This window comes from Urtica dioica, chromosome 12 (assembly GCF_054948205.1).
Source record: "Urtica dioica subsp. dioica isolate 48M chromosome 12, U.dioica_male_clone48M_v1_H2, whole genome shotgun sequence".
In the NCBI taxonomy this organism is placed as follows: domain Eukaryota; kingdom Viridiplantae; phylum Streptophyta; class Magnoliopsida; order Rosales; family Urticaceae; genus Urtica; species Urtica dioica.
The window spans coordinates 16,068,571-16,210,876 of record NC_142767.1 but is presented as its reverse complement, the minus strand read 5'-3'; the positions used below and the strand labels follow the sequence as shown (position 1 = coordinate 16,210,876).

At 36.0% G+C, this 142,306-nt stretch overlaps 14 protein-coding genes across 21 annotated transcripts in view; 7 read left to right on the top strand and 7 right to left on the bottom strand.

Annotated features, from left to right (window-relative positions):
- Positions 1-15,348: 15,348 nt before the first annotated feature.
- On the top strand, positions 15,349-18,850 carry LOC149379590 (Eukaryotic aspartyl protease family protein). The gene is made up of 3 exons (XM_089602645.1): positions 15,349-15,827; positions 17,298-17,772; positions 18,344-18,850. The coding sequence occupies exons 1-3, from the start codon at positions 15,411-15,413 to the stop codon at positions 18,697-18,699; spliced, it is 1,248 nt and encodes a 415-aa protein (XP_089458771.1). The 5' UTR covers positions 15,349-15,410; the 3' UTR covers positions 18,700-18,850.
- A 2,811-nt stretch (positions 18,851-21,661) lies between these two features.
- Positions 21,662-22,979, top strand: LOC149379589 (ARM repeat superfamily protein). Its single transcript, XM_089602240.1, has one exon. The coding sequence runs from the start codon at positions 21,890-21,892 to the stop codon at positions 22,814-22,816; it is 927 nt and encodes a 308-aa protein (XP_089458366.1). The 5' UTR covers positions 21,662-21,889; the 3' UTR covers positions 22,817-22,979.
- A 9,315-nt stretch (positions 22,980-32,294) lies between these two features.
- On the top strand, positions 32,295-34,561 carry LOC149379588 (sequence-specific DNA binding transcription factor). Its single transcript, XM_089603542.1, has 2 exons — positions 32,295-33,158; positions 33,872-34,561. Exons 1-2 carry the CDS (start codon positions 32,598-32,600, stop codon positions 34,397-34,399), a joined length of 1,089 nt encoding a protein of 362 aa, XP_089459668.1. The 5' UTR covers positions 32,295-32,597; the 3' UTR covers positions 34,400-34,561.
- A 2,129-nt stretch (positions 34,562-36,690) lies between these two features.
- Positions 36,691-38,729, top strand: LOC149379587 (Thioredoxin z). Its single transcript, XM_089604325.1, has 4 exons — positions 36,691-36,994; positions 37,723-37,845; positions 38,097-38,177; positions 38,251-38,729. The coding sequence occupies exons 1-4, from the start codon at positions 36,791-36,793 to the stop codon at positions 38,365-38,367; spliced, it is 525 nt and encodes a 174-aa protein (XP_089460451.1). The 5' UTR covers positions 36,691-36,790; the 3' UTR covers positions 38,368-38,729.
- A 16,394-nt stretch (positions 38,730-55,123) lies between these two features.
- Positions 55,124-59,974, bottom strand: LOC149379586 (ATP-dependent RNA helicase). The gene is made up of 3 exons (XM_089602490.1): positions 59,546-59,974; positions 56,205-59,440; positions 55,124-55,793 (listed from the first exon to the last, which is right to left on the bottom strand). The coding sequence occupies exons 2-3, from the start codon at positions 59,390-59,392 to the stop codon at positions 55,400-55,402; spliced, it is 3,582 nt and encodes a 1,193-aa protein (XP_089458616.1). The 5' UTR covers positions 59,393-59,440; positions 59,546-59,974; the 3' UTR covers positions 55,124-55,399.
- Positions 59,975-64,186: 4,212 nt separating this feature from the next.
- KEG (protein kinase KEG) lies at positions 64,187-73,358 on the top strand. Of its 2 annotated transcripts, none has more exons than XM_089602332.1 (16): positions 64,187-65,174; positions 66,326-66,694; positions 66,779-67,009; positions 67,234-67,359; positions 67,455-67,791; positions 67,882-68,039; positions 68,325-68,482; positions 68,980-69,101; positions 69,225-69,359; positions 69,592-69,716; positions 69,891-69,995; positions 70,094-70,348; positions 70,641-70,974; positions 71,066-71,254; positions 71,341-71,646; positions 71,768-73,358. In XM_089602332.1, exons 1-16 carry the CDS (start codon positions 64,498-64,500, stop codon positions 73,001-73,003), a joined length of 4,863 nt encoding a protein of 1,620 aa, XP_089458458.1. In that variant the 5' UTR covers positions 64,187-64,497; the 3' UTR covers positions 73,004-73,358. The 2 variants fall into 2 exon arrangements, with proteins under 2 accessions (XP_089458458.1, XP_089458457.1); XM_089602331.1 differs by having other exon boundaries at positions 69,885-69,995.
- A 3,155-nt stretch (positions 73,359-76,513) lies between these two features.
- Positions 76,514-79,965, top strand: LOC149379584 (zinc knuckle (CCHC-type) family protein). The gene is made up of 3 exons (XM_089603076.1): positions 76,514-76,683; positions 77,720-77,787; positions 78,863-79,965. Exon 3 carries the CDS (start codon positions 78,928-78,930, stop codon positions 79,711-79,713), a length of 786 nt encoding a protein of 261 aa, XP_089459202.1. The 5' UTR covers positions 76,514-76,683; positions 77,720-77,787; positions 78,863-78,927; the 3' UTR covers positions 79,714-79,965.
- A 150-nt stretch (positions 79,966-80,115) lies between these two features.
- Positions 80,116-82,573, top strand: LOC149379583 (uncharacterized). Of its 3 annotated transcripts, XR_016294067.1 has the most exons (6): positions 80,116-80,655; positions 80,774-80,824; positions 80,924-80,967; positions 81,292-81,391; positions 81,480-82,251; positions 82,522-82,573. XR_016294067.1 is itself a non-coding variant. In XM_089602435.1 (5 exons), the coding sequence occupies exons 1-5, from the start codon at positions 80,555-80,557 to the stop codon at positions 81,748-81,750; spliced, it is 567 nt and encodes a 188-aa protein (XP_089458561.1). In that variant the 5' UTR covers positions 80,116-80,554; the 3' UTR covers positions 81,751-82,520. The 3 variants fall into 3 exon arrangements, 1 of the variants encoding a protein (XP_089458561.1); XR_016294068.1 differs by having other exon boundaries at positions 80,116-80,824; XM_089602435.1 differs by lacking the exon at positions 82,522-82,573 and having other exon boundaries at positions 81,480-82,520.
- A 13,979-nt stretch (positions 82,574-96,552) lies between these two features.
- Positions 96,553-99,244, bottom strand: LOC149379582 (uncharacterized). Of its 2 annotated transcripts, none has more exons than XM_089604255.1 (2): positions 99,108-99,244; positions 96,553-97,717 (listed from the first exon to the last, which is right to left on the bottom strand). In XM_089604255.1, exon 2 carries the CDS (start codon positions 97,628-97,630, stop codon positions 96,872-96,874), a length of 759 nt encoding a protein of 252 aa, XP_089460381.1. In that variant the 5' UTR covers positions 97,631-97,717; positions 99,108-99,244; the 3' UTR covers positions 96,553-96,871. The 2 variants fall into 2 exon arrangements, with proteins under 2 accessions (XP_089460381.1, XP_089460380.1); XM_089604254.1 differs by lacking the exon at positions 99,108-99,244 and adding an exon at positions 98,124-98,279.
- A 2,780-nt stretch (positions 99,245-102,024) lies between these two features.
- LOC149379581 (transcription factor TGAL1-like) lies at positions 102,025-106,530 on the bottom strand. 3 transcript variants are annotated; one of them, XM_089602627.1, is made up of 9 exons: positions 106,098-106,530; positions 105,888-106,010; positions 105,632-105,706; positions 105,466-105,525; positions 105,072-105,155; positions 104,921-104,972; positions 104,489-104,760; positions 102,983-103,222; positions 102,025-102,564 (listed from the first exon to the last, which is right to left on the bottom strand). In XM_089602627.1, the coding sequence occupies exons 2-9, from the start codon at positions 105,951-105,953 to the stop codon at positions 102,418-102,420; spliced, it is 996 nt and encodes a 331-aa protein (XP_089458753.1). In that variant the 5' UTR covers positions 105,954-106,010; positions 106,098-106,530; the 3' UTR covers positions 102,025-102,417. The 3 variants fall into 3 exon arrangements, with proteins under 3 accessions (XP_089458753.1, XP_089458752.1, XP_089458754.1); XM_089602626.1 differs by having other exon boundaries at positions 105,888-106,019; positions 106,098-106,529; XM_089602628.1 differs by having other exon boundaries at positions 105,078-105,155; positions 105,888-106,019; positions 106,098-106,527.
- Positions 106,531-111,038: 4,508 nt separating this feature from the next.
- On the bottom strand, positions 111,039-112,404 carry LOC149379580 (LYR family of Fe/S cluster biogenesis protein). Its single transcript, XM_089604542.1, has 2 exons — positions 112,083-112,404; positions 111,039-111,465 (listed from the first exon to the last, which is right to left on the bottom strand). The coding sequence occupies exons 1-2, from the start codon at positions 112,293-112,295 to the stop codon at positions 111,280-111,282; spliced, it is 399 nt and encodes a 132-aa protein (XP_089460668.1). The 5' UTR covers positions 112,296-112,404; the 3' UTR covers positions 111,039-111,279.
- Positions 112,405-115,715: 3,311 nt separating this feature from the next.
- On the bottom strand, positions 115,716-117,567 carry LOC149379579 (Cyclophilin-like peptidyl-prolyl cis-trans isomerase family protein). Its single transcript, XM_089602734.1, has 5 exons — positions 117,213-117,567; positions 116,690-116,782; positions 116,548-116,580; positions 116,362-116,418; positions 115,716-116,134 (listed from the first exon to the last, which is right to left on the bottom strand). Exons 1-5 carry the CDS (start codon positions 117,474-117,476, stop codon positions 116,024-116,026), a joined length of 558 nt encoding a protein of 185 aa, XP_089458860.1. The 5' UTR covers positions 117,477-117,567; the 3' UTR covers positions 115,716-116,023.
- A 6,817-nt stretch (positions 117,568-124,384) lies between these two features.
- On the bottom strand, positions 124,385-135,225 carry LOC149379578 (plant/protein (DUF810)). Its single transcript, XM_089602954.1, has 27 exons — positions 135,014-135,225; positions 133,612-133,660; positions 133,328-133,503; positions 132,917-132,981; positions 132,382-132,745; positions 132,114-132,180; positions 131,531-131,684; positions 131,130-131,297; positions 130,912-131,022; positions 130,443-130,652; positions 130,139-130,240; positions 129,744-129,974; positions 129,469-129,543; positions 129,191-129,271; positions 128,654-128,836; positions 128,415-128,570; positions 127,845-127,937; positions 127,614-127,685; positions 126,964-127,081; positions 126,607-126,785; positions 126,058-126,139; positions 125,791-125,895; positions 125,603-125,709; positions 125,434-125,511; positions 125,219-125,314; positions 125,030-125,125; positions 124,385-124,951 (listed from the first exon to the last, which is right to left on the bottom strand). Exons 2-27 carry the CDS (start codon positions 133,623-133,625, stop codon positions 124,778-124,780), a joined length of 3,357 nt encoding a protein of 1,118 aa, XP_089459080.1. The 5' UTR covers positions 133,626-133,660; positions 135,014-135,225; the 3' UTR covers positions 124,385-124,777.
- Positions 135,226-137,054: 1,829 nt separating this feature from the next.
- The window catches only part of RBR1 (retinoblastoma-related 1), a 6,172-nt gene continuing 920 nt past the window's right edge, over positions 137,055-142,306 (bottom strand). Inside the window, exons 4-18 of one of the 2 annotated variants that reach the window (XM_089602890.1) lie at positions 142,136-142,232; positions 141,902-141,948; positions 141,259-141,457; positions 140,953-141,019; positions 140,671-140,850; positions 140,397-140,587; positions 139,362-140,244; positions 139,100-139,259; positions 138,897-138,969; positions 138,570-138,746; positions 138,357-138,473; positions 138,141-138,285; positions 137,927-138,039; positions 137,645-137,766; positions 137,055-137,521 (exon numbers count right to left, since the gene is read on the bottom strand). In XM_089602890.1, coding sequence (XP_089459016.1) covers positions 137,371-137,521; positions 137,645-137,766; positions 137,927-138,039; positions 138,141-138,285; positions 138,357-138,473; positions 138,570-138,746; positions 138,897-138,969; positions 139,100-139,259; positions 139,362-140,244; positions 140,397-140,587; positions 140,671-140,850; positions 140,953-141,019; positions 141,259-141,457; positions 141,902-141,948; positions 142,136-142,232 — 2,722 coding nt within the window. In that variant the 3' untranslated portion in view covers positions 137,055-137,370. Of the gene's footprint in view, positions 137,522-137,644; positions 137,767-137,926; positions 138,040-138,140; positions 138,286-138,356; positions 138,474-138,569; positions 138,747-138,896; positions 138,970-139,099; positions 139,260-139,361; positions 140,245-140,396; positions 140,588-140,670; positions 140,851-140,952; positions 141,020-141,258; positions 141,458-141,901; positions 141,949-142,135; positions 142,246-142,306 lie in introns of those variants that run through there. The other variant, XM_089602889.1, reaches the window with a different exon arrangement.

Genomic DNA, 142,306 nt, shown 5'->3' with positions numbered 1-142,306 from the left:
ATGAGAATCTGAAACCAATTTCCAATCGATCTCCTTATCTTTCTTTGTCTTCCTCTATACACATTCAGATGCTTCTCTATGAATAAGAAGAAAACTGCAACGGGCTAATTTTTTATTTTATTTTCAGATGTAGTCGAACACTATTTTTCTTAGTTATTATAAGTATTTCAGTCAAATGAATCATATATAACACTATTTAGTATAAATCCTAATTTTACGACTCGCGAGTCAGATTTTTTAAATTTTCCTTTTAGAAGAAAGTAGGCGAAGTATAAATTGCATGCACAAATAGTAGCTCAAAAGAACAAAATAAAGCCTACCAGAGTTATAATTGTATACACATTCAAATGAATTATATATATATATATATATAATGGTTTAAATAGGGTACTTCTGTGTCTCGTTATATAGCAAAATGTTGGTTAACTAAGTACAATTGAAAATGGCATCACAATAATACAAACCACATGCAAAGTGTAGTGTATAATAATTTTAACAACACGTCAACGACGCTGAGACAAATTTCCAGGGAGTATTGTTTTGTGTATCTCTATTGAGCTGAGCTTGACTGCACTATAACGCTGTTTATTATTTGATGATATTTTCATATTTTTCTGCCAATAAGAGATATTTCAGTGTGAAAGAAAAAAGAAACAAAAAAACCTTTCCGTCACGACTCACACGCACATGTATGAGTACGACCGTCAAATATCATCCACAAAACAAAAAAGCAAATATACTTTCTCCTTCTTTCCCTTTATGAATTAATCATGCATCTACGTATTACAATCACATTACTAGGTTCGATAAACAAAAAATTACATAGCTAGGTAAAAGCAAGGAAAAAAATGTCGTTTTCGTTGCCGTTTCGAACCTCCTGATTTACGGAAAATCAATAAGTCGATAGAAAATCGAACGGAAAAATGTGGAAAAGAGCATTCGATTTACCGTTTTCAAATGCCGTCGATGGAAAACCGAACGAAAAAAATGTGGCAAAATATATTTAAAATATATACATGTAATACATACATATATTTTTCAATTTTTAAACATATATAAAGAAAATACATTATGTATATAATCTTTTTTAATAGAAAATTGTATATATATAATATTTTATAAATTTGTGCTATTTTGTATGTAATATTTTTATATAATATTTTGTATGTAATATTTTCAAATAAAATAGAATCTTCACAAAATATTTCACAAAATATTTGAAGACTAAAATATGTAATAATATTTTGTATTTGTATGTAATACTTGATACATTGTATATAATAATTTTTATAATTTGTTTCTTAAAAAAAAAAAAACGATGCAACAAAAAACGACAGAAAAAACGACAGGAAAAACGACAAACGACGAAAAACGACAAGAAACGAAAAACAACGAAAATCGGCGAAAAACGACGACGAAACGATATATTACCCTTTCGACGGCCATTGACTCGCCGGAAACGAATTTCCCGGCGAAATTCCTGTAAATTCGTCGGCATTTAAATCCTTGAGTAAAAGTAAAACACTACGATTTTAGAATCGATCTAGTGTTTTATTAGTGACTGGTGGATCTAATTCTAACAAGCGAAGAGATCAAAAGCATTAAAAATCTTGGGCACCGAAAATAAGTAGCCCAAATGAAATTATAAAAATTAGATATAGTCAACGTTTAAAAAATGTTTAGAAAAATAGCCACACGTTCAATAAAAATTAATATCGTCCCTAATTTACCCCTTAATTAAATCACGTTAAATACTGTTATAAATATAAGATATTAATTAATAAAAATGCTATTACTGTTGCGTGTTAAATGGTTCCGATATTTTCAATAACTAAATTCCTATACAAACGATTGATATGAATGCATGCATATTATCAATTATGTTTCTGTTTTTATTGTATGACGTATTTAATTTATGTCAATATTTGTTAATTATTATGACATCCATAACTTATGTATTCAATACTTAAAGTGGAAAACGTTGGATTGATTAACGCATTATAACTAGTAATTTTTGTAGTTATTAAAACTATAGTTTTCTTAATTATAAGTTGATAACCACATGATTTTTATTGACGAGTTTTTTATTATTTTATTAAAATATATTTATCCTGTACTTTTTTTTGTCTTTTTGCACAAGGTTGTGTAAATTACAACTCTAAATTACTTCAAGACAGAGTTCCGTAACTTTTGCTTGGCATAGTTAGCTTTAAATTTCAACATTGCATCATTAGGATTTACGGTGCGATTCGTTTTTATGGATTGAAGAGAAAGAAAAGGAGTGAGATTGGTACATATATTATAATAATCCAATCAAAGATATTGATAGTCATATACCATGATTAAACAACTTAATTAATTGCGACCATAAAGTAAGATTTTGAACAATCTGGACCCTGGAATTCTTCTATTAATGCGATTAGCTGGAGCAAACCTTTTGAACATAATTTGGCCTCTAACCACATCACAAATGCAAGATATAACACAAATATTCGTGTCACTAGAATCATGATCACAAATTTCCTTTTTCGCTTTTATGTTAGCGATCATAAATCTACTTTTAAAGAAGAAAAAAAAAAAAAAAAAACTAATGTCAATTTTGGCTTGGTAACGCGCTTTACGGATAGTGGTGAAGAGGATATTATTAACTAATGTTCAGTGTTATATCCACGTAAGTGATTTTTCTTCATGATGAGCATGATATATAAAGGTTATGTATGGTCCTATATAGTATAGGTCATTTAATGAAAATTGGCAACTCTTTTTAGTATGGGTTTTCGGTCTGAACAAGAATTATGTTTCGGTTCAACCGAACCTTAAAATCTGAGAGTTATCGGAATTGAATGTTCCGACTTCCCATCACAATACAATTAGAATTTAGATCAAATTATAACGGAACATTCTGTTTCAATTTGTTCGTTATTCACGTAATAAAAAAAAATCTGAAATATTGTCTAATGTAACAAATATGTAATTTTTTTTCCGATGAATAATACAGGAATGGTATCGAAAATCAAGCTCAGGGAACAGTACCATAACATATATTTGGTATCGATAACCCGAACGAAACAAATTTCCATTATCTTCCCCAAATTTAATCTCTAGTAATTAAGACCATTAACTTTGATTGGAATTTTTTTTTTTTTTTTTTTTTTATAAAGTGAATAGATCTGCATTATTAATAACCCAACGCAAGGTTAGTTTTTAGTGGAGACTGGACTGGACTAAAATTATATTATGTACATAAAACGCAGCACTAACTAGCTCAGTGGAGTGTGTTGCCAAAATTATAAGAATGTATTAGATAATGTTTTCTGTAGGGAAAATCTAGACTGTCTGAGCCCATATCTCTGAGTAGTTTATAATCTCTTAATGCTGTGGTCACTCGAATTTTGTTTTGATCAATCTGCCTTTTGGAGGATAGTGAATATATATTCTCTAGATTTTTTTTGTCACAAAATATCAGTTGCTCCTATTTCCTCAATATTTAGTATCCGTGAGTTGACTTTGTGTTGCGAAAATTCGATAAATCGTAAGAACGAGTCGATCACACGAAGACTAATAAATTAAAGATTCGATCACACAAATTTCAAAGAGAACCCAAAAGAGTTGTAGAAGTGATTTTCAATCACTAACAAGAAATTAAAAAAAATCAATAACAAGCAAAGAAACGGTGATTAAACGAATAGAGAGAAGTAGGACCAAGGTTTCACGAGTTCAAACACGGTTAGGATTCATGGACCTAAGCACAATTATTCTTGCTCAACTTTACTACTCGTATTCGCATTAATTATATCATTAAATCTCTCTCGAGCATCTAACAACCTAGACTTGTGCCGGAGTCTTATCTTTCGATCTCAACCCCTAAGAAACACGGCAAGCATTATAACCCAAGAGTACTCACACGAGTCGATAACAGCCTAACTATATCTAGCATAGGAATGTATTACCGTAATTCAAATTAAACACACTAACAACCTAATCTTTCTTAAGCATTAAATTGAATTCAAGAACGGGTATGAGGTCGCGAATCTCAAACAAGTATTAAGCACGGATTTGAATTAATTAAAGCAATGGACAAGAACAATTAATCAATATATTATAAGGAATCCATCACCGATCATGAACATGCTCCACCACGGCTCCATGGAAATTTAGTGCATGGTGAAGCGATGAACGAAAAGAAAAGAAGAAGAAAACATGAATGAAACAATAAACATCTTCATTAAAATTAAAAACTGGAGTTTAAGATATTAAAGGAAGAGGAAAAAACTGTGATTGTCGAGAGTAAATACAACGCTCTAATCTCTATCTCTCCAAAGCTATCTCTCAAAAGCTCTCAAAAACATCAACAAAACCTAAAAAGAATAATGATCCATGATTCAGGTTACAAAAGTGTTTTTATCACCTCTAGGGTTATTTTTGGAGTCATCTGGGTCTCTAAAACGAATCCAATGGCCCAAATTTGCTCAAAATAAGGAAATTCGAATTGCTAATCCGTCTGCGCGAAATTTCTGCGGGGCGCGCGGAATGGTCTTCTTCGTCCGCGGGCTCCGCACGTATGACTCTGGGAGTCTTCATGCAAAACGTTGGATCCGCGCGGCACATGGAAAGGAATGCGCGTCGCGCATAATTGCTGCGGCCTTGTTCTTATTCGATTCGCTCTCGTTTCGATCCGTTTCGACTCCAAATGATGTCTTTTTCCATAAAATCACTTCCGAACTCTCGTTTGACAATTTGAACCTGTAAATCATCGAAAACACACTAAAAACAATCAAAATACTCGAGGACTTGTCGGTTTTCGGCTCGGAGAATAGGAGTTTTAGGCGTGATTAACGCATTTAACACTTTGAAATGTGTATTGAGATATTTAATAATTGATGTTGATTAATTACTCATTATTAACTTAGTTAGACTACTTGTACATTTAATTTCATATACTGCTTTAATAGATATTTAATTAAGTGTTAATTATTAAATAAAATAACTGCTTGGTTATTACAAGCTTGAAACTTGGTTTGATCAAACCCTAAGGCTATTATCTTAGACCCTATGTTAATTAGGCGCTTAACGCGGGTCAAGTACTGTCATCTTGATGATGGATGAGTGTATTTATACTCTTTTTGTAGATTTTGAGAACCTGTAAGTCTATGGTAGAGGCTATTAGAAAATGCACCACTTTCTCTATAAAATTTCACTGAAAATTCAATTTCTCTTTGTTGAGTGCACATATATGACTATACTTTATCATTCTTATTACTAGTAAGACTAAATTCCTTTCTAGTATTTATGTTTATTAAATGCCACACCTAATTTATGAATAATACGAATCATTATTATTCAGTACGTACTTTCTAAATTTCGCAATTAATTAAGTCGTATGACTAATCATTTCGATTTTCTGATAGACATGTGACTAAAAGGAAAATAGTAATAGTTTACTTTGTTAGGAGACCAATTTAAACAACTTAAGGACCTTATACAATTGCTCGTATAATTCAAAAGACAATATTATTTATCTATAATTTACTAGGTACTTCATATATTAGCTTAACATAAAACTCATTGGCATCCCATATAATTATTCTTTCATCTTTTAATGGTTCATAATTTACATTTGAATAATTGTCATATGTATATATATCATATAAAGTTATATTTTATCTGGCCATCGTTGCTTCCAATATTATTTTTGGGACAACTTATACTTGAATTCATTGTGCATGATCAATAATGAAGATTGGATTGGAAGCCATGTTCCAAAGTCATGATAAAAATCCGTATTTTCTTTGAGGGTTGGACACATATACACACAAAATTGTGAATGATAATAATTATAAAGCGAAAGAGACATACATCGTGGAATAAGTGAAGGACCATACAAAATGAAGGACCCTTATAGAGAAATAGATCAAGCAAAATGGAATACAGACTGTTAAATTATGCATAACACTCACTGACTCTACACGCGCTATTCAACCCCACTATACCAATACCAATATTAACAAGACCAATAGTCATGTTCGCATGAACCTTCCACTTAATTTGTCAAAAATGTCTTGACGCTGACACTTTATGACTGACATTAAAGGAAAATATATTAGGGTTTCAATATCATTTATCAACTATACACATATCATTGTGATTGTATATATATTTAATGAAGTAAGTTATAACATGTACATCAATGTAGTTAGTACTAGCTAGAGATGTACGTGTGTGTGTATATGTTGGACATATGGACGATCATTGAATTTCTTTTCTTTTCTTTTAATAAATTAGCCACCTAAGAGTATGCAACATATCCATCATCCATGACTTGGTAGTATCTTTTTCAGGGAAAATGATTATTCCAAAAATACAATTATTTGAAAGTATTTTTCTCATTATCAATATTAGGAATCACACATTGAAAGTGAATGAGAACTAACATGTGTTACTATTCTCATTATCAATTGGTTTGAGATGGAACCTCATGATACTTTCATAATTAATAAGGTTTTATTCTACTTTTATAAATATAATTGTCATTAAAAAATAGTTTCCGTGATATAGTTATCATAGTATGTGTGACAGAGAAGTGAAATACAGCTTTTCTAATGAATAATGAATAGAAAAAAGGCATCTAGTCATATGTTGTATGTCATAATATTGTTAAGAGTAATAACACAGAATTAACAAAGCGCTGTAGATATATATATAAAAAAAAGTAGATAAAGAATAATTTGTGCGGGAAAATATGGTTTAAACTTTAAACTCAGAACACAAGCAATTAAAAAGAATTTAAGAAAATAAATGGATGATTTATCCTAGGACTGGATCGAAGGGATTATACTCATAGTCATAGTCAGAACAAAAGCGTCGTATTTGATCCACAAATCACGGTATCTTTATAGTTTTTGATCGTTCAATAACATCACCATCGGAATTTACACTCAGAACCAAGAACACTCTCTTGTTCTATTACAAAGCTCTCTCACTTACAATCACTCAAGCTGATGTAACAATCACGAATAAAAATAAAATTAAGCAGAAATGAGATTTCGTGTTATAGCAAGTTCTACTCATGATGATCAAACTAATAACTTCCGGGTAACAAGTTGAAGTACACATGCTCAAAACTTGTAGAAAATTATGGCACTTTTGACAAACTACAACTATCTTTCTCAATCACAATAAACTAAGCACTACATGAATAGTAAGAAAATACAAAAAATTATTAGTGCTTTGCTTGCTGGAGAATATATATTTCCATTTATGGTGTAACTTGGCTTACATTTTAAGACTAGTCCCCATCATCGAATTCCATGTCCCACCATAATTTAAATATCAAAATACGTATTCAAATTTAAATAAGGGTTTATTTGTATTATTTTATCTATGACGCTTAACAAGGCAGATTAACCAATATTTAATTAACGACCGACATCTTGCGTAGTTTTTGTCAATTTTTGGACAGAATTAATCTCAAATGGGCAATCTTCCAATTTTATTACAGTAAAATAGTGAGTCGATGTGGTTTATGAAAGTATATCTAAGTTTTAATTAGTTGGCAAAAAAAAAAAATACGAAGATTGACTACATGGTGGAAAAAAGTTAAATTTTAGGATAAAATCATATGTACTGATCACTTTTTTTTTTCTAAAACTGAAATAACGTCACGTGGATCAGAGCTCGAGCCTTTTACTGTCAAAAAAAGATTGAAGTTATGCAAAGTAATAACATGTGTTAAGTTCTCAAACTTCATAGAGTATATTTAGTACCCCAAAAAAAAAAAAAAAAAAAAAAACTGCCACGCCCTATAACATCCAAGAATAATGAGTGTAAAAAGGTAATTGGTTTGATATATTCTAATATAATTCATTTTTTTTTGGTAATATAATTAGTAATTACTTTGAGAACGTACTATATAATAGATAAAACAAAGTGTCACACTAATATTCCAAACTGGTTTTGAATATTTTTAATCTTACAATATTTTTAACTATGTAGTCCAGACAGAGGGCATACATATTTTATGCCAAAAATATATAATACCCTAAAGAGTGTTGAATGCAATGACAAGAAAGCCCTAAAGCCACAAAAACATAGCAACTTTTTACATTAAAGGAAAATATAGTTGAGAGTTTCACTATCATTTATCAACTATACATCATTGTTTGTGATTGCATAGATATTGAAGTACGCTAAATCAATGTTGTACACTGTCCTTAGTACGAGATAGAGATCTGTGTTAATGGTGGACATGGACCATTGAATATCTCTTAGTTGATAATTATCCAAGGTTACATATCCATCATTAATGACTTGATATTATCATTTGTGTCGGTTCAATCATTTGTTAATTTTGCAAGTAATAAATTTGTTACTGGAAAAAAAATCGATGATATATATCTTATTTCTTAGCAAGTTCTTCAACTCAACCTAAAAGGAAGAGTTGATTTTTTTCTTTCTTTTTTGCTCTTAAAAAGAACGAATGTCGGTGTCTTGTAAACGATACACACTACTACAAATATAGGCATCGGGTGCGATGAAAGTCGCACCCGATGCCCAGAATGTCGCACCCGAAAATTCTTCGGATGCGACTTTAAGTGCGACATTGTCACACCAAAAAATCCGTCGCTAAAGGCTTCGGGTGCGAGAGTGAGGCCGGCGAGCGCGAGACCGGCGCTGTGACGGGGCAGACACGGCCGTCGCGGTCTTGGATGGCGGAGGTGCTCTATTGGAGGGCAGAGAGCAAAAGAGGTCGCGGTCTTGGGCGGCGGAGGTGCTCGGTCAAGGTGCTCGGCGGAGGTGTCGAAGGAGGAGATCGCGTTTGACGACATGTGAACGGCGAGCTCCGGTGCGGAGGAGGGGCACCGAGCAGAGGGACGAGAGAGAGAGAGAGAGAGAGAGAGAGAGAGAGAGAGAGAGAGAGAGAGAGAGAGAGGCTATGTGAAGAAGAAGAAGAAAGAACGGTAGTTTATAATTTTAACCTAATACTATCAGGTGTATTTGAGCGAAATTTTTTGTAGTAGTGATAAGAATAATAATAATAATGTAACACTTGAAATCAAAATTACAAATAAAGAATAAAAAAATTATGAAGTAATTCAATATTGGCTACTCTCAAATAAAGTTATAGTTTCGTTATTTAAATACTAAAAATATAATTTAAATTTATGTTTATCTCTGGCTATGTTCTCTTGCTTCAAATTTGTCAACGGAAGCCCGTGCATCAAGAACTCTGCGGTCTTAATGACAAACATCCCACAGTCTCCGCTGTTAACATAATACACAATATTATATTTCAATAGACTAATATAATTACAATCTAAAAGTACACATTTATTACTATCGTTTCCATCCCTAAATGACAAAAAAAAAACAAAAAAAAAACTTAGAACATGATAAATTTACCAACAACGTCAATAAACTGTCTGGTTTATTGACATCAATATCAATAAACTGTCTGGTTTATTGACATCAATCTCAATAAACTCTCTGATTTATTGAGATCAATCTCAATAATTGAGATTTCCTATTATTTAAACAAATAAATAACTATAACAACGCCTGTGACAAGTTGAAGTACAGTGGTCAAAATTGCAGAAACTTAGAGCATTTTTGACAAACTTAAACTGTGTTTTTCTTAATTACAATAACCTAGCTAATCGCTATAGTGAGAAAAAAAATCCAAAATATAAGATGTGATGGAGGTGTTACTTGGCTTACAAAATAAGACTAGTCGCAATCTTCGAATTACTTGTCAAACACAAATTTAAACCTCAAAATACATATTCGAATATTAGGTTAGATTGACTTCTGTTCTTTTTTATTTTTTTACTTTTGTCATTTTTAACAAACCACGTAACATAGTTATGTAAAATATGTTAATGTGGTTTTATGAAAGGAAAAATGAGTTATTTGAAACTAATTGATTAGGAAATAGTCAAAGTTTTAAGCTTCGGCAAAATATTAACCATGTTATGAATTCATTAATTTTAATTGATTATTTATCTATAACGTCCTTTTTTTGAAATCGCGTGGATTTTAGTTAGTTGGAAATATAATAGGAAGATCAATTTTGATTGTGGAAGCATAATGAACAAAAAATAAATTTGTTTTAGTAGTACTCCTAAAAATATTGATCATTTTATCCCAAAAATTAAGTGAGTGAGTCGGACATTTGAGATAATAAAAAATCATGTAAAAGAGTTACAAATGTCAAGTTTTTCATAATTCATTAATAAATTAGTACCCCATAAACAATAGAGATTAATCTGCTATATATATTTATATATACACAAAAAAATACCATTAATTTTGTATTTTGCTTATACTCCAACGTAATTCGTTGTTTTATAACATAATTGATTATCATTCTGAATGAATCTGTCAAATAATGTTAACACTGACACAAAGGACATTGCTCTGCAGTCTCTCCGCGACTTCAGTTTTTTTATTTTTTTTTATTTCAGAAAAAGACTACCGACTATTGGCAACACAACGTGCTATAAAATTATAATCAGTAAAACAAAGTGTCACATATTATTATTCCAATCCAAATTGTGCAGTTGTAGTTTTAGGGCATATATCTAAAAAAACAAAATTAAGGACACATGATCCGTGTGGAGCTTGGGGGTTATGTGGCTCTAGCCTGTGCTCAAGCGCCAATGCCAAATCTACTCATGAGTGTCACGAAATCCATGGCTGCCGATTAGAGATCTTCGGAGATGACGTCATCGATTTTAAGTGGCTCGTCTTTGTTTTCGGGTGGTCTTAACTGACGGTGGTCCCCGTCTTCAAATAGTTTTCGGAGGTGGTGGTCATCTTCATTCCTTATGGTTGAGATCTCTGAGTCTGTTTGCAACAACTCATACTTGGACAACAACGTTGTATTTTCAACAAGAAACGGAAGCTCTCAGAGACGTTGTTGTTGAGAAGTCATTCTTCTCAGTGGCCGTTCTTCGCAGATAAGGTGTCAATCAATCTTCAAGTGATCTTCGGAGGCGTTGGTCATCCTCGCCTTCTCGCATAAGGCGTTGACATCTCTGACTATGCTATGTGATCTCCTCTCGCACTAGTACAAAATATAGCATCAGGTGCGACTTTTTTCGCACCTGAAAGTGCAAAAGTCGCACCTGAAAGTATTTTCAGGTGCGACTTTAGATGCGACAAAGTCGCACCCGAAAGTCCGCACCTGATAGTCCTCTTGACTATCGGGTGCGACTAGTCGCACCTGAAAGTCTTATATTATCAGGTGCGACTAGTCGCACCTGAAAGTCTTGACTATCAGGTGCGACTAGTCGCACCTGATGCTCTTTATCTTTTTAAAAAAAAATTAATATGCTGATTATATATTACAATATATAATCAGCATATTAAAACTAAAAATTAATATTCTATGATTTAAAAACTAAAATTTAAAAGTTATATCCAAATCTATTAACATAAATATGAATAATACAAATGTTCATATTTATTAGATTTAAAGATTTTAACTATTAAATTATCCAATAAATTACTTACAAAAAAAAAAGAAAAAAAAATATTCATTCATTTTTCAGGGAAATTTAAACTTAAACTAATCATACAAATAACCTAAACTAATCACATTATTATAACCTAAACTTAATTTTAACCTAAACTAATTTGAACCTAAACTAATTTTAACCTAAACTTAATTTTAACCTAAACTAATAATTATATAAATAATTTAATAGAAACACTAACCTAAACATATTACAAAACAATAACATCTTATCAAAATTGTTATCAAAACATATTACAAAACATTAACATGTTATCAAAACATTAACATATATAAATAATTTAATAGAAACACTAACCTAAACATATTACAATTACAATTACAATTAACATAAACTAATCAAAATTAAATTAAAAAAACTAATCAAAATTAAATTACTAACTATCTAATTAACATTTACAATTATTAACATATATTAACTTACATATTTCACATTAATACACTAATATATATTTATCAACCTAACTAACCTAGCTAACTACCTAATAAATGATTATATAAAAAAAAACTAATATATACACTAACCTAGGACGGCCGGCCGGGGACTCGGGGACAGCGGCTCGGTGGCTGGGACTCGGAGGCAGCGGGGCCGGGGCTGAGCGTACGGCGAAAAAGAAGAAAACAGATTAAAAAAAGTAAAAGAATATATAACCTCTCATATTATAAAAAAAAATGTCAATTTCCTAACTCATCACATTTATCAACCTCATAAACGTCTCATGATCAACAAAACACCTTAAGAAAAAACAAAACCCCACGGATCAGCCATAAATCCTCGTTCACTAGCAAAATTCGGCCAAAAATTCAATCACACGTTCATAATTTCCAGCTTCAATACCCTGTTTTCAAAAATTCATAACTCACTCAATTCTCAACGGATTTACACGTTCTTGGTCATTTTAGAAACCTCATAACGTCTATTATCCAGGAAAAATATCAACAAATCCAAATTAAATCGGTACCGAACTGTCCACGTCAATTTACAGAGGCTGTTCACAGCGAGTTCAAAATTCTCAAATAATTAAAAATCGACTCATTTACACAAATCCGAGCTAGGAACATCATTAATCAAGTCCAACAACCAAATAAAACCCATCAATTCCACTGATTTTAGCTCGGATCAAAAACCCCCAATATTTGAGCTATGAACCCTAGTTTTCAATCATACCAAGGAGAAGAAATTTCTTACTTCAAATCACGAAATAGCTTCTCCGGCGTCCTCGCGACTCCCGGCGACGTCTCTTTTCCTCGCCACGGTGGAATCACTACTTCTCTCTCTCTCCTCACATCTCTCTCCATACTCGAAGCGCGCGGTGGAGGATGGGTCACGGCGGCCACGGCGAGCTCGCGGCGGTGGCGCTCTGCTCGGCTGGGACGCGCGCGCGGTGGAGCTCCCGGCGACGTCTCTTCTCGGCTCCCTCTCTCTCTTTCCCTTTCTCTCTTCTTTCTTCTCTTTCTCTTTCCCGTTTCATTTCTTTTCTTTTAACTTATTTCTCATTTTAAAACTGAATGAAAAAATGAGGGGGATAATTGGCCCGCTTAAAATTTTTTAACAATCAGGTGCGACTTTGTCGCACCTGAAAGTTTTTTTAACAATCAGGTGCGACAAAGTCGCACCTGATACTCAAAAGAAAAAAAAAATTTAGCGAAATTTTTTGGACTTCTGGTTGACAATCTGATGCGACTAGTCGCACCAAAAAGTCATTTAGATGCGACTTTTAGGTGCGACTAGTCGCACCTGATAGTCATGCGCATCAGAAAACTATATTTGTAGTAGTGTCGCGTCGTTGACGGGGACAGTGTTGGCCCCTTTGCATTTGTCTGGCCAAGGAGGATTGGAGTAGGGTTTATTGACCGAGTGGGAGAGGACACTAGGATGGACCTAGAAAACAGCTCATGTAAAGAAAGTTTTGGTTTGAGGGATAATTTGTAGTTTTGTTAGAGTTTTTTTGCGCATGAAATTGTACGAGTCCTTAGAGCTTGGTTTATGTTGTTTTGTCCACTATGTAAGGGTGATTTTTGTGCCTCAAAATTGAATTAAGTAATTTTTTTGGGCTAAGACTTCGAGCTTTTAGCGGTGCAGACACTCAAACGTCTTTCTTTACGGTCGATGGTCCTCGAGCGCTAGTTCAACTATTAATTTCTAAAGGCGTGTTGAGAAAGCATTTGAATTGCTCCAATTTTAATGTGATTTATTTTCTTCCCTTCGGAAGCTAAAACAAGTTGCACTTTCGTCCAATGTTAAGATTGAATATCTACTGTCCTGAAATTTCATATTTCAGTGTTAAACAATGTAAAATATTTGAATTTTTTGGTGTTATGTAATTTCTCTAGTAGACATCCCTCAAGTTTTTATAAAAGAAAAAAAAAATTAAGAGCACATATAATTTATGGAATATATATTTTTAAAGAATTAAATATATACATATATATGATATAATTTAGACTATTTCGATAATTATATAATTAAATTAAAACTCTAACAATGATCTAGCCTCTAAGAGCATCTTTAATGGTGAAGTCAATACTATTTTGGATCCACTTGTCACTTAAAATTTTTAAGCTACGTTCAATTAAGCAAGAATCTCCCTTAATGATAAGTCAATATCATTATTTGCTTAAGTAGATCTCACATATCAACATCATCCAATTATAATTCAACAAATTTTCATAGAGCCCACTAATTTTTCTAGAGCAAATTAGCTTTATAAAGTTAATTTGTTCTATGAAGGAAATAGCTAAAAAGTGAAACAATGATAAAGCTATTTGCTTCAATTTTATAAAATTTACTAACAAGTCCTTAAGAGCAACCTAAATATTTATCAGTTACATAATGTCTCTAAAAAATTTTGAATTCATTTTTTCGAACTTAAATATTTTTGTACAAGGCACTTGAGATCATGCTACTTATATATATAATTGAAATTACTGATTCTGTGTAGCTGTTGCAGAATTTGTTGTAACAGAAAGTGCGACAGTTGTTGAAATTTAGAAAAACAAAAGATTAAACGATATGAGTGCGGAAATAATAAATAGACACCAGAGTTGGTAACCCAGTTCGGCAATTCGTGCCTACGTCTGGAGGGCCTTTGCCCGGTGGAAAGCAATTTACTATGATAACGTGGTACAATAAGGATTTACACTCAACGACTCCCTCGCTAGCTACCCAACCTACGTCTATCCTCTTCAACAGCAACTTAGGCTCCCCCTAAGTACGAGATCCCCTCGATTCCCACAGAATATCTCTCCCGAGACTTCTAAACGTGTTTCCCAACAAAAACAATTGAAAAACCTAACCTCTAGCTTCTAATACAATCACCCGTATATAGGCAACAAAGCAGAGGTAAAAGACACCTTAAAAGCTTGAACACATGTCGTTCTAAGCTCAACTAAAACACTCAAATAAATCTCTCAAAAGGCGCGAGTGAAGATGGTGTGGTTAGGACCTATAAATAGAGAAAATTAGGTCAAAACGAATCTTGAAGTCGGATTAGGATCACCAGCCCATTATATCATCAATCCACACTGGAATCCTACTTCAATTCGGAATCGAAAAGCCCAAAAGTGAATGGGCCGTAATTGTTGCGCAAACTGTTACAACAGAAACTGTAACACTTCCAGAATAATCGTAACAAGACACAATTCTATCCGAAATAATATATTACGATTCTTTAAATATTTTGCCAATATTAAATCGCCAATTAATGTAACAACAATAATATTACCCTTAAAAGTGTTGAACGAAATGACAAGAAAGCCCCAAGACTGTAGAGTAGAGAGATATATCAACTATTTATACACCCCTACACACACTCGACAAAAACACACCTCACTTCACTTTACTCAACACTTCTCTCTCTCTCTCACTCTTACAATCATGAAACCCATGGTTCTCATCATCACCATCACCACCCTAGCCCTCCTCCTCCTAGTGCCGACCCAGGCACGCCCCGCCACGACGACGACGATGGAGATCGTCCACGGCGGCGCCGCCGCGTCGACGCTGGACGAGATGGAGGCGAGCGACGTGTCCCGGTTCCGGCGCCTGGCTTCGGCGAGGAGATCGTTCGTGCCGATAGCGTCGGGGAGGCAAATTGTGCAGAGCGCGCTTTACGTTGTGAAGGCCAAGATCGGAACTCCGCCGCAGACTCTGCTTCTCGCCATGGACACTGGAAACGACGTCGCTTGGATCCCCTGCGACGGCTGCGACGGCTGTTCCTCCCCCGCCGTCTTCTCGCCTCTCAAGTCCACCACTTACAAGCCCGTCTCTTGCTCAGCTCCACAGTGCAAACAGGTATAATACTATGTGTTTTTATTTTATTATTTTTAATATTTTCATTTTTATATGTTAGAATGTATCTATCTAAGAAATCTATGTTTCGAGTTATAAGAGCATTTCAATGTACATTAGCTTAATTTGTCAAATCAATTTGTTAAGCAATAATTTTTTTATTGTTCTTTAGTGGTGAGCCAATCTCCCATTTTGTTGATTAAACATTAATCATATATTTTTTTTACATTTTATTGCGTTCTCATTAGTTGAAAAATAAATGGGACTCGTTAGCTTAGTTTATAGTCAATTTGGTAAAACTAATTTGTTCTACCAAACAAATAACTAAAATGTACAACAATGGTTAAACTAATAAATTAAATTTTTCATAATTGCTAGTAAATCTATTTTTTGTACCATTAAAGATGTTCTAAGCTCGCATTTTACATCATTATAATTACATTTAACATTTTAAGTATAATTATATATAACCAGTTGTTTTTTTAATCAAAATTATAACGAATTACTTTCTAAATTTCAACGTTAGCTTTTTTTTATATATAATTTGAACGCTCGGTCTCTCAAGTCACAACATTTAAGCGGATCTTGTGTGTATCTTTTGATGTGTCAACTTGTCCTAATCATTCTTTTCTTTTAATCATTTTGCTTTCCTTATATGAGCCACGGTTTGTGGTTTTGATTAAGCCTCAAAGGACTTCTAGGGTCACGAGCTCACGTGCCTGCCTCCCCTTGTTGGGATATTTTTTAAAGCGAAAATATATATAGATCGGTCGTTTTCTGTGTCAATAGAGTTGATATTCTATTTCGTTTGCAGGAGCTGCATAGTTTTTATAATCGTTAAAGGAAATGTGATGCGACTAACCTTGGTTTATGTGAAATAGTGGATTTATTTGGTTTTTCGACAATGACTGGCTTGCATTTAGGGTATAAAACATTTGTCAAACAGCCTGTAGTAAGACTGAAATATGAAGGTATCCAAAGGACAAAATTGTCCAAAAATTTAAAGAACTAATTTTAATAGGAAACAACAGAACCTAACAAATTTATAACATAATTTAGTGAAATAATTAAACTTTAATCACTACCAATAATTTTTGAGACAACAGAATATTAATTGAAACATTAAATATGTTACTAATCAATTAGTCTGACTATTTTTGTATATATATACTCAAGTAAGGCAACTTTACCATTTCTATAATTACTCTCCTTTTCCCCATATTGTTTTCACTTAAAAGGTACTTTTGATTCTGAAATGTAACTGACCCAAAAGTCACGGATCAAGAAAACCCATGACATTCTCGACAAAGACAAACTGTCACACGTACGACCATAGCAGAAGAAGAAGAAGAAGAAGAAGAGAAAACCTCTATATATCACTGTTACTAATGCTTTACCATGTTACGTCCATTTTCACAAAATAGCCCGTGAACACGAACTGAGAACACCACCTCTCTGTTTTGTCTTTCTCAGGTCCAAAACCCCACTTGCAACGTCAGCGCGTGCAACTTCAACATGACCTACGGCGCCTCATCTTTCTCTGCTGAGCTGGCACAAGACACGCTCTCACTCGCCACCGACCCAATCCCGTCCTACGCGTTCGGTTGCATAAAGAAAGCCACGGGGACTTCGTTGCCCCAGCAGGGGCTATTGGGCCTGGGCCGAGGCCCATTATCTCTTCTCTCTCAGGCCCAGAGCCTTTACCATTCGACCTTCTCGTACTGTCTTCCGAGCATCAAGTCGCTCAACTTCTCGGGGACGCTCAGACTTGGGCCTGTTGGGCAGCCCATGAGGATCAAGACCACGCCTTTGTACAGAAGCCCAAGAAGGTCTTCTCTGTATTTTGTCAAACTTGTGGGTATTAAGGTCGGAAAGAGAATTGTTGATATTCCTCCACCTGGCTTGGAGTTCAACCCCGCCACTGGTTCAGGCACTATTATTGATTCAGGTACCCAAAAAACAAAAAATAAATTGAATTATTCCTACACTCTAATTTTTTTTTTTTTTTATATTATAAATTGTTAAAGGGTACTTTCAGAGTCCTCTATGATTACTCCATTTTTTTACCAATTGATTTTTATAGGTGCAACTTTACCATACTTTTGTGGAGTGTAGTGTTTGACATTTTTGGTTTAAGGCACGTCTGTGGGGTTACAAAATGCCACAACTTTCATAATGTTGAAATGTGGTCGCATATGTATATAGGAATGGTGTAGTGTAGTCTTTTTTTTTTTTTTTGTCTGAAATAAATAAATATAAAACACAGATCGCATATAGAATTTCGTATTGCCACGACTCATTCAAATTAACCTGTCTCCAGGCTGGTTTACAAATTATTGATTCGCATCATTCACCAGAGTCTAAAAAGTGGACAAAAACAACAAATGCATCTCTGTCATGAATAGTTCAGTGGATGGAAGGAACTTTTTATCATCATACAGTCCACTAATAATAATATAATAATAAAGAAATAAAAAAAAAAAAAAAGCAATTCGTCTTTATTTTTTTTTCTTTTTCAGGCACGGTGTTCACGAGGCTGGTTACGCCGGCGTACACAGCGGTGAGGGACGAGTTCCGGCGGAGGATGGGAAAGGCGACGGTGTCGGCTTTGGGAGGTTTCGACACGTGTTACTCTGCGCCGATCACTGTTCCGACGATAACGTTCATGTTCGAAGGGATGAATGTGACGCTGCCACAGGACAACTTTCTGCTGCACAACTCCGCCGGAACCCTAGCGTGCCTGGCCATGGCGGCGTCGCCGGTGAACGTGAACTCGGTGCTCAACGTCATCGCCAACATGCAGCAGCAGAACCACCGCGTGCTCTTCGACGTCCCAAACTCCAGGCTCGGCGTCTCTCGCGAGACTTGCTCTTGATCTCATTAATCACTAATTATTATTAGTTACTTCTTCTTATATGTTTTCCTCTTCCTCGTCGTTGTTGTTTGTTGTTGCTATTTTTGGGAATTTTATTTTATATTTTGTTGTCTTTGTTTCTTTTCTAGTGGAGAAACTTTGTTAGCGTTGATTTCGGTGGCTCTCTTTGAATTTTTTTTTTTTTTTTTTTAATTCAATTTTACATCCTAAATTATATCATCATTTACATCGGACATTTAAACACAAATTACAAAATTTAAGTTTTAAATGTCAATATTGCGTTTTCTCTCGCGGGGATAACCTAATAAGCAAAAGCTAAGCCATTGAAGTATATTAATTATGAATGAGAAATTAATCATCTATGAATTAGATCGTGAAGTAGATTCGGAGACATAGGCTAGGTCTATGCGTGTATGATTAATGTGTGGGTTGTTTACAGTGACGGAGCAAGAAAAGCCCACCAGGGGGGCTAATTTGAAAAAAAAGTTTCAGGGGGGGCTTGATTGTAAAATTTTTATAAAAATTGGGCCAAAGTATAAATTTTCAAGTAATTTTTTTTAAAAATAGACAAAAAGTGGAAAAAAAAAAAATTGAGGAAGCCGTCCCCGTCACTGGTTGTTTATATCAGTCACTGGTTGTTTATATTATATAAACCAAATGCAATATTTTTCCCCATACTCTTTTTTGTTCGTTTTCTTTTTATGTAGTGTCGGTTATGAGCTTGTGGGAGTACGTGGCAAGATGGTAGGCGAGAACTTGTGGCTTGAGGCTTCACGGCGTGATATCTTTTGTTTGGCGTGTTACGAACTGTGCAAAGTAAGTTATGTGGTGGTGGTGCATTGGCCCCATAACGTCTTCGACTTCCAACATTGTTCGATATTTTAGCTAAGTCTTAAAATGGGCTTGATTTTTTACTTTAACCCGCTTCTCATCGTATATTCTCTACATCTTTAGTACGTAACTACCTTATACACACTAGCATAAGTTTACATGTCCTTAAAACAAGTGTATAGGAAATAATTTTGTATACAAGTCGAATTCTCAATTACTGTAAGTTAACAACCATACTATTCATTATATACCTAAATAAATGTTTATTATCCCTCGTAACTAAATTTAAAAAATATATAACTCGTTATTTAGATTACCGTTTCTAATAAGTTTGGTACCTACACGTTATCTTTTTAAAGAGATTATTATTTTGACTCTGGCAAATACCATCTCTCATACATAATAATTTATTAATAAAATGTGGTTGATTAAAAATTCATTCGAGTTTTAGAAGAAAAATTACTGAAATTTATTTAATTTTAAACGTGTTTTTACATTGTTTAATCCTCTAATGAACTTTAATCTAGTTATATATTTTTAATGAAGCGTGGTAAATTAAACATACTCCACACGAATTTTAGAAGAAAAATATATTGAAATATATTTAACTATGATCATCTATTGACTTTATCGAGTTAATCTAGTATGTGTTTAACATTTTGAATATATATATAATATATGTATATCTTAAAAGTCAAAAGGAGGAATAAAGAATTATTATACGAATCACAGCACAGCAGTATTCTTATTTAGTTGATACATACATATTGATGAAGTATGGATTTATATTTCTTATTGATTCCTTTCACATTAGCGTTATTTAAAATGTCATTTTCAGGATGAGCATTTCACGTTTTTAAAGGGGCATATCAGTCATGCGGAAATAGGAAGTTGCAAAACGAAAGCATAGTGGATTGAACATATGTTGACAAAAATGTGAGTTGTGAGTCTCGTGAAAAACAAACAACCATTTAATCGATCAAATTCATTTATATAAAATGGACAAAGCTTATCCCATTATCCAATGTGAGAGCGAGGTCAATGAAGTTTTACCAACCAGCCTTGGACATAATAATAATAATATAATTATTATTATTATTATCAAACAAACACGATTTCTTGCGTCAAATGCTTACCGCCACTATTTATGTTCCAAAATGTCATCGTTGCTGCTATGTTTCACTTTAGTCGTCAACACCCTTTAACAGATTTAAGAAACGCGTAATTTATTTTTTATTTTTTTAAATTACTCACATCACATGTAAATTCTGTTTTTAGAATAATGGTTTTTTAATATAATAGTCGTAAATAAATCATTTTGCTATTCTAATCTACCATCAACTGCATTTGGATTCTGGAATGTAGTTAAATTAATATTTTATAAAGATTTAGTTAATTTGTTAACATATTACGCATCTAACTAAATAAATTTAAACCGACATCCTAACCAAAAACATAAACAAAAAACGAGAACTAACAATTTATAAGGTAATGAATTACTTATTTGACTATCTCTTACCTTTTAGAGAAACTTTATTTTACTTTTCTATTACAATAACTTGATAATACTCGCATCATAACTCAACAAGCTGACAAATATAAAATTCAAGATTTTGAGTTGCTCTTTTTTTTTAATAATTAAATTTTACATCATATATCACATCAATTACACAAATATAATATTTCAACGTCAATATTACGCTTGCTCTAAATTAAATCATCGTTTTTTCGTAGATATTTCCTCGCAGACAAAAAGTCTTTCTAATTAATCATTGAATAATTATTTTTAATATGCAATTCTATCGTATTTAAAAAAAAGTAGAAATAATTATATTTTACTGTACATATAATCAAGCGGTCGTGAAATTTACCACCTTCCCTTGCGTCATCCTTCCATGTTTTCATTTTGGATTTTTTTTTATATAAATGTTATTACCGGATTTAAAATCAAATACATATAATTGGAAACATTTTTTCTCATCAATTCCTAAACAACCAAATAGGGAAGACTGTGTCAATTTAAAAAGAATCTTATTTATGATCAAACTATTTTGTTTTGTTTTTTTTTTCTCTCCTCGTTCACATTATCTCATGTTTTTCTGTTGTTGGTAATTAATATGTCAATTTTAAACCATTTCTGTCTTTCAACGTCTCACATACTTGTCAAACTAAACTTCTTTTCTCTTTTTCAGTAATCAGTACCTCGTTTGCCAATATCTCAATTTCTTTAACACCCACCAAATCAAGTTGTGCTCTTATTTTATATCCAATCCAATACAATTTGGTCATTTAAATACAAAGTATATATTAAAAGCAACGCAAACCAAACCAGACCAAACCTCTCGATTCCAATTCTCCAATGGAGGTGAAGCGAAGAACGATCCGGTCACTAGTTTCAAAGCTGAGCTCTGTATCAGAGCAAACCAGAACAGAGGCTCTCAGCGAGCTCAGGCTAATCACAAAGCACGACGCCGAGAGCCGCCCTCTGATCGCCGATGCCGGAGCCGTACCGTTCCTGGCGGAGACTCTCTTCTCTCCGTCGCACGCCGCGCAGGACGACGCCGCCGCGGCGATCTTAAACCTCTCGATCACCTGCCGGAGCGCCGTGATCTCCACGCGCGGCCTCCTCGACGCGCTCTCCCACGCGCTCTGCCACCACCGCTCCTCCTCCTCTCCCGGCGCCGTTCAATCCTCCGCCGCGGCGATCCACAGCCTCCTCGCCTCCGCCGACGAGTACCGCCCTGTCGTCGGATCGAAACGCGACATCATCTATTCCTTGATCGACATCGTCAAAACCCTAACTTCGCCGCCGAGATCCGTAAAGGACGCCCTGAAAGCTCTCTTCGCGGTGGCGCTTCATCCTCTCAACCGTCCGACGATGCTCGAGCTCGGCGCAGTCCCGGCGCTTTTCGGCCTCGTCGTCAAGGACGGCCGTGTTGGAATCGTCGAGGACGCCACCGCCGTCGTCGCTCAGGTCGCGGGATGCGAAGAGAGCGCCGAGGCTTTCCGGCGAGTCTCCGGCGCCGGAGTCCTCGCCGATCTGCTGGATCCGGCCACCGGCTCGTCACTCCGGACGAAAGAGAACGCCGTCGCGGCTCTTCTAAACCTCGGCCGATGCGGCGACGAGAGGACCGTACGAGAAGTTCGCGATCTCGCTGACGGTTGCGCCGCCGATGGAATCGCGGAGGTTGTCGAGGGCGGTTCCGGCAAGGCGCGAGCTAAGGCCACCGCGCTTCTCAAGATGATCGGCGCCGGACCGCCGCCGAATAAGCTTCGTGATCTGTGAGATCGTCCGATGTTTAGGTTAGGTTTTATTTTCTTGGCTACGATTGTACAAAATTACATACATATATATGTGAATTGACTGTTCGAGATTTTGGATATTATAATCTCTATTTTTTTTCTTACATCCAGTTTGTTAATAGAGATTTTGATTTGGTTGATCATTATTACGTTTCCGATACTACAAATTGTGAGTTTTAAGATGATATATACATATATCGGACATTGTCGAAAAATCTTCTGTTTTTTTGGTTAATGTTTGGTGAGAAACTTGAGAGTTGAGAATCCAAATCATGATCTGTTTACACGTTTTGAAATTAATAAATAACTGATTTATTCTATCAGTTAACCGAGTAAAAACTGTTTTCCGGTGATATTTTCCACAATTTGATACATTCTAATCTTTCAATTAGTTTTTTTATTTTTTATTTTTTTATTTAGAAATAATCTTTCAATTAGTTGATTTTTCATGAATTGTTCGTCTAGGGAATTTATCTCTTGACTAGTATTATACAAGTGAAAGGACTTATAGAGCATATTTCTTTGCAGATAATTTAAGAAAAACGTAATAATACAAAATACATTGAGATAATATTACTATTCCATCTTTTCAATATAAACAAGCCGGACTAAGCTAATAATTAATTTAAAGGGCTAATATAATAAATTTTAAGGGAGATATAAAAATATAGGGAAATAATGGTCTCAACTAGTAGTAATTTTGATAATTTGGACCAAAATAGTATCAACTATGTTTTTAGACACTTTACTAGTATAGATATAAAAGTATACAATTGTCATAAACTGTAGACTTACAAGTCTATAACTAATAACAATTGTAGATATATAAATCTACATTTATTAATAAAAATGTCCAAAAAATATAATTGTTATTATTTTTGTCCAAATTATCAAAATTGTTATTAGTTGAGTCCATTTCCCATACATATAACAATGAAGCAATATTTTTGTTTTGAATCCACAGTAATTAATAATATTTTGAAGGGAAAATAACACATTTATACCCTGTGTTTTAGTGAAATGTCGACTTTAACCTTTGGTTTTCAAAAATGTCGAGATCATACCTTCTTTTTAACTAAAATGACGAAATTATACCCTGAAATAAATAATAGTGTCACAAATCTCCCTTTCATTGATATGAACTCTTATATAAGAAAAACATAATCAAATCCAAAATAGTATCCTAACTTTCAAATTTCCAATTTTGAAATAAAAATAGCCTTAAATTGAAATTAAATAATAAAATTCATATCTCCCAAGAGATGACTTCATTATGTGTTCGAATTGCAACTCTGAATCATGGGTTCTCTGTTCGAATCTGTAATTTTGATGACTATCAACTGTCGATTTTTACTCTTTTGCCTCTTTTTACGTTCTTCATGATTAAGAGATTGTTGTTTATTTTTTAGTTTTTAAATAAATTATATATATGACGCAAATGAAAAAAGATAATTGATGTTTACATATAAATATTATAGTCAACGTCAGTGAAAAGTCAATAAAAAGAAGATTTGTGACACTGTTGTCTTCTTCGGAGTATAATTTCGTCATTTTAGTTAAACAGATTGTATGATCTCGATATTTTTGAAAACCAAATGTTAAACTCGACATTTCACTAAAACACAAGGTATATATGTGTCATTTTCCCTATTTTTAAAGAAGTGACAACTATAATATGGATGACTTTGAGTGTTTGACCTTCAAAAAATAGAGATCTTTGTCAATATACGTATAATTATGTATTTATTAAAACTAGGCTTATAATTATATTTTTGATAAAACTCAAGTGTGGCCTCGTGCCTTATTACAAGCAATCCAAAAGAGAAATTTTATAATGCAGACTTTGAGCATCTACAATGAAAGCCTTTAAACTCACATTTTGAAGATTTTTTATCCTCCAATGAATATTATTGGGGACCCTCAAGGCTCAAATTTCATTTTAAAGGTTTGAACAATTTGAGGGTCCACTGCTTACGTAGTTATACTTTAGTCATTTATTTTGTACAAATTGTTAAAATTGATCTCATTTCCAAAATTTAATCAAATATTTTATTTTTTTTGGTATATAGAAATTAAAATATTATAATTAAATTGATATATTTACTAGTGGATAAAAAAAAAAAAAACACATGCTATTAATATTAAAATTAAAATTAACACAAACTAATACAAGTAGAGTAAATGCATTAAAAACATAGGAAATGCTATTGTTAAATTACGTTGTTTTATTACTTGTGTATAATTTTATATTTCATCTATGTTTTGTTAAAATGTAACTCTGTATTTGTGTGTAATTTTATGTTTTCATCTACGTTTTTTTTACTAAAATGTAACTAATATGTAATATGACTAAATTTTTTAGGTTTGATGATCCTCAAAATGAGGGTCCCATTGGAGATGCCCTAAGGAAATATCAAAGATGATCCTTCTAATTGCAAACTAATTAGGAATGGACTTTTGACCAAAAAACGGACAAAAATGCCCTTTCAAAACTGTTAAACTAATTTTACGATAAGATTTTAAAAAAAAATTAAGATGGATTACGATAGATTACGATAAGCTATGATGAAATAAGAATTTACAATGAGTTACGATAGGTTACGATAAGATACGAAAAATTATGATAAAATTTTCTTTCAAGAGCATTTTTTTTTATCATTTTTGGGTCAAAAGTTTATTCCCGGATGTTTTTCAATTAAGAGGTCTATTTTTAATATTTCTCTACATAGCATGTCTAAGTTATAAAATTTCTCATCTAAAATTTATTGCTACATTATTTAGAACATTGATTGCAAGTTTGCAACTAGTGGGTATTTCGCTCCGTGAAAAATATTGATATGTAAATACCAAGTAAACCATGTGCAACAGGGGGAAAAAATCCCACATGAATTCTTTACATCATATTTGAAAGATCAAAACACTATATATAGAAGAGAATGCAATATTTTTCCTTCAATCCATAAACTAGTGTCATTTCATCCCTCAAATGTCATATTTTTGTACTTTATATTAATAATTTATGTATTTTTGCTGATGTTGATAGTCAGTTATAAATCCATCAGCAACGACATACGACTTATAAATATAATTTATAAAAAAGTAACTTTTTATAAAAAAAGTAACTTTTGATAAACAACGTTTTTTAATAAATATAATTACCCATATAACCTTAATCTGTTTGTTAGTTTTATAACAAATTTTATATTTAAAATAAAAAAAAACTTTGGCTATTCACTTTAATCTAATTAACAAATTACGAAATATATATATACATAAATAATTTTTGTAATGTAGAGCTACTAAGTAAGGAAATATCAATATGGACTTCTTAACTACAAACTATCAATAAATGGACTTTTGACCAAAAAATAATAAAAAATACCATTTAAATAAAAAAAAAATTATCATAATTCATCATATTTTATCGTGACCTATCGTAACTCAATTCATCGTAGGCCATCATAAATCCTTAGTCATCTTATTTCATCGTAATCCATCTTAAATTTATTTAAATTTCATCGTAAAATTAGTTTAATTTCATCATATTCTATCGTAAAACATAAAAATTACAAAAAAAATTTCACGCAATATCAAATATCCCAAGTCATTACAGACAAATATTCTAACTAAATTGATTTAATAAGCCTTTCACGCGATCTGAAGCTGCCAAGACCGTGTTCGGTGCTAGAAGGCAGCAGGCTGTTGGCCTATGGTTAAATCTTGCTACCATGGAGACATTTTAGGATTGCTCGTCTTGGTGAAGAATGCGATCCCTCCTTCTGACATTGAAGCCTTCTTCATGCTGGCCTAGTAGTCTTGGAACCGTCGAAATGATAGAGTCCATGGAGGTTTGGATCGGATCGCCGGCCGACTCTGTAAACGCCGTGCTCGAGGAACATCGAAGCTGCTACAGAGATCAAGTCCCTTGTTCTCTCCGTAGGTGGGCTGGGCTTTCTCTGCTTTCATGTCCCCTCTCGCTCGTCCCTTGAGCCCCTCGCGGCCGAAATCTAGGCTATTCTACGAGGCTAGGCTTCCCATCGGGTTATCATGGAACTCATCAAAGCAGATTTGTCATTGAATTAAAAGTCTTCGGACTCATTTTTTTTTTTTAAAAAAGATTAAATAAGTGAACTTACTCATTAGAGTTAGGGAGAGAATAGAAAGAAATGAGAAAAAAGTGAAAGATAAAGAGAATTAAATGTCCACTTAAGAGGTTTACATTAAGAAATTTAGCACTTTTATGGGGCCATTATTTATTTATAAAGTTTGTGAAAGCAAGAATAATGTATGCACCGACACGGGTGTCTTTTGGTTGCTGCAAAGGTGTTTTCATTGTCACGCAATGAAATTTTCTTTACTGACTGTTTATTTGAATATTTCATCAGATTATGGTATTTTAGGAAGTTCTCTTCACAATATCTGTCTGATTTTTTTTTTTCCTGAATTAAAAAGCATTTAATGGTCACTTGATGGCTTTTTTTTATTTATTTATTTTTTCATGCAACAATCTGAGTACCTTGAAAGTGACAAGTTTAATCGAATTTTAGTCCTTATGAGGAGTATGAAATCGATTATTAATATCTTGAGTCAAAATGAATATGTAAATATTGATGTTCAATTAATTAACGATAAAAGTAAACATGAGTTTCTGAAATTAAATTGGAAAACACACGTAGAATAGCGTTTGAAATTTGAAACTTAATTCTAACATGTAGGATAACACTCCACTAAAGCATATTTTCTACCAAATTATGAATTTAGAAGAACTTTACAGAAAAAATTACCTTCAGTGTCTACTTTTGAACTTTAATCCAAAGATAACCGATTTCATTAATTTAATTACAGTATAACACTTTGACATTATTCATCTACTCTTTTACTCGTGCTCTAAGTTGGGTATTTTCATCGTCTAAACACTTCCTGGAGTCTCGGTTTCAAGCTATTCCCTTGTCAAATTATATATTCTTAGGACTTTACAAGTGAGATGTAGAATAGTTATTCCAAAGTTTGATCTAATTTGTCAATAATCTTTAAGTCGAGAATCATTCAGTTTTAATAATATAAAAAAGCATTAGAATTTAAAGAGTTGGCAAGTATATAGTTTCTTATCTTTAAAACCGATAAATATTTCTAATTTTAATAACATTATAAATAGCTATAATGCCTTCATGCCTTAAAAATAAATTAGCTAATAATATGATTACAATTTTATTGATTATATTAGTCCCTTCTCACAAAGCATTGCTCTATTTTCAATAATAGGTATTAAATATAGTTTGAGGTCTCTAATAATTTAAGTTTAAACTCTTTCAAATAGTCTAAAATGGTCACTCTTCATTAAAATTATAGCTCAAATATTCAAACATTAAAATTATAGCTCAACTCATGTATAGCTCTCTCATAATTTAACGCATGTATCTTATGTTTGTTTGTACTATTTTTTAAATTATTGGATAATACAATTACAATTTCAACGTTGGGTCTAAATGTCGTTATCTAGTTTAATTTTTTTTTTTTTAAATGAGGCATCATTAAAACCCCTCGAGAGCAAACCCATAGGAAAAAAAATCTCATGTTCAACAAGAGCCTGGGTGACCCTATTAGTCATGTCTCTAAAACAATTCTTAAAGGAGGAGGTGGCTTTGAACATCAAGGGCAGTGCCAACGTTGGCTTTGAGGCAATCGGGGCTTAGTGGACAAAAAAAAAAAAAAAAAAACCTATTATTACAAAATAGGATTTTTACAGCGCTCAAAAATGACCTTTAAAAAGATTTTAACGGTGCTTTTTAAGCACAAACGTGTGTTGTTAAAGATTTAAGACAACACTGTTTAAAAGCGCCGTCTATTAATATGTCACCAGGATACAAGTGGCCCGCTGTGGTTGAGTGAAAAGTATAGACGCTGCCCAAAAATTACGCACCGCTTATTCCGTTGTTGCCACAGCCACGTGGCAGCGAGTGACTGGACAGCGAGTGACTGGACTAGGATTATAGACGGCGCTCAAACATATAGAACGCGTCTATAATTTTACCCAACGTTTATTTTAATTTGTTATGTGGTTAATTTTTATTGTCCAAAATCGAATTTTTTTCTTCGGAAAAACGTTTTAACGGCGTTTTTCTTTTATGAACGTCGTTAAAACACTTTTTTATTAGTGACCATAAATCAACAATTGGAATCTAATCAGATTTTAAAAATATTGAAGTCTATATCGATTGGGCCAAATTTATTTATATGATTCAAGGGTATTAATTTAAAACTTAATAATTTGGTTTGACAATGTAAACTGGTTAATATTTAAGATCATTTAATATTTTGAGCTATTGCTCTATCTAATTTATAGTATTTAAAAAATATCCAATATTATGTTTTAGTTGTCGAATTAATTTTGAACTACTGTCGTGCACACACATCTCTCAGTAATTGACAGGTTATAAAATGGTGATATACCTATGAAGTGTGGTGATGTAATGATTATGTTTTCAATTTTGGCTTTAGCACTGAGGCACCGCTAGCCAAACCCCTTAACCTTGTTGTATTAAACTATTAATATTGAGAGATGCTATTTGTCGACCTCTGACGATCCACTCAGAGGTTGACACGTGGATGTTTAATGTCACGTGTCAACTTTTGAGTGGATCGTCAAAAGTCGTTAAGCGTGCCAAAAATGATTCCCGATTAATATATGCTCTTATTATAAAATATACAAAAAAAAGTAGGTAAATAGTCAATTAAAACGTATTGAATTATTATATAATTAATATTTTGTTAATTTTAAGTAAATAGTCATAAAGATGACGTGATCTAATAAATGAAAGTGGTTATTTACTTAAAATTTACGTCTGTAAATATATGAAAGTGCCTATTTACTTAAGATTTATGTTCATTAATAATAAAATTTGCGAAACGCTGACTATTTAGCAATGTCAAACTGTAAATGTGACTATTTACCTAATGGACCATAATATATATATATATATATATATATATATATATATATTTATGATTATTAGTATTAGTAGCGTTGGAGGAAATATAAAATAAAAAATATTTATGTTCATTAATAAGCTGATTATGGTTGAGTGGGGTCAGCCAACGATTTTGAGTTTAAAGAGCGTTTTTATAATCTCGTTGTGTGGGGTATAAGATCGAATGTTAATTTTCCAAAATTAAAGCTTAGGTGAATGGGAAACTAATGCCTAAAGTGTGTTGATAAACATCAAAGTATTGTGAAGAAAATTAATGGATGTGTTTGTAGTTCCACACGATAGAAATATGTGGACTTTTAGTGCTTACATATAAAAATTTTGCATACGCGTTTGGGCTCCAAAAGTGACCCATTACACACGTGCACGCTGCCGTCGCAGTCCGTCCGATCGGTCGATCATACCGTGTCTGGTTTGGACTTGGTCCTTACTTTGATCTATTTTTTTGGGCTATACTTTTCCTTCACAATTTTTTTATATATTGTGATTGTGCGTGTGATCAATTTTTTCGTCTTTTTTTTTAAGGAATTTGAATTTTCTGTTGAGTTTAATTTGTATAATCTAAGCTTATTTGACTTTTATCAATATATTAATACGAGTAGCCTTTTCATAAAATAAATTAAAATAAAACGTCCCACCTTAAATAGAAAATGATGATCAATAGCGGATCAACGGACAAATCTTTGATCTGGTAAATTTGTAAGGAATGATATGTATGGTGGGATTCCGCAGTTTTTGGCATTTATTCCGCTGTTGAATATCACAACTCTTAAAAATAGGGCACAACTTGGAAGTTTGTTCTCTTCAGAATATTTTTATGAAAAGGAGTCATAAACATTTGCTTTTAGACAACAAAGAAAGTCAAAACTCTCTCTCTCTCTCTCGATATTTATTCCATGGTATTGCTTGAACGTGATAGTTTTACGGTTTAAAAATAGATTAACGAAAAAATAAAAGAAAAAAATCCACTCACCATCAAAGACCTAGATTAAGTGACACTATATTTCTAGTGTGAGGTCTCTTGTGTGAAGGAGTTCAATCTCAGCTTTGTAAAAAAAATATCTTCAATTTCAATAATTTGCAGTTTGAAAGATTTCTTTGTAATTTATCCTTAATATCGATATTATTATTTGTGCATTGTGAGTAAAGAATGAAAAATAAATAGTTAAAAAAAGTAAAAGTAAAAATAAAAATAAAAATAAAAATAAAAACTTTGCACTTAACATAACAACATTTTTTTTTTGGCTTGAACTTAACATAATCATATTTATTTAGTGACTAGGAAGAGAATTTTGTAGTTGGCAAAAAAGAATAGGTATCTGCCAATCAAAAGGGTCATTATACACCATATAGCTTGAAAACAAGAAATGAAAAGAAACCCAATGGAAAAAAAAAACTCGCACTCTCTTTTTTCTCTCTCTTTCTCTCATGCTAACTTAGTCAAGTGGCGATGAATCCCACAAAAAAAAAAAAAGTTTTCAAGAGGGCATAAATTAAAGGCGAAGTTAAAAAGGAAAGCACAAAGATGAAAAGGGCTAGTAGTAGTAGTATAAGAGGAATGTTATTAGACATTTTTTTTTTCCTTTTCTTATTGTTTTGGTGACGATTGAACAATTTGGTGTTAGTGGTGGTGTATTTGTGATTGAGAATTTATGTTGGAGTGGGTGACATACCCACGTGATTGACCCACCATTATTTTCCTTTCTATTCCACTTCCACTTCTTCTCTCTAACAGCGTTCTTTCTTCTAACTGAGTGGATTTCTCGGTTGGCTTCGTATCAACGCTAACTGCCAAAACTAACCCAACTACGCTTACAAAACCAGCAGCACCAAATAGGGAATAAACCAAAAAGAAAGTTTATGAGGTTAACATCATTTACCTAGTTGACCCACATTTCATTATTTCTTGTTTTGAGTAGTCCACTCTAGCACTATGGTGTTTTTCTTTTATATACATGCAATGATACTAACATATTTGCAACTAATTTTCTATGGGAAATGGAAACACATAACGCAATATATTGTGTTTAGAGTTAATTAGTTGTCTTATGAAAGCTTAAAAGTCTTCATATATATGAGTTAGTAGAAGTAAAAAAAAAAAAAGGAAATATAATTCATTCATTTCTTAACAACTGAAATAAAATGGTAAAAATATATATAAATAAGAATATATACACACATGTTGTTTCTTCAAAATCTCTTCAATCAAAATATATTATTATGTCATCACATGTATGTTTATGTTTATTGTTGTATATTTTGTTTAAAAAATTACGACATCACTACAACAAACAAACCACGGGCTATATACACAAAAAGCTAATTCATCCAATTAGCCGCGCGAAATTTGTCACAACATTGAAATGATTATTTCTTGTATATATTGCCTAGTTTATCTTTATCACGGTTCAAATTCCTCCTTAATTTATTTCTTAATAATTAACGCTAACTCCACCACACCCACCACACAATTATTCCATGCTCAAACCACATACACATAATTAATCACCAAACACATACTAAACCACACACACACACACACCATTCACATTCCCTAAAGCACTAGCTAGCACTGCTAGTGGCTTTCTTTTCACTCTCACTCTCTCTCTCTTTCCACCTTTTGTTGGCCACTCACCCAAAACCCTCTCTTCCCTTTATGTTCAACATGTTAGCTGCTTAGAAAAAAAAAAAAAAACACACACACACACACACACACATTCATGATCTCTCTATCTATCTTAGGGTAAAAAAAAAACCCTAGCATGGAGAGCCCAAAACATGGAAAAAGAAACTAACCAAAACCACCACAAAACCACCATCAGCACCGCGAGAGAAAATAACAACAACAATAACAATAAGAATAATAGTATTAGTAATAATAATAATAATAATATTGAGCAAGTATTGGATCAGAGAAAGGGGTCGGGATCGGCGGCGGCGGCGGCGGATCGGGTGAAGAGAGATGAGTGGAGCGAGGGAGCGGTGTCGAGCCTTCTGGAGGCGTACGAGAGGAAGTGGGTCCTACGCAACAGAGCCAAGCTCAAGGGCCAGGACTGGGAGGACGTGGCGAGACACGTGTCGTCCAGAGGAGGATCGCTCGCCAACAAGTCGCCCAAGACTCAGACGCAGTGCAAGAACAAGATCGAGTCCATGAAGAAGCGTTACCGCTCCGAGTCGGCCATCGACGCCTCCTCCTCCACGTGGCCGCTCTACTCCCGCCTCCACCTGCTCCTCCGTGGCGCCGCCGCGCCGTCTCCGGCGCCGGTGCCGCTCCCTTTGCCGCCGCCGCCGCCGCAGAACTCGCATGGTCAGTCTAATGGGGTTGACGTGGTGGCCAAGGTCAGAAAGCTGTTTATTTATTTTATGTGGAGTTTAATTATTAAATTATCTGGTGGAGCTAGGAATTTCAAGGGGTGGCGAATTTGAAACAAAAAACATTAAGAGGGTAAATTTATGAAAAATATATAAATTTGGGCTAAAATTATAAAAATTTATAAAATTTTACAGTAAAAATTATAATTTTCATCCAAAGTTGAAAGGACATTTGACCGCCTGGCCCAAGACAGCTCCGACTTTGTCTATAGTGTCGTCCAACTATTACAGACAACGTGGTCGTTCATTTTTTTTTTCCTTTTTCCGCATAGTTAGTAAATAGTAAAAAAAAATTAAAAATTATTATACGTATCACTTTCACGTACAGTAGAAACTCGTGTGCGGCAAATCTCAATGATATATTTGTGTCTTTTTTTTTTTTTTGTCTAAAAAGGGCAATATACTATACTCTGCAATTCGAATTCTAATAATAATTGACTTTTATAATCCGAATATATACTAGCAATTAAACTTAATATATTTATACACACATTTAGCTTTTACTGAACTTTTTTTTTTCTTTTATAGATCACTAAGAAAAACCAGAGTAGTTTCTTTCTTTCCTTGATCCTCCAAGCCATAATAAATTTGGTGTGGTGCTTATTAATTTGTAATAGATCAATCACCCATATAAACTTGCACGATCACTATAATTAATATATACACACATACATTTTCAGCAAGAAGAGGAGGCCATAAACAAAAACACACTGTCAGACCACGCATCAGACAAGAACATTAAAACCAACACAAACAACAACAACAATTCATCCACCGAAGACAACGCGGCGAAAGCGACGGCGGCGGCGGCGTCGGAAAGCAGCACCAGCACTCCGGCGGTGCTGTACAGCGAGAAGTCGCCGGGGAAGACAGCGCCGGCGAGGGGTAGCGGTAGGAATAGGGAGAAGAAGAGGAGACGGAGGTCGTCGTCGTCGTCGTCGGGGGTGGTGGCGGAGAGCGTGCGGTGGCTGGCGGAGGCGGTGGTGAAGTCGGAGCGAGTGAGAGCGGAGGCGACTCGGGAGATCGAGAAGATGAGAGCCGAGGCTGAGGCGAGGCGGTCGGAGATGGAGCTGAGGAGGACCGAGATCATCGCCAACACTCAGCTCGAGATCGCCAGAATCTTCGCCGGAATCGCCACTACTAATAATAATGCTACCACTGCTGGTAATAAAGCTGTTGATTCTTCCCTTAGGATCGGAAGAAATTGATGATGTACGTACGTAGAGTATACGTTTCTATTCTCGTATATATATATATATATATATATATAGATGATGATGACGACGACGACCACCACCACCATGTTATATGCTGTATTGTAGCATGCGATGATGAATAAAAATAACAAATAATTAGGTTTAACTTTTCTATTGCTATATAGTCATATTTTCATAAATACTATATAAATGATTATAAATATGATGCGGCATTTCTGAGTGGGACATTATTTATGTCAAATTAATGACGTGACCATTTATCTAGTATTTACGAAATTATTTACTTAGTATTTACGAAAAGTTGACTGTGCAAAAAAAAAAAAATAGATATGACTATACGTAATGGACTCTAAAAAAATGACCCATTGGATCAGCGGACGTAATTGATACGAAGTAGAAGAAACTACGTACGGAATCGTTTATCACAGACCAAATCATCTATCAAAAAATTAGATAATTAGTTAATTAAAATGTTTGGTATTGTTATATAGCAAACGTTTTGTAAATTTTAAGTAAATAGCTATAAAGATAATGTGGATGTGACATTCTTGGTTTGCCCTTTCATTGAAATAAAATAGTGAGGTATGTACGTCAATTTACATGTATAAATATGTATATAACAATTTATCAAAGATTTACAAAATATTGTCTATTTGATATAGTAATGTGAAACGAAACTGTAAATATCAGTGTCTAATGGACTCATCCTCTATTCCCTTTTCCTGTCTTCCAATAATATTGGGACACGTCAATGAACTCTTTTGACCCTAGCCTCTCTTGTTTCGTTATTATTTGAATCTATATAACACAGCTAACGTTACTAAAAATAACTTTAATTATATATCAGACCGACTTTTTTTTTCCTCTGACTTTTGGTTTTTTTTTTTGTATAGCGCAAATTCTCCACAACAACACACTACGCATTAATTTGTGACTTTTTTTTCTCTCTTTTATTTTTCAGCCGTGATATAGTAAGATGGACTATTGAGTAAAGATTTTTACATAAGTATTTAATAATTAAAAAAATAACAAATTAAGATAAAAAATATACGTATTATGAGAATATGTGATCCATGAATTAAGACTACATTTTTAAAATTTATATAATTATAATATAATTTTAATCAGGAACCACTATTTAAAATAATTTATATCTAATAAAACAACGCATACATTCAATTTAAACACAATAACAAATTAAAGTTTATTAATGGGTATTAATGTCAATACAAACACACAATACTTGTGAGCCTACAAACAGAGTAAATCTTAATCTTTGAACGATACGTATGAACATGAAAACACTAATAAATTATTATCAACCTTTCTTTCGGTAAATAACACAAAAACATTAGTTTTTTTTATTAACCGTTTGTAGTTAAAAAAAAAATTAATTGTACACGATTACTGGCTGCGTTTGATTGAGATTAAAATGCCCTGGTTTTTTTTTTTTAGAAAAAAAACTAAAGTGCTTATTCGTTGTTTGACAAAATTATTTTTACAAAAAACTTCAAAAGCGATTTTAGATTTTACACATGAGATGAAAAAACTATGATTCTTAGCTTTTGGAAAAAAGTGTTTTTAAGTTTGCTATACAATTGTAAGAATTTTTGTACCATAATACATAATTTTTTTCTCTGTCATATCTTTTTTTTCTATGTAAGAGTGAAACTTGTTCAAAAATGATTTGTGCATTTTATTGGAATGTCGTTGACCGTTGGAGTCCAATAGTAGTTTGTCTTGTTACGTTATCTTTTTTTCTCTTTGATTTTTTTTAGCAAAAAATATTTTTCATATATATGCATATAAATAAACATATTAATAATTATTATTTAATTTTTAAGAACATGTCTATTTTAGTCTTTATAACTATATTTATTTTACCAAACGCTAAATCAACTTTTGTTATCAACAACAACTGTTTTACATACAGTTTACCAAACACCTGTCAGTTTTTGAAAAAACAATTTTTTTTAAAAACTGAATCTAAAAGCACTTTTTTTTAAAAACAAAGTTATGCCAAACGGGACCAGTATTTGCCGCGGGAAAACGGTTTTAAGCAAAATAGTATTATTATTTTTTTTTTGTTTATAAAATTGGTGAATAATTAATTATTATTAAAATAGTAACCATGTATATTGTTTTAAATTAATTTAAAATTCTAAAACTATAAATTAATTTTTCCTTTATTAAAAAAAAAAAAATTAGAAAACAGGGCAGGCTGCGAAAATCTCAAATCGAGGATAAGGACACAAAACGACCCGCTTCCAAACAGTGGAAAAATTATCTACTAATTTAGAGAGACTCTTAAACCCCATTTCAAAGGAAATAACCCAAAACCCTCTCTTCTCTTCCAAATCCTCGTCACATCACGAAGAAACGATGATGACGATGATGTCTATCTCGACGGCCATTCTCGTCCCTCCAAAGTCCTGTTCTTTTCCTGGTGCGTCCATTGATACCCACCACAAAAACTCGCTCTTCTCTACCTCTGAGACAAACTCATTTTCGCTCTCCACGCGTCCCACTAGGAAGATACTTTGCACACCGCCGCGAGGAAAGTACATTAGAGACGCATATCTGGTGGTACGCTCTTTTATTTTTATCTTTATTTTTATATTATGGGTTCAGTTCAGAGTTTTAGACTACACCTTTTGGAAATGATCTCTGGGTGTTCTTAGACCAACATTTCCTGAGCTTAGAAGCTATCACTTGTGTATAGTCTTATCTTACCCAGATTTTTTTCTTTATCTTGAGAAGAAAGTTCGAAACCATTAAGCGGCCATAATCTCGGTGTGTATGTATGACTATTTACCATCGACTGTGTGTTTTATAATTTTATTTCGTTTCTGCAGTTTTGTTGTTTTCGAATGTGAAGATAAGTTAAGGCCTTTTGAAACTGATCTGTGAGTATTTTTCTGTGATGGATTATCTTTGATCAACATTTGCTAACCTTAGAATTTATAATGGGTGTATGGTAATATAAATATTTATGTCTTTATCTTGAGAAGACATTTCCAAACAATAATTAGTTGACATAATTTCGCTGTAGGTTGTATATTGCCATTATCTGTGATGTAAGTTATGTTCACAAATTCTGCTTAGTTACAAAAGCTGTGTGTTTCAAAATGTGAAGGAAAGATGAGACCTTTTGGAAATGGTCCGGATCTGGGACTATCTTGCGAAAAATATATATAAAGAACTTCAAAATAGTACATTGTCAACATAATGCCATTTCGCAATGATTTCTTGGTTTCTAAGAGTTCTGATATGGGATTCTGATGTAATTTGTTATTTTTACTTGGGTATTGCAGAAGAAAAAGTCTGCTAAGGAGATTCAAGAACTGATAAAGGGAGAGAGAAGCGTGCCTCTTATAATCGATTTTTATGCCACGTGGTGTGGACCGTGTATTCTTATGGCTCAAGAGCTCGAAATGGTATGTTCTGAATCATATCTCTGCTTCGCTATAATTAATTTCCTTTGTCACGGAAGTTGCCCGAAAAAGCATCAAGAGTCAGGTTCCGATCCGCTTTATCTGTAAATGTTAGCGTTATGTTAAACTCGGTGACGGTGAATTTTTGTTTATGAACCACAAACAAACCAAAGAGGATTTCGAGTCTTCGCGGCGATAAAAGCTTTACACTTGTATTGCATCTCATAGAGTTTGAAAAATGGAATGTTTAACAGCTTGCCGTGGAGTACGAAAGCAACGCACTGATCGTCAAAGTTGACACGGACGACGAGTATGATTTTGCACGCGATATGCAGGTAATTATTATTTATTGCTTCTCTTTGTTTTTTCTGTCAAAAGGTTTAATTGGAATTTGTATAAAATGATTAGGTCCGGGGATTGCCGACGGTGTTCTTTGTGAGTCCGGACGCGAGCAAAGACGCGATCCGGACAGAAGGGCTGATTCCGATACAGATGATGCGAGATATCATCGACAACGACTTGTAGAAGAAAACTCATGTTTGTTCTCATTTTCAAATCTGATCAGCTTCCCATTTTTGTTTCTGGACCCTTTTCTTGTAATCCAATCCAATCCAACTCTTTTTTTGTAGTGCTGGCTTAGATGGTGTCAAGTTCAACTGTCAAGTAGGATGTATATTTTGATGTTAATCTTATTATTATTATTATTATTTATTGTTCAAGCTAACTACGAAACCCATCCAAATTTGATGCATTTGTCCCTGCATCCATCAGGATTCAAAATTGGAATTGATACAAAATTGAAGATATACTCTTAAATCCATGTATATGGAACTTTCTTTTACACTTCTTTTACATTTTGGAGCTATAGAGGTTCGTTTTTAAGCAAAGGTATTGCTTTTGTTGACGAACACAAACTGAAGTGTATACATTTTTCTTTCACCAAGCAATTTTATTTATTTTCTTTTATTTACGCTTAAACTTCGATAACAAATCGGTCGAATTACACGAGAAAAATCAGCGTCCATTTCAGAAACGGATGCGAGATATACATGATTTCTTCTTCCTTTTTCTTCATGAACTGGGTAAAGGCTACGGAAAATTCTAGCGAGACAAAACTGTTGTTTAACATCTACAGATCTGCGCGAGCGACGAAGAGAAGTCGTTGTCGTTTGGTGATCCAGAGCTAGACGGAGCAAACGACGACGAGGTTGGCGTCGGAGGAGGGCGAGAAGGCGAGGAACATGAGCGCCGCCATGATTCCGACGGGGAAGAATAGAAGCATCAACGGCGGCGGAGGAAGCGGCGGCAACACCAACGGAAGGACCACCATCGACGCCGCCAGAGCCGCCATCACCACCACTCCCAAGCACGATCGGCTCATCTTTTCCGATCCACCATTGCGCACCAAGTGTTTGTGAAAATTCCGGCGAGAGAAGTTATCTGTGTGTGTGTGTGAGAGAGAGAGAGACAGATTTGTTGGTGAAGAAGTGCTTGGAAGGTGTTTGTGAAGATGCCGAGCCGAGAACTTGTGTGTATATGAGAGGAAGAATCGCTTGCTTTGGAAGGTGTTTGTGAACAAGTCCAAGGAAAGAGCTCGTTAGCGGCGATGAGACGAGTTGAGTGAGGAAAGAGGAGAGAGAGATTCGTCGGTGAAGATGTGCTTGAATGTTTGAAAATGCCAATCGGTTATGTTTGTGACTTTCTGAATTTATACAATGAATTTGAGAGAGAGAGAGAGAGAGAGGTAGTTTAGGGTGTTGGACCGAATCAGACAGCATCAGAGCCCGGGATTTCCCAAGGTATATATTCACCTTAAAACAAGGATATTTATTTTTAATAACTAAGCTTAGTTATACTCAAGGATTTGAATACGTCGGTTGGTTTATCGGAGTATTTAATGAAAGTAAAAATAAATTATTATCGATATGATTTATCAATAAATAATAAATTTATCGAAGTGGTATCGGGTGAATAAATATTTATAAAATAAATTATAATATATATATTTATATAATATCATCACTAATAAAAATATAATACATGTGAAAAAAAGCTAATTACAAAGTAAAATAAAAAAGTATATAATCATTACTCATTTATAATTGAATACAAAATTACATATATAATATTTTATATAATAATAAGAAAGTACATATTATAGAAGTACATAACTATTCCATTCCATACTTAAGCTATAGCCTTCGTCTTCGTATATACACTATACAGGCATACTACATATACTATAAGTTCTACAGTTGTACTAGAACTTCGTGATTTTTTGGAATAAATGGTATTAAGTGAACCGAGTTTTCAAAATCGGGAATCAGTTCACTTACTGTCCGATTTACCATGGTTCCCAGGGAAAACTCCAATTTTTGTACGAACAGTTCCAAGACCCATCTACTTTTTGTACATAAAATCATAATTTCGAAAATCATAATTAGGGTCCAGACCGGCACCGAGTTGGGCTTTTATGAGGGTCCAGGTTGGGCCGGGCTTGAAGGTCTACACCCTAGGCCCAGTCCAGGTTCTTCATGAAGTTCGGTTCGATCCGATCCTTTTTTGAAAATGGTCGGACCCACCCAAAATCTCTAAAAAAAAGAGGGTCGAGTTGGTTAATCTACGGACGATCCAACCCAATTGACAACTTTAGGCGAGTTTATCATGTAGTTTAACTTTATCTCATGTGAATCTCTCTCTAGAATTGGGTAGATTTTAAAATTTACGTTAGTTACAAAAGTGTTGTTCAAAAAATTAAAATTAATTGCCATCAATAAGCACTATACATCCATATTAAAGTTTTCACGCGTAAATAGTTTTTAATTGGAGTTGGGAATAGGCTTAGGTGCTTAGCTGTTTGTTAATAGTACGCATAGCTTTACTTATTCAAAATTTGTTTCTTTTAGGAAATTGGGTGGAATAAGATTAGAGTCTATAAAGTTGCCAAACCCTTCTTTTTTATTTGTCTCGCCAAACTTTTTCAGCTGACACTTTTAGAACGAAATCAAACCCAAAATGGTAAAACAAATAAAATTGTGTTTTTTCACATGCAAACATGACAAAATAAACTTACAATAAAAAAAAAGAAAAAAAAAAGAAGATGAATACGTGAACGAATGAATGAAAACTAATGTGATTCTCTATATCCTATATCAACAACTTAGAAATTGGATTTGATTAAGTTCGGCAGAGATTCAATAAAGGAAAAATAGATTTATTTACGACAAAAATAATCTATATATAAAGAGTGCCTTTTTCTATTTATTAATCACATTAGGATCACCAAAAAGAACTACTCAAATTTATCTTGATCACAAAGTAAGTGATTTAAGTTCTTAGATTATTATTCAACAAAAAGGTATTAGAAATTTCATTGTACATAGAACTTGCACTAATCAAAGTGAATACGGCATGAGAAAGAGAATGATAGGGATTGACGACCAAAATCATGTAACCTAAAAAGTCAAGATAAATGGCTGGTTTTATGGTTCTTTATTTTTTGGGCACATACGTTGAACATGGAGATTTTTGTGAAAAACCCAGTTGATTACTTAATTCTAATCTTAATTAATAAATTTTGTTCTCTTCTTGAACTTGTCACATACTCACATAGCATGCACTCAACCGCACAGTTAACAAACACTTGAAGAGCTTAAAAAATAATGATGGATGAGTTTTTCCAATCACTTTCATTTGATATGAACGCATGAAAATAGCAGGTCAATCAATATTGTTTTGATACGCATTTTACTTTTTCTTTTTCTTTTTTCTTTTTTACTATTCCAAATCTCTAACCATTCCACTCTATAATGTACCGGTGTGATAAAATAGAATTAGATTGTCTCTAATTAATCAACCTGATATGGAGTAATTAAACAATAAAACTCTAAATATATAATTTCACTATTTATGTAGCGATTCACTGCCCATGCAGCTACTCCATATTGAAGTACCGATTTACAATATTTAATTAAATTTGTTAATTTCAAAACAACACAAAAGTAATCTTAATTTATATCTTTTATGTGTGGTTCTATTAGTGTATAACAAAATAAAGTATTATTATTCTAAGATTTTGGGGTACAAAAACTAGCTTTTGTTTTGTGGTATGAAAATTAATTTTAATGTGTTAATCGCGTTTTTGGATTAGCATTAAGAACCGTCTATTGTTCGATGTAGGGTCGGATCCTATGATCGCACGTAGGTCAAGTGTGGTGAAGTTCTTCTATTCTCGTCGTCCTTGCCTCACTGGAAAGTGATTTCCGGCTCCTTGTCACTTCGCCAATAGTCGCCCTTCGTGTTCTTCATGTTCTTTGTGTTTTTGTGTTCGTCGTATTCTTCAACCTGAGAATCAAGAAACATGAACTAGGGGACGCGGAAGATTTTCCCCTGACGCGCGCTCCGACGCTCAACATTAGTAGAGGTGGGGGTCTCATCTCGTCTCTAGAGGGTAGAGAGAGGAAACATTTCTCTAGTGAGAGAGAGGCAGAGCTTTTTCAAGTTCAGACCGAACTTACCTTGAGAGATAGTTGAGAGAGGTATTTATAGAGGCTTGAGACTTGTCTTGATTATGAGTTCAAGGAAAGAGAGGTTGGAGGTGAGTTTTGCTTTGTGGCAAGTGGGGTTGGTGGCAAGAAACCACTGGCAGGTTGGCGGCAAGAACCTTGGACAGGTTGGCGACATCATGGCTGGAGGAGTTGGCGACAACTATCTCTAGGTGAATTTTTGGGGTTGGCGGCAACATGGAGCGGGCAACATTTTGGGTTGGCGCTGTCAAGTTGGCATCACCTCAGGTTGGTGTGCCACCATCAGGTTGGCTGCACCATCAGGTTGGCGTCACATCAAATTGGTGCCACCATCAGGTTGACAGCACGGCAGGTTGGCGTCATCTCAAGTTGGTGTCACTATCAGGTTGACGGCATGGAAGGTTGAAGACACCAGCGAGTTAGTGGCACCATCAAGATGACAACATCAATAGGTTGACAGTGTCATCAGGTTGGCGGCAAGGCTTATATAATGGCCAAAATAAGTTGAAGACGAAGCTTGTTTTATGGCCAAAATGAGTTGGCTCTCAAGAGTCAAGGTTAACTCGATGTTTGACCAAAAGATTTCTCTTGTGAACTTGAGATTTATATATGGGCTTGCCTTGTCATTTTTGCTCTCGGGGTGTCATTTCTAGCTTGTGAAAATCTGACCCAACATAATGTATCGTGGAAAATACTTTCACAAAATATAAACAAAAAATTAGCAAAATAGCCAACTCAAACGTTGTGATTTGCTATATAGCCAAGGTTTTGTAAATATTAAGTAAATAGCCACACAAATGACGTGGCTCAATTATATTTTTTTGCCTTTCCGAAAATTGCCCTTAATTGAGTTTTGAATTTCGATTTTTTTTTAATTTCTAATTATATAACCATCCCGAATTTTGGAACTTAAATTTCCTGATATCAAGTGTGAATAGGATAATGTGTAGTTAATAACTCCTTATATGTAGTAACTGTTTTGTACGGGGCATTGAAAAATTATTTGTTTCCTTATATATATTATTCTGTATTTACTGATTGATTTTTCTTGATTCGTTTATCATATTTAAATTTCTCTATTTTCCACCGCTCATGTAATTTCAAACGCTGAGATATCAACCATCCACACATTGTCTAGATTTTCTCTTATCGAATCAGGTGGTGTAATTTTTTAAGTTTTGAAATTAATGTATTCTTCTCATATTTTTTTTAATTTTAGTCTATTCTCGCCCCGGTTTGCATAAAATTACTTTTATATTTACGTATATTTACTGTCGCTGTTATATTGCAGTGAAGTTTTTTGAACGTCAATAGCTGGAAAACCATAACCCATTGTCAGGTGGTGTAAATACAGAATGTAATCAAAATGATTTACAACTATTTTTCGGTAGACGGCGTTATTATGAGCTTCTATTTTTTACGGCAGCTATTTTCGTACCCGTCATCATGGTTGAGCCCTATTAACCCTGTTTTACAGTAAATACGTATTAATATTCAAATTTAGTCATAACAAATTCAGAACTAGACATATTATGCAGTAAATATATGTAAATATACAAACACACAGCAAGCCATTTACAACCCGAACCTCCAAATCTCGTCTGAAATTTCTTGGGTTTATGGAAAAAAAAATCTAGGATTTTGAATAAGCTATATACGAATATTAACATCCATTTACAATCCTAAATCTTTATCGACAAGGAAGATGATTAACACAAAATAAATGTTTTAAGAAATCGAATAAAAAACCCAGGTTATCTTTCCACTTTTTGTGTAATTCTTTTTCTGAAATTAGTAAATATTTGTAAAACTATCAAGAACATCTACAAATCCATACCTGAGAGAGTCGCTGCAACCGAAATCGAAGGTCGACGATGGTGGACTGGATTTCGTCGGAGGAGAGACAAAGATTTTTCTTTTTCTTTGAGAGCTTTTTTTTTCTGAAAGCTTTTTTTTTTACCGAGTAAATGGTCCAGCGGTTAATGAAGAGGTTTAATAACCTAGAATCTCGGGAATAGAAATTTCCTGATTTTTTTTCATCATTAAATGGGCGAATGAGCGTGAAATGTTTTTTGGGCATTTTAGTAATCTTGGACGGGTAGTTAATTCATGCTGGCTATTTACTTAATATTTACAAAATCTTAACTATTTAGCAATTTTTAAAATTTGAGTTGGCTATTTTGCTAAATTACCCAAATATAAATCAATAAAGCATGGCATTTAAAAATGTTCTTTAATGTAGGTAATGGTGAAATCAACAAAATATAATATTAAAACTAGAAGAAGAATGTGAAAAATGAGTGTAGTGAAATGATTTTAAATTTGAAGATTTGCTTAAACCATTATTGATCTCGAATTTCAAATTCAAATACTTATTTAAACACTTATGGATCTCGACTAATAAAAAAAAAAAACCAATCGCTAAAACTTGGAAAGAAGTTGATACTATCCTAAAGAAGCACCTAGTATTATGATGATTGGGCAATAATTAACCAATAATTTTTTTTAATTAACATCGAAATATTAAAAAGTTCAAAATTACAATTACAAATTGAGTTAATGAGCACATCATTATATTTGGTTATTCTATTAAAAGATTAAAAAAGTCGGGTAGAGTACAATTCCAAGGTTCCAACGTGTCAAATCTAATTTATGGATTATCCCTTTTACTAATATTTACAAAGATTGTAATTTCATATTTGTATTGTATATCTTTATATTTAAAGTAAAACTAATTAGATTTCAAAGCAGGCTTGAAAACCCAATGTCATAAACACTACTTTTGACACGATAGTAAAACTAAGGGAAAATAACACATTTATAACCTGTGTTTTAGTGAAATGTCGAGTTTAACCTTCGGTTTTCAAAAATGTCGAGTTCATACCCTCTGTTTAACTAAAATGACGAAATTATACCATCTGTTTAACTAAAATGACGAAATTATACCCTGAAATAGACAACAGTGTCACAAATATTCTTTTTATTGACTTTTCAATGACGTTGACTATAATATTTATACATAAACACCAATTATCTTTATTCATTCGCGCCATATATGTAATTTATTTAAAAACTAAAAAATAAACAACAGTCTCTTAATCGTGAAGAACACATAAAGTGGCAAAGGGGTAAACATCGATAGTTGATAGTCATCAAAATCGCCTATCCGAACAGAGAATCCAGGATTTAGAGTTACAATTCGAACACGGAATGAAGTCATTTCTTAGGAGGTATGAGTTTTATTATTTAATTTCAATTTAAGGCTATTTTTATTTCAAAATTGAGAATTTGGAAGTTAGGACACTGATTTAGATTTGATTTGGTTTTTCTTATATAAGAGTTAATATCAATGAAAGGGAGATTTGTGACGCTGTTATTCATTTCAGGGTATAATTTCGTCATTTTAGTTAAACAGATGATATAATTTCGTCATTTTAGTTAAACAGAGGGTATGAACTCGACATTTTTGAAAACCGAGGGTTAAACTCGACATTTCACTAAAACACAGGGTATAAATGTGTTATTTTCCCTAAAACTAATTAGATTTCAAAGCAGGCCTGAATAGCAGTGCTCTTTTCAAACGGGAATGATTTTTGACACGATCTCACGACTCACAATTCTCCCCAAAAAGTGATAAATACCAAAAAAACTCTTTAAAATTGTTCCACTTGTCAAAAGCTGTGTGACTCGTCCAAAATTGTGAGGGTGCTGAATAGCAGTGCTCTTTTCAAACGGGAATGATTTTTGACACGATCTCACGACTCACGGTTCTCCCCAAAAAGTGATAAATACCAAAAAAACTCTTTAAAATTGTTCCACTTGTCAAAAGCTGTGTGACTCGTCCAAAATTGTGAAGGTGCTGAATAGCAGTGCTCTTTTCAAACGGGAATGATTTTTGACACGATCTCACGACTCACGATTCTCTCCAAAAAATGATAAATACCAAAAAACTCTTTAAAATTGTTCCACTTGTCAAAAGCTGTGTGACTCGTCCAAAAATTGTGAGGGTGCTGAATAGCAGTGCTCTTTTTCAAAACATCAAAACGCAACATATACCATCACACAATTTTAAGTGTTGGAAGCAGCAATATAAAATGTTATTTTATGGGATTTCTTCCTCAAGAGGTATAAAAATTAAAGAATAAAAAGCACAGAATCTCTAGCTCTCATCAAGAAGATATGAAACGAGGCCTGAAAATCTTGTACATTTAGGAAAAAGATTCTCTCAAAACCCAAGAATGTTGGGGATTGATTTACGCAGAGACGTAATGATTGTGAGCAGAACCAATTGGCCATTTTTTTTTGGAATGAAACTCTCGAACGTTGTCTAAATTCAGTGCATAGGTTTACCACAGGGTCAAAGATGGAAAAAAAAATTGTATATTATCATTCAAAGCTGGCGCTTTGATCAGAGAAGATTTTGGGATATTCCTCTTCGGATACAGAATATGTGTTCATGTTTTTGCGTGAGCAAGTTGGTACAAAAATTGGAGTTCATGATAATTTGAGGATTTGATTTGGTACACAGTAATATATATATGCATGCAAATGCAATGCATCTTGACTCTTGAGTCATGACTACCGAGACTCTCTTTCCAACACATACCTACTTCTCTAGTATCTCTCTCTATATATATATATGACATATATGCTTTTTAATTAGGTTTTATTATCCGAGGCCTTCACTTTTTATCATTAGTTCAAGATCCCTTATTTTTCTTTTCTTTTTACAATGAAAACAATTGTATAGTGGAAAGTAGGCACCTAAATTTTTTTTTAAAAAAAATGGAATTTGTAAATGAGAGCTGAAAAATAAGACAGTAAATAATCAAGTGTGCGATATTTGAGGTATTAGAAATTTTAAAGGTGGTCAAAATGACTTTCTAGTAAATAATTTGTTGAATTGTTATTGGATGATATTGATATGTAACATATTTAAAAAAAAAAAAAAAAAGGTATTGACTTACTGTTAAAAACAGTTATTGCTTAAGGGTAATTAAGCTATATAGCCTTCTGAAAATAGCCAATTTATTTTTAGCCCACATTTTGTTAATAAATGGTAAATAGTCAGGAGGATTTATTTACAGCCAAAATATAACTAGACTACCCTTTTGTTTTCCCTCCCAGTTTCTATCGGCTATTTACACGTAATCAAGTCAAATATTTGGTTATTAATGCTCGCGAATATCAATGAGGTAATTATAACCGTGTAGCTGCGTTCACACTTAACCACAACCGCTCCCATTTATAGTTTTTCAAAAAAAAAAATGAAAGAGAACCGAGAGAGAGAGAGAGAGAGAGAGAGAGCCGAGAGAGAGATCGAGGGAGTGAGAGCTCGAGGAAGAAGAGACCGCTCGACCGGACCACCACCAAACACCCCGTCATGAGCGGACCCAAAACCCGCGCGCGCTCGGACCGGGGAGTCGCCGGGAGTTGCCGAGAAGAGATTGACGAGGAGTTCGGCTGGAATCAAAGAGGACTGTCGGAATTCATCAAATTGAGAAGGTATTTCCCGTGAAAATTCATCAAATTGAGAAGGTATTCATCAAAGAGAACCGTCGGAATTCAAGAGATTGATTTTTTTTTCTCGTGCTCCCTGTTTGAATTTTCCGAGAAGAGAAGAATCTGCGTCCAAAGGTCCCGATCGATATTATGGACTCCGCGAAGAACAGTTTTTTTTTTTTTTTTTTTTTTTTTTTTCAGTATGTTCGTGTAAATAGAAATCATATTTACAGTATATTCGTGTAAATATGAAGCGTATTTATAGTATATTCATCGTAAAAACAAAGCATATTTACAGTATATTAACTGTAAATATAAAGTTTATTTACAGTATATTTACAGTATAATCGTGTATTTGCACTGAAAAAAAATTCTGGAAATATTTTGTGCACGAAAATTCTGGAAATTATGAATATATGGAAGACAAATAATAGCAATGAATGAAGAATATATTTACAGATTTTATCCATAATTAATTGCACAAAAATAGAAACTAATTACCTAAGTCAACGCCGAAAATTTCCAAATACATAACAATTAATGGCTGAGAACTTTCAAAATCTGCTCAAAATTCAAATTTCAAATTTGAAAACTTCCATATTCGGTTTCAATATTTAATTCAAAATTAAAAAAAAAAACTGCCTAATTAAAATAGCGTAAGGGCAAAAATGTAAAACTAATTCAATTAATAAGCTGCAACGTAAGCAAGATGGCTATTTACGGGAAATTAACGAAAGGGTGGCTAAAATTAAATTGCTACACATTCCGTGGCTTAAGCAGCCAATTATTTGTTGCTTAAATGATGTATGTTTGAGAATTTTAGTTAGGTGACAAGTGAGGTCAAAGTGGTAATGATTTCATAATTAAAGTTACTCTTAAGCACTTCTATTTACCGAGGTAGAGAATATGAGACATATTTAGAATTTAATTCTTCTTTTAATTTTAGCGGTATCACCTCAATATTACAACGAGATTATTGCAGTGATATTTACAATAATGTATAGTTATCATTAGTGTCGTTAATTGGACCGATCCAAAAATGAACTAACTGCTCCGACCCTTTTCGGACTTGTTGAAGGACTTGGATTGAGCTTAGGGTATAGGCCCTCAAGTCTAATCCGGCTTGGGCCTTCAAGAAGTCCAACTAGGCCCCAGCCCAGGCCCTAATTAAGCTCAGCTCGGGCCTAATCATTCTCGTAGTAAAAAAAAGGGAAATTGCTCTAAATAGGACTAAAAAAAAGGTTTTTACTTTTTTGGATTTTTTTTCAAAAAGGTCACAAATAGGACTTCGTAATTAATTTGGATTTATGTAATTACCCTTTTACCCCCGTGAACATTAAAATTTAAATAAGAAATCACCAAAAAACCGGATTTTAGGCTGAAAAACGGGCCCACTTAGTAAACCCGCCCAATTCAATTTCTCACTTACATTGCCTCCACGTCACCTTCCTCTTCATTTCTTCATTGACCGAGATAGTTTAACCAGAAGAGAGAGAGGGAGAGAGAGAGAGAGAGAGAGAGAGAGAGAGAGAGAGAGAGAGAAAGAGAGTGAGAGCGAGCGAAAAAAAAAACCTTCCAACTTCCCTTAACCAACACTCTCTCTCTCATTTCGTCACTCTCGTCCATTCTTCTCCCAAGAAATGAAGACAAAGAATAGTTCGCCGAGCAAACGCCCCCCAAAATTTCCAAAACATAACCCTAAAAAGATGAGTCTTCCTCAATCGTCGGCTGAAACTCCACCTCCTGTGACCCATGCATCCCCGCGTCGGAGTCCGCGCGTGGCTTTTGCCCCGGAGCCACCAACGGAAAACTCCCCGGCGAAGAAATGGAAGAAGGTTCTTGCGCCGCCGAAGAAGAAGAGGAAGGTGGTTGTTGAGTCGCCTTCAAATGCTGTCTCCTCTGTCCCTTCTACATCCGAGACACCTCACAAGGTGAGATTTTTTTTACTTGCAATTCGTTATTTCAGTTTTTTGGTTCCTTTATTTTTATTTCGTGACAAAAATGAAAACTTTTGGGTTTGCATGTTAATTTTGTGTTGATGAAACTGTTAGTTTGATGTTATTAGGGATTCTTTGTGGATTTTATGTGGATTTTGTGTTGATTCATGGTTTGCATGTTTATTGTGTGTTTGAACTTTGATTTTGTGTTGATTCATGGTTTGCATGTTTATCGTCTCCTGTTAGTTTGCCAAAAGTGTTCATTTTTTTTATGTTATTGGGGATTCTGTGTGTATTTTGTAATAAAAATAGATTTTTCTAGGCTTGCTCATATTAGATGTAGGTTCTGTGAATTGTTTTGTGTCAAACATTTCTGGGTATCGTGATAATTGTGTCATGAAATTTCTGGGTTTCGTGACAATTGTGTCACGAAATTTCAGGGTTTGGTGACACCTATGTCACGAAATTATTGATACAGTCAAGTCAAGTCACGATACCCATGAAGTTCGTGACAATTGTGTCATGAAATTTATGGGTTTCGTGACAATTGTGTCACGACATTTCAGGGTTTTGTGACACATATGTCACGAAATTATTGATAGTTATAAAGTGACAGTCAAGTCAAGTCACGATACCCATGAAGTTCGTGACAATTGTGTCACGAAACCACGAAGTTTCGTGACATAAATGTCACCAAATTCATGGGTTTCGTGACTGTGTTATCACGAAACTGAGTGTATATATTTTGTTTAATGTTCTAATTTTTATATTTTCTAATTTCTAGGGTTTCATACGCAAGATAAAAGAAGAGGACATAGAAGAAGGGTATATTCATTCAACTTCCATGGAAACTTGGACGCGTTCGAGAGGGAGACGGGCATGACCTCGAACCAAAAAGAGCTATTCAGGAAAACGTGTTTTGGGCAGTTCCTGGACATGCCCTGTATCACAAAATCATCTAAAATAATCAGTCACTTAGTGTTGAGATCGGGATTTAATGACGGGGCCTGTCCATCAAACGAATCTCTGGTCATGGAGATTGGTGGGAAACCCCGGGAGTTCACCAAAGAGCACTTTTCTTTGATCACAGGATTAAGATTCAGCGACGACTACGCAGAGCAGCCACGATACGCCAACGTGGTTGAGGGAGGGCTATACCAAGACGCCTTCTACAATGGTGCGCTTGGCCGAAAAAGGGCCAACATTGCTGCAGTCCTTGAGACCAGCAAGAAGTGGTCAGATGAGAGGAGAATGAGCCTACTTCTCCTCCACTTTCTTTACAACGTACTCCTGGCGGCCGACATGTCCACTCCAAAATCTTGTTGCATGTAGGACATGATGTCTTTGGGTTTGCATGGTGAACATGAGGGATCGATGTACCTGTGTTTCATAGTCTCGCCTACAAATGTGGACGTAGCCTGATGATGTTCTCCTTGTCTGAATTGTGTAGCACACGTGTGCTCAGAATCATACCTGCAAGAATGTAAGAGCAATGTTAATTTCGGGTGACCACAATAATATCAATGTAGAAATAAGTAATAAGTCACCTCCTCACTTCAAAGATCTCGGATGTAGTCTTTTTTTACTCCACGAACAGACCACGCGCATGAGTCATCTCGACAAACAACATGGATATACCGTTTGTTAGAAGTCTTCGTCTTGAACGTAAAATGTTTGGTGATTGCTAACATGCATAAATGTTTCTTCAGAGTTGCTTTGTTGGCATACAATCCTCCTTTGACTAGTCTCAGCGGAGAGTGAATATCTGACACATCAAGGTCAGGATGCATATTTTGGTTATCCGTGGAAGGCGTAGCGCATTGACTCGTCCTCCTCGTTCTAGAGCAAGGCGTACTAAACCGTTTTGGGGTGCCTGAAGGCGGAGGGGTCTGCCATGGTGTTCCTGAATGACTCTGATTCGGGTCGGGGATCTCGGGAGAACTAGCCTCCGACTTAGGAGACGACATGTCCGCTTGTGCTGGTTGACCGGTGTTCGGAGTTGAACCAACGCCTGAGTCCGAAACCAACGGCTCTTGCTTCAATGGCTCCATATCTACTACCAAACTAAGTTTGGATCTGTCCGGCTTCTCCTTCCGAAGATGCAAGTAACATTTCAAACTTAGGTCGGAGTCAATACTTACTGGGGGTACTGACCCTTCTGTCTCATAAGAAACACGGAGGACTTGATTTTTAGGTGAGCGATTGAGCGTGGCATACAATAACTGCATAAACTCCTCGTACGTTGCTTTTGCCGGTATTAAGATTCCCACTGCACACCCAGGGTCAACGTCGTATCGTTCATGTTTCACCCATCTACCGCTATGCTTGACGAAGGTATGAATGTCTTTCATAACTGCAAATAGTGGAGATAAAGTCACATTAAATTATTTTCTCATAAAACTTTATTATATGCGCAGATATATAGTAAGCACTTGAATCCATATTATATAATATCGTTCATGTTTGTCATTGCAGACTTTAGTTTCGTGACTATGGTGTCACGAAATAATTTAGTTTCGTGACAATATTGTCACGAAATAATTTCGTTTTGACACTATATTGTCACGAAATATGGAGTCATGCTGAAGCTTTCGTGACTATGGGTGTCACGAAATAATTTAATTTTGTGACAATAGTGTCACGAAATAATTTCGTTTTGTGACTATATTGTCACGAAATATGGAGTCATGCTGAAGCTTTCGTGACTATGAGTGTCACGAAATAATTTAGTTTCGTGACAGTCACGAAATAATTTCGTTTTGTGACTATATTGTCACGAAATATTGAGTCATGCTGAAGCTTTCGTGACAACGTTGGTCACAAACACTGTAACGAAATGACTATGTATGAGGGAGCTTACCGGAATAAAGAGCGAAAAGAGTGTCAATGTGGGAGCTTGCTGCGCCGGAAAGGGCAGAGAGAGACGGCGGCGAAGGTGGGTGGCCTTGGAAGACGACGGACGGCGCGAACTAAGAGAGAGATGAGGGATGGCCGTCAAGTTAGAGAGAGAGGACGGACGCCGGCTGAGATCCAGACACCCGGACGACAATGAGACACGACGCCAATGGAGGAGATGCGACGGAGACAATGGAGGAGATGAAACAAGTGCAATGGAGAAGATGAAGCCGATAATAAATGAAAGAAAAGAAAGAAGGAGAGATGAGAGTAGGGTTTACTTTTTAGGATTCTTAAAAAAAATAGAAAATAAATAAGGGTATAATGGTAATTACATAAATAGAAATAAATGAAGAGGTCATATTGCTGACCTTTTAAAAAAAAGTCCAAAAAAGTCATTTGGTCATTATTTACTCCTAGTTTTGGAAAACTCCATAAAAAAAATATTTTTTAAGAATAAAAGACATATTTTCGTCGATGAAAGCATACTCCTCGTACTTTAAAACTCGACATTTTCTCGTTGTTTTTTAGCTTTTTCTTAGTGTAGTCATTCCGTTAAAGTCTTTGAAAAATCGTCAGTTAAATAAGCACGTGGCTCTCACGCAATAGTCCAAATGAGGACATTTTGGGTACTTCTAAATATTATCGAGTAAGGATTAAGAAAATAATATGAATGCAGAAATTAAAATAAATTTTTTAAAATAAAACGAAAATATAAATGTCCAAGAACAATAAGTCGTCGGGATCCTTTCACCGGGCCTCCTTGATTTTTCGGTCCCATATTCAATTTTAGTTTACTCAAGTCGCCGGAAAAAAATCGTTCACACCGAAGCTCAGCTTCTCCGCCATGGCCAATCCACCCCGGCCCGTTTTCCTCCTCCGGAAAGCTTCGCCTCTCTCGAGCGTCGACGTCGCCACATGTACGCGAAGCTCGCAGTTGCGAACTCCCTCTCCTCTTGGCTTCAATCGTTTTGTTCCGCTGCGAAGCTACTCTGCTCAGACCATATTCTAAACATCTTAACAAAAATGCATATCCTCAATGTCTCAGCTCAGTGGAACGGTTCGATCCAAGGGAGCGTTCGAGAGCATGCGAACCAATAGGGCCTGCCATTCTCTGGTTGTGCTCAATCAAAAAGCTGTGAGTTATGTATTTCATGTCTCGCTTTGTAGAATAACGTGATGTGTATGTGGTTGGTGAAATGAATTTCAAACTGTTTGTTTTAGGTTTTCTGTGGGAGGGTATGATGGGAATAAGGCTGTGTCGACGGTCAATATTTTCGACCGTTGCAGAGGCTCGTGGATGGCCGGAACGATTGTCGGCTCTACGCCACCACTGTTGTGGTCGGAGACCGAATTGACTACCGTGACTTCCTCAACACGGTTTGCCCTTTTTGTTTCCCCATCTAAAATTAATTTATAATTTCATTTTTTTAATAATAGCCATTTCATGAAAATGGAGTTTGTTTCATATTTTTCAGGTGGAGTACTACAAGGAAGGGTATGGATGAGAAGCCACGAAGTTGAAAGGCTTAGGCAAAAGGTTGTGACTTGCAATGAATGTTGAGTAGTAGAAGGGTTTTTTTTTTTTTTTTTTTACTGATGAGTGAATTTGAGAAGGCAGAGTAGAAATTCGTATAAAAATATAGGATATCTTATGATTATGATAAATTATGATAAAGTCGTCACAATAAATAAACACGTTCAATAAATAAAATTAAAAAAAAAATTATTTTTCAAATTTTTGAACAAAATATCTTTGAAGTCGGATTGAAGTTTTTTTTTTTATTCAATTGAAGAGCAAATAACAGCTAGCTGGAATGGTGATTATTTTTCTGTAAACAATAATATGTATATACTATGGTTACAATTGTAGGCTTTATATCACTTCCGAGATTGACTTAAACTGCAAAAAGTGGCTAATCGGCACATGAGAAAAACGTACTCGTTAATCAACTAATAGTAATTATATTATAAGATGTATTGCTCAAAGTGTAACAGTGACTAAAAAAAGAATCGACTTCATATAACTTGCTAATACTGGCACGAATACTTGTGTGACTTATGTGGTGCTTTGTTTATCAAGTTTTAAGACCTGGTATTAAAGAGAAATTGGATTTTTATAAGTGCTCTAATATTGATTTCCATGTTCATAAAAAATTCTATAATAACGAAATTAAATTAAACTTAATTTGACAGCATACTCTTAAAGATAGGCACACTATATTTGACAACACAAATAGGTTACAAACTTTGAAGAAACGTACATAATTAAAATGTACATAGTTTTGACATTTCTTTTAAAGAACAGGATGTGACAATTTTGCATTGTTGACATAATTTGATACATTATTAAACTGAAATTTCACTTTCTTAAATTCATTAGAAACTTGGGCACATGTTAAAAAAGAAAAAGAAAAAAAGTAAAAAGTAAAAATCATGTCCATGCATTGAGCCCATAGTAATGCTTTTGATAAACTATTTGTTGTGGATGCCAAATATCTTTTGAGAGACCAGAAAAAAACATACATAAACTCCAATCTCTTGGCTAAGCAAAAGTCGGTATAATCTACAGCAAAAGCAATACTGAACAAAAAATCTCCCATCTATAGCTATTTTGTTGATCTTTCACTTGGCATTGCGTTACAAAATACTACAAGAAGTTTTAAAAAAAATTACCTAAACACAGAGCGTCAAAACTCAAGCACGCCTTTTGCTGAGACGCCAAGAGTTGGGCTCGTGGTACCTGTCGTAGAGTGGCTCGATGCGTTCCTGGCGTTTGCGCTTGCTCATCTTGGTGGGGTCGGAGACTTTGAAGAACCTCGGAGCGAGCTCGACGAGCCACTTGGGGTCGATGACGGTGACCTCTCTCATGTACTCCTTTGTGGTCATGACGAGCTCGTGGTAGATGACCCAATCGGGCTGCCTCTGGAAGAGAGCGCTGCTCGGGTGGATGTAAACCGGCTGATTCTCCACCAACGTCCTGTAACCCTCTTGTGGGTCCTTCCTCGCCGCGTGGAAGAAGAAACCCGCCGTGATTGCCTTCCTGATCTTCGTGAAGTTCTTTCCCGCGCTCACTACGTCCAATTTGTACCTGTTTTCACCATCCGAGTTTGTCAGTTTCTTGTCCACGGGACTAACTATGAATGCTCTTCTAATCATGTCTGTTCTTCTATACAAATTTTTTTTTTTTTTTAAAAGAACTAATTTTTCTACTAATTTAGAGTTCGATGAAACTGCTCATTGTTAATATCGAATAAAAACGGCGTTTACAGAAAACTAGCTCATCATGCGTGTAACTGGTTCCAACAAAGAAAACATTAAGAAGAAAAAAAGGTGCACAAAATATCGAGCACTGCGGATTTCAGGGGTTCCACAAAACAAGGCTAAAGGAGCAACTAGGTTTTAGAAGAGCAACGAGTTAAATGAATAAATAAAAACCACACTAAAGACTGCTAACAGTTTTTAATCAGTGTCTCTAACCATATAGGGAAAGAGAACATACTTGTCCATGATAGAGAGAAGCTGTTTTCTGACGTCCTGCGCTCTTCTCAACGACCGAGACTGCACAAAGTTTTCGAAGCACCACGGCCCGGAAAAATTCTTGGCCTTCCAAGCCTCGTAGACTGCTAGTAGAGTTAGGTGGTCTCCTTCGGGCTGGAAGAACTTGGCTCTCTTCTGGTCCGCTTGGGCTTGTTTCTCACGAGGCCTGTAAAATATATTCCCCGTCTGAATCATGGCAATCATAGTCAAGATCTCGTCGCTGCATCCGAGGTCGACGCTGGCGAGTAACATCTTAGACAACGGCGGGTCGAGAGGAAACTCGGCCATTTTCCGACCTAACTTGGTCAGAAGTCCCTCTTCGTCGAGCGCTCCTAAGCTGAAGAGCTGCTCCATGGCTGATATGAGAGCCTGCGGCGGCGGTGGGTCCATGAAATCGAAAGATAAAAGGTCGTTTATACCCATTGCCTTCATGGTAAGCGTGGTCAACCCGAGATTTATCCTCTGGATTTCGGGTATCGACGTGGGAGACATCTCATTCCTGTACGCGCTCTCCGTGTAGAGACGGTAGCATTTTCCCGGGCCAGTACGGCCGGCTCGCCCGGCTCGTTGCTTCGCCGAAGCTTGCGAGATCGGAGTTATGACCAGCGAGTCCAAGCCTTGCTTCGGATTGTACACGTTTTGCTTCGCGAATCCGGGGTCGATGACGTAGAATATCCCGTCGATCGTCAGAGAGGCCTCGGCGATGTTGGTCGCGACGACCACTTTCCTCTTGCCCGGAGGAGCAGGGTCGAATATCCTCGACTGCATTTCACTCGGCAGAGCACTATAAACAGGAAGGATAATCAGCTCCGGGACATTTTTACCCAACCCTTTCATCCTCTCGTAGAGAGATTGGCACGCGTAGTCGATCTCCTCTTGCCCGGTCAAAAACAGAAGGATGTCGCCTTCGGGCTCGGTCAAGTGGATCTGTAAGACAGTGATCAGAGAAGCGTCGAGGTAATCGCTCTCTGGCTGCTTCGTGTAGAGTACCTCCACGGGAAAAGTTCTGCCCGGGATCGTGAAGATGTTGCAGTTGAAAAAATAACCCGAGAACTTCTCGGCGTCGAGCGTTGCAGAGGTCACAATCAGACGAAGGTCCGGCCTCCGCTTCACGAGTTTCTTCAACAATCCAAACAGAACGTCCGTGTGGATTGTCCTCTCGTGGGCTTCGTCGAGCATGATAACGGAATACTGGGATAGATTCTCGTCGATCAGAATCTCCCTCAGAAGCATACCGTCGGTCATGTACTTGATGACCGTTTCCGGTCCGGTACAATCCTCGAAACGAATCGCATACCCGACTTCCTCGCCCAACCGACAACCAAATTCCTCTGCAACCCTCTTCGCCACGGACATTGCAGCGACTCTACGGGGCTGCGTACACCCGATTTTACCCCTAGTCGTGTAACCGGACTCGGCAAGATATTGAGTGACCTGAGTTGTTTTGCCCGACCCGGTCTCGCCGATGACAACCAGAACCTGATTGTCGTGCACTGCCTGAATCAGCTCCTTCTTGAGCTTGTAGATGGGCAAGCTCTGTCTTTGCTCCTGAATCGAAAGCTTGGACCTCTGCCCGAAGCTTATTGTTTTCCCAAAAGCGTCCTTTTTCCACTCGGGCATGTCATAGGCTGACAATCCGACACCCCTAAGCTCCTGTGCGAGATGCCTCTCGCCCGTCTCTGGCATCGGGTCTTCCCAAGGACGATTGAGATCCTTGGGAATGGAATCGAGCATAGTCCTCTGTTGCTGTTCTCTGACTTCTCTCCGCTCCTTGATGAGCGCGGACTGAAGCGCGGCAGCGCGACTCAGCGACCCTTCCGGGTTCTTGAATATCTTCACGGGCGACATGTCAACGGAGTAGCGGCTCTGGCCGTTCAAGAACGCGGGCTCGTCCTCGTTCAGCTCGACTTCGAGCTCCTCTTCGGCGCCCTCTTCCTGATATAATGCCCCGTCACCGTCGTCGTCGTACATTGGATGCTCGCTGACGGAGAGAATACCAGAGGCCATCAACTGCTTGGCCTCCCACTTCTCGGGAGAGCTCATTCTCTTCAATGGCCGGCGAAGCGGCGCAACTTCGTCCTCTTCCACGATCCTGATTCCCGAGAGGCCGGTCCTCGACGCGGGCCCGTCTCTCGACCCCCCTAAAGGGTTGATCCTCGAAGAATCGTCGTCGTTCGGGTTCTTTTTCAGCGGCAACAAATCCCTTCCCGTGTTCTGATCAACGTCCCTCATCGAGAGACTCAACTTCTGACCCGAAACCGAGATCACCTTGACGAAAACCTCCTGGTCCCTCTTCACGACCTCCTTGGCGTTAGCGATTCGCCGAGTCGCGATCTGCGAGACGTGGACCAGACCTTCCTTTCCCTTGCAGTCGGTCAGTTGAACGAAGAACCCGGAGTCCATCACTCTCGACACCCGGCCTTTGTAAACCTGATACAGCTCGGGCTCGCCCGAGTTGAACCGCCCGTTCCTCGAATCGCCTCTCTGATTGTCGTCTTGTCCCCCGAAATCCACATCCTCCTCGTACTCGTCTCCTCTCCTGTGTTTCTCGTGTCGATCTCTCGGCTTCCCTCTATCACCATCGCCGTGATGTCTGTCCCTTCGGCTATCTCTGTCCCTATCCCTATCCCTATCCCTATCTCTATCCCTGCCTCTATCACGATCTCTATCTCTCCCTCGATCCGTGTCCCTATCCCTGCCTCGGTCCCTATCGCTGCCTCTACGACGCCTCTCATCCCCTCGATCTTTGTCCCGATCTTCCACATTCCTCCCTCCCAATTCTATCTCGATCTCCTTCTCGAGCTCCTTCACTCTGTCCTTGTCGTCCGATATCGCCAGCGCCTGGTATTTACTCTTCTTGCCATCGGAGCCCGCGCCTCTCTCTGAGCCCTTGTCGGCCTTTGCCGTCGGAGGAAGGATCGCGTGGATGATCCTCAACAGGGTTTGGACAAAGTAATCGGGCATTTCGGCACCGCTTTCCTTCAGCTTGGCATCGAACTCCTCCACGGTCTCGCAGTCCCGACCCATCTCAGTTATGAACTCGGCCAAGACTTTGTCCCCGACGCCCACGTGGGCTTCGAGCTCCGTGCATACCTTGGAGACCAGGGAGAGATACTCGAGCTTCTTCAAACCCTCGTCCATGTTAGACATACCCGAAGATGACAAAGAGAAACAGAACAACACGGTCTCAACGAAACTCTGCAACAAATTCAGGGTTTTGGCTGGTTTCAGTATCACACTCAGCAACACAAAAATGGCGTTCAAAACAAATTCAAGAGAGAGAGAGGGAGATAGAGAGCTTACAGTACTAATCAATCGAAGAAACGAGCGATTGAAACCCTAACTCGTTGTTGTCGATGAAAGCGTATCGAAGCCCTAATTAGGGCAAGCCAAACTCAGAAAAAACCATGGAAGAGAGAGCCGATTGAGGAGCGAGTTAGGACATCGGGAGAGACAGGTAAACCAAGTCTTGCTTGAATCGAAACCCTAGCTTCAGGACATCTAAGGTCCGCCCACGTTCTTCTCGCCGTGAAACAGCTCGCGTTTTTTTCCCGCCCGTTCCCTCTTCGTCTTACACCGCGAAGCCCTGTGAAAATCTTCCGCGGAATCGGCGATTTCAAGGTCGGTTGTGTATCTATATTCAACACCGTCCGTCGCAGAGTAGAGGAGTACTGGGTTTTTTTCGCCGTCAATAAACACCGTTGATTTTTCCTCTTCCCCGTCGGTAAGCCTAAGGTTTTTGATATATGTTGAAAAAGGAAACAAATATTGGGCTTTAGTTTTAACTATTTGGGCTTGAACATTGTCGACCCATACTATATAATATTATATTATATATAATTATATAAATAATGTGATGTAGTATATATATAATCTTAAGCACAAAAAATAAAAATAAAATATTGTGTAACGTAAATGATAATTAGGAGTACTAAATTCTAATATCCAAAAATTATTTTATGTTTGTGATACTTTGGGTTTGAATATTTGTTGTCTTGAATTTATATTTATAGCATATCATAAATATTTTATGATTTGTAATATATACTTTTGAGTTTATTTGTTATCCTGAATTAGAACTGTTTACTTTTAAATTTATGACATATGTATATATATATTGGATTTTTATTATATTTTGTTATAAGATATTAGTCGGTATATTTGTTACCGTCGGTACAATCGGTAGTCGATATTTAAATTGTTATTTGATATCAATCGATATATTCGTCTGTAGTCGATATATAAGTAAAATCATAACCTTAGTATCGGTATGGATATTTTAATCATTGATTTAAATAATAACTCATTATTTTGGCAAACCATGTGTTAAAGGGAAGGGAATTATTTTATAAAATGTAAATTGTGTAAATTTAAAAAAATATGTGCATTTTGGAAAAAAATATCCTTAACACACGATTTTCAAATTTGTGTTATTTCCACTGTCATTCCTTTTCATTTTCTCGCACTCTCATTACTTCCCCTTCTCTCTCGCGTTAATCTGAACAAAAACGACCACTTTCCTCAGCAAATCTGTCAAATCTAGCAAAAAAACAAAGTACAAGTTCCATAAATAAATCATGGATCAAATTCATAAATTTGGTTTTGAACGATATCTTCTCCTTCTTGTATTGGAAAACAAGAGGTATAAGAGATATAATAAGACTGAATTGATAAATTTCATAAGTAAATTTTTTTTAATGCATCCGCCTGCATACCGTTCGATTTTATTAAATCAATTTTGACTCCACTAATTCGTGTTTGGTTCATTGACTCTTTGTCGCTTCACTTTGCATAGTTCGATCAAATCCCTTCTTTAAAGTTGGAGACGGAATCGAAGCCCGTGTGTAGTTGCGGCCATCTGCGGCGCCATGAGATTGTCTGCAACTACGGGACTTTACGGTCATATGCGACTATGGTGTGGTGTCGTACGACCATTTGTAGTGCTTTGCAGTCGCATGAGGCTGCGACGATGTGCAGTCATATGCGAAGACGTTTAGCCGTCTTTGATTGCAATGTAGTGCAATCGCCTGAATGTGACGTCTTATAAAATAGGGTTCAGTAGCTATCTAACCATATGAAATGTTATAAATTTTGAAATAGCCGACGTTTCGTTAATTTTTTTTTGTAAATAGTCACGTAAATCTATTTACGCTAAAATAATAAAAAACACAGAGTAAATTTCTAATAAATATGACTATTTACGAAATATTTACAAAAGTTTTTGACTATTTATGAAAAATTTACAAAACGTTGGCTAAAACGCTCGTATGTTTATGGACGGCTTATATTGCTACATCTTTATATAAGATATTCAAGGTTCAATTGGGACATACGATAGACTTGCAAGCAAAGATTAAGGGGCTGAACAATCATAAAAAACTGAGCAAATATCGAACTGCAACAACATCATCACGCTATGCACCGTCATAAATCGCGAGATTAAAGAGGGGTTGTTATGGTTATAATTTGCAAAACTGCGGTGCAAGTAGTATCAAATAAAAAAATGCATATAAGAGAATATTTATCAAAACGCACATATTTTCTAAACCTACACTATTTACCTTTTAGAAGGAAACAAATTAACTCCTTTCAACACATAGTTTCCAAAATTACTCAAAAACTACATTTGTTAAGCATTTATTGATTAATACGTGAATATTAAAAGCTTTAAGAAAACTGATATACATTTGAAGTATGATGTATGCATATGGTATATTAGGTGAATAACGTTTGAAAATAATATGCTAACGTCTAGTCAAAACTTAACGTAACAAACTAAGTAATATAAACTTCAAGTTACATAATATATAAATTTAACAATATGCTAAAACATAAATATTCTATTTGCAATATAAAAACCCTCAAAAAATGAAAACCAAAAAAACAAACGAAAATATAAAATAAAATTATGGAAATATGGCGGTCCTGGCCCATCTCGGTTATGAAATCGGTCAAGATTTTGTCCCCAACGTCCACGTGGGCTTCGAGTTCCGTTCATACCTTGGAGACCAGGTTTCAGTAACACGCTTAGTAACACAAAAAATTGCATTTATAAAAATTGAGAAAAACCCCCAAACATCCAAATATTCAGGCAGCTTAATTGGTCATGCTTTATGTATTTATCATAAATTTTATTAGTGTTCCCGATACTGTATGAAATCAAATTTATGGAGAAGAGTTCAACCACACACACATGAAATCAAGAAAATCCCCCCAAACTAAGAACCAATTCGAACCTAAAATCAAGTTAAAAGAAAAACCCAAAATATTTTATTAGATTTGAAACTCAGAGAGTATGGACCTGAAGTCAGTATAGCTAATCTACTAGCTCTAAGCAAAGAAACCAAAAAAAAAAGTGAGTTTTGATTCGGTGGTTTTGATTTTTTGGTCGGTGGAATCTCACGAAGCCGATGAGATCTAGAATGGGTCTCTTCGATTCGGCGGAGCTGAAATTCAGACCATCGTATCAAAGCCCTAATTCGCGCAACCAAACTCAAAACAAACCATCGGTTCAGAGATCGAGTCAATAAATTACATGTCGTAACAGTTCCTTAAACAACAAATCTCTTTGTTCAAATGCATAGCTCAAAATACTACTATATCGATATGACAAATGGTTGTGTTTCGTAACGGTTCATAAAACAAAAAATCTATTTATTCGAAGGCATAACTCAAAATACTACAATATCGATATGACAGATGGTCGATAAAATCGTGATTAGTGTTACTCATAGCCCCACCTCGACGATTAGCCACACACTTCGATATGCGCGTCAACATGTAAGTAAAATGTTTTGTTTACGTTTCACATACATCATCTTATCCACTTAATTTTTTATTATCTAAGCCTAAAATGTAAACTAGATACATTAGCGAAATTTTGTTCCAACACTCCCTAAGGGGCACTTGCACACCGTGTCCAAGCACGCCCAACGTTTTGTTGTAGCGCAACTTTTTCCGTTTCGTCTCTCTCGCTGCCTTTGGAGTAGATGCCAATATGCATTAAATACTTTCCATAGTTAATAGAAATAACTCAACCCCGTTTCGTCTCATCTCGATCTCTGACCATATGTTTCTCTATATAAGTATCAAGAGAGACGAGAGGCCACATCCTCTCACACACAATCACACTTAGATCCATTTTATGTGTATCCAATACTTATGCTAAAGACAATACACAATGGAAATTTTACGGTCCCATAATTCATTTTCATTTATTTATGAATGATTGGAGATTCATTTTCTGGTAATTGTATTTGTACCCAATTTCCAAGTATTTGAATCTCATTAACCGAATACGTTTTTAGGTGTGGGTCTGAGATATCAAGTCAATTCGGAATGGGCCTAAATTAAACATCCAACGATGGTAGACATGCTCTAACTCTACAATAGAAAGAGACTACTTTTTGATTCCTATATAAAATGAAAATATAATTAGGAGGAAACGCAATAACACAATTTTTTAAATTTTTTTATATTTTTTTTATGCCTATTGAATTTGATATATAAAATGAAAATATAATTAGGAGGAAACGCAATAACACAATTTTTTATATATTTTTTTATGCCTATTGAATTTGAAACTGAGGTTATTTAGAAGTATCAAACACGAGGTTGATTGCTTTTTGCTTGCAACTGATCTCATTGTGCTGTGTTTGAAGTTTGAACTCACTTTTCCGTGTTTGAACTTTGAAGTGCGAGAAGAGATGACTCGACGAAGTTCGCAATAAATATTAATAAAAGTCGTAAAAGATGATTCTTTCACCCATGGAGAATTCAAAGATAGAGTCTAGAAGTTCAATCAGAGTAAAACAAAAACAAAAATGTACAATACGAAAGTCATATGACAAACTTCCAATTCTACCCTCATCAAACAAACGCTCCTCCCTAAACAATTTTATTTATTTATTTTATTTTCCAAAATCCGCTACACAAAAGCCTCTTTTTTCCCTTCTCTCTCTAAAACCCTTTCACACACACACAGTCACACACACACTCTCTCTCTAATGCCTGAATTTGATTATATTATTCTTTCTTTCTTTCTTCTTCTTCCTCCTCTGATAATTTATAATTAATAATATTATTAATTCCTCAACCAAGCTCCTCTTCCTCTCTCAATCTCTCTCATCATTTCCATGGATCTGCCGATTCCCAGCGCCACCACCGCCGAGATCTTCCTCCCCTGAGCTCTGCTCGCTCTGCTCTTCCACTTCTCTCAGAGCAATCCGAACCAGCAGAGAGAGAGAGAGAGAGAGATGAAAGTGCCGTGCTGTTCGGTGTGCGAAACGCGGTACAACGAGGAAGAGCGGGTCCCACTGCTTCTCCAGTGCGGCCATGGCTTCTGCCGCGAATGTCTCTCCAAGATGTTCGCCGCCAGCCAGGACACCACGCTCCCCTGCCCTCGCTGCCGCCACGTCAGCACCGTCGGAAACTCCGTCCTCGCTCTCCGCAAGAACTTCGCCGTCCTCGCTCTCCTCCGCTCCGCGGCCGACGACGACGACGCCGACGATTGCACCGACTCCGACGACGACGCCAACGAGAGCCGTCGCCGGAGATTCGGCCGAGGCGCTTCTAGCTCCGGCGCGGCGGAGATGGCGGTGGGCCCGCACCGGGACGTGAGGCTGGTGAGGAGGATCGGGGAGGGGTCGACGCTGGTCGGAGCCGAGACGTGGTCGGCGGTGGCCGGAGGAGGGCGGCGCGTGGCGGTGAAGAGAGTGCCTCTAGCGGCCTCGCCGGAGGAGGAGGTGGAGGTCGAGTGGGTGGTTGCCAGGCTGGAGGGGCTCCGGAGAGCCTCTGTGTGGTGTAGGAACGTCTGTGCTTTCCATGGCGTGGTTAGGATGGACGATGCGCTAGGGCTTGTAATGGACAGGTGTTATGGCTCCGTGCAGTCCGAGATGCAGCGAGGGAGGCTTACTCTTGAGCAGATTCTGAGGTTTGCTTTTTCTTCATAGCTTTTCTATGTTCGGAGAGAGTGATCGAATGGAAAAAGGCTGTTATGGAGTGATTGTTTTGAAGAATGATGAATTAATCATTTAGAGAATTAAAAGAAAAAAAGTGATTATCTTGGGTCATACTGGGTTAGATTTGGTCTACTATCTCTCTTGCTTTTGCTCATAGCTTTTCGATATTCAGATATTAATATTGGGGAAGTTGGGTTTGAATTGTAAATTTGTGGCTTGGTTGAGAACTTGATACATTTTGTTTTTGTTGTTCGCTAGCAAAGGTAGGGAATTGGTGAATTAGGGGTTTAGGTTGACGCTTGACTCGTGGGCATTTTATTTTAAGTTGCGAGGCTTCAAGAACAAATTTGTTGTTGAACTCTAAAGTGATTGGAGTTTTGACCTTTCAAGCGAAAACGTTAGGATTGAGGGCGTTGTAGTTCGTCACTACTTGACCTTATAGAGTTAGCGTGTAAATCAATATATGTCCACCATGTTTGCCCATCGTACATGGTGTTATGAAGTGATTGTTTTGAAGAATGATGAATCAATCAGTTAGAAATGTCATGTGTGTTCTTTTTGAATCAAAAGCATTGAGGTGTTTGGAGAATAAAAAAAGTGATTATCTTAGGTCATGCTGGGTTTGATTTTGTCTACTATCTCTCTTGCTTTTGCCCATAGCTTTTTGATACTAAGAGAGAGTGATCAAAATGGAAAAAAGGCTGTTATGAAGTGATTGTTTTGAAGAATGATGAATCAGTCCGTTAGAGATGTCATGTGTGCTCTTCTCTTTGAACTCAAAAGCATTGAGGCATTGGGGGACTTAAAATAAAAAAGTGATTATCTTGGGTCATGTTGGGTTTGATTTGGAATTGTAAGTTTGTGACTTGGTTTAGACATTTTGTTTTTGTTATTGTTCGCTAGCTAAGGTGGGGAATTGGTGAACTAGGGGGTTTAGGTTGACATTTGACTTGCGGTAATTTTATTTTTAGTTGCGAGGCTTCAAGAACAGCGTTGTTTTTAACTCTACTTTAGTGATTGGAGTTTTGACCCAGTTTTAAGTAAGGATTGAGGATGTTATATCCACCATGTTTGCCCAGCTTATGAACCCTAAGTATATTTTTCTTCTTCTTGTATTGTGTAGATACGGGGCTGATATAACACGCGGGGTAGCTGAACTTCACGCAGCTGGTGTTGTTTGTATGAATTTGAAACCATCGAATCTCCTTCTGGACTCAAATGGCCACGCAGTTGTTTCAGATTACGGGCTTGCTTCAATCCTGAAGAAAACTTTATGCCGCAAATCCCGAGCGGAGGTTGAGAAAGACCCCGCTCGGGACCACTCGTGTATGGAATGTACGATGCTCAGCCCACACTATGCAGCCCCGGAGGCGTGGGAGCCAGTTAGGAAGTCGTTAAATCCGTTCTGGGACGACGCAATCGGGATATCTGCGGAGTCAGATGCCTGGAGTTTTGGATGTACATTGGTCGAGATGTGCACTGGCTCAGTCCCGTACGTATATCGATGAATTTCCTTTTTCGAGTTTCTATAAGGTTTTATTTCCTCGCTGACCTGTCATCGCGTTCTGCTTTGTAGGTGGGCTAGTTTAAGTGCAGAAGAAATTTATCGAGCTGTTGTCAAGGCTCGAAAATTGCCTCCACAGTATGCCAGTGTAGTAGGTGTTGGGATTCCTAGAGAGCTGTGGAAAATGGTCGGCGAGTGCTTGCAGTTCAAGGCTGCACGAAGACCCACTTTTAATGCAATGTTAGCAATTTTCCTACGCCATTTGCAAGAGATACCCCGTAGCCCTCCTGAAACCCCTGATAAGTAAGATTATTCTCTTATTTATTTATTTATTTTTTTTGTAAAATTTTATCAGTTGGTAATTTCAATTCCTTCGGTTAGTATCCTTCATATATCATTAGCTGTTCTTGTGCCATTTGGCTGGCTACTTTATCTTTAGTAGAGCGGCGTTTTATATTTCCTATTCTTGTGAGCATGTGATTTTTAATAAATTTAGAGAACTTATACCATCTTTTTCGTTTATACAGTGATACTACGAAAGGCCCCGGATCAAACGTGGCGGAACCAGCTCGTGTTTCTAACACAGAAATATTCCAGGATAACACAAACCTTCTACACAGACTCGTGTCTGAAGGGGATGTGAGTGGGGTTAGGTAGTGCATGATATAGTTTCTTGAGCTAAGGTTTTCTTAGTTTAAACAGTCGGGTATCTTTTTCCCTTACGATGTATGCTGTTTACTTTTCCCAGAGACCTGCTTGCAAGGGCTGCATCAGAAAGTGGTAGCGATGCAGTATTGACATTATTGGAGGCACAGAACTCAGACGGCCAAACCGCGCTCCACTTGGCTTGTCGGCGTGGTAGTGCAGAGCTCGTCGAAGTGATTTTGGAATACCGAGAAGCCGATGTTGACGTGGCGGACAAGGACGACGACCCTCCTCTAATTTTTGCATTGGCTGCCGGTTCCCCCGAATGCATTCGCGTCCTTCTTAAAAGAGGCGCTAATGTGAGGTCTAGCTTGAGGGAGGGCTTTGGTCCCTCGGTTGCTCATGTTTGTGCATACCATGGCCAACCTGATTGTATGCGCGTAGGTCTTCAAGCTTGGCATCTCGTGACTTGTGGTCTTTTTCTTTTTTTCTTGCTCTTAGTTATAAGTGTTTCCTCACGTAAATCACAGGAGTTGCTATTGGCTGGAGCTGATCCTAATGCGGTGGACGATGAAGGTGAAACGGTGCTGCATAGGGCTATTTCCAAGAAATATACAGATTGTGCTATTGTCCTCTTGGAAAATGGCGGCTGTGCATCGATGGGGGTTGCTAATTCAAAGAATCTAACGTAAGTACTAAACTCAACGATGTTACTGATTTTCGAAATCTGAAAACGTATTTCCTAAGTTTTAAAATATGCTTCTATTGTTTTCCTATATGGGGTGGAGGAGATTAGAAAGCAACTTTGTTTTTTTTTTCATTGTAAAAAAATGTTTCATTGTAAAAAAATGGGCCGTGTTTCTCTGAGATGAATCCGTGAAGTAATTTAAGAAACCGACTATCAAATGCGTAAAAGTTGAAGCTCTTAAATTAGGAATCGGTAATGTGTTATTTAAATACCGTGATGTCACAGACCACTGCACTTGTGCGTAGCAACATGGAACGTAACTGTTCTAAGGAAGTGGGTGGAAGTTGCAACTCCAGAAGAAATCACTGATACAATTGATATTCCCAGCCCACTTGGCACAGCGCTGTGTATGGCAGCTGCAGTAAAGAAAGATCATGAAATCGGTAAGTTGAAATCTGTAAACCGATGGGTGTTTTAATTTATTTTATTATATATTTATTTTCTGTATTTTAGTGGTATTCCCTAATTTAAGCAGCTCTCTGTTTAATCACAATAGAAGATGACTAAGGTGATTCGCCCTGTTATGTCTTGTATAGAATATTGTACGCAGGCTAATGCGTTTTTTGGGCTATATTTCATTAAAGAGACCAGACTTTTTGTTAACGAGTAAAGTTATGCATCGCACAGATTACAATACAAGAGTCCAGCCTTGGACCAAAACATAAAACAAAAAAGATTTAAATTCCTTTTATCTAGACTCTAGAGTGTAGCCATTGAGCTATTCTCGAGTTTGTCCTGTCTCAGACTGATTCCTTGCTTTGTATGTTGTTCGAATCCTCATTTTCATCATTATTCATTGTATTCTATTGTCGACTTACCAACTTCATCTTGTTACCTTATCTTTTGATGGCTTAATTTGATGCATTGGTTTTGTTTTCAGAGGGGAGAGAAATGGTGCGGATACTGCTTAATGCTGGGGCAGATCCAACGGCTCAAGACGCCCAGCATGGTCGAACTGCTCTACATACAGCTGCAATGGCTAATGATGTCGAGTTGGTCAAGGTATACACGACATATCTATTTCAGAAGAATGCTATCAGTATTTCTTATTGTAACTTTTGAATGCGAGATTCTTTCTCCTCGATTTCAAGATGTATCATTACTGAGGTTGTTATTGTTGAGCAGATTATTCTTGATGCCGGGGTTAATGTGAACATTCGGAATGAACACAATACAATTCCTCTTCATGTAGCATTGGCTAGAGGAGCCAAGTCATGTGTCGGGTTGCTTCTGGCAGCCGGGGCAGATTATAATTTGCAGGTCCAAATCTTTAATAACCTTTCTGCATCCTGTGTAGTTTGAATCGGACTATTCCTTTTATTGATTTCTTGAAATGGGCGAATTTCAGAGTTTCTTTGTCATGAGACAAACATGGAATTTTTAGGCAGTCTTCCAATGTATGCTAGGACAATCGGCTATTTGTTTCGCTCACTTGATTAATATGATTTTCACTCGTATGTTTGTAACGCTTCTGCTCGTTTTTTTTTTCCAGGATGATGAAGGTGATAATGCTTTCCATATAGCAGCTGAGACGGCTAAAATGATTCGCGAAAACCTTGAATGGCTTATTATTATGCTTCGGAATCCAGATGCCGCTGCAGAAGTCAGAAATAACAGGCAAGCACAGGATTTTTATTTATTTATTGATTTATATTGTGCTTGTTTCAGGGGATTCGAATTCCAGTCATTCAACATTCTCTAACTTCTGCACTGATTTTTTTCAACCAAAAAAGCTGCAATTGGCAATTTGTACGGGCATTGCTGTTAATGTGTTTATATGCTTAGTTACAGTGGCAAGACATTACGTGATTTCTTGGAGGCTCTTCCCCGTGAATGGATTTCAGAAGATTTGATGGAGGTGCTAGTGAATAGAGGAGTTCATCTGTCTCCAACAATGTAAGAAGACGTTGCTAGGCATGTTCCAAATACAGAGCCTTTACAAAGGATTCATGAACTTCTAACCTTAATTTTTCGTGTTATGTGTGGGGTTCTAGATATCAAATGGGAGACTGGGTTAAGTATAAAAGAAGCATCAAATCTCCTACATATGGTTGGCAAGGAGCTAACCAAAAAAGTGTGGGCTTTGTACAAAGCGTTCCAGACAAGGACAACCTTATAGTGTCATTTTGTTCTGGAGAGAAAAGATTTCAGTCTGGAGAGGCACGTGTTTTGGCGAATGAAGTTGTAAAGCTCATACCACTAGACAGAGGACAGCATGTCCAACTTAAGCCTGAAGTAAAAGAGCCAAGGTTTCGCTCTTTCTACTACTTCTTGTTCATGGTTTTGAATAAATATCAAATACAAGACCAACTTTTATTAACTCTCGCCTTTTGTTTTTGTTGTTTTGTTCTTGAGAGCTGCACCAAGATTTTCTGATTCCTAAACTAAAAAGCATCACTACTTTAAATACTGTAATCTGCTCTATGTTGTATAAACGGATTTTACCGTATATTTAATATAATATTCATAGTTTTTTTATACATAATAAAATTAGTACTTAAAATATGAGTCGACTATCGACTGACCTCAGCCTATTTTTAGGTTTGGTTGGCGAGGTCAATCACGTGACAGCATTGGAACCGTTCTCTGTGTTGATGATGATGGTATATTACGAGTTGGGTTTCCCGGGGCATCGAGAGGATGGCAAGCCGATCCCGCGGAGATGGAGAGAGTCGAAGAATACAAAGTAGGCGACTGGGTTCGTATAAGGCCTACTCTCACAACAGCGAAGCACGGATTGGGATCAGTGACACCTGGCAGCATCGGCATTGTTTACTGTGTCAGACCCGACAGCAGCCTCCTGTTGGAATTGAGCTATCTTCCAAATCCATGGCACTGTGAACCCGAGGAAGTTGAGCTTGTAACTCCTTTCAGGGTATGATGCGTTTTGTTTGTTCGTTTTCGGTTTTTGAATTGCTTCCACATTTTTTATCCCTCTTTATGATGTTGAGATGGTGTTCTTGTAGATCGGCAACCGTGTCTGCGTGAAGAGAACTGTTGCAGAGCCCAGGTATGCCTGGGGTGGCGAGACTCACCATAGTGTTGGTCGTATAAGTGAGATAGAGAGTGATGGTCTCCTGATTATCGAAATACCAAATAGACCGATACCATGGCAAGCTGACCCATCTGACATGGAAAAAGTTGAAGACTTTAAGGTTAATATCTTTCTATTAATAACTCTTATGAATTGTACTTTTCAAATGCTCCGGTCGTGATGAATTCTTAATCTTCGTTTGACTAGGTTGGCGATTGGGTTAGGGTGAAAGCTTCGGTCCCCTCCCCAAAATATGGATGGGAAGACATAACAAGGGCCAGTGTTGGGATAATTCATAGTTTGGAGGAGGATGGTGACATTGGTCTGGCTTTCTGTTTCAGAAACAAACCGTTTCGTTGCTCCGTTACAGATGTGGAAAATGTGCCTGCTTTTGAAGTTGGTCAAGAGATTCACATAATGCCGTCAGTCACTCAGCCACGACTCGGGTGGTCAAATGAATCTCCGGCAACTGTGGGAAGAATCGATAAAATTGACATGGACGGAGCTTTGAGTGTAAGTGGTTATTCTTTTATATTATCTGTAGTATTCCAACGTAAATGGCAGTGTTTAGTGTTTTCAAATTCGATCTGCTCCAAAGTAGAAGCCCTAATTATTTTTTCCCTCTCTTATGCAGGTGAAAGTCACTGGTCGTCAAGGCCTGTGGAAAGTTTCCCCAGGAGATGCAGAACGACTTCCGGGTTTCGAAGTCGGTGACTGGGTGCGTTCAAAACCAAGCCTAGGGACTAGACCCAGTTACGATTGGAACAGCATCGGAAAAGACGGTTTAGCTGTTGTGTTCAGCGTTCAAGACACCGGTTACCTAGAGTTAGCTTGCTGTTTTCTCAAAGGCAGCAAGAACACCCATTACACCGACGTCGAAAAGATTCCATCCCTCAAAGTTGGTCAACATGTTCGGTTTCGTGCTGGAATTTCCGAGCCGAGATGGGGCTGGAGAGGCGCTAGTCCCGAATCAAGAGGCGTCGTTACAAGCGTTCACGCCGACGGGGAGCTGAGAGTGGCTTTCTACGGCTTGCCCGGTCTGTGGAAAGGCGATCCGGCGGACTTTGCAATGGAGGACATGTTCGGGGTCGGAGAGTGGGTGAGACTAAAAAACGACGCCGCCAATTGGAAGTCTATCGCCCCGGGTAGCGTCGGCGTAGTGCACGGGTTAGGCTACGACGGCGACGTATGGGACGGGACGACTTTCGTCAGGTTCTGCGGCGAGCAAGAGAGATGGGTCGGACCCACTTCCCATCTCGAGAGGGTCTCGAGGCTCGCGATCAGCCAGAAAGTGAGGGTCAAACTCGCGGTGAAGCAACCCCGGTTCGGCTGGTCGGGCTACAACCACTCGAGCGTGGGAACCATCTCCGCGATCGACGCCGACGGAAAGCTGAGAATCTACACCCCAGCGGGCTCGAAATCGTGGATGCTCGATCCGTCGGAGGTCGAAGTCGTGGAAGAGCAAGAGTTGCGGATCGGCGACTGGGTCAGAGTCAAGGCTTCCGTTTCGACCCCGACGCACCACTGGGGAGAGGTGAGCCACTCGAGCGTCGGTGTGGTCCACCGGATGGAAGGCGGGGATCTATGGCTCTCGTTCTGCTTCACTGAGAGGCTTTGGCTCTGCAAGGCTTGGGAGGTCGAGCGAGTCAGGCCGTTCCGGGTCGGGGACTCGGTGAGGATCCGAGAAGGGCTCGTGGCCCCGCGGTGGGGCTGGGGAATGGAGACCCACGCCAGCAAAGGAGAGGTGGTCGGAGTGGACGCCAACGGGAAGTTGAGGATCAGGTTCCGGTGGAGAGAGGGTCGGCCTTGGATCGGAGACCCTGCTGACGTGGCAATCGACGAAAGCCCTAATAGGACCGGTGCTTTGTGACCCGAAAAAATCCTTGATTGGGGAATTACATGATTTATTTGTTGTTAAATAAACATCAGAGTCGAGTACAATAGATGGGTAGATAGGGTAAGGGGAAGAATATATATGGTTTTGTCGTTGCTAATATTATTACTATTATTATTATCTGTTTATTATTTATTGGGAGATAGACAGTAAAGAGAGATTATGTGACTAGGCCAATTTCCCATCTTATATCATAAATATATCAAACGTTTTTGTAGCTTAAACAAATCTATTTGTTTAATTTTATATGTAAGCACATGGTTTATTCATGTCATTTGTATAAATTCAAACACTTGTTGTCTTGATAGTTGTACACTCAGAGATCTCATTATCCTATTACTCGTATGGGAAATGGATTGGATTACCTTATTTTAGAACTAGTTTTATAAACACCCGATGCTCGAGTTAGTAATTTTTTTATTTTTTTCAAGTAAAAACGAAAAATAAGTAAAATAGAGTAAGTTGAAGATTTTTAATTGTATTAAATTAAATCTAGCAAAATCATTGTCAAGGATATTTAAAAAATAACAAAAGGTAGAAAAAAAAATTCTTTTATGATTCAAAGGTTTTCAAAATACTGAATGTTTTCCGATCTGTCAGATTTCTTAGAAGTATTATGGGAAAAAGAAATTTTAGGTAAGTAAAAATCGAAGTTAAATTCTGATAAAAGAAATCAAATTTTTTCCAACTATATATATAAAAAAAATAACATATACTCATAATAATGTATGTTATTGGTATAATATAATATAGTATTAATAATCATGATTATAATATACATAAAAAAATTATACAAAATATATTGATGAAAGAGGGAGAAAAAAGGAAATAATATAAATAAAAAGATATACAAAATATATTGATGAGAGAGGGAAAAAAAATTAAAGGTCGGGAAAAAGAATAAAGGATAATGTATGTTATTGATATAGTATAATATACTATTAGTAATTATGATTATAACATACATAAAAAAAATGTTTGGAAGGAAAAAAAATTCAAAATTTGAAGGAAAAAAAGAAAAATTCAAAACCAAAATCAAAATTGGAAGGTAAAAAAAAAAAAAAAAAAAAACCAAAATCGGAAGCAAAAAAAAAGAAAAAAAAAACCAAAATCGGAAGCAAAAAAAAAAGGAAAAAAAATCGGAAGCAAAAGCAAAAGAAAAAAAAAACTGGCTGCCACGTGACGCCTCCCGTCACGTGGCGGCACCAGGATTGAAGTTAAAGAGGGAGTGCCTCTTATTAACTATGGATTATAGGCTTTTATGTCCCTTTTGATTTTCTTTCCAATTATATCTTACACAGTAACATTAATAGTTACCAACTTGAACGAGAAACTGTCAATTAATTCTTGTGTTAGATATTTAATGTTTTAAACACTTGCGCATATATTAAAATCTAAAATTTATCAAACACATTTAAAATTCTAAATTATTATTGAAAGAAATATTGTTTTAATAGTAGCATATATCGTAACTAAAGGTATTGAGTGAAATTAGTAACCAAATGTATCAAACAAATGTAACTATATATAAATTCATAAGTAACGAGGTATCAAGCTTGCTGAACGAAAAAATATAAGTTTTAACAGTACCAAACCTTGTAACTATAGGTATCAGTCAAAGTTACTGAAGTTTTGAACGTAACAAAGATTGTAACCGAAAATAAAGTTATTAAAGTTTTGAAAGTAACAAATATTGTAACCGAAAATATAACAGAATGTCACTATATACTAAACTCGGCGACGAGAGACTCGCTGGCAATTCTAACTCTAATTTGCCTTGCCGTTGCTCCTCGCCGGAACAACAACCGAAACGCCGATCGGAATCTCTCGCCGAGAATCAACCGACGACGAACGTTCTTCCATTCGGATCGCGATTCCATAACGGCGATGTCGATCCGAACTAGGGTCACCACTCACCACATCGCCAGCTTCGTCGTTGTAGGTTGACTGAAATCAACGTCGGGTTGAAAATTGAACAAATTCGAAACTTTCGCCCTCAAGGCAGCCATGTAGAGCTGCAATTCATCGTCTTTATTGACATGGGCGTTGAAACGGCTCCGCCGTGGGCTTCCTCGCCGACACGGACGTCGTCGATGTCTATCCCCTCCTTCCTCTCCGTCGAAGCTCAGCCCGGTTACGCCGGCGTGGCAGTGAATCTGCCGGCAAGCCTCGGCGGCGGAGAGCTCGGAAACTGCTTTCAGAGCGAACGGAATAGAGTATTGAGTCATTGACGAGGATTGAGTTGTAGATGGACAGTGAGTGAATCGGAGAGAGGACTCGGATCATGTTGTTGGAGAGGTATGTGTTGGGTCGCTTGGCGTGAGAGAAAATCTCTTCCTCTCTCGCCTCAGAAAAAGATTCATATCATATTAATTTTGTTCTCAACTACAACCAACATTAAACATAGATATGATCACGTGTTATTCTATGAATTTCAAGACAAAATTGGATCAAAATAATATATATATTATATATAGATTCGTTCTCCCTAATAAACTTATCCATGTGATTAACAATTGAAATTTTGTTAATATTAGGCGGCTTTGGCGGGCGATAGATGGACGTACTCACTTCCATTAGCACCTAGGGGTTCCCCTTAGACCTAAGTTTGTGAAGATTTGAGTTTCTCTTTCGAGGTTTCTCGATCTTGGTTGATCGCGTTTGTCTATAAAAGTTATCGTTAAAGAGCCGATGTTGAGCTTGATTATTGGTGTATTATGGCATCGTTTGACACATCTTTGTTTTTTTTAAAAGTGTTTTTAGTTTCTGTTTTTTAAAAAAATTGTTTTTTTTTTAAACTGACAGGTGTTTGGTAAACTGTTTATAAAACAGTTTTTGCTGGTAACAAAAGCTGATTCAGCGTTTGGTAAAATACATATATTATGGTCAAAAGACTAAAATAGACATGGTCTTAAAAATTAAATAATAATTATTTATATGCTTATTTATATGAATTATAATTACAAACTAGAAAAATATGGACGACAAAAATTTATTTTATTTTTAATATAAAGTTTTTTAATTATTGATGAAAATGTAAACTACAAGTATACATACTTGTTCGAGGTCGTGTATCTTGATTTTCAGTCATATACAAGTATACATTTAATTTAAATAAATTTTTACTACAGCAGTTAAATAAAATTTAAAAAATGAATTTTTTCTACTATATAACCCTAGGACCTAGGTGTTATAAATCGTGAGATTATTATCATATTTACACAAGCATTCGTCATTTATCAAGTAAAACTATTCTTAGGTAAAAAAAAAATTCAAAATATTTCAGCTCAATGTTTGCAAATAACTAAAAATTATTAAATTACTAGAACAAATTAGAAATCAGGAGTCATTAAAAATCCATAACATTTTAAAAGAACCAAATTTTTGGGACAAAATGTAACAGGATATACACCGGTTAACCTCCTTTACTTATCTCGTGGTACTGCCCACGATTTTTCAAAAAAAAAAAAACCTCCTTTACTTAACTCACTCGGTGGTGTGGTGAGAGTGTGAGACTAACCCAAGTTAATTTTTTTCTTCCTCAACATTTCAAAAGCTCGCGACATTATTTTCAGAAAGAGAGAGCGAGCGCGTAGAACGCCGGGGAAACGAGGGCTGTGAGATCAGATTTTTTCTTCAAATCCGTTGTGCTCGAGGTAGATTTTTAAATCGTTGAGCTGATTTATAAGTGGGGGGTTTTTGATTTCTAGGTTTTCTGGTTTTGGGGTTTCAAAATTGGGGGTTTTTGTTCTGTTCTTCCTCAAACCGATTGTTCTGTTCAAAATTGGGGGTTTTAGTTCAAATTTTGATTACGACGCCTGGATTTTGAGCTTCGGGATTATTTTGTTTAGGGTTTTGAGCTTTTTTTTTTTTCGACGTTGAGATCGGCTTCAAAGTATCAGAATAGGAGGTTGTCGTGGATTAGGGTTTGCCTCGAGACGACGCAGAAGAGGTAGACGAGGCGCTCGGCGGCGGCGCCAAGGTGGTCGGCGACACCGACTTTAATATGAAACCGTGTATATTCAGAATGATTTTGATAAAAATCTGTTGATTTATTTATATACTTAATCTGAATGATTCTGTTTAGAAATTTTAGGAGAAATTTGTTTCGATTATTAAAGTTTGCTGACTTTGGTTTGTACGTGAGTCTGAGTCTGTTTGTTAGAGAGTTTTTAGGATATAATTTCGGGATTTAAAAAATAACAGAGTATATAACAGTAATTGTATTCAGGAACTAAAATCGCTTTTACAGAAAGCTGAGATTCTTAGCTTTGCGATTCGTAGTACAATTTGTAAAATCGTTTTTCAAGTTTTCACTAAAAACTGTTTTACCAAACACATCTAAACTTCATGAATGCGTTTATTTGATTTTATCGATGGGTTCGATTTAGATTTGAGACCAAATTTATATAGGTTCTCAAAGTCTGTTGTATATACTTTCAGTTGAATTTCTTTGATTTAGAATTTTTTTTTTCATAGTTAAGTAAATTTATGATGAAAAATAAAATTTTAAACAGTAAAAAAAAATAGTAAATAAAACGGCAAACATTAAAAATAAAAACTGCCAATTTCAAGGATTTATGCTTATAGTCGATATTTGTGGAATACATTTTGAAAAGACTTTTAAATTTTCGAGTCCTGTTTTCGGAAATACCCAAACCTAATTTATTTTCTCTCTCTGGTTCTTCACAGTCTCTCCTGAATCTCAGTCATCTCAATCTCCGACGAAAAGCACGAAGGACACCTTCTGACTCACGGAGGTACGCTCTCTCACATTCTCGCACTTCCTCTTCTCTCTCACTTTCATAATCTCGATTCAATTTTACTGTTTCGTTGAAATCCAATTCGATTATCACCTATATCGTCTTATCTGCTTAGAGTCTTTGAAGAAATAATCCGAATTCGAATCTCATACAAGCTAGACAGATACAATATTAAGCAGACTCGAACCGAACATTGTAACAGTCGCAGTTTTCGGCATAAGTTTACTAGAACAAGCTTGAATTTTTAAGACTCCTTTTAGTTGGTGTAAGCTTTCTTTCACTTTTAACGCAGCTGCCTATTTTTGAAATCGAAACTTAGTATTGAATATGGTTGAAGGTGTGTCTCAAGTTCAAGGCACTGGAACAATTTAGACAGCTACAATATTAAACAAGATAGAAATTGATTACAATTTCGGGATAAGCTTAAGAAAAGATCTTTAGAGCTGCTTTATGTTGTCTCTTATCAGCAAATTATCGTCTTCGAGTGTGTCTCAAGGTGTGTCTCAAGTTCAAGGCACTGAAACTTTTTTCTTTTTTCCTTTTCCAAGAATCTTTATATAAACATAGAATGACTTGAAACAACCTAGCCGGCTTTAATAGTAAACAGAGTCGAAACTGAAGACAGAAAGTGATTACGATTTTGGTATAAGCTTTCTTATAGTTGGTGTAAGCTTTCTTTACCTTTTAATGTAATTAAAGGTACCTCTTTTTAAAGAGTCTTTTATCAACATATGATCATACAATCTAGACAGCTAAAAAAATTAACAAGATAGAAATCGATTGCGATTTCAAGATGAGTTTAGGACAGCACACAGATCTTTAGGTCTCTTTCGAATGTCGCTTGTTTGAGACAGCAAATCAATATCTTTAAGTGTGTTTCAAGTTCAAGGCACTGACAAATTTTTTATTTTTTATTTTATTTTTAAAGAGTCTTTATGTAAACATAGAATCATTTGAAACAATCTAGTCAGCTTCAGTAGCAAGCAGAGTCGTAACGGAAGATAGAAATTGATTATTAGTTTGTGTAAGGTTTCCCCTTTTCTGGTGCCTGAATTGAACAACCGAATTGCAGGGGGACTCATAACCTCGCGTCCGAATCCCGTTGTTGATAAAGCCTTTCTTTCTGATTCTCGAAAGATGTCGAGCAAGAAAGAGGAGAAATCTGGGGTGGCAGCGGAGAGAATCAAGGCGGCGGCTCTGACGGCGGCAAAGGGGCTGAGCCGAGCCCAGGCGGAGCGAGCCGCCACTGCAGCGGCCCGAAACGTGAACGCGTACGGTCAGAAAGAAGAGGGCCCGAGCCGGTGGCAGGAGAAGAGAGAGGCGAAACGCCAGATGTACTTGATGAGCACAGAAAAAGCCGTTCGACTCGGCGAGCGAAAGGACGTCAAGGCCAGCGTTTCGGCTTCCCAGTGCCAGAAGTGCTTCCAGCCCGGCCACTGGACCTACGAGTGCAAGAACGAGAGGGTCTACATCTCTCGCCCCTCGCGCACCCAGCAGCTGAAAAACCCGAAGCTGAAAATGAAGGTCGCGGTCGAGGAAGATTTCGAAAACCCGGACGCGAAAGAAGAGGAAGATGAAGAAGAGAAGAGGAGCAAGAAGAGCAAGAGGAAAAAGCAGCATCATCATCGCCGGTCGGATTCCGAGTCCGGGAGCGACAGCGAGGCTTCGGTGTTCGAGAGCGGGTCGGGCTCCGAGGAGAGTAGCTCGGGGTACAGCTCGTCGTCCGACTCGGAGGAGGAGCGGCGGCGCCGGAGGAGGAAGAAGAAGACCACGGAGAGGAAGAAGAAGAAGCAAAGCAGAGAGAGGCGTCGGAAGCACCGTTCGTCGTCCTTGTCGTCGTCTGAGTCTTCCGAGCCCGATTCGGGTTCGGATTCCGATTCCGATGATGATCGGAAGAGCAAGAGGAGGAGCAGGAAGCGTTAGGCTCGTCGGAGGTTCACTAGTTTCGGAAAAAAAAAAAAAAAGATGTAGAAGTTTCGTCGATGTTATGGTTTATTTTTTCTTTTATTTCTTATGAAGGGGCTAAGTAGATGAGTTGAATTGGGCGTTCTCTCTTCTTTTTTTCTTCATATGATGAGAAAAAAAACGTACTTGCTGTTATTTGTTCTGTGTGGGATTATATTTTGTTGTACTTTGTTGCTAAATATTTTTTTATCTTCTCTTCAATGTTGTGAACTGCAAGATTTTCACAAACGTGTGTATATATATTATATATATATCTATACCTCTACATATATGTGTGAATGTTAAGCAAGCAGGTCCTCAACATGCCTGCTTTAACTCATTCTAATAACTTTTACACGTGCCTTGTTTGAATCTCAACACACATCTGCGGTGAGAAAAAGAAAAGATGACTCAAATAAGTTGTCTTATTATTAATTTTCAGTGGAGGTCATGGACCAGATGAATTTCGTGAATGTTTTCTACAGATATCCTTCTAATAATCAACCGCCTCCACTTCTACGTTCTTCTTTTACTGTTCGAACTAACCAATCAAAATTTAATATGTGGCCAAAAACGTGGCATCTATTTCTTGCATGCAGGGGTTGAGCCACTATAAATTATTTCAGTATTTTTTTTATTATCAACCGCTTCCACTTTTTCTTCGGCTTCTTTGTTCTTATCATTATTTTAATTTTCTTCTTTAAAATTCCATCTTCTCTACGCTCAGAGAGAGAGGACGAAGTGAAGTCGCCGAATTTCGTTCAAGAACTCCAGCGTCGGAATTGACGACGTAGAACCGACGAATACGGAATTCGAAGAGATGAAAATCTTCACATGTGTTAAACTATTTCACAAGTTGACGCCTAGATTATGTTCCTTTTTGTCCGAGAATCTGAAATCAAATGGGGTTTCGATTTCTAGGTTTGAAATTTCCGATTTCAAGATTTTGAAATTGAATGTTGTGGATTGAAATTTCGATGTAATTTAGTCAGTTGTCATATTGATTGACGAAAACAATTTTGTGGCAATGGCTTGCCAGTTCCACCCAGCTCGAGCCTCTATCGTCAATCTCTTCGACCTCTACTTGGGAGTATATTTTCCCTCTCTTTCTTCTTCCATTTCTTTTCTTCTCCGTCGAAAATAATTCCACTGATTCCCTCTCTACCTTGTTGTTGTTGTTTAATCGCAGCGAACTTCCAACCAGAGACCTGAAGATGCAGTGCGCGAGCCTTCGTAAGTCCCTGATTTTCATTTCATATATGTCATTGTTTGATGCTTCATAGGTTAAGAATATATATATAATTTTTTTTATAATATTTTTCTGATTTGCCTATGTTCTGTTACGAGAATTTTGAACTATAATGAAAACCTTTTCGCCGTGCTTCTGAACTCCCATAGCAAAAACTAAGTAAATCAAAAAAATTACTGGCTCTGCACATATGGGTGGACTGAGCTTAAAGGATTAGTTTTTCCCATTTACTTTTTTTCAGTAATTTTATACGATGATACTTATGAACTGTAAGGTAAGCTTTTGACCATGTTTCTGAAACCATCCAGAAACAAGACACAGAAGCGTGTTGTCGCTCTTAACAGAGATCAACCCCCTAGAGACGAGCAGTTCATTTTGGATTTCGAGCAAATTCAGAGGCAGATTTCTGTAAGCCACAATGCTATTTGAAATTTCTTTTTTCTGTTGATCTTTTCATTCTTTATTTATTACTTCCGTGTCCTTTATTTGATTATAGATTGAGAGCAATTGCGTGCCGTGACGGAGTCCGTGATTATATCTCTGGTCGTGCAGTTCAGCGGTCACGGGCCACGGGCCGAGTTTCTTCTCTTCACTCTGCACGGCTTGTGCAGCATCGGCTTCATCAACTGGGACACTTTTCTTCTGCCGCTCCTCTCTGCCGTCTCCACGGCGGAGATGTCTCAGACAAGCGCCGCCGGAGCTTCGCTTCCGATTTCCAACCCCGCCGGTCTTCAGTCGAACCCGGCTTCTCCGTTGCCGTCCATTGAATCCGCTTCTGGAGTGGCTATGTCGCCGGCAAAGTCGTCTGACAATGCCATAGGCAGTCTACGGCAACTCTGCTGCAAGATTGTCTTGGCGGGTCTCGAGTTCAGCTTGAAACCGGTGACTGTCGCGGACGTTTTCTCTCCCATGTTGAATTGGCTGGTTAATTGGGATCATAGGCAACTCGGGGGCGAGGAATCTCGTGGACCCGACAAGGCTCTGACTGAGTGGCTGCATATCTGCTTGGATATCGTATGGCTTCTGATTGATGAGGAAAAGTGCCTGGTTCCGTTTTACGAATTGCTTCGTGGTGGATTGCAATTCACCGAAAATTTACCCGAGGACGAAACCTTATTTACGCTTATTTTGGAGATCGCTCGACTTCATCAGCAGTTGTCAGAATTTGCGTATTTGGTCATTGAATCCATCTACAAGAGAATATCTTAATAGTGAGCAACTTCAGAAAGGAAAACAAATAGATGAATGGTGGAGGAAGGCAAGCAAAGGTACATGTACATCTTCTGTCTGGTTGTACGTCGGTCAAAAATGTAGTGAACTTGTATAATCAGACTCGGTAGGTTCAAGGATATTTTCAAACTTAGAATGTGTCACCGATAATCTTAAGTGTCTTTCTGTTACGACCCTGGGTTTAGGATAATAAACCATGTTATTATACTTAGCCTTCTCGGCTTTTTGTCTTCGAGTCTTGGGATGGTGTGTTGGTTTAGTATTTTTAAGTATGGCTTATAATCTTAAAATCTTCATTTTTTTTTCAGATTTGGCTATTGAATTACAATTGGAATATTTTCCACGTGCGTAGCACGTGCAGCCATGCCTAGTATATATATATATATAGTCGACTCATTTGAGAAGAAAAACATAAGGGTAAATCTGTCAGAGAGAGAGAGAGAGAGGTCTAGTGATATTGATAGAAACTAATAGAAGATGAGAGAGAGAGAGAGAGGTGATGAAAAGGGAAATCAGATTTTAGTTGTCGCATAGGTCATTTGATTATGTCTCTAAAAAATTATCAAACTTAGGTTAGATTCAAAATCACATGTTTAAAGTAGTCTAATTAGTCTAATGTGAGAGGATAATCTTGTGAGGGATGAATAGTAATTTAGCCGTAGTAACTCATTGTATTATATAGTTATATGTATATATTTATATACAAATAAAAAAAAAATCAATAAAATTAAATTTTGCGTATTTGCAGTAATTTAGGATATAGGATATAATTAGTCTGAAAAATGATTTATTAAAAGAATCTTTTTTGACAGTTTTTGGAGCATCCCGCAAAAATGTTGAAACCGTTTCTAATAAGCACGTGACCAGCCAAATTGTATAAATCCTATACATACCTTAAAAGAGCGGATGGTCAAAGTGTTGTGCTCTTGCCACGTGTCAACGTCTCTTTTTGTGCTCTTGCCACGTGTCAACGTGTCTTTCATTTTCCTTTATTTTGCAAATTGTTGCTTTGTTTGCTTTCCTCTTTTCTGCTCTTGCCACGTGTCAACGTCTCTTTTTGTGCTCTTGCCACGTGTCAACGTGTCTTTCATTTTTCTTTATTTTGTAAATTGTTGCTTTGTTTGCTTTCCTCTTTTCTTCCTTCAGGTTCTTGAGAGATCTCTTGGCCTGTTAAAAGAGGCATGTGCGTGTATTGATTCTGTTCGATTGAGTCGTCGTCCAGAGGTTCGTAGTGATTATTTTTATTTGAAGGATTATACTTGTTTGCTATTCTAATTAGCTGAAAACGACTTGTATAATTAAAAAAAAAAGTGAACTTCGTTTCTACAGTTGTGTTCCTTACAATTCCGAGATCACTTTAGAAGAAACGTTCCTGTGTGGAACAACCCGCCTCAAGCTTGATTTGGTATGATGAAGAAATCGAGCTTGGATTGCACAGGTCGAAGAGGCTCGTCACTTGGATAGTCATTGATGGTGAGATGAGCTGACCAACTGATGGTGAGATGAGTTGACGACCTGATGATGAGACGAGCTGACGTGATGATGGTGAGACGAGCGACGTGATGATGGTGAGACGATCTGACGAACTGATGGTGAGACGAGCTGACGTGCTGATGGTGAGATGAGTTGACGAACTGATGATGAGACGAGCTGACGTGATGATGGTGAGACGAGCTGACGAACTAAGACGAGTTGACGAACTGATGGCGAGACGAGCTGACGTGATGCTGGTGAGACGAGCTGACGTGATGATGGTGAGACGAGCTGACGAACTGATGGTGAAATGAGCTGACGAACTGATGGTGAGATGAGTTGACGAACTGATGATGAGACGAGCTGAGGTGATGATGGTGAGACGAGCTGACGAACTGATGGTGAGACGAGCTGACGAACTGATGGTGAGATGAGTTGACGAACTGATGATGAGACGAGCTGACGTGATGATGGTGAGACGAGTTGACGAACTGATGCTGAGACGAGTTGACCAACTGATGGTGAGACGAGCTGACGAACTGAGACGAGCTGACGAACTGATTTTCTACACCCCCTCAAGCTTGATTTGGTATGATGAAGAAATCGAGCTTGGATTGCACAGTTCGAAGAGGCTCGTCACTTGGATAGTCGTTGATGGTGAGATGAGCTGACGAACTGATGATGAGACGAGCTGACGAACTGATGGTGAGACGAGCTAACGTGATGATGGTAAGACGAGCTGACGAACTGATGGTGAGACGAGCTGACGTGCTGATGGTGAGACGAGCTGACGAATTGATGGTGAGGCGAGTTGACGTGATGATGGTGAGACGAGCTGACGTGATGATGGTGAGACGAGCTGACGTGATGACGGTGAGACGAGCTAACGTGCTGATGGTGAGACGAGCTGACGAATTGATGGTGAGACGAGCTGACGTGCTGATGGTGAGACGATATGACGTGATGATGGTGAGACGAGCTGACGAACTGATGGTGAGACGAGCTGACGAACTGAGACAGTCAACTGATTGACGAATATGGTGAGACAGTCAACTGATTTAAATTATTTTTTCGTAGATTTTCGAGTTTGATTTTGACTAAGTGGCTTTTCGTCTCGCTCGTGTAATAGGTTTGATCAGACAACCAAAGTACGGTCACTTAAAGGATCTTCATAATGCCATTAAACAATGTGAAAATGCTCTGCTAAACGCCGACCCTACCATCACATCCTTAAGCAATTATGAAAAGGTTTGTCAATTATCATTAGCTCTCTCAATAGGATACTAAGAAGAAAAAGAAAAAAAAAACTCGGTTGATTGTGTAAATATGAATAGGTGCTCGAGCTTAGCTTGTTTCCATTATTTGTTTTTGTTCCGGGTACATTTACATACTAAAAATATGATGAGACGAGCTAACGTGATGATGGTGAGACGAGCTGACGTGATGATGGTGAGACGATCTGACGAATTGATGGTGAGACGAGCTGACGTGCTAATGGTGAGATGAGTTGACGAACTGATGATGAGACGAGCTGACGTGATGATGGTGAGACGAGCTGACGAACTGAGACGAGTTGACGAACTTCCCGATTGTAAAAACGACGTGTTTAACACTGCTAAAGTAAATCACTCACACAACCGTAATGCTAATTTTATGTTTAGAAATATGACATCACATAAGTTACTCTAATCTATAATTCATCACAGATGATATGTTGTCTATATTTTTTGCACATGTCATCTATGTGTCCGAATGTCTAAGGAAATACTGAACTGTCAAACTTTTCTTGTACTTGCTTAGTGAATTAGCTGGTTCAATCTACTAGGAAATTTCAGAGAATGTGAAATCAGATCACAAAATTACACCATTTATAATATTAAATAAAACCAAAGCTGTGCCACGGGCACAACTTACAAACTAGTATGTTAAAAATAAAGCAGACGATACTGATTTAAATTCAGACACGTAGATAAGCTAAAATGCAAATAAATGTTCTGATTTGATTAACTCCTAAATACCAGTTGAGTGACGTGAGCTCAGAGTCACGTTAAAGTAAAAAAAAAAGAAAAAAAGAAATCTGAGCTGGATTAATTCATGTGATAGTGTATACATTAATAAACTCCGAGTCACGTCTTTGTGATTGTGTATAAATTGTTACTGTGGTTTGTCAAAGGAATGCAATGTGAATATATGCTTTTGGAATGATTTACTATCACAATTGTACATAAAGATCTCTTTTGTACCGTAATTTGATAATATGAGTGTGCATAGTCGTGTTGTGAAATGTTTTTGGCTTAGATGTATTGCAATTTATTTTGACGTAAATAAATATATAACAATGCTTTGTTATCACGTTGTTTCCTTTCTGCAAAAATGATACTAGATCTTGCGATTCGGTCTCAAAATAATACTATATAATCACAAACTTTTTGAGAATTCATAACAAATCGATCACTAAAATTTGAAAATTCGTGATTATTAATCACAAGTTTTTAAAATTTGTGACTGATTAGTCACAAAATTCAGATATTCATAACTGATTTATCTCGAAGTTTTGACTAATCATCAAATCTTAAATTTCGTGACCGATTTAATTAAGAGTAGGGAAAATTTCAACAATATCCCATACGTTTAATCGAAATACGCGATTTATCTCATCAATTTTTAAAAATCAGACATCTCCCTTCAATTTAATATAAATGATACATAGCTCCTCTAAAAATATGTTATATCGCAAATACACCATTTTTATTTACTTTTTACAAATGTTTGTTTTTAACACTCCAAAATAATATTGTTAAAAAGGTTAATAATATTCATGTCAATATCCTAATTTGCTTAGGTTTTTTTTTGTTTTGTTTTTGTTCTGTTTCAAGCTTTTGTTGGTTAGACTTTGACTATATCGGTATGTAGAATTGGCAGAAAAGCCTAATCTCGTGCTTGCAACATTATTTATGTGTAAAACTACTATACTATATATTTTATTCTTTTTAAAGCCTAATTATTAAATGCTTATTTTGTATTTGTGTTGACGCGTATATACTTTTTCTTCTCTGACCCAAATACGTACTTCTTCCAGCCTACAACAGTCCTATATACATACAGTCAAGTATCTCTAGTATATTAATTTACGATATCATTTATGTGACAGGAAAGTATATTTTATTTGATCGACTCATAAAACTTCAGAATATATTAATTTTAAGTGCGATGTTCGATTGTGATCATTATGTTACTTATTAGATAAAGAAATCAACTAATCCATAGTCCATACTAATCAAGCTATATACTTGGCTCACCCTATTCTATTTGATGTTATTTTTTGTTAAAATTGACTGCGTAAGCCACCTAAACTATATGAATTGTAAATTAACCAACCTTTGGTAAATACTTTGTAAATAACCAACTTGCATATGTGGCAGCCTATTAACTACCTAAAATATATGTTTGACTGTGTTAAATAAGTCTTTTATTAATATGTTAATAAGTTTACTTGGCTATTTACAAGAAATTAACCAAATGTGGGTTATATCTCAATCCACTATATCCGTGTGGCTATATAACTTAATCCTTTTAAGATAGAGATACATCACCTACAATGTTATAATTGGAAAACTTATCAATACAGCATCTTCAACGGATAGTTTCAAAATCTGAATATGGAGCTTTTGTTTCTCTAATGGTCACACTAAATATTGCACTAAAAAGAAATAAAGATAAAAGATAGAAAAATAATTGTGAGTGTAACACTACTAATGCGACAACATTCATTTTATTTATTTATAAAAATTACAACCAAATGTTTATTTTTAGTATTTTATTTTAATAATATTTATATTATACAAGTGAAAAAGATATATTTAAGTTGATATAGTTTTAAGGACTAGTTTTAACTAATACATTTTTTTTATTTTAAATTCGTTGTTAATAAATAATTCTTTGAAATTAATTTCTTCAGTCCAACTTTAATAAGAAACTAATAATGGAATTAGTCAGTAACGTATAGGTTTGTGAATAAAGCAATAAAGGTTTGTGAAAATATAGGTTTGTAATTTTTAAATATTTTCAAACAACTCGCCGCGGCGAAGTATAATGTCCGCCGCGGCGAAATGATTCTACAACGGATTGAAGATCCGTTGTAGAATATCTCGCCGCGACGAGACAATCCGTTGTAGAATATCTCGCCGCGACGAGACATATACTTCGCCGCGGCGAGATGTTTGAAAATATTTAAAAATTACACAATGGATTCAAACCGTTGTAGAAGCTTCTACAACGCTTAAATATCCGTTGTAGAATCTTAGTTTCTACAACGGATAATTAAGCGTTGTAGAAAGTTGTTGGATTCTACAGCGGATTTTTAAGCGTTGTAGAAGTTTTTACAACGCATGATTCTACAACTGTTTTTAAGCGTTGTAGAATCCTAGTTTTGTAGTAGTGACTGTGTTCGCTTCTATGTGTATATATATATATATATATATATATATATATATGTCGGTAGCGTGAAAATAATGACAATAGAAATGTAATAGATCTTCAGCCAATATTGTTGACTAATTAACAAACATCTTGCCAGTGAGTCAATAAAATTACATGTATTAATTTTATTATTTCTGGCTATTGTTTCTGGTGGTGGTGACTGGTGACAGAATTAGGATCAAAGAGCTCAGGTAAGATTCACGGGAACATCTTATATTGCATCATGGATTATAACATTTTTAAGAACTTTCAATCTAAAAGAAGCAAAATTGTCATCATTAGAATATAATCCACTATATTTAACCAATATACACAAACATATATATACTAATACGTACATAATCATAAAAAGAAAAATCACATATAGTAACAAAACTCTATCTAGTTAAAAATAATAGAATCATTTCCAAACTCTTGTAAAGGACTAGCGAGAAAATCGCACAAACCAAATCCAAAATTAAAACCAAACCCAAAATCGCTCTCACGGCTATGTACGTGTTCATGAACTTCTTTCTTCATCGTCGTCAATGCCTCGCCGGACTTTCCATTGATAGTCTCGAAGGATCGCTCGGCGTCGGAGTCTCTTCCGGTGAGCTCTTGGACCAGAGCTCTGAACTCCGACGCGCTGGTCTTCACTTTCATCGGGCTCGATATGTACACCACTTTGATCCCTCTGTTTCTCCTCGATTTCTTGAACGGTTTCTGAGATTTCACGGTGCTCACGCCTAGAACATCCATCGCTGAGTTGTTATGTCGTTCTTGGACTGAGCTTGTTTTTTGCACACAACGTGTTTGTTGAAATTTCTGTGTGGGTTAAATATATCTATATATAACGAGCTGAAATGGTTATTGGTTTGTGATTTTCTCGGAAATAATTGGGTTGAAATACGAGAGGGAAGAGGAAGGTGATGCGAAACTATGGTTGGATAGAAGATTCTGTGGAAAGAAAAGCTTGGTCTTGTAGGACCCGTAAGCTTTATATTATATCTGTGAATATAGTATAATTATATGGCTAAGAGACCTTTTTGGATACTTTTTTGTCTTGTGATGTGAGAGTTTAGGGATATGATATGACATCAGAGGACCAATACGTACGAAGCAAGATAATTCCCACGTTTAAGCAGCCTCGTATGACTTTTGAAATTTTTTTAGTCAAGATTATACACGCGGCGATCATTTATTGGTGGAGTTGACATGTCTGAAAAAATAAGGAGTTCCTTTCTGTTGGCTTTCATTTGTCTTCTTCCTAGAATACGTACTTATTCGCAACTCGCAAGGAAACAATTGCTACCACAAAATCTTTCCACATACCTCTTCCGTACATTGTTCGCTCTCCAATTTTTTATTATTATTGTTACTTACTATCGAGAAAATGATATAAAGTTACAAGACATCTCCAATGGTGATGCATTTTGCATCAATATTTAGAGATTTCACTTCAATCATGATGTATAATTTGATGCATTCTCTATATTTACATTTTATTTCAATAGTAGTGATCCAAATATAGATCACCACTATTCATAGATGTATAAACTTTTTTTAATACCAAAATTTTTAATAATTCTATTATTGAATTTGTAGTTAAATTTTTTTCCTTTATGTATATATTTTAATAAAACTGTTTAAATGATTAAATATATATTCTAAAATACTTCAATTTAAATACAACTCATAATACTACAATTAACCCACAATACTTTCTTACAAAAAAAAAACCCACAATACTACATAGACAATTGAAATAAATATAACAAAGGCATTAAAAAAAAAACTACTACAATCAAACCACAATACACTACATAGACTATTGAAATAAAATATCAAAGACAAATTTTTTTTTTTTTGAAATACTTAAAAACACACCTTCAACAATTTATGAGCAGGTATCGACAAATTAGAGATAAAGATGCACATTTTTCATTACGTGATGCACTGATAGATCATTTGTGGGAACAATATTCAACTTCTTAAATGTAGTGTTTTGGTTTATGTATTTTGTTTTGGCGTGTATCTTTTTATTATTAAAATGTAATGATTTGGTTTATGTACTTTCTTATCAATTAATAAATTGGCATGTTTGATGTAATAGATCCAAATTTTATTTCATGTGTTTTTATACATAAAATTAAATCACATATACAAATTTGGTGATATGAAAAGAATAATTATTTTGGGCAGATTTGTTAAATATAAAAGTAGTATAGGTTTAAAACTGTAATTTTAAGAAAATTCAAGTGGGAAAGAATATACCCAGAATATTCTTTAAAGAGATGTAAAATAGAGATAGGTTGGAGTGAAAAACACTGTTTATTGATGCAAAGATGCATTTTAGATAAAAAAAATTTGCATCATGGTTGGAGATGCTCTAAACACACACTTAATTATTTTTATCTTATCTTATTTAATCAGAATTACGCTAGTTTATTTTAAATGTGAAAGTAAATACCTCGTCATCGACTGAAGCCACGTTAGTTAGAGTTATTAAAAGAGTTTATTGAGATGAATGTCAAAGGGAGAGATTTTAATATAACCATATCCCCGACAAATCGAATACGTAGAACGTTATACAGCAATAAGTCGTTATTTTGAAGTGTTGTGAAATATGAGTGATTTTACAAGGATTATTATGTTGCGTTGTAAAAAAATGGACAAGTTGGACTTTCTACAACGGTACACTGTACCATTGTACAATCTCGTCGCGACAAGGGATCCTTCTCGCCGCGGCGAGATAGAGTCATGACCTTCTACAACTGTACAATGTACTGTTGTACAATCTCGCCGCGGCAAGGGGAACTTCTTGTCGCGCCGAGATTGTACGGTATACTGTACCAGTGTACAATCTCGCCGCAGCAAGGGGTATTTCTTGCCACGGCTAGATTCTTTCCATAAATTTTTGTTTTTCTCACCGCGACGAGGAAGTGAAAAAATTTAGGAATGTTACAACAGTCTAGGAACGTTGTAAAAGCTTTTATAACGCTTAGCTAACCTTTGTAAAATACTAGATTACACAACTGTTAGCTAAGCGTTGTAGAATCTCCAGGATTCTACAACGATTATTTAAGTGTTGTAGAAAGACACAATGGTACATAAGTGTTGTAGAATAATTTCACGACATTTTTTAAGTGTTGTAAAATCAACAATTTATAGTAGTGTAAACGGTGCCACACAAATGATATATTGAAAATCTCGTATTGTAACGACTAAATATTGATTTATTGTGACTGTTGACTCAGCTTGTTGTAGTTCACGATTAACTGATGGTATTTTCGTGATATATCACTTATCGACGGATACATTTATTAATATCGTATGGCCAAATATAATTAAAAACTCTCTCTCTCTCTCTCTCTCTCTCTCTCTCTCTACATATACATATATATATATATATATATATATATATGTATGTATATGTGTCAAAGTACAAATAATAAAATAGTTCTCAAATGCTACATAAAAAAAAACTCAACATGCACAATTAAAGTTAGCCATATAGAACCCGGGAAATGGGATCTCCTAGTCCCGTCCCATATTTTACGGGAAATGCGACTCCCGGAACCGTAAAAAATTGTACCGGAAAATCCAGGAACCATTTTCCACGGTACCGGAAATTTCCGGTACCATATTTCCGGTATTCTCATATTTATTTTTTGGGTTATTAAGTTATATAGCCCCACGGATATAGTGGATTGAGATATAGCCCACCTTTGGTTAATTTCTTGTAAATAGTCAAGTAAACTTATTAACAGATTAATAAAAGCCTTATTTAACCCAACCAAACATATATTTTAGGTAGTTAATAGGCTGCCACGTATGCAAGTTGGCTATTTACAAATTATTTACCAAAGGTTGGCTAATTTACAATTCCTATAGTTTAGGTGGCTTACATAGCCAATTTTTTGTTATTTTTTTCATTTTATTTTAATCATGGATGCATAAAAAAAAATTCTTATATTTTCAAATAAAAATAAATCTTTAAAAATATGGTACTAAACGGGGATCTCAGTTCCGTCCCATATTCCGAATGGTTCTGGGACAAAAGTCCCGGTACCACATTTCATGATACGATTTTTTTTTTCTTATATCTCATATGGTATAAATAATACGAGAAATAGGGTCCGGCGGGATCCCGTATGGCCAACTTTATGCACAATACAAATAAAAAATAGTTTTTAAGTGCTACAAATTCAAGAAGATAAAAAATTTAATTATAAACACGTAATATATTTTTACGAATGTATTAATTATATATAATGAATATATAAATATATATATATATATATATATATATATATATATATATAAATAAAGGGCAAGACAATACATACACATAAGTTCTATTTCTTCAGTAATTTGCCTTTAAAAATATATATGCAAGTAAAAATGGCAAAAATAAAAATAAAAAATACATGTACATAAAGATACCAATCAATAGAACATATGCAGATTGCACATTCCAAAAAAACTCGTATATTTACGTGAAGGCATGAATGCATTGAGAAATAAAATGTCCCACATAGATTACATATCATCAGTTTTATAACAACCAAATGATAGAAAAGGAAATGCAGACTAATTTTTCTTCAATAGTTTCTAAACGTTTAAACCAACTTTTTTGAACTCTGCGTGCAACATGTTCTTAGTAAACGTTTCAAATATCAGAGCTTGAAGCGAAGTAAGCAGCCGCTTAAGACCTCTGAAATTTGGAGGAAAAATAAATCCCAAAGTTCTGTTTAAATGGGCCTCGAATTTTTGCCCAATTTTACATACAAAAAATCTCATTATAATTGTTGTTTGCCCACTGTGCGTAAAATGAAAAAAGGCCGATTATAATTGCTGTTTGCCCCATTATAATTGCTGTTTGCCCACTATAATGTTTATTGAGAATGATAGTTGATATATAATTTTTTGTTAATTTTTTGAAGGCCTAAGTTTTAAATTTTGCTTAAGGTCTCCGTATAGCTTGGGCCGGCCCTGAATACGAGTATCATTAATATCTCTAAGAATCTTGATAAGCACATCACACTACTACAAAACTAGGATTCTACAACGCTTAAAAACAGTTGTATAATAATTATACAACGCTTATAAGACAGAGAGTACTGGTCATCTGGTTTGGATCTAATCTTCATGTAATTGGATCGCTCCATAGGACTCTCTCGAGCCATGATATGGATTAGGTCATTTTGACCTAAAATAAAGATAAATAATGTGTTTTGTGTTCTTAGTGCTTAAACTGCGAGATAAATTCCTATGGGAGTTTGTGTTTGATCTGGTTTTCGGATTCAAGTTAAATCAAATTGTGATTTTCCGCATTGTATTTCTAACACAAACATTTTATAATACGATATAATTATGAATATCGTTGTACGAAAAATTTACAAATTTTTGCTTACCCGTAATTTGTTGTAGCCATAATATACATTTTATTTGGACTCGAATCCGGCTTTATTATTTCCCGATGCATTAGTTTGTTTTTCTTTTCGCAACTCAATCATCATGTATCAATCATCAAAGATTTGATCCTTTCGAACTCTGCCTGTAAATCACTATATGCTGGAGAAACAAAAAGATGTGTAGGAACGGGATGAATAGAGGAACTCCCAAACACTTGGTGATCTCAGATGTGTCGATATCAACAGTGACTCATTATTTCGATGAAATATTTTTTTCGACAAAAGAAGATTATGTAAACACATATTCAAAATCTCACTTATCAGATTCCATTGTGGAAGATACAATTGTTTTTATTTAATATATTTCTTCACTCAAAACACATGATAGATAAATGTCATCGGCAACAGAGAAAAAAACCAACAAACAATTTAGGATGTCGTTGCTAAAGGTACGAGCTAACTCAAACTCCTTCACCGTTCCATGTATATATATATATATATATATATATATATATATATATATATATATATATATATCTATACACACACCGACCTCGTCGTCGATCTACGTTGCCATCACCGTCGATCTCCAACGTCTTCGCCTTCGATCTTCAGCGTCATCACCGTCAATCTTCGTCGCCATCGTCGCCGATCTCCGACGCCATTTCCGGCGATCTCCGAAGCCGACGTCGTGATATCCGTCGCCGTCGATCTCTATCTCCAACTTCATCGATCTCTGACCAATCTCCGGTGATCTCCGAAGCCGACGTCGTAATATCCGTCGCCGTCGATCTCCGACCAATCATCGTCGCCATCGCTGTCGAACTAGTTTGGTCAAGGTAAATTTCAGTTGGTCGGGCTTCATGTTCGTGTTCAAGTTTGTGAACCAGTTTTGCCAGAATTTTAAAATAATTAATCCAGGTGTACAAAATTTTAATCTCCTGTTTTTGTGTGAAATTGACTTGTTTGTGATCTTTGGTTCTTTCCGCTCGTGAGAGTTCTACTCAACCTTCTACCATCAAGACACCAAATTGAAGGCTCATTAAAATTTTGGACACATGGATTATTTATTTTGAAAGCCTGAGAAAATTGGGTCATGAACATGAATCCGAACATAAAGATCACTAAAAACTAAGAAATTATGAGAAAAATCAAAACAAACAATTTCGAAATCGATTGATGAACCGAAATTGGTTTGGGAGCTAAAGAAATTGATCAAAATCGTGTATGATTCCTATTTCAAAATGAAATAATTCAAACAACTGTCGCAAAAAATAGTGGATTAAAATTTTGAATACTTGGATTAATTATTTTGAAATCATGAGAGAATTGATTCACGAACATAAAATCCTGATATTTAAAAATTAAAAAATTCCGATGAAAGTCAAAACAGACAATTTCGAAAATGATTAATAGATCGAAATTGAGTTTGTGAACTAAATAAATTGGTCATAATTGCATAAGATTTTTTTTAAAAGAAAGTATATTAGTATGCAGTAATATATAAAATATTAACTATTTTTCTAAAAAATAATTTTAAATTGACTACTTCATAAAAAAAGAAAAAAAAAAAAGAAAAAGAAAAAAGAAATCCTCATTAAAAATGGTTATATCCCCCGGCGAATGTGAACATAAATTATGTCTACCATGTCAAAACTTATTCGCAAAGAAAAAAAAATGGTCTTTAAGAGATTCGTCACCCACGTGCACGAAGACCAAATACCAAAAGTCTAAAAAGAAAACAAAAGGGGTAAAAAGAACAAAATAAATAATCGGGTTTTTGGTACATTATTATACAGTGAAACCAGATCAAAAGCACATGACCTTGACAGACAAGAAAGAAATTCTAGATTTAATAAGAGTTGGTGCTTTTCAGAAACTTTGAGTAATAAGAAGTGGTTACAAATTCAAAGAGGGCATATCCATTTTTAATTCGAACAAGTAATCAAGGTTGAAATTTCGCATCACATGAAGAAGCAACTTCTTCTAGAAAAAAAAGAACCTTTTTAACTAAATAAGAAAGATTTACAAATTGTTTCAAAAAAAAAAAAAAAAAAAAAGAAAGATATACAAAAATGACGGTTTTGGTGACAAGTGATAACATCCCACTTTGGTTTATTACAATTTGCAAGTCCTTCTAATAAATACTTAATTACAGACAATACAAAAAGATATAATATATATATATATATATATATATATATATATATATATATGTTGAAAACAAGTAATGATGTATAATGATTCTACAAGCTTTATTGCTCTTTGAACTTCTTTCAAGGAAGTTTATTTTTCTACTGAGCTGCTCTGAAATGTCTCGTGTCCTTTTTCCTTTCCCAAATCAAATCCTCTCTAAACTTCTTCAGCTTTGTTTGAAAACACCCAAGTTAACTCTCCCGAGAAAGGAATATCAAAGGATAAAGAAAGCCGTTATGAGAACGATATCAGCTCTGGATCAAGGGTTTAGAGTTATGTTTTGCACTCAGTTTCAAAATAACTTACCCCTCAAGAAAGCTGGCATACAAGTTGCCCTGAGAACAATACCAAATATGCATATACATCAGTATAATTAATTCACAAGACTAACAAAGAGTAACTGAATATTACTTCATAAAACCATATCCCTAGTGCACAAATCTCACAATTTTTTTTTCCAACTTAAATTATTATCATTCATTCTGTATATATTTAGACTAGGGAAAACAATTATTCTTTGTTATTATTAATGTTGTCATTCATGCTAGTTTCAACGTGTGCACAAGCAATTAAATTGTTTCATTGACCTTGAAATAAGATATTGAGATGACAATTCAAAGTTGCATCCAAAGCAACAGAAAATATTTGCAAAAATAAAAGAGAGAATTCTAACCTTTAGGTCGGAACAGGAGACTAGCGCCTGATAAATTACGAGCCTCTGGTGAAGAACCGTCCCATAAAAGAGATATTAACGCAAAAAGAAGAAAGTACATAGACTTACAAGGAAAAAGTATGTGTAGCTGATTCACCAATCTTGGGAAATCAAAGACCCAAAAAAAAAAAAAAAAAAAAAAAAAAAAGCAAACAAACTTTTCGGTTTCGAATAAAACAAGCGATTTAGTCGATATTTTACAAACACTCCATGTTTTTCGTCTCCAATATATGGTTATGTACTAACAGCCATAAATCATCCCGATCTCCATCAACTCGGCTGACTCGGATCCGCTTCTGCACGACCATTATTCCGATTTCCACCTAGCTCTATCATGTATACATGTGTTTCTTTTCTCGACTGCTTTATTCTTTTTGTGTATGTATGTGTGTGTGACCGACCTCATACAAAATCCAAAACATCGACCTGAACCGCGACATGCCCGTTAGAATTCGGCTCCGAAACCAGTCCTCCCTCGAGAGAATCCTTATTGTTAGTCCTCTCCGACGTCCCGTTCGAGCTCTTGGGCTTCTTGCGCCGACGGTCCTTATTCTCCTTGGAGTCGGAGCCGGAGGAGTTCTTGGTAACGATCCTCGGCGAGCTGTTGATGGCTCTGTGAAGCCTCCGAGCCATCTCCTCGTCTTTCCCGCAATTCTCGACCGGCCCGTTCTTCCGGTACAAGAGCTGGACCGGGACGTGCTTCTTGTTCTTCCTCGTCGTCGAGCGTTGCTGACGGTCCGCCGGTTCCTCGGAGAGAGAGGCGGCCAAGTCGAGAGCTCTCTTCGCCGAAGCCACGGCCCGAGCCGCCGCCTCGGCCCTTTCCTCCGCCGCGGCTCGGGCGGCCCTCGCGGCCCTCGTGGCCGCCGCGGCCGCCGATCTCGAGGCCTCCGCGATCTCCCTCGGCGAGAGGTCCTTTTCGTGGTGGGAGATTATTAGGCTTCTGAGACGGGCGTTGAACTCGAACGATGACGACGGTGACGGAGACGGCGATGACGGTGCACTGAACGTGGGACCCGACGGGGAAGCCGACAGAGAGAGGTGCAGTGGAACCTCGGCGGCGTCGGGGCTGTGTTGGCTTCTTAGCCCCGCGAGGAGGCGTTTCCGAGGCGGCAAAACGACATCGCCGTCCAAGTGATTTACGTCACATAAATTTGGGTCCATTTCTCTTTCTTATTTTTTTTTTCTTTTTTTTTTTTGCCTTCGTAGCTAACAGCAATGGCTTCACCGAGATAAAATTTCGTACTACATCTACAGAGAATAGGCACAACAGTTCAAAGTTCAAAACAGAGAATATTGTCATAGAATTATTCACTCACTAACAAGAAAACTCGAATCCATTGAATTATATATGAGGATCCAGCAAAAACTGTAGATAGAGAAGGCTCTTTATGCGTAAGTAAGTCGTATTATCACCATTAATTTTCCAATTAGCTCAAAAGACTACCCATATATAATGAAGCAGGGAGATAAAAAAAAAGGATTTCAGCAAAAGAGAAGGCTAACTAACTAAATAAAAGATCCAAATTATAACCAGTTGCAGATTTAATGAATCTAAATATATTGAACCCTACTGCAGCAAAATTGACACAAACAATCATAGTAATCTCCTTGAAGAAACTACAACATAAAGAAGAAGAATGAAACAAATAGTTACCATAGTAATCTCCTTGACGTTAAAAAGAGGTTACAAGACATAACCACACAACGACTTTGGATTTTAATGCACTTACTGCTAAACTGCAATACATAAAAGATCAAGCCACCAAATCAATTAGAAAAGGAAAAATAAAAAAAGAAGAAGAAAACTATGAACAGATTTAGATGAAGATTCTAGAGAACATAGAGTTATATTTCACCTTAATTATTCAAATGTCAGTCTCAGAGAAGTGGAAGATAATAATGTGGTTTAAAACTTTAAATTGAATGCCAGAAAGCGAGGTTTAACCTATTGAATGCAAGAAAGCGAGATTTAACTAACTACGGTAGAAATTCTGCGATGATAAAAGCTAACAGTAACAAAATGAAATCACAAGATCGTGTGAAACCTTACATGGCAATAAAATAGGGCTAAGCATAAGCCAAAGGCAAATACTTGAAAGCCTCATCAAGATTTTGTTTGTTTACTATTATATTCGAACATCCGTTTCAAGACGTTTAATTTTATCATTTCACGTGAGAATAAGGAAAATATAAATGGAATAAACAGAACATAATAAAATGAACATGCTTTGGAGGACATAGAAATTAACGCAAAAAATTACAGCTCATTTTTTTTTCCTTCTTCATCTAAAAAAAATGATGATCCAACCAAAACGACTGAATCAAGGGACCGCAATTCAATTTGCAAATCCGATCGTGAAAATAAAATAAAGTAAGAGATTTGCCGGCGAATTAACAAGAATCAAGTCCACTTTTCCACAGCCCCGCAAAAGCCCAAAATCACAAACAAAAGAATTGAAAAGAAATTACCACAACTAATTAAATATCAACGATCAAAGAACACACACCAGGATAACCATTTTCATAATGGAAGTATGAACACAATTGAGAAAACAATTCCAGAGATTGAGAGAAACAGAACTGAAAACTATTTAGCAGAAAAAATGGTGAGTAAAAAAGAAGTGAAACGAAATAGAACCTGAAGTTATCTCCGAGAGATTCGAATTGGATGTTTCGGTGGAGAAATTGAGAAGAAGAATAAGAGAAGAAATTAAGGAATCATATTCTCTCTCTCTACTGAGTCTTGTCCAAAAGAAAGTATTAGACTAAACGCGCGTTGAGTTTGTTAGGGAACTTGTTAGGAGATGGGATATGAATGTACATTTGTTTATTTTTTTTATTCTTATTATTTTGCAATTTTTTTCCTATCGAGTTTAATGTTTGAAAAATCGATATCTAAGTTGTCTGGTGAATAAACAGATAAATTTCGTAATATATATTAATTAGTTAAATTATCTACCAATTCTTACCCAATTAACAGATACTCCGCTATTTACTTTAAACTTCTAAATTTTATAGAAATTTGATCATATATAAATATAGATTTGTTAATTAAACTTATAATTAGGTCTGTTGTGTTCCGTGTATTTTTCTTAGTGTTAGATTCACTTCGACTTAGGTCTGTTGTGTTCCGTGTATTAAGATGTAATTCTCTTGTATTTGTGGGTATTTTACCCATTCTAATGGAAATCCTTTTATCTTAAAAAAAAAAAATTAAACTTATAATTTACATATAGGTCCAACATTAAATTTATAACTTACACCCTATCTAAAATAGACCTTTACCCCAATTCTGTAATAAAATATCGGTAAGATAATTAATTAATATTGCGCACCAACCAACCAAAAAATAGAATATATGCTTTTACGCGCTTTTAAGCCATTTTAAGACGCTTATAAGACTATTCTAAGACAATTTTAAGAGCTCTCAAGACTGTTTTACGATATCTTCCGTATGCATTTAAGACCATTTTATGTCGCTTTTAAGACTATCGTCCAGTCGTGGGACTTCAAGTTTGCAAAATCTCGTCGTGCGAGTGTCGAGTTTGTGATTTTTGCTTATTAGTTTCCAGCTTGAAGAAATGAGAGGAAGAGAAATGATCGAAACATGGAGAGAAATTTTCGTGTTGAATATGAACCCACTAATTAGAAGACGTTTATATTTTGGAGACATTACATCTCGCATAATGGGAGATGGAAGCGACAACAGACGCGTCTCAAAAATATAATCTCCGACGTGTACACGCTCATAAACTAGAGAGATATGTGGTGATGGAGACGTTGGTGATATTTTTTTATTTGTGATTTTCTTTATATTTAATTTTTTGTTAAAGCAGGACTTGTCCTTACGGTTGGATAAACACATGGCTCTAAAGAGTCCATAATAGTTAATCAATCTAGAAGAGCTTTAATTTGATTTAATTTAATTTTAAAGACATTTTCATGGAATTTATTTTGCTAGGTAATTTTCCTTTTTTGTAATTCATATTGGTCTAGCCCCTGTGGAGTCACCAAATCTATCCCTCAGCCGGAGTGCTACATAATTACCTTTTAATTTGCTTCATTTTGTGTGATTTTTGTCAAGTTTTTTTGACGCAAGGAGTTCTAACGTAACAATTCAAAAGTTCAAGGTAACGTTGATGATTCAATCATCAAAAGGCACTTGTGTTAATCGTGTAATAGTTTGGGAAAAACTATATAATTAATCCTTTGTTTAATTCTGTATGCATTTTTGCCGTAAAACCAATGAAAATTCTGTATGCATTTTTGCGTCCGGTTTCGGGCATATGATGCAGCAGACTATAGAATCATAACTTTCTCAATAAATTATGTCTTCATAGATATTTTGGTCTAACTTTCCGACTTCTTAGATTATTAAATGAAAATTTTAATTTCGTCACTGATAAGTCATATTTTCCAAATTTCTCTATTAAATCCCGAGCCCTAATGATACCGAGGAAGTCGATGACAACGACTAAGACTTATTGTCAGGAAACACATTAGGTAAGTAAATTTGTTTAACCTTTGTAAACACTCTTGTTGTGAAACAATGAACTCTCTTATTTTTACGAGGTTTCGGGTGAGATTACGACGGTATTTCAACTATGAGTTATTATTATCATTTTATTTGGTTCATATGTAAAAAGAATCCGATCGCATCAACTTGCCACACGAAATGATATAGATATTTTTATTTATTTGTTTTCATAGGGAGATAAATTGAACAATACAACTTAAAAAAATGAATGGTGTAGAATACAAGAGACACATAAAGCAACATTACGGGAATACAATAAATAAAGCGGAATTTCCCGGTATATACCGTATACCAATTTTTATGCGGGAATAATTGCTGTCAATTATTTTCCTAAATACTGATTTTATATTAAAAACTGTAAACAGAAAAAGAAAAAAAAAAAGGCTAGTAAGCCAGATAAAACTAAGAAAAACTATTTAAAAAATTATATATTTTATGAGATTAAAAACTTTTACTAGATACTGGGGAATTAAGTTTAAAAATCGGTATGCAAAATAAATGTTTATCAAAAGTAGTTAATATTGGCAGAAGCTTTTTAAGTTATATAGCTTGTAATTTTTAAAAAAAATATATATATATGGTTTTTTATTTTATAGTCACGCAAAAACAGTGTCATAATCTTAGTAATAATAAAATTAATAGTAACATTACTAATATGTAATTAACAAGAAATACTAAAACATGTCTTACATCAGCAACAATCCCAAATTCCCAATCGCCAAAATCCAAAACATTAAATAATTACATTTTTACGTAATTATACGACATGTAAAATCACAATTTCATAACATTCTTCTACTTCCAATTTATCTCCTTATGTAGACACTGGTTTACCTATTCATATGATGATTGCATTACTCCAAAACAAAAACAATGTTAACTTTTTCTGCTATTCAACTTTGCAAGAAAACTATCAATTAATTACTTAAACTCTGGATATAAAAAAAAATAATAAAAAAAAACTAAAAAAAAAAAAAAACAAACAAACAACAACGACGACAACAACAGTACATGTACATATACATCAAAGTTGTAACTTCATTGTTCCAAATCCATGAGTTGCAACAAAAATTACATGAATACTGATTCTATTATTAAAGCAGACAGATATTATATGCAAGAGTTGTCAACAACACCATTTCTGAATCACATGGTAGCTTAAATTAATCAACATTTCGGAACTAAATAACTAACAATGCTACATAAGATATTTCGAAATGCACCGGAAAAATAAAGACTGGAAAAATTTGTTAATGTGATCGTGTAGGAAAGAGAAGCTAACCTTGTCCGATGAATATCGCGTGATAATTAAATATCATTAGCAGGAATACACAATCTTTACCGATCGATCGATCAATCAGCATTCGAGGAAGTTATCGAGGGAAGTCTTTATTTCTACTTTTTTTTCTTTTTACTCTCTGGGACGAGCGAGCCAGAGGGAGCTAAGAGCTCGGAGGCGTGAGAAATAATCGTTTATTGCGAGAAGCGCTCGTGCTGATTGGCGTGTCGTCAATATCCGGTGCATTTGTTGCAGTGTCTGTTGCCGTAAATTGTCTGCCTGTTTATCATAATGCCCACACAAGATTTAATATATATAAACAAACAAAGGACTCAACATTGGTCGTATAAGAAAATAATGTAATGCAAATCGACTTACTAATATTAATTAACGTATATTCACCGACATTAGCATTTGTAAATGCCAATGAAAAAAATGTAAAATACTATCTGAGGCCACGTCACCAAATGTGGCTAGATTTTTAAACATGGTTAAAACGTTGAATAGATTGCAAATCCAACGTTTCAAGTGGCCTAGTCCATGAGATTTTTCTTAAATGAAATGTGAAATACGGGTTCACAACGAAACAAGGAAAACGAGAGATTCTTGAACTTTGATAGATAAATCTAAAAAAGGGTTTGAAATGACTCTTTTGAGACAAAAAATCGTGTTAAGAAGATATGAATGGGGGGGTGACCTGGCGAATGAAGCCTTCGAGGGTGCCGAGCTTGCCCATGGCCATGGCCATCTGGCCCATGTAGTTGGCGACGTCGCCGGAGGAGCCAAGGGACCCGCTCGAGAGGGTCTCCGCCAGAGACTGCTGCAGTGCCTCCATCCCTTGCGACAGCGCGTCCTCCGCCTGCTGCGACGACTGCTGCAGGTTCGTTATCCCCACCATTTGCTGCTCCGTCATCGGATCCAGCTGGTTCACCAGAAGCTGAAACCCAATCAACCCACCAAATCAACACATCTCGTAAGCCCTGGAAGATCGGGTATTGAAATCGAGAATGTGCACCTATCAGCATATCTCAACATCCATCCTTACCACCAGGGACGGAGCCAGAAATGTAAATTATAGGGACTCGTATGCAGAAATAAAAATAAAATCGGGGGTAGCAAAAAGTATAAAATAAAAAAGGGTCTTTTAGCTATATAACTATTTGACTTATAGCGTTTTGTATAATAACCAACCTTTTGCAAATTTTCTGTAAATAGCTACCTCAACTTATTTACGGCATCAAAAAGACAAAAAAAAACCCAAAATAGGCGGGGGAATGTTTTTTTTTGGTATTTTTGTCTTTTTGAATGCCGTAAATAAGTTGAAGTGGCTATTTATAAAAAAATTACAAAAAGTTGGCTATTTAGCAATTCTTAGACTTTCGGTGGCTTATTTGGCTAATTTTTTTATTAAAAAAAAAAAAAAAAAAAGTCTGAGTTGGCAAAAATAAGATTGCGTCTACCACTGATACATCCAGCGTTGGCCACACGACGTATTGAACCATGATACATCAGACCGTTTGGAGTATCAGTTTTACAACAAAACCACAAAATGAATAAACACACACGCACGTGCGGTGGAACGGCCCTTTCATTTGCCACTGATGATCATCATGAAAAATCTCCGTTTTACACGAAAAAGACTGACAGTATTTTTCTTAGTAAGCCAACAAAGCATTTCGGGCATTGAGCTCGAGACTGTACACCTATCCACACATCTCAACATTCATCCTTACCACTAGACCAACTCGTGGGGGTTTTCATTTTTGTTTCTCATAATCGTAGGTATTTGAGTTTCACCTAACTAAGCCCACGGGGCCTTGGCAGCTCGACCAGGAGACAATCTCATAGTGGCCCCGAGTTTTTTGGTATATTGGAGCCTTGGGAGTTAAAGAGAACCTCAATAACAGATAATTCATAAATGTGCAACATGGCCAAAATTAGATCGAGTCAAGCTCAACCTATCCAGCACTGAAATCCTCGAAGAAGAAAAAAAGTATGCAGGGACATCAAAAGTTTTGCAGGCTTTAGCTCATGGGGCAAAGAAATCCATTTTTGCTGCCTAAAAGACAGGTTGATTTATTCAGTATTTGGTCCTTTCATAGCGGTTTATATCAAGTTTAGTAAGCCGTTAAAGGTCATTCCTTTTATCAGATCTAAATACCGGTATTAATTTTTCTAGGGATTTCCTTTTATTCAAGCATACCTTGAGGAGCTCGGACGATCGGAAACCACCGAGCCACAAGAAACACCTCTCCGCGGGAGTTTTCCACATGCCAGACAATAAATGGAACACGTCGGCTTTTGCAGCCACGCCCTTCAGCCTGAAAATCTCGTCGTAGTGAGCCATTAGCCCGTCGATGATGATACGCAGCTCCGTGTCGCTCGCGTGAGAATTGACCGCCGATCTCAGCTCGTTCGTTTGCCGGTTTTGCTCTTCCAACCAGCGAGCATATTCCACATCGAAGGCCATCGCGCCTGTAACAAAAGGGAACAGATGATCTCAAAGAAAAGGCTGAGAACTTGTTTTATATGTTTTAAACTTGTCTCCGTGCGAGAGAAGAAAAAAAAAATTCGGGACTAGTCGTTACTAATGTGAAACAAATTTTGAGAAATTAAACCTCGAGAAAGAAAATACCGTTTCCGCTCATGGAGTGAGCTTGGTCTCCACTGCTTGATATGAATATTCCCTATCAATACAAGAAAAGCTACTAATAATTATGCAATTTTTTTTTTTAAGACAGAGCTAATAAGAATAAACTAGGAATTGATTAGGATTAAAAATCAACCGAAACCTGTTGGCGCGCACGTTGAAGCTCCTGCTCCAACTGTGTCAGCTTTAAACGGCTACTCTCAAGCTGTTGTACATACGCCTAATCCAAAAAATAAAAAATATTAATAAAACAGGGAAAAAAAAATAGGAGCTATTATTTAGCTATAAAAGGTATAAAAAAAAATCCCCTAAAAAATATACAATTTCAATTCAAGAGCTGAAGTACACACATGGGCGTGGCTGAAGATTCATCTCATCGGCTAATCATGAAACACAATCGAATCAGTAACAAATACGCAACGCAATCAAGCTTTTAGCTTTCCAATGCAATTTCTTAACTCAAAACTGAATGTTTACATAAAGGAATCATCCTAAAAAAAAAACTAAGATCAGCGCATAAAGAGCCGTACTTTCTTTCTCAGCCGACTTTTCCGTGCAGCCTCGCGGTTCTGAGCAAGCCTCCGAAGAGTCTGCAAAACACACAACAACAAAATCAAATGCTTAAATATTGGTTCAACTACATTCATTAACACACAGTTATAACTTATAAGCAATGAATTCAGAGGTCAAAATCACCTTCTGATCAGATTTATCCTTTGATCTGTCACTGGAATCCGAAGCCACATTGATGCCATATTGACCTCGATCAAACTACACATGAGCTAATATTCATAATCAAAACGAAATCTACGTTGAATGAACCCAAAATGCTAGTAGAGTTAAAATAACACAAACCCAGAAAGACATAAGAGAGAGAGAGAGAGAGAGAGAGAGAGAGAGAGAGAGAGAGAGAGAGTTGAGCTTCAATAATGAAAGAAGATAAAAACTTTACCCTTTGATTCTTCTCATCTGTATCAACATCTGTGGAGATATCAGTCCTAGGACTGGCATCAGCCATGGGAGAGGGATAGAGAGACAATACTGAACCAGATTCCGATGGTTGACTCTTTAGAGACTGTTGAAACTACGAACAGAGAATCAAATTATTGTCTATAAATTAACAAACTTTATCACAAAGAAACAATCTTTTTTTTTCCTTTACCTTATAAGAAGAAGAACAAGGAAGTGCCCAAAAGGATCCAAATTCAAAAGAGTGTCTTCTTCAATAGATGTCAGAAATTATTTTTTTTCTTTTTTTGACACAGTTGAGTAGGGCTTTCCAATTCCAGGGAGAACGAAGGAAAGGATAATAAGGTAGGAAGAAAGAAAAAAAAAAAATCAACAGGACAAATTCATAACATAAATAATAATTATATCTGGGAAAAATGTAGAAATGGGTTTTTCTTTTCTTCTTATTTCTCTTTTAAGGAAAGTAAAGTTGTGACCTTTTTGGGTTCTATATTCTATTGATATTTGACACTAACAAACGACGTATCTCTAGAAATATGCAAACCCAGATCTTTCTTTTCTATGTCAATAATGATAAAAACGTACAGTCATATTCATTTACGGGTTATTTTTTTTAAGAAGAAATTGAGAATTACTTTTCTGCTATGAGTAACACTAATCTACTATGGATTGGGTATATTTCTTTACAATATTTTCCATTGACGAGAGAGTACTAGCAAAGCAATGAAAAATGAGTAACTCAAAAACAAAACAAGAACTTGAGCGATTTGTGAGATGCACGTGACAGGCCCGTGCTTCACTTTTTGTCTTTTAGCAAAAAGATAAAGAATTTTTATTTCGTAAAACCTGAAAAGTAAACCCAACAATTCTTCAAAAAAAACTTTTAGGTCAAATTTGACAAGCCCTTCTTTTTTTTTTTTTTTCTTTCTTTTTTTCAACAATCCACAAGCAGTTTTAGTATTTAAAGTTGAGGAATATTAATTGATGCTTAATAAAATTCAATTTATGAAGCAACTGTAGAAAAATTCAATTTTAGTTATAGATAGAAATGATCTTGTGGTTGTGGAAATAATTACCCTTGCTCCGTGAATACATGATTGCTTCATTTTATTTGTGTAGCTAAGAATGAGTATGTATGATTGTCATTTATATCATATGATGAGAAAATATATGAATATAATTGGGTTTTTTTTAATTATTAATAATTTATTTTCAACCTAGAAATCGCATCATTAGTCATTGGATAAATCAAAGAGGAATTGAGAGAGCAATAAACAAATGGTTCCTTGCGATCTCTATACGTCCTTTTACTGTAGAAATCTTCCGCTTACCAAAAAATATAGTTATTTAATTTGTTTTACATGTTTTACTTTTATTTTCAACAGTATTTTTAGTGCTTTTACGTGAGCCCGTGTCTTTCTTTTCTTTTTCTGGTTTAACTTTAATTATCTAATTTTATTTATTATTATAATTTCGTTTTTGTGCAAACTGTGTCAGAGATGCTGGCACAATTAAACTAATAATTAACACAATAAGAGAGATCTGTCTGTGTACAAATTATAAATCCTCTGCGCCCATAACCAGAAAACAATTAAATAGATCTTCTAGATGTCACCCTCTCATTGGGTAATAATTAGACTGCAGATTAACTGCACTTCTTCTTTTAAGGTGAAAACAATTAAATGAATCTTCTGCTTATAATTTTTTCATGGTTGTTACCTTGTGTGATCTATGAGTTGCAATTAATTTATATATATATATATAATTTTTTTTTGGTGCAGATTTGCCATCATTTATGGTGTCAAATATGATTCTCTTTGCTCTCAAGTGCTCTTTCTTGTAGAGGGAATATTTTCAGTTTCACTCAATCATCAACACCTCAAAATGAGGACCCCAACCCAAATTTTAGAAAGTGGACGATATATGATGTAATGCTTTGACTAAATCTTCTAAAATCACATTTTTAATAAGGCTATTTAACTTCCAATAAAAAAGGGCTATTTAGCATCATAGACGAAGCTCGTGGTAACATTTAATTTCCCTGTTTTTATTTAGTTGGTATTTTACCTTTTAATGTAGAGTTGTTACATTCATCTAACACGATAATACGTTGATGCCTCTCAAACAAGCGGGTCCATCCCTTTAGAAGACTAATAAATTATCGTGTTGATTTTATTTAACTTGCTTCTTTTATATGTACTAGTTTCAAGTTCAACACACAGAGAGCAAGAGTTAACGAAAGCAAGATAAAGAGAAAGAAAAAAAAAACACCTCAGATGAAAGGGAGGTCGGAGAAAAAAGGAAAAAAATTCATAAACTACCACGTGACGGTTTTTGGAGAAAAATTTGCAAAACCATAGCTCCTAGCGCGTGGAGAGAGAGATAGAAAAAAAAAACAAAAAAAAAAAACAAAAAACTTGATAGGAAAAGAGAGGGCTAAGAGAAAAATAACAATAAAAATAAATGCAACATGTCTACTTGGCTTAACCACATGGCGACCTCAGAAAAAAAAAATTCGTAAAAACCTTAACTACTTATTAATAATTAACAATGTTATGGATATATATATATATATATATATATATATATATATCAAATAATTAGCTGTTTAGCCATCTAAAACACTAGCAATTTGGTTTTAGCCATCTTGCTTACGTTGCAACTTATTAATTGAATTAGTTTTACCTTTTTGTCCTTATGCTATTTTAATTAGGCATTTTTTTAAAAAAATTTCGAATTAAATATTGAAACCGAATAGGGAAGTTTTCAAATTTGAAATTTGAATTTTGAGCAGATTTTGAAAGAAATCAGCCATTAATTGTCATAATTTCCAGAATTTTCGTGCTCAAAATATTTCCAGAATTTTTCAGTTTATTTACACGAATACACTGTAAATAGGCTTTGTATTTACAGTGAATATACTGTAAATAAACTTCGTATTTACACGAATATACTGTAAATATGATTTATATTTACACGAACATACAGTAAATAGGCTATCTATTTACACGAACATACTGTATTAAAAAAAAAAAAAAAAAACCATAGCAGCCCCACGCCGCCCACCGCCGCGTACCCCAAAATGGCCCGCGCCTTCGTCGCCGTCCACCGCGATCCCCGCGTCACCTCTTCCACAGCGTCCTTCTCAGATTCGAAATCGCCGGCGGGATCGAGGCCAAGCGCGCCGGTGGTGGGATCGATGTGGATCACCTGCGTGTCGCGGCGGCTCGCCAAACTGCCGGTACTCAGCGAAGCCCTAAGAGACAACACAGACACACAGAGAATGTATGAATCAATCAATCAAAGTCGAACCAACCAACCAATCTTCAGTAAAAAAGAATCTCCGGCTTGCCTGCAACAGGTTGACGCAGTGGTGAGGCAGTTCGATGGCCCTGAAGGACATGGAAAACCAGCGATTCCACATGAACTCCAGATCGGGGCGATCCACAGGCATGGGGCTGGGGAAAGGCCGAGTCACGTCCCTAGACTCGCAGAAGAAGTGCTTGCCGTCGATCTCAATCTCCGTCAACTCCAACGCGTTCTTGCCCTCCGCCTTCCCCACCGCCGCGCCGCTCTACAGCGACACATTCACCCACTGGCTCTCCGCCACGCTCATCACCCTCCCGCCGATCACTTTTTGGACGAAACCAGAGATCGTTTTTTTTTTTTTTGGGATTTCATTTTTGAATTTGTGTTTGAATGAGAGAGAATATTGCGTGTATATTTGGTATTAATTACAAAGCGTAATGAAGGCCCTTGAAATACGCGGCAGCTATTATCCAAAGATTTGCTTTAATTGATTTTATTTTCGATAGGGGAATGGGCGGGAACAGTTGTGAGGATATATTGGTATTTTTAAGTATGTAAATAAATTCGCCTGGCTATTAACACAAAATTAACCAAATGTTGGCTAAATCCAAAACTGTATATTTTTAGGAGGCTATTTAGCTATATAACCATATATATATATATATATATATATATATATATATATATATATAGATATAGATATTCTATGTAAAAAAATTATAGTTGTAAAGTGTATTCTATCATTTCAAAATAACATTATTGTTTAATATAAAGCTCCAAAAAAACACATGTAAAAGTAACTTCTTATACTAAGTTTAATGAAGAAATTAGCAAAGAAATAATGAAATCCCAAAATGTGGAATACTAACGTGAAATAGCCTACTTACTATCCATGAGTACATATAATCGTAGGCCGTGAGTGTAACAGCATAATCACTCACTTGTGTGGCGCCATGATTCTGTGAGTCATGTTTACCATGCTCTTTCTTCATATTACTTACTAATCTCTGGCATTAAATTTTTTTATTATTCGCAATTTACACGAACAGCCGTCTCTTCGCAACGCCAACGGTGTTCCATACAAGCCCAACATTATAATTGTGGGCCGCCATTTTAAGTGATTGAAAAAACCTTACATGAACAACTCCCACTTAGGTTCTCATTTCCGTCAAGGTACATGTTGCATCAAAGCTCTCTCAAGTGTTTTGACACTTGGTTGGGTGTGCTAAGACCAAGTTAGCAATTGTTCCTTCTTCTGAAGGTCTTTTGCCTTTACAATCTTGTACCCTATCTAGCAATGTCGGAGGGAACAACGCGACTCACAACCTAGACATTGTCCTTTCAACCATTACACTTGTCACCCACAACGTTATAACGAGCCTGCGAAGCCACAAAACCTTTCGTGTTGGAAGGTATCGTCGTCCATTGCAACACGCCGACGCCTCCACAATCAATCAACATAATCCCCCTTAGAGATTCACATCGATAAACGCCTACATAGGAAATCAGCACTTGATATTGCCCCAACGTCTCGAGGCTCACTTTGGCCATAGAGGTAATCGGGCGGTGAAAAACGTGTACATTGAAGTGAAGTCTCAAGAATAGTAAACCATTCCCACAAATCCCGCACAAGAGTCCTCGCCGCTCGAGGAAAGCTTGAAACCGTGGGGAAACTGACCTACAAAACTTAATGCTTTATAAAGTCGTGTTAACACAAAACTGACAAGACTATTCCAAGGATAACGCAACATTCTGATCACTTCACTGTCTATTATCTCTAATGACTAGATCATAATGATGAGACGTAGGACAATGCTAACCCGGCTCAAGCCAAAGAAGATACATGGCCTTTATATAAAAATAGAAGTCATCCAAGTGAATGATACATTAAACGGATCGTTGTCTGTTATTTAATCCCACAACGCCTAAAAGGGTTTCCAAAGAAAATGTCAAAACAAAGTTTTCATAGCAGGACCAAAATAAGCTGAAAAAGAAATGGTATTTATTTTCAAAGGATGGTCCCCAAGAAAGCACATCACAGCCAGAGAAGAATGTAACCAAGTTGTTCAAAAGTAATTGCTCTTGTAAAAATCTTTAAGGAAAGCAGATACGCCCTGATTTTTGTTGCCTGAGTCCTGAATGAGACCATCGTGGTGCACCACGTACTGGCCGATCAAGTGGTGTCGCTGCTTTGCGTGCTCTAACACGTTGTTCAGCTCTTCCAACCCTTTGAAGAGTAACATATCAATCACCTGTAAAGTTGTACCACAGCACAGTCAGAGTAATTTCATCTATCCCCACAATGGTGTAACTAGTCAGTCTTTTTTCAGCCTATTGTAACACTACCAAGATCACTCACATGATGAGATAGGAGATGGGTTTGATTAGTTTGTTTGACTTTACCGAGCAGCAAATCCCTCATTATCAAGCTATTCATTTGGTTTTGCTCACTGTATGTAGTTAAAGGCAATATACTCCGACCTTGTTAAGTAATAACTTCCTCGGACCAAAATAGTAAGCAATTGGAAACCTAAAAAACTTGGTCACACCTTAACATTCTAAACAATTTTCAACATTCGTCTCAAATTCGGGAAGAAAAAAAAAAAAGAGTTGAAGATAGCCCTATTCTATTGATACGATTACGAACCCTAAATAAGACAAACCAACCACGCATATGTGCCTATTTAATTTTTAATTGCACCAAGCACGCACTCTCAATTCAATTCAACCTCCAATTAAACTACCCTCCGTGATCAGAGATTCGGATTTTTTTTAATTCTTTTTCGGAAGGATTTTTTTTTTTTTTTTTGCTTGTTCTCAAATAGCGTCAATACAAATAAATTGAAGTTTTAAAAATCGAGAGAATTGCCTTGGGGTTTGCGATGTGAGCGTTCTTTCGGATCTCGGAGGCGATTGTCCTGCGGAGCTGGGAAACGGTAACGACGTCTTCGAGGTTGTAGATATCGATGACTGAGGGGATCGATCTGCAAGCCGTTCTAAAGAACTCGAACATTCTCTGCCTCGCTTCTTCCAAGCTCGCCGAGTTCGCCGGAACTTTCAGGGCTCGTTGAGTGAACGACATTATTTTCTTCTTCTCCTCTCTCTCTCTCTCTCTCTCTCTCTCTTTCTCTGCAAACAAAGGAATCACTATTGAATAAACAACAGACAAAATTCAGTTTATGAACCTATTTTTCTAGATTTATATTTTTAATCCTTGTTTCATGATTTCAAACAAAAGTATCCCCCGATCACAAATTTACCGTAATGTCAATAGGGTTCTATACGGGGACGGAGATATGTAAATTACAAGGGGTAATATGCAAAATAAATAAATTAGGGGGACTATTTGTAAGTTTTTTTAGATAAAAAAAATAATTTGTAAATTAGCCAAAAAAATGTATAAGAAAAATAAAAATTGTCTTAAATTGGTTCCGTGCTTAGTTCTATGGCTTTTTTTTTTTTTTTTTTTTTTTTAAATGGTTCTATGGCTTGTTGATGCAACTTATATAGTTGCAAACTTTGGGTTGGGAATTCGAAATAAATATATCTTGATTATAGGCCTAAACTCCAACCACGAGATTCAATCTCGACAAAGGCCTCAACCCTATCAAGGGATTCGACCCGATAAAAGTCTCAGCCCACTAAGAGACTCAACCCCATCAAAAGATCTCAGCCCCACCAAGATCACTCTCAGACATCATCAAGGGACTTTCAGCCCCGACCAGTAGCCACGGATCCCGTCCATGGGCCTCAACCCCGACCAGATACGAGGGACCCTTTTTTTCAACAGAAAATTAGGAAAATAATCAACTTAAACGTGTGACATTGCTAAATAGTCAACATTTGGTAAATCTTAAGTAAATAGTCGTAAATAATGATGTGGCCTAATATATGGAGGTCGTTATTTATCTAAGATTTATGTCTGTAAATACATGAAAATGGCTATTTACCTAAAATTTATCAAACGTTGGCTATTTAGCAATATCAAACGTTTAAGTTAGCTATTTTCCTAATGGACCCTTTTTTCAACCAACTCCAACAAGCAATCTCAAAGAGTATTGGAGCCCAAGAAACAAAACTCTTATAAATACTCCACCCATTTTAGAGTGAAGATAACTAATTCAAGAGAAAAAGAATCACAAAAATCTACTTCTCATTTTCTCTAAAAAAAATACTCAAAGCTCTCAACACACTCAAAATACATAAAAATCAAGTGAAAGACGAAGACGAAGACGAAGATGAAGAGAAGATAAAGAGGATTCAAGATCAACAAAGAGAAGACGAGGATTCCAACAAAGAGAACGAGGAGAAGACAAGAAGCAACAAAGAGAATGCCAAGAATCCGACGAGAACAACGAAGAAGGCGAGAAGAAAAGATCATTAATCCGAAAGACTCTCAAGAGGATAGCAATCATTCACCATGCTTTCAAGTTTCCAATGAAATGTGACCCCGACGACACAAGATCGAGACAAGATCGCAACCCAACACGTGTCCCATAAATGTTGTCCGAGAAATCACATTAACAGGCCCCATTTGAACGAATTAAGTCTTTCGCGACATCTGCTACTTCTTTGCTTGGGATCGATAGCCGAGTTCCTCAAATTAGACCAAGAATATTCATGATTACGAGGGCCAATTTCTTATTTTAAAAAGAGGCCAAAGTCCTACGAACATAGCTTATTAACCTAAAACGTAGGATCTGCAATATTAGCAGCCTTTAGCAGTAGTTAACCAGTAGCTATAACGTTTATAATACAAGTATTGAAAAGCAGTATTACTCTTCAATAATCAATGTTTTTGAAAAAGATGGATTATGCACAATCCCCAAAACTAGCACGCTTAAAGATCAAATTCAAAAGTTTTAACTCTTCATATTCCCAAATTTTAAGTTCCCAAAATTTCATAAATTCTGAAGAAAAATAATTATGCAAAGTCAAACATAAAAACTAAGCTCAAATTGCAAAGTTAAACATAAAATGAAGAAAAGAGTAACGAAAATAGAGATACATTTTACGACAGAGTTTGAGAGAAACCGCTCAAGTATAAGTGAAACATACCCAAATTGAAGAGGAAAAGACCATTATCGAAAACGTGAATTCAATATCTCAACCTCTATCTTTTCTTTGAGAATTTTTTTTTTTTTTTTTTTTTTTATCTTCTTTTGAGATTTTTGTAATCTAAGTCTTTCCGCTAAGGAGCCATGTTAATAAAGTCAAATAAAAATCATGAAACTAAAAAAAAAATAAACAAATAAATAAAAATAACCTTGGCATCATGAAATCGAATAGGTGAATGTCAACAAATTTAACAGGTTAACCCAATAAAGTTTATAGGGCACATGTGCCGAACTATCACTATCTTTATGTCATTCCTTTCTTTTAGCAATAGTACGGAAGCATTCGTTTCCAAGCACTATAGAAGATAATATATAACTAAACCTGGCTTATCGGTAGCGGGACGGGACGGAATCCCCGCTACCGGTATGAACAGTAACGGGACGGGACATCCCGTTAAGGCGGACGGACGGGACTCCCGTCCCGTTACTTTGGCTAACGGGATCCGGTGATCCCGTTAGTCCCGCTATTATTATTATTTTTTTTTTTAATCTCGGCCGTTGGATCTTTGATCCAACGGCCCAAAAAAAAGAGCCGTTTTTTTTTACCGTTTAAAAAAGAGCCGTTGCTTCATTTCGGCCGAATTTTTAATTTTTTTTTAACCCACTTATTTCTAAAATCTATAAATACCCCCCCCCCCCCCCCCCCCCCCCCCACCAATTCATTCATTTTCTTCACACCTTTCATTCACTCTCTCTCAAACTCTCTCAATTTCTCTCAACTCTCTCTCAATTTCAATCCCGAATTCTCTCAATTTCTCTCATTTTTAGTCTCATACGCTTATATTTTATCATGGCATCTTCATCCCACAATCTTTTAGTCATATCGAATCTCAAGGCTTTGTTAGATTCATTAGTTCTCTTATTCCAAACGTACAAATAATGTCTAGGAAAGCCTTGAGATCCGATATCCTAAAATGGTTTTTAGGAGAAAAGGAACAAATGAAAGACTCAATATCCTCTGGTAGATATAGCGTAGCCTTAACATCGGATATATGGACCGGTCAATCTAAGATGGACTTTATGAGCGTTGTAGTCCATAACATAGACGACGATTGGAACCTGAACAAACGTATCATAGCGTTTAGGAGGATAGAAGGTTCTCACACTGGTGAGAACATCTTAGATATCATAGTTAGTGTTTTAGCTGAATGAGATTTGAACAATAGGGTTATATCTGTGACCTTAGATAATGCCAATAGGGTTTATTTTTTTTATTATTTTTATGCCTAACGGGGTCCCGAATTCCCGTTAGGCCGAATCCCGCTCCCGTCCCACTACATAACGGGACGGGACTCCCGTTTGACCAATTAACGGGAGTGGGACGGATGACGGTAGCGGGAGAAGCGGGACTCCCGCTAGGCCAGGTTTATATATAACACAACAAAAGAAAAACTAGTCTATCATCGATAGACCTTCAAACCTTCTATAGTTCTGAAAATTCTGATCACCATAAACTATCCTTTTGGGACATCAAATATGTTGACGAAAATGGCTATGTGGCATACTAAAGAGAGATCCAAAACCTAATTGGAGAATAAGGAAATCATCTAGCCAAGGACAAATTGCATATATATCATAAATGCACTTCCAATACTATCTTCTTTCTCAGGCTAATCCAAAACAACATAAATACTAGTGAAATAAAAAATAAAATAAAAAAAAAATAAAAAAAAAGTCTTTCTTTCTTCTATTTTTACATCTCTCCACATTCAGCAATGACACAAGGTAGTTTAGGCCTGTTGTTGGGCCCGGTAGCAACATTCTCGATCTTCCTTACAACCAAAAGACCGTCTCCGATAACTCTCTGCATAATCGTTAAATGGTTAGCTTATCATTCAGACTCCGGAAAAAAACTCTCTACACAAAATGAACTGCGAATTGAATTCTCATAGCCACCACAACAAAGGCTTTAACGAACGAAAACAAAGTGTTTCGCAATTTTTTTTTTTTTATCTTTCATAACCCAACTCAACATATCTCACTCACCGAACCATAGGTTAATGATCTACTGACAGATAAAAATAAACATACCCCGAAAACGACATGCTTGTTATCGAGCCAGTCGCACTTGGCACAAGTAAGGAAGAACTGCATTCAAGATAGACAAAAAAACATAGAACTCGTTTAAAGCTTTATAGTCTAAACAAACAAACCAAACACATATGAAAAAAAAAAATCAAGAAAAAAGTCCATATCAACGCTGTCGCGGCTACATACCTGAGACCCATTGGTATCCGGTCCACTATTTGCCTATAAAAAAAATAAATAAATAAAAATTAAAGTCATAATCATTCATTTTATATAACCATTATTTGAAGATTCTTTTTTGAAAAAATAAAGAATTGTGATGGAGAGTTACCATTGACAAGAGGCCCGGACCAGTGTGTTTGGCAATGAAATTCTCGTCATCGAACTTGTGGCCGTATATGGAAATGCAACCACTCCCATCGCCCTGTAGAACTCACACATTTTCACATTTCCATTATAACCATAGCCCAATCGACAATACCAACTTTTCTTTTTTCATTTCCATGGTGTTATAGTCGAAAACACCACTCTCGGATTAAGTGACTTAACAAGGTTTACAAGGTCATTGAAATGGAGTGCTAGTCCAGCCCAATGATCATATATTAAGGTTAGTAGTTACTTTTCTCTTTCGTCATTTGATGTTAAGACCAAATCCCATTGCATCATTAGTCTCCAATTATATACTTAATATGAGCACACACTCACAGAGCCAAAAGGGTTACAACCCTAAACCTCACAACCACAAAATGGTGTCGGATTACTAGTAGAGCAGACTAAGAACCATTGCTAATTGGTATTTATTGAAAACGCGGCGATACGATTACGACCTAATTTTCGAAAAAGTGAAAACGAACCTTGAGGAAATCGCCGGCCTGGATCATGAAGTCCTTGATGATGCGGTGGAAGTTGGAGCCTTTGAAGCCGACGGGAAGGCCGGCCTTGCGGAACTCGCCGGTGCAGAACTGACGGAAATTCTCGGCGGTCTTGGGGACGATGTCGGCGAAAAGCTCCATCTTGATGCGACCGGCCGGGATTGTTCCGATCGTGACGTCGAAGAAGACGACAGGGTTCTTCGAGTTCACCGGACGAACGTGCCACTCCACTCCCGACGCCGCCATGATTACCAGCTCTCTCTTCTCTCTTCTCCGCACACCGCAGCTTCACCGCACTCTCTAGTCTCTACTTTTTGTTTGTTGTTTTTTTTTTTTAAATATAATATGTCAAATTAATTAGAGATTTCTAACGTAGTATGCCACTTAAAACTTATCAATTTCATATTGTCACGAGATTTTTTTGAAAAATAGCCAGTTCCCTTACGTGTCATTGATTTTGATAGATTGAAATATCTATTATAACCTTCCTATTTTAAACGAATTTATTTTGAAAAGTTATGAAAAAGAGATACGTGTATATTTGACAGATTTTTAAAAACCGTTTAAGTTTTTATCACGTGGTTATTTGACTGATTTTTTCCTTTTTTATAGAGATTCAGTTTATCACGTTCAGCTATCACGTTGTGGTTGACATTCCTTTTTGAATTCGTCCTTTAAAATCGCAACACATTATTGTTTTGTTTCTTTTTTGAATTTTTCCTTTATAATCGCAGAAGTTAGATTTTGAACGTTTAATTTCGTTTTTTCACACTAGCACTAGCAGTAAACTCAGCGCCTATTTACTATTTTCCTTAAAAAAATAAAGGTCAATCGAACAGTAAGGTCTTCTCAGTTTTTTTTCATGATGGATGGTTCAAGTATGGAATTTAGCGAGTCATGTATGTTATTTTGTTACGTGATCATGTTTTTTCGGTTGTGATGTATATCAGTTAAGGCAATTTAATAATCGTTTGTTGTTGGTGTTTTATGTTTTTTTGCAGTGAAGATTTTTTATCGTCAGTGTTTCTCTAAAGCCAATTCATTATCCTCTGATCATGATGAAATTCACGGTGATATTGTTTTGGTTGATGACAAGACTTTGAAAAATTTACCCATGAACGTTGATTTTGATGTCAATAATCTTTTTATGAGTAAAAATATTTTGGTTATGGCGATTAGTATGTTGGCCATGAGAAACAATTTTCAGTTTAGAGTCAGGAGATCGAGCAAGACACGGTATAGTGTCACATGTATTAATTCTGACTGTTCCTGGAAGTTGAATGCTAATATTTGTTCGGATTCTAAATTCTGGGTAATTAGGACTTTTGTGAAAGTGCATTCTTGTTTTGGGAAGAATATTATTTATCGCCATAAACAAGCTTCAGCCTCCCTCATCAGTAAGTGTCTCAAACCTGACTTTTCGGGTTGTATGGCGGACATGATTACACCACAGGGTGTGGTCGATTATGTGTACCCGATTCAAAGTGGAGATTAGTTATTTCAAGGCATGGAAGGCGCGTGCGAAAGTTTTGAATGATCTCGGGGTGATTTTGAGAAGTCATATTCACATTTACCTACTGTGGGATCGATGATTCAGGAAAAAAATCCAGGTATAGTAGTTACTACTTTTGAATGATGCACATTGATTATTACTTTTTATTATCAGAATGTATTATTAACAGTAATAATCTGTGGGATAATGACAGCTGCAATTCGGTTATTACTTTTTATTATCAGAATGTATTATTAACAGTAATTATCTGTGGGATAATGGCAGCTGCAATTCGGTTATTACTTTTTATTATCTGAATGTATTATTAATAGTTATATGTCACGAATAACAGGAACATACACGCTTACTGAAACCGATGATGATGGGAATTTCAAATACTTTTTCTTAGCCATTGGTGCTTCAATACATGGATGGAAGTATGTCCGCCCGGTAATATCTGTTGATGGCACTTTTCTCAAAGGAAAATCGCATGGGACTTTGCTATTGGCCACGGCTGAAGACGGAGAGAACCATTTATTTCCGTTGGCATTTGCGATCGTTGATTCTGCGAATGACAGAGCTTGGCATTGGTTCATGACTCACATTCGTGCTGCGTTCGGTGTCAGAGATGAGTTGGTAATTGTTTCTGATAGGAATTCATCGATCCCGAAAGCTGTCCGCAACGTTTTTCCGGAGGCAACCTATGCTGTTTGTATGCAACACTTGTGGGCAAACGTTAAAGCAAAGTTTGGTAAATCTTTTATCCAGCCACTATTCTATAATTGTGCTAAGGCTTATACGCACAAAGATTTCAATTACTGGTTGAATGCAATTGGTGAGACAAGCCCTAACATAAAAAGTTATCTCCTGGATGCAAATCCTGTTTTATGGTCTCGAAGTCATTTCCCGGGTAGGAGATTCAATGTTATGACGACTAACATTTCCGAATGTTTAAACTCGGTGCTAAAGGAAGCTCGCAGCTATCCTGTGGCTTGTTTAGTGTTGTATTGGCGTTGTAAAGTTCAAAAATGGTTCAACGAAAAAAGGGCACTGATTCCAAAGATGGCGTTGTCATCGGGTCTTACCGAACTTGGTTTTGGAGCTTTATTCAATTCTGAAGAGTATTCAAGAACAATGGAGGTAAGTATATTTCTGTGATTTTTTTGTGAAATCATTATTAAGCCCGTTAGCGAGGTCTTCTACAGCTTTTTGCAGATATTCGGTGTTCGAATCCGAGTTACTAGCTACGCTTTTGCCTTTTCCCTTATCCGGTTGGAGTGTGGGTTCATCTTCTTTTGGAATATCATCTCTTTGAGGGTATCCTGCTGCAATCTCCTCTGCTGTTGTTTGGACCCATTTAATGTCCACCTATAATATGATAATATGTGGTAATTACTAATAATTTCTCAAAATTAATATTTATAATAAGATATGACACATACCTCAACATTGTTGAAAATCCACTTGCATAACATGTCATACCCAACACTATTATAATAGGTCCACTTCAACATTCTTGGCATGGTATGAAATATTGTCCTTTCGGTAAATCCTTGTTTTTCAAATTGAGGTACCACTTCGTATACCCAAGCCAGAAGTGGATGCAAGAAACCCTGTAAGTTGTACCCATCTGGTGATTTCATGACGAAGTTTCCAGATTTTCTCATACTTTTACATAGAGCATCGAAACTGAGTCTCCCCCAAGGGTAATCTGCAAATAATTCCGCATTGTTTGCTAGGAGAAGATGTTCATCATCCATGTTGGTGTTGTTTTGTTTTGGCAGTATCATGGTTTCAAGAACTGCCAAGTTTGCTATTGCAACGCGTTCTTCATCTGTCGCATCCATATCAGATTGCAGCATAGACAACAAACGTCTTCCTCTCTTAGATCCCCTCTCAGTGAAGTATTTCTCCGCCAACATGTTAACAATATGAGGCCTGTCTTGGGCTCTAGGTATCGGACCACACTTCAATCCTGTATAACGGGTTATAAACTTAATTATTACCATTTATTAATAACAATTTCCCAAAGCCATACATTATTAACCATACATGAAGTTGATTTTTGACTATTAACAACTATTAAGTTGTTATTCTGATTAATATAACTTAATAACATCACAAGTTTTTTAGATTACCTGACATTATTTGGAAGTCGTACATTGTAAAAACAGCAATATTTCCACCAATGTCAAACCATAACTCTTTTGAGTTATTGCTTTCCACTCAATGCAGAACAAGTAAGTGCATTAGATGTTTAGGAAACTTCGTCCCTTCCAAATCCTGGATATGTCCAAACGGCCCATGCTGGAAAAGAGTTTGTTGCCTCTCATTTTTCAGTCCTGACTTGATTGTTTCAATGACGTTAAACTTCGATCGCGCTATGATCTTTTGTTTTGGATTCCAGTTGTGTTCACGTACAACGAAATCTCCAACCTGTTAATTATATGTATCAGTAACCTTTTTCAACAATAATGAAAGTAGAATGTGCACTTCATTTTTATTAATAAAAATTATCCTAAACGTAATTAATACTAATTGCCTACTTTTCATAGTCAAAAAAATGTACAACTTCATTTCATTAACATTACCAATTTTTCAGTCTAACAAATGTCCTGTTTTCAGAATTTGATATCAATGAAATTTAAAATAAAAACCATCAGAATGTGCAATTCAATGTCATTAATAACGAACATAAATCCATAATTTAAGAACATACCTCTGGTTGGACAATTTCAACCATTTTAATCTTTTTCGGCCCTTTCACTTGTTTTGCACTATTACTACTCTTCATCTGCACAATTCAAAATTTTAATTACTGATAATAACTTTAATTTCCAATAATAAAAAATAATTACTTTCATATATGAGTTTCTATCTCAGTTGATTTTTCATGTTCAACCGTTTCATTCAACCAAAATACCCTTTATTTATTCTTATTAATAATCTGAAATATCATATACTAATTTGTTATTGATAATAACCGGAAATATGGACATACATATACTTTTCATTCCGAATCAACACAGTATAATTTCCATTAATAAAAAAAAATATTTTTTAAAACTCAGTTGTAACGTCTCCATATCAGTTGCTATAAAAAATTATTTTTTTAATTTCGTAATCCGGTTCATTCTTAAAAAAAAAAAAAAAAAACAACTATCATAATCGGAAATAGTGGAGATTCCCATTGTTATTGATAATCACCGGTAAATATGGACATGCATAAACTTTTCCATCACTATCGATCTTCCATGAACTAAAATGAACTATTCTATAATGGATGTACCCATTTTTATTCATCACTACCGATTATTAATCCAAAAGTTCGTACCTTTTCCACCGTAGCTTCGAGTTTGTTCTTCCCAAATCTTGTTTTCGCCATTGCAAAATATCTTCCCCTTTTAATATCCGCGATTTTCATATACCTTTGTTTTTCAACTTCATTTCTATTTTTTCGCTGACCTTTGGTTTCGGTTTGAGTTTGTTGAGTGTTAGCTTTAAAAATGCCTCGTTAATCGGGTTGTATTTATTGTTATTTTTTTTTTCTCATGTAACACATTCACGTAGCATTGGGCGGGAATACAGAATAAGTTGTAGGGGCACATATGACTATTTGCACCTGGTAATAAATGAAGATGGCCAATTGTCACAAATTATCTAAAAGGTGGCTAAAATGCAATTACAAGTTTCAAAATGGCCATAAATCTAGCCCGCCCAATTAATTAACATATCTTTAATCTCTCGGCCAGTCTGAAGGGGTACAATTAGTAAATCGCGGTAAAGGTAAAAACTGTAAAATAAAAATCTCGTTTTTTCTGAAGGTAGCTGATTATTACTATTATTATTATTGTTTAAATGAGACATTAATATTATTGATAGTTTAGTAACTAATTAATTATGATTATAAATGATTAAGTGAAATTTTTAACCGGTTATAATTACTCGGACATTTAACTTTAGTAAAAAAATGTCAATAATTATTAACTAGTTAAAAATGAATAAAAATAATACAACTAAAATTTACTACTTGGGTGGAACGATATTTGATTCACTACATATACATAAATTTTCTTTCAAATTTCGTAGCGCTTTACTTGGGTACAAAAAAATTACTACCGACTTTTAAGCTAATTTTATTTGTCAAGTTAATTAATTGATGACCCACGAGCATTTTGATATGAACAGACATGAGTTAGGAGAAGCAAGGTACAAAAGTGACACTCTCACCTGAGAAAGAAGACTCGAAAGAGGGCTCGGGTGAAAGCGAGGAGAGAAAGAAAGACCTTGAGGGAGCTTGTTTCGGCCAGATTTGTATTCATATAAATATAACGCTCATCCTCTGAAATAGAGACCGTTATCCTAGTACCTAAAAAAAACTATTGTCTAAGCCAAAGGAGGAAAACCAATACCTTTAGACTCCGTTTGGAAACCATAAAATAAGAGAGAAAGTGAAAATAATAGAGAAAATGAAAATGTGAGATAAAATAATCGAAAAAGTCAAAATTCTAATTGTGTTTGGAAGTCATGAAAAATATGAGAGAAAATTGACGGGAAAGTAACGATGAGACCAGAGACGGAGCTAACTCAGGTCCAGGGAGGGTTTCAACCTCCCCCCCTCTCAATTTTTTTTATTTACATTTTTTGCCCATTTTTAAAAAGTTTTACATTTTTTACCCTAAAAACTTTACACTTTTGACCCATTTAAAAAAAAAAAATTCATTTTTACAATGAATTTTTTTAATTAGCCCCCCCTAAAAAAATTTATTTACATTTTTGTCCATTTTTAAAAAGTTTTACATTTTTACCCTAAAAAATTTACACTTTTAACCCATTTTTAAAAAAAAAAATTCATTTTTACCATTAATTTTTTTAATTAGCCCCCCTCAAATATTTTTTATTTACATTTTTTGCCTATTTTTAAAAAGTTTTACATTTTTTAACCTAAAAATTTACACTTTTGACTCTTTTTTTTTTTAAATAATTTTTACCATAATTTTCTTTTAACTAGCCCCTATAAATATTTTTTTTTCAAATAAACCCCCCTACTGAGCTTTTCTGGCTCGGTACCTTGACGAGACACAAAAATGTGATCATCTCATAGACAAATTTTGAGAGATTCTCATTTTCCATTTGATTTTCGAAGGAAAATGAAATCCTCATTATAGTTATATATTTCTCATGCATTTTCCATCATATTTTTTTTCCATCCTAGTTTCCTCAATCCAAACAACCTAAGTAAAATATGAGGGATTTCCATTTTCTTTTCCCTCATATTTTCCGGGTTCCAAACGGAGCCTTAGGATTGAAATTGAATAGATTAATATATAAGGCTTCCAGAAAGAGCTTTAACCTGCAATTCTTTTAGTTTCCTTATCACAACCCAACTAACCTTAGGATTGAAATTCAATAGTGATTAATTTCACTAATGATATGATGAACCTCCTCACTGTTATCATATATCATTCTTGTTACCCCTAGTGAGAAGTCATGAAACAATTTGGATCTATGACACAACTCATCCATGGTTTTTTTTTTTTTCACTTGAAAAATATTCTATACTTGTTGGTATAATTCATGACATAATTTTCTTTCAAAAAAGTTTTAACACCATCTACAAGTAAATAAACTAATCATGAGTATAGGAAGGAGAAACAGGATATTACAATTCAACGTGTAAATAATGAACCTCGTGTTAATTTACTCGTATGAAATAACGTTTGATGAATTATTCTTTTTACACCTGAATCCTCGATGAGGTTAAACAATTAATAACATAAAACAAAAACAAATGAACAAATATACAAAATGCATACTGGAATTGAATTAGTGTCTTTCTTTTTTCTTTCCTTTTCTCTCTATCGGCTAAAATCAATGAAGTGGAAGACCAGAGAATCACAAAATAACTGGAAAACGGACAAAACCCAAACTCACGTTTCTCCTTGAGATGCAATTGAATAGAAAGAAGAAGAAAAATAAACCCCACTATGAGATGCATTTCTTTTTACTTTACTTACTTTTACACACTATTATAAAAGCCTTTGATATGGAGAGGCTAAGACGATGATTTGGGTATCTTGTACTGTTTCTTGACGAATTGAGAGGCCTCGGAATCAGCCCTGTGACAGAGTATTCTCAGCAGCGTCTTCAAATCCGCTCCTAGTTTACTTCTACTGCCCTGCATTTCCAACCCTCCCGCCGATCTCAAGTCCTCGACCAATTCCCGGGTCTGAAAAAACAACGGAAATGTAAAAAAAAAAAATTAAAAAAACTTGGATAACTGCAGCTAATGAAGGAAAAAATGAACCTCGTAGCCGTGCAACTTGACTATATGCCGCGCATTTGCCACCTGATTTTCAACCACTCCCCGGGGAAGCCCGTCTCCACCGGAAATAAAGAACTCCTATCAAGAACCCCATCAATTGTGCTAAGTATGTATTAGTAGTAAGAATTTACGATGTTAAGAATTAAAGATGAGATCGATGGTATCGAGGACCTTCAAGATTTCTATGTCTTCTTCTAAAAGTTTTGCGTCCCCGATGGTGAAAAGTCTCGAAGGGCCTCCGTCTAGTAGAACGCGGAGAAAGCCGTCCTGAGAAAGAGAGACGTTTGAGATTGAATTCATAAAATAAAAATGATAAAAAAAAAAAAAAAAAAATTGAAAAGGACTTCAATAGTATTTGTTGAAAGAAATGAGTTAAAGGCTCAGACCAGTGCGGCTTGAAGGAGACTCGTCACTATGTGGTCTCTTAGCGGGTCTACAATGAGACTGCATAGTTGACTTAGTTCCTGCACAAATAACGATCTCATAATGAAAGATGAGACGAGGAATTAAAAGTTAGCGCAATATCGAATCATTAGCTTAGGGAGAATATCCAACCATGTCAAGACGATCAATTACAGCATCGAACCGAGATTGAGAAACACTTGGTTTGTATAAACCGTCGATGAATGGGTCCCTTAAATCCCAGAAGATAATTTTAGTTCCTGCAACAAATAGATGGTAACATTGTTATGACTCTGCTTGTTTACGTGGGAAATAGATGTCAAAGTAGAGTAGAGTTCTACCAGTGAATTCACAAATGCGATCAATAGCGGCATTTATTTCTTTCCTACTCCCATCAAATGAGTCCTTCTGTGCGAAACTTTTGGATTTCTGATCCATTGATTTCTCTACAAATGAAAAAGCACGTATTCTATGAAACGTATAAAAAAACTGATCACCTAAAAGAAATAGAGAACTTGCAGCAACTGTAGATTTTATTAGCCGTAGATTTAATACAGAATAATTTACCAAAAAGCCTTAGAAAAATATTCCTAAACTAAAATACGTACTTGTATACTTCTCGTTGGGCTTTTTTATAGTCCATCTCTCCCACATGCTATCTTCCAATTTATTCAGGTGACTAATGGCATACTGCGAGAAACACAAATTTGGGTCAGAATAACGCTTTCTTAGAAATGAATAGATTAATTTGACAATAATGAGAAGAGATATTTGATAAAATTTCTCGAGAAATATTCTCCTCTTTGAAATGCTATGTGATATGGTACCAATCCCTGTTCAGGTCCGGACACTTCTCTAACGTGCATGAAAGGAAAGGCAAACCCCTCAATTTTGTGATGTATAACATAACCTTCTTAGAATATTTTAAAAACCTCAGCAGCAAATGCTCACTGGCTATGAATAGGGATGACTAAAAAAGAGGGTCTATGAATGGCTATTCATAACTAAAATAAGGATGAGTTTTATTCATAGACCCTCGTTAAATGGAAGAAAATCTGAGCAGACTAAAACATCATCAAAGTAACTCATCCCTATAAATACACAATAAATGCAACACAAGATTCTATATATTTAAATATGATCAAGCTTGAACTTACATATAATGTGTTTGATTGGATGCAAAGTGTCGAAGTTGTTAGGACGTTTATATCAATGGACATTCTCTCATCTGGCAGCCTGGGGTCAAACAGTTCTTTTTTTACGAAAGCCTTTATTCCACTCTCCTTCCTGTATCGTGTGAGAACTGGTACCGGAGGAACTAAATCTTCCTTGCTAGCTGTAAATAGGAGTGCATGAAAAAACTTATAGAAACATTTATTCAACTAAAAATCATGTTAGAACATTCCCGGTAACAAAATATAAAACCTTTGACTAAAAAAAAACTGAGTGAATTGCTACAGCAAACAAGTTAAAGGTTAACAAATCAGCTGAGCTACAGATATCGATGTGTGTACCTAGTTTTTCAACGACGTTATTGGCATATACTTTAAACGCATTATCAAGGCCACCGAATAAGCAGCTCAATTCAGAAGACCGCATTGGAACTTTAAGATCAAAAAATTGGTCAACAGTCTGCAGAGGAAAATGTGTTTGTCAATCTCGATTGATTTATCAGCTCTAACACCATACATATATAAATAATTGTACAATTTTCTTTCACACCAATGTCCTGTAGTCAACAAGAAACAAAAAAGAGAATCGTTTTTCACTATGCCCACTAACTACTCATAGGCTCGATCATTTTCTCTCCTCTCCAAAGTAATCTCTTTCTGAGAAATAGTATTATGAGTTTTGCTGGATTATTAACTTATGGACGGCCTTATTTATGTATTCTGAGGGGCTGCTATGATTATCAAACACTTTCTGTTTCTTTTCTTTAGCAGACATTTCCTCTCTTCCCGATATATTATGTTCCCGTTTCTTATTCAACTATAAATAAGAAAAAAGAAAAGGAAAAAGAGCAAAGAAAATAAAAAGGTTATTATCTACGGACCAGGTTCACTGAGTTTAAGATTGAGCATAATGAGAAATTTTAATTTAAGTAACATTTTTCCAGAGACAAAAAAGACAACTAGATATAAACAATTAAACAAAAATCTCTTACCTCCTCTATGATCCTATATACTTCAACAATTGAACTTCCGTGCCTCTGTTGAGCAGATATCGGTTCCCACCGCTGTTTAAAAAAAAATGATATACAGTGAAACAACAGGAAGTATTATCTGCTCAAATTCTTACTATTTTAAAGGGTAAACAACATGCGACTCTTCTTCGTCTTTCCTAGTACATCTAGAACTACAATTATTGTGATTACAAAAATATGGTTTATCTGTACCTCCTGTGTAATTGCCCGTTCAACCCAACCTAAGATTCTTCCAAGCTGTGAATTGACCCAACGCAGCACCAATGTACCAGATACAGATTCAATCTGAAAAGTATTCGAAATGAGTAAGTTTTGTGCTGTAAAAGAAGGGACGAAATTCACTTATTACAACATTATTTAGGTGCAGATAAATTGTTGGTGCATGTGCGGTAAGATTTCAACAAAAGCCTGATTATGCAACAGAAAAATGTAAATCACAACTTCCAAAGATCCAAACTTAAAGTGGATGATAAAAAAGTAAGTAAAACTTATTATTATAAGGATTGTGCCAGACATTAATTGTACTGAAACAGTACACTTAGTTTTGAAAATTATCAATGTAGTGTCGAAGCTTTGGGAAAGCCGTCCTGGTAAAAGAATGGGATGCAATCTCTTTGATTGTTTGAACTGCAAGGTTGTGTTTTAAAATATTACGAGTTTAACCTTGGTTGATATCCTCGTTATCAACATAATATAATTTGAAAATCAGATTACTTAGTTGGCAATAAAATAAAGATCCTAGATAAAGCCAAAATACAGCACCTGGTAAAGAGATAATCTCTTGCATAACACCTCGGCAGTTTCTTCTTGACACGCAGACTTAATAAGACCAATGATATACTGCTCGAGGCTATCAGCTGCTGGAAATACCATTACCACATCTTCAGTCAGATGTTCAGCCGCATCGAGGAAAGGTTTCTGAAACAAGAATTTGAACGAGATGTTTGGTGTCTTGCTAGGCTAAAAAACAGATGCACATAAAAAGAAGGGAAAGCACGAACCAACTTGCTTCCGTAGAGCCTGTGGAGAAGTGAAGCTGATACGAAAGCAGCTTGTGGGTGCCTCTGAGATAAAATCGGCATGAATACTGTCGAGTCTTTCTTCATAAGCTTCTTGCACTCTTCTGCAAGCATTGCCAACGGATGTTCCTGCCTTGTTTCTGATTTGTCGACAGCATGTAATGTCTGTATGAAGATGAGCACAAATTATGAAACAAGACTCCAGCCTCGGTATCAAAGTTTGGTCATCAGTATCGAAAAGACAACGCTTATTTGTAGACCAGCTAAACTATAAGCTTTAAACGTGTAAGGGCTGTAACTTGTAAGTGCTCTCATGAGACCTCTCCAAAAAAATCACACAATCAGTCCTGAATATAGCCAGGTACTAAGTTGTCAGTTTAACCTCTTCACTATATACACCATGTCGCTTTCGAGGGAAAATAATAAATAGAGCCTGAATCCAATCGTTGTCCCCACAATAGTTTAACCAATGAAGCATAAATAATCCCCAAATAATTGGATGTGAAGTATGACTCATACCCTTGCAAATGCATTCTTAATTGATGTTTGTATGTAGGATTCAATCTGATCTCTATCTGTGGATGTGGACTGCATAGCTGCCTGTTTAAGTAAAAAAAAAAAAAAAAAAAAGGCTATGAGAATGCAAGGTCTTTACTTTACCCCTGGCACTATACAAACCTAGCATAAAGTTGTATCAGAAAAACAAACTATTAAATTGCTACATTAACCTTCCCTTGAACAAGAGAAAAGGGGAAGTGTTTTACGAGGCTATTAGAAATCTAAAGCACGGTACGTACAGCTCCCATTTCTTCCAAAAGCAGCCTCTTAGAGATCATTGCCACAGATACTATCTTCTCCATCAGTGCCGAATCCTACATGGTGTATAAAGCACAGATCTGAGTCGCAGAACTTGAAAGAACTTCATGACGAAAAGATAAGATTACCAATCATTGAATAAAGTATTCACTGTTTTATAGTCAACAGGCATGAATTGGCTTAATTTATTTGTAAAAATATGATAAGCATAGAGTGTATAAATGTACAAGGGCTGCAGAGCTAATATGGTAGTTACCTCGGCGAAGTGAAGGTGATAGTCTCTTAGATGCTTATCTGCCCATTTCTGAATGGGTAATAAGAAGGATTGCAAGAAAGAAACTTCTTGGGAGCCAAGTTCACCTTCAACTTTAGTCAACAAACTTTTCAACTGCGTTCTCTCTTGGGCACCCCGTTGTTCCTTTAGTGGTATTTTTTTCAGCTGCTCAATTGCATGTTGTAAAACTCCATGGTTGGTCGTGATGACATACTGCGTCAAAATTAATAAATTTGAATATAGTAGGAATATATTGGTATGATCATAAAGTTCTTCAAAGATCAACAAATGATGTCACTTATGTCATGGAAAACAACGCAAGTTTGATTTTGTAAAATAAAAAAATAATAATAGAAAAAGGAGAGGTGAAATTTTACCTGCCGAAATAATACCCATGCGTAGCAGGTATAATGGATGGTCTCTGTAATTCCTAAAACACGCCAGGTTGACTTCAACAACTCTAGAATTTCTTCTGCCTCCTGAGAACAATCGAAGAGCAAACTTTCAGATGATATTTCTCAGAACACTAAGCAAAGTATATAGTTATTTATTAAGGGCGTGAAATAGTTATTGACATAGCCAGACAAGAACGTTTGAACAAACTAACGATTCATGATTAAGAAGCAACTACGATGCTAAATTTGGTGTTGTTTATATAGACAGAAGAACAAGTGTAATAACCTCTGTCAGCTTTCCGTCGTCTAATACATCAAAGACACTGTGAAGTAGTCTCTCATACAGTTTAACATTCAGGTGATAACCATCTGCCCAATGACATACTTCCCCAGTTAAATCTCCTCTAGCGGGTCTCTCAGCCAGAGGAGTGGCTATCTCTCTGAGAGATCTTAAGCAATCTGTCCGCTGGATTTCACCCGTGGAAGAAGGGAGAAACTGAGAGCATCAAAATGTAACAAAAAGTCACGCTACACTTCTGAGATGATAATAATTAGAGTCAGAAGATTAAGTGAATAAAATTCATACATGTAGCATGACTTATCCAAACCACGCTTAGAAAAAAAAATTCAATCTCTCCACCATTAGAATTCCTTAAAATATCTCTGGCATTTCTAACATTTCCATTTTAAGGAATTTAGAAATGTAAATTGTATATAGTAGAGTACATTGATCGATATGTACAAGTGAAACACACCTCAGATTCCTCAATCTTCGCCAAGAGAATCCTCAATTCGCTCGCCTTGCGTCCAGATTCTCCAAAACCAACGACTGGGTAATTAATTAGCCCCTCCTCCAACATGTTTAACTGAATAAAAAAGAACATGCCGAAGTTAGACATGTCAATCTATCTTCAATCCATCCGCTACACATACAACTATTTAAGCCAAATTAAATACACCCAACACAACCTACCTGCCTTTTTTGCCACCGTATAAAGGCCTTCTTGTCCGAAAATTCTGAGCGTGAAATACAACATAGCAACTCCAGCGGAACAAGCAGTGCATCCATTCTCTTTCCCACTTTTCCTGACAGAGCATTGAGCAATGCTTGTCTCGTCCTTATATCCATTGCCTCAGATATCTGCACTTATAAATACCATGGATTTCAAATGAAAATGGTATTTCATGTATAAGAGCTTAAAGAAAACGGGAATCAGGATTCATTAGAAATTTAAAAACACTATTGATGTCATCTCTCCGCTCGTGTGAAATAATGATCTCGCAAAACGAATCTAGAATGCGTACTATAGTCCTAAGGAAAAATTTATGAGTTCAATCACTCGCTGGATTTACAAATAAAAATATTTCTAGTACCTCCATCTGGACACGCATGGTCTCTAGCAAACCAACCAATCCGGTGGCTCGATGAGACTGGCTAGCTAGGCTTTCAGTCTTACTACGGCCGAGTTTCCTTATAAGCTTTGATCTTTTATCTTTCTTTTTCTCCTTAGCCGGTACAATGAGACCCCTGTTTGCAAAATTTAACAGAATGCAGAAGATGAAAGCTGGACCATACAAAAGTGCCATATAAACAGGAATCAATAGCTCTGATATTGAGAATAAGATTTATGTTTATTTTCTAGCGTTTAACTTGCTTATAAATACTTCCAAAACACAACGAAAACTTTCCTTATAAATACATTAGATCAAAGGCTCGAGTCCCATGGCACAGTTACAACAATAACACAAGCATGTGATGAGCATGAAAAATGATACACGAAAATCTAGAACGTATATTTTTTTTTTTCAAGGTGAAGACAAATCATCATTTTAGTGTATAACAGTAAAAAAATAAAAATAAAATAAAATAAAAAGTTGTCTCTAGAAATTCATGACAATTGCAAAAATTTACACTGAGCAATATGTATTTTTATGTGAAAAGATAGTGAAAGCATACCCTGAAGCACCAGCACATGCCAAAAGAATTTCGTATGCAGTTTCACGGAGGTCGTCATCTGTGATGCCTAGAAAAGAGTAGAAGAACAAGCATCATTTCATCACCATCCGGTGCAAGTTCAGAACTCAAAATCAATTTCCATAAATGCATTTTTGAATCCTAAACTGACCATGAGTAACTTTTCATAACTTGGCACACGGTTATCATTTACCTTTCTGGGATGAATGACACACAGAATCTAACCTAGATCAGTACACATTAAACATACCTGTCACAAATGCAGGTAATCCCACAGCAAGATCAGCAGCATCACTTCGGTTTCTTCGAGATGATCTAATATTTTCGACTTCTTCAAGATCGTCATCGTCAAAATCGTCAATGTCATCTACAGTTAGTTCACGGACTTGGGTCGAGCCAAACGACGCTGATTTCGACACATTTGAAGCAATGGGCGATGAAGGATCGTCGTCGAGTGGTGGTGTTAGATCGGGAGTTGGTGAGAGCACATGTGATGGAGCGAAAACGCGAGTCTGTGTAGCAGTGGGCACAGGCGGGGGTGCTCTCTTAGGAGGAGATCCTGAATACTCGATGTCTGTAACCAAGAAAAACTCACCAACGGGACCTGAATTGTTCTAGTCAAATTTGAATAAAAATCCAAAAATGACCAGAACAAACATATAAAGCAAAGTTGAGTCACAGAAACCACAAATGAATGACACGGACGCAAATTACACAGCAGAATTATACCATCTTCTGATTCCAAGTTATGTATTAGACGAAAGTTAATGCATAACATAGCTTACCAGCTGGGGGAAACCAACATGATCGTGGTAATCTCGAATTGCTTCAGAGAGGTCAAGCATTCCGCCTTAAAAAAAAAATTTAAACCAACCAAAAAAACTTGTTAAGACACCCCGAATTCGCTCATTCAAGAAAAAAAAATCATAACTCCAAGCCATTAAATCAACATTAACCCTTATCATTTTGTAGCACGATTGAATGAACAACTTTGACCGGACTATATAATAAAATATTCGAAATTCACTAACCGAATACAAAGGTACACACACCATTTTCAGCTCACAATTGAGAACATAACAACCAACATTTACTAGTACATCACTGCTAAAATATTATTAGAGACATTAGCTTGGATGAACTACTCATAATACTATAAGTGCATAAATTATAATTTATAATAATTAAAATCTCACCCTTCTTAGCACAGCTGAGGACATAATCAACGCTCACTTGATCCAGATCGACATCGTCGAGCGTTACAGCACCGGGAGGCATAATAACTTTCTGGATCAGACTACCAGACAGTATGAAATCAAGAAGTACTTTCCTATCTCGCCTGAACTTCTGTAGCACCTCCAACGTGCTTTCACTGCATTAATCCCTAAACTTTTAGTATTTTTTTCCATATTTCTCATCAACCAAAAATGGAAACCTAAAACATAATTAAATCTATGACAAGAAACTGAAAAGTTCTTACTCTTCAAATTCCATATGGGAGAGACCACCAAGATTGCTGTATCTATTATCTGAAAAGACAAAACAAGAAAAATTTATTAACAACGCTGTTCAAGCTCGTTTAAATCTCCACATTTAAATCAAGGAGCAGAGGCATATTTTGGGTAGGGACCTAAACTTTTTTGTTTTTAAATTTTAGTGCTTTTCTTTGTTCAATTTATCTTATAAATTTTTAATTAGTTCCTTATAATTTAACAAGCAAAGATTCAGTACATGCAATATGCAAAACAACACCAAATCAGTATATCAATACATACCAATCTTGATAAAAATCAAATAAAATAAAATAAATAAAATAACAGTGTTATGGTTAAAACCTGGAGTAAAATGTGATAAACAAAAAAATTCAGAATATTACAAACAAAAAAATATAAATCTGATAACGATACGTTATAACAAAGAAAAATAAACTCTCTGTTACCAATGCATCAATTCCAAACTTGAATAAACCAGCTATCAGAGTCCAAAAGCAATTCTCACCAACTTAAACCAACAGATCAAGAACCATTATATCAAAACTAGAAGAAAAAAACTGATATTAGACTATTACTAATTAATGATGAGATACAACAATATCTACACATACTACTAATTAGCTTAATCCCAGTAACAGCTTTCAATTACTTGTACACATATATTCCTTCAATCTGATGATCTGTCACAACACATATCTTAGTCTCAAATTCATTATTCAAATCAGAACACAAACCCTGGGAGATGATCACGGACCCGACCCACTAGGACCGAGCATCAACCTAAGTCGAGCAAACATAACCCATTATGAAGTCAAAAATCTTTGCAAAAAAAAGACCTCTAAACCATAACAAGGTAATATCAGCATTCATTTAAAAAACAAGCAAGGGTAATCAACGAATGCATAACTCAGAGGCCAGAGAATAAAAGAAAAGAAAACACACACATATTCCAATAGAAGCCATTGAATTTGTGGAGTCTTACTGCAAAAATAAATAAAATAAAATAAATAAAAAATCTACTGCGTACACAAGCACAACATTACAACGAACTTATAATAAATAAATAAAAATCACTGTGCGCAAGATTAGAAACTCAAAGCAATGCAAGAGTCATGGAGTCGAATAAATTCTAGAAATGAAATTTTCTCAGTAAACTATGAATCCAAATCAAGAAAACGTGTAAGCATCTAACACATTGTCTGAATCTGAGAATTCGAATATGAGCATAAGCTCGAGTTGCAAAACCCAAGACTTCACGTTCAATAACTTCAAAATTTGAAGCTCAGTATCCACACAACACATAATCTCAGCACACAAACAATCAAGATTTCCAACAACTAGGAAAATCCGAACTAAGACGATCATTCTGAGGAGAAAAAATGAACTCACAATTGGGCTAGTCACTGGTGAGCGACGAGGAGGAGAGGAAAACAAATAAGCGGGCTTCGATTCGGCGGCGTAGCTTCACTCGTCGACGTTGTCGGATAACTGGAGACTCGCCGACGGCGGCTCTATCTTTTTTTCTTAATTTTTTAATAGAGAGAAAATGAGATCAGATAGCTTTTTTTTTTAAGACTTAAGCTTTTGTTTAGATTTGGATCCACCTAAGAGCTTTTGTCTTTTTTTCTTTCCTATTTTTTGTTTAATATTTGCATTATTGGCTTATGTTTGTTAATGGTAATAACATAATTATTTAGCAATAATCCTTAAGTGTTAATACTTTTTATGAGTTTTAACCTCAAACTCTTAAAGTTCAATGTTCAATAGGCCGGTCCGGTATCGGGTGACTGCATCAAAGGGAGCAACGCGGTCGGCTTGGGCTGGAAAATTGCATGGATCGGGCATCACGTCTTCACTCGACATCGGCCGGTAGTGATCACGATTGTATCGCGTGAAATTGTCAAATTAAAGGAAGCATCGCAGTCGATCCGAGAAGGTCCTGTCAAAAGAGAGTTAAATGCAGGGATGAAATTAGGAATTTAAACTAGGGGCTACGTCAATATGCAAAAAAAAAAAACAAAAAACTTTAATTGGGTCGATTTATAAATTTTTAAGATAAAAAAATTAAAAAAACTAACAAAATTGTAAAAAAAAAATTATTATTATTATTAATTAAGTAGGGCTATAGCGTCCCCTGAGCCTATACTGGTTTTGTGCTTGATTACATAGTAGTTGGTGTGGCATCGACGGTTGATCGATAGCACAATCGAGTTAGTCCTTTTGCGCGATTCACTCGATGTCGTATGGTCGTATTAACGGGAATTCAGCATTAGGTTGAAATGAGAGGGAGTTTGCGTCGAATGGGATTGGCGCGTTGATATGAGATAGTTCCCCTAAGAGGGCAACTCAAGCGACATTGACTTGCTTTAGAGAGGTCAAGCATTTTTGCCTAAATCGAAAAAATCACTTGTTTTTTTTTTAAACACCTTAAAATTTACTCATTCTCTTCTGAAATCACAACTCCATCATCAAATCAACATTTGACTGTTGTAGTTTCTTAGCATGATAGAGTAACTAACTTTGACTAGACTACATGATACCATACTTAGACCCTTATTTCAGTCATTATATGTTCCACATTGGACGGAATCTAATGCGTTGTGACCGAACATTATGTTATGGTTGCAACGAGAATCCCAATTAAGACAGAATATAAGAAAATTTATTCCATTTGAAAGTCCGAGATTATATATCATATTGGAGAATAATCTATAAAACCGTTCGAGCGTATATAAATACCAATTTTTATTATTTGGTTTGAAATATATTTAAATAGAGATTATGCAAAATTACAATTACAAAGATTGTAGTAAAAAATAGCTTAAATGTCGTTAGAGAAAATGAGGAGACTAGAAAGGTTTTGTTTACTGCAATAATTAAAAAATTTATCAAGGTTATACAAACAAAGATAATGTGTTTTTATGAATTTGCGATGCCTAAAAATGAAATTCAACGAAATTGACGATAAAATTTAAGGATTTTTGCAATGGTTTAAGATATTTTAAAATGATTCAAGATGTTTAAGATTATTAACGAGATAGCGATAGGTTGTGACAATTTAAGATGGTGTGCGACAATTCAAGATGATTTTATAAATTTGAAGGACATTTTTGTCCCAAAAAAATGACCAAAAGTCAAATTTTAGATATTATAGATTTAGTCACAATATTTTACTATTTTTTAGGTATATAAAATTTCTCTTATAATAACACTATATATCATTATCATTTTTTAAGAAGAAAAGAAATGAAATATTCATATATCAATTGATTATAGGTTACCTTTTTTCTTTACTCGGTATGACGAAAGCAAAATCCGGTAATTTGAACAATATTTTACCCCACCTCTATAATGGAAATTAGTATTAATCTTTAAAAAAATGAATTCCGTAATCAAGTCAGAAGCTCAATTTAATTAATTAACACACACAGACCCAACCAACCGTAATCCTATAAAATCCACACCAAAAAAAAAAAAAAAAACATTTTGGCTATGTTAGAGGAATAAATACATAGCAAATATTTTATGCAGTCAGTAAGTATATAGCTACAGTTTTCGAAGTTCTAACTAAGTTACACTGGCACATGTGGCACGGTGAGGCTCCGTGGCGGCCTTTTCTACAAATAGCTCACCGCTCACCAGAAAAACACACCGTGACATGACCTTATGAGAAAGAAAAACAGTGTAGATAGAGATATGGGATGAGAATTTACAGGCCACGAGATGAGCCTTTGAGAGCCGTTGGATCAAGAATCTTCTTGCTCTGTTTTCAGCGGCGCACCGGACGAGGAAGCGGCGCTGCCGTTCTGAAGGTACAGGCTATTAGCCACCATGGTATCGCTCACCAACCCAACGTCAGCATCGTCGAAATTCAGAATGCCTCTGAGCTTCCGGGGACTGAAAATAGGAAGTGTTGGGACGTGATGAATAATTTTTTTTATTATTATTATCATTAATTTTTTTCCTTTCGATTTTGTGAATTGAATGATGAAAATAGGAATGGTGGGTATATAAACAAACCCGTGGTTGTTCAATCGGTTATTGATTGCGGACAAATCTTTGGAAGGGCTTTGATACGCATGAGTGCTCTCTCCGACACAAGCGTAATAACTTTTCGAGCTATGCGAGATCAGAGCATCCATCTGTATAATAAAAAAAAAATTAAAAAAAAATGTGAAAAGGAATAAACAAATGTGTTGTACTTTTCATGGAACTCATTCCAAAAAGCTTTATTTTGCTACAAGCACAACGTTGCTCCAAATACCAAAAACAAAGAGAAAAGCTAAGACATATCAGAAGTACCTTCGAAGACCTCAACGGAGAAACATATACGTTCCGTGATGCAGAAACTTTCTTCGGAGACATATCAGGTAGAGTTGGAAATGGAGATACCTTCGGCGAGCCGGGACATTGAGCTGTTTAAATATGGAATAGAAATCAATTCTATACAGCCAATATAAGACATCAAACCTGAATAAAGACAAGCAAACATGATTCAATATAAAAAAGGACATACCTTCATTGTTAGTATTAACTTCAGGAGCCCTGTTTGCTATCGTACTTGTTGCACCGGGTCCAAGCTCAACCAACAGAGGTTTTACAGCGGGAATGAAAACTTCGTTGTAAAATGTGATGATATCCACGTGGTCTTGAGCTGATCTCTGCAAATCATGGAAATGGTTAGATATGCAGAGAAAGCAAAATTGAGAAGTCAAGGACTAAATAAACATACCCCACTTCGACGCGTGGATGAACCAACAAAAACACTACGAAATACTTGTGGTTTGCACTGTGGTTGTTTCCTGTAGTTGTAAACTATTTCCTTAAAGGTGAGGCTCAGCTGAGAAATCTGCAAAATAGAATATTAGATTGGTCAAGTACACCCAAAAACCAAAAAATGCCAACAAGAACTTGTGAAAATCATAGAGAGCTGTAATGATCTGACCTTTGCGACTCCATAGAAACTAGCAAGGATAATCTGGTCGATATGGCGATTAAAAAATAGAGCTGTCCTCTGACCAATTATTTGTTGAAAAAGAACGTAGACCTTTTCTCTTATTTGTTGAGAGAGTTGAAGTCTTTCAACCATACCGTTTATTCTTACAGCGGCCAACTTTGTAATCTGGGATATATAAATAAGAGTCAAAATCGGAAATTAACAGGGAATTATAAATATAGACAAACAAAGTATTGATACGTGAGATTTCCTGTGAAGTTAATTGGGACAGTTTAAGTTGCATATAGACTGTTTGTATCATATGAACTAATATACCTTGCTGAAGAATACATTTATTCCAGTCTCGGCACATGTTTCCCCTCCGCCACCAGGATTTGGCCGTGTTGGACTGTTCAACATATATAACAAAAATCATCCACTAAGAATTGTTTTTTCAAAGAAGAAAATAAATTATGAGCAAACTTAGTACAACAACCATTTATACAATAAATAATAATACTTTCTGATCCAATACGAACCTTGCAAAAGCAGATTGCAGTGGAGGAGGAAGCTTTGGTTTCAGGTTATTTAAGGCTAGAAATCGATCTTTCACAGGTGATGTAAAGGAGTTCCGCTCTACTAATACGCTCCGATAGTCTGCGCACACTCTCTTTGGAGATCTCATATCCCCATTATTAGCTGTAATTAAACATAATTTTGTTATTATGTGTCAGTACCATTAAACAGTATTTTTGTGCAGCAACACTGAAGTTTCAAGTTGTAATCATAACCAGTCTCTACCTGGTGAAGTCTCATGCCTCTGCAGCGTAGGTTGAGGAGGAATAGTACCACCAGAGAAATTAATAAGCAAAGCAATTGCATCTAAGGATGGCATTGGCTCCGCCAATAATCCTAAACGATTTATTTCTGCAGAGAGGGCAGGTCTGGCAACAGTCAGAGAATTATACATAGAAGACCCTTTTTCCCATACCATGCTCTCCAAAAGCCGTTCTTCCAAGGAATTCAGATGCCGCCTCAGCTCTCTCGGGAGAGAGTCCTCGTGCCGGATGAAACTTTCTATCACCTTGCTGAGGTCAAAAGCTGTAATACCAGTTCTCTCTAGCACTGCAGGGAAAAGCATCGTAACAGTCTTATGCGTCGCAAGAACTAATTCGGCGGAGCAGGCAAGCATGCATCTGTGGAATCTCTCATTGGTCAACAAAGATGTTAAATTAGAGGCATGTAAAATTTGAGCCTCTGCTCTACACATTGCCTCCAAAACCCTGTAATATAATTTGAGTGCTTCTAGTCTTCGTTGTTCTGCCCATATTTTATCCATGAGACTGGCACTTTGTAGACTTCCTGTCACACAACGATCCCCGAGTGTGCTGCTCGGAAATATAGCCTCTAGTATTATTTGTGCCCTCCGTGTCACGTCAGTGCTAACATCCTTCTTATCACATGATACAAGGAAACGTTCCAGTTCCGCTGAGGGTCTTGAAGGAAGTGGAGAAATGACTGTGCGAAGCCACTTTGCTGTCGTCATAGCAGTGCTCACGGGCGTGGCTGTTACCCTGGCACTGGGACCACCAATGACCCGATTCGCATGAGAAGAGGGCGAACGATGTGGAGAGAGAGGACCTGTGACTGTCTTTGTAGGAGAAGACATTGAATCGAGTTTTCTCTGCATGAAACAAATTGAAAAAGGGTACAAATATCCCCAATAAAGAGTTTGATAAAAATAAAAAATAAAAAATAAAAAAATAAAATAAAAAAGCATCTAGTGAAAACAAGTCCGAGTTAACTGCAGTTGTAATTAAAGGGGGGGTAAAAAACCTTGACACCAGTCATATTAACTGAGCCTCCAGACGAACTCCCTGATCCAAGTAAGCTGTCACTTCTATTTATAAACACCCTCTCATCCAGCTCACACTTTTTCCTAATTGCATCATTGTAATCACCCTCTAAAATTTCTAAAGTAGACGGAAACGATGAGTCCATCAGATCTTCAAAATAGGTCAATCCATCTGCATAACAAGAATCAGATTTATATTAGACATTAACAAGAAAGTGAATCATGAAAATGTTTTACACCTGGTCTTACACGTACCTAAACTGATATTCTCAAAATTTTCACTTTTGCACTCAGATGCCGGGCGGGGGTTTTTCTTCAAAAGTTTACCAATCAATGAATTGGCCTCTTCCACTCTCTTTTTTAAGTCCTCTTCCGAGCAGTCATAAATGTTGCAAAGGGATGCAAACAAATCCACGGTTTTGTCTTCTTTTTTCACTGTTTAAGAGATTAATTTGGTCAATAAGATGAAGAATGTTGAATAATATTTTTTGAAAGAAGTAGATCATCTGGTGAACTTTTAAAAGCCAATTGAAATACCCAGATTTGGAAAGTCATTGATGCTAAAGTTTCTGAACCGAACAGGGACATGGATGATTAGAACAGCCTGCAGTTTCACCAAGCAGTTAGGGGAAACACGTTTTACAATAGAAATCTAAATGTTTTTGGCAAAGTACACATACTAATGCCGCGTACTTTCTTCACTTTGTTAAACCAGTCTTTGGAGGATAGATTGCTCATGATTTGATTGAATTTCCATATTTGTTTAGGTAGTTCTCTTGCATTTGAAATAGGAAATTTGATACTGATAAGCCTCTTTACTGAAAGAAAAGTTAGTAACTTTACCAGTATAGAAACCAAACAGGTAGAGCAAGTCACTAGGTCTTGCCAATGGCTTAACACATGGGTGCGAAAAGCTAAGAACAGCAACCATCCAAAGCGATGGTACTCGGAGAGATAACCAGTAGGATTCTCGGCAATAGACTTCTTATCAATTACTGCATCACTTGCCACAAAGAGTTCCAAGTATGCTCGTTTATAGAACCTATAGACAGTAAATTCAATAGATTTATAAGGACAAATGGGTGAGGTATATGCTTAAAATACTTTAATAAGACAACTTTGTAAAATCAAGCATGGCGTTTCATTCATGATCTAAGAGTATGTACACATATCAATAAGAGGTCGTGTAATTATCTAGACATTCAGGGACCAAATGAACAGTCTATATTGCAACCATATCTTGAAACTGCAAATAGGGATAATTGTGCGAAAAAGGTTAAACAAGAAATCTTTGACCAAAAACAACTTATTATACTCCAACGAATGTGACCTCAACACCAAGTATATTTCACTGCTCAAATACATATAAAAGGAAAAAATTTCAAACAAGACATGCTAATGACTTGATGATACAGTTTAAAAAAAAAACAATAGATTCAAACCACAGATTTCAAGGACAGGGAAAACTTTGGGAGCAAATACTCACTCGCTTAGAGCATCCAAGACGGCAAAGTTTGCTTGCAACTCCTTTGCCTACAATGTAACCAAACCATAGTTTCCACACTATTAGATGTACAGATAAAAAATAGATTTTAATATAGTAAAAAAAAATTAGACTTACAGATAACGTAACAAAAATTGAAAACAACATGCAGAAAATAAGAAACATAAAAACATTCTCAAATATAAACATTAGCATATATATATACAGAATCAGTACCTCAAGTCTTTTTTCCCAATCCGAGCCATATATATTACTCAAAACTGAACCAGCTCTAACCAGAAACTGAGGAAGCTCTTTGAAAAATCCCAGGATGCTGAGAGAAAGGAATCCAAATTTAAAACCCACAAGCCGAACATAATATAACCCCAACACAAAACCAGATAACAG

Excerpts from the sequence above, each read along its gene's own strand:
- LOC149379590 (XM_089602645.1), top strand. The coding sequence starts at position 15,411 with ATGAAACCCATGGTTCTCATCATCACCATCACCACCCTAGCCCTCCTC. Across the intron at positions 15,828-17,297 it reads CAGCTCCACAGTGCAAACAG|GTCCAAAACCCCACTTGCAA; the intron begins GTATAATACTAT and ends TGTCTTTCTCAG. Across the intron at positions 17,773-18,343 it reads AGGCACTATTATTGATTCAG|GCACGGTGTTCACGAGGCTG; the intron begins GTACCCAAAAAA and ends TTTCTTTTTCAG.
- LOC149379589 (XM_089602240.1), top strand. The coding sequence starts at position 21,890 with ATGGAGGTGAAGCGAAGAACGATCCGGTCACTAGTTTCAAAGCTGAGC.
- LOC149379588 (XM_089603542.1), top strand. The coding sequence starts at position 32,598 with ATGGAAAAAGAAACTAACCAAAACCACCACAAAACCACCATCAGCACC. Across the intron at positions 33,159-33,871 it reads GGGTTGACGTGGTGGCCAAG|CAAGAAGAGGAGGCCATAAA; the intron begins GTCAGAAAGCTG and ends ATACATTTTCAG.
- LOC149379587 (XM_089604325.1), top strand. The coding sequence starts at position 36,791 with ATGATGACGATGATGTCTATCTCGACGGCCATTCTCGTCCCTCCAAAG. Across the intron at positions 36,995-37,722 it reads TTAGAGACGCATATCTGGTG|AAGAAAAAGTCTGCTAAGGA; the intron begins GTACGCTCTTTT and ends TGGGTATTGCAG. Across the intron at positions 38,178-38,250 it reads ATTTTGCACGCGATATGCAG|GTCCGGGGATTGCCGACGGT; the intron begins GTAATTATTATT and ends TAAAATGATTAG.
- LOC149379586 (XM_089602490.1), bottom strand. The coding sequence starts at position 59,392 with ATGTCTAACATGGACGAGGGTTTGAAGAAGCTCGAGTATCTCTCCCTG. Across the intron at positions 55,794-56,204 it reads CTTCTCTCTATCATGGACAA|GTACAAATTGGACGTAGTGA; the intron begins GTATGTTCTCTT and ends TGGTGAAAACAG.
- KEG (XM_089602331.1), top strand. The coding sequence starts at position 64,498 with ATGAAAGTGCCGTGCTGTTCGGTGTGCGAAACGCGGTACAACGAGGAA. Across the intron at positions 65,175-66,325 it reads ACTCTTGAGCAGATTCTGAG|ATACGGGGCTGATATAACAC; the intron begins GTTTGCTTTTTC and ends TGTATTGTGTAG. Across the intron at positions 67,360-67,454 it reads GGGGATGTGAGTGGGGTTAG|AGACCTGCTTGCAAGGGCTG; the intron begins GTAGTGCATGAT and ends TACTTTTCCCAG.
- LOC149379584 (XM_089603076.1), top strand. The coding sequence starts at position 78,928 with ATGTCGAGCAAGAAAGAGGAGAAATCTGGGGTGGCAGCGGAGAGAATC.
- LOC149379583 (XM_089602435.1), top strand. The coding sequence starts at position 80,555 with ATGAAAATCTTCACATGTGTTAAACTATTTCACAAGTTGACGCCTAGA. Across the intron at positions 80,825-80,923 it reads TCTTCGACCTCTACTTGGGA|CGAACTTCCAACCAGAGACC; the intron begins GTATATTTTCCC and ends GTTTAATCGCAG. Across the intron at positions 81,392-81,479 it reads AAATTCAGAGGCAGATTTCT|ATTGAGAGCAATTGCGTGCC; the intron begins GTAAGCCACAAT and ends ATTTGATTATAG.
- LOC149379582 (XM_089604255.1), bottom strand. The coding sequence starts at position 97,630 with ATGGACCCAAATTTATGTGACGTAAATCACTTGGACGGCGATGTCGTT.
- LOC149379581 (XM_089602627.1), bottom strand. The coding sequence starts at position 105,953 with ATGGCTGATGCCAGTCCTAGGACTGATATCTCCACAGATGTTGATACA. Across the intron at positions 104,761-104,920 it reads TCACTCCATGAGCGGAAACG|GCGCGATGGCCTTCGATGTG; the intron begins GTATTTTCTTTC and ends CTTTTGTTACAG. Across the intron at positions 103,223-104,488 it reads GATCGTCCGAGCTCCTCAAG|CTTCTGGTGAACCAGCTGGA; the intron begins GTATGCTTGAAT and ends ATTGGGTTTCAG.
- LOC149379580 (XM_089604542.1), bottom strand. The coding sequence starts at position 112,295 with ATGTCGTTCACTCAACGAGCCCTGAAAGTTCCGGCGAACTCGGCGAGC. Across the intron at positions 111,466-112,082 it reads CTCACATCGCAAACCCCAAG|GTGATTGATATGTTACTCTT; the intron begins GCAATTCTCTCG and ends ACAACTTTACAG.
- LOC149379579 (XM_089602734.1), bottom strand. The coding sequence starts at position 117,476 with ATGGCGGCGTCGGGAGTGGAGTGGCACGTTCGTCCGGTGAACTCGAAG. Across the intron at positions 116,581-116,689 it reads GTCCGGGCCTCTTGTCAATG|GCAAATAGTGGACCGGATAC; the intron begins GTAACTCTCCAT and ends TTTTTTTTATAG. Across the intron at positions 116,419-116,547 it reads CGGATACCAATGGGTCTCAG|TTCTTCCTTACTTGTGCCAA; the intron begins GTATGTAGCCGC and ends TCTTGAATGCAG.
- LOC149379578 (XM_089602954.1), bottom strand. Across the intron at positions 125,315-125,433 it reads GTCTCCTTCAAGCCGCACTG|GACGGCTTTCTCCGCGTTCT; the intron begins GTCTGAGCCTTT and ends TCTCTTTCTCAG. Across the intron at positions 124,952-125,029 it reads TCAAGTTGCACGGCTACGAG|ACCCGGGAATTGGTCGAGGA; the intron begins GTTCATTTTTTC and ends TTGTTTTTTCAG.